Here is a 139502-nt window from a genome sequence, read left to right as displayed (position 1 = left end):
AGTCTTGCAAGCCAGGTAATAGGGCAAGGTGATAGTAGACACAATCCACCTAGAAACCATCTGTGAGGAGGCGGGAGAACCTTTACGTGGGCCATGGAAGCAGACAAATAGTCTAGGAGAAGTGCAGAAGTCTTTAGTCCTAGAAATGTAAAATGTTAAGGCATGACAAACATCCAAGGAATGGAGCATGCGCTCAACGTCCGAAGGAGCAGGGAATAACGTCAGAAGAATCAAAGATTGCTTAACATGAAAATTTGGTACAACTTTGGGAAGAAAGGAGACATCAGATTTTAAGAGGACCTTGCTGGGTGGAATTGTATATAAGGGGCATCAGCCTGAAGGGCAGCTAATTTACTCGCTCGTTGTGCAGAAGTTATGGCTGCAAGAAATAATGTCTTGAAAGAGAGATGTCGAAGATATGAAGAAGCCATTGGTTCAAACCGGGGTGAGTTAGTGCTTGCAACACGACTTGAAGGGACAATTGAGGCAATGGGGGCCGGACAGGTGGGTGAACTTCTTCAAGGTTGGGTGTGAGAACAGGCAGGAGGCTTCTGAGCCCGCAGGTTGGTAGGAGACGATAGCGGAGATATAAACTTTTAATGTAGAATGGGCCAATCCTTGGTCAAATAGATAGTGCAGAAAAACAAGAAGAGTACCCAACAAAACTGGAACAGGTAGCAGACCTCTAGAGGCACTTAGAAAAAACATTCCATTCGTAAGAATACAACAGTTTGGTGGAGGGTTTTCTGGTTTTGTCCAAAACCTCTGCTATATCGGTGGGATCCTCCAAGATACGTATTTTATTTATTTATTGTATTTATACCCCGCCTATCTAGTCATTTCGACCACTCTAGGCGGCTTACAACATAAAGGATAACAAGTTCAATAAAAATCATTAATTAAATGATTCTGCAAGATGGGAAAAATACAAAATAAATCAAATAAAGATAAAAAGAATAAAAAAGGAAAGAGGACAGGAATTAACTGGAAGGGAAGGCCTGCCTATACATCCACGTTTTTAGTTGGTTCTTAAAAGTACCCAGCAAGGGTGCAGCGCGAATCTCCGGAGGTAGGTTATTATTATACGTAGGGATCGATGTATGGCAAGTGGATTTGGGATACATCGTGAATGAACAATGTTGGTGTTGTGGAGGTGAAGGTGATATGGAAGGTGAGTATCGGGGTGGAGAGGCATATCTCACCCTTCTTGGTTTGTCATAATAGACATGCTCAGTCCGGTCTTCATGATAGTAGGGGTTGTAGTGGTGGTAGTGATCCCCATAGTCATCTTGAGTCGGGTATCAAGAATAGTAAATGTATTCATGATAATAGTAAATTTCCCTGCGTGGAGGGGCATATTGGACTGGAGAAAGGTGTCGTCTCTTCACCTGGCGCTTGTGGGGAGACGGGTGAGACATTTCATAGGTATTGCCTGCCCTGATTATCTAGGGCTTGAGTGGGCTGAGGCCGGGCTGGAATGAACATCAGCTGGAGATAGGTCAGTACTTGGCAAAAAGCTGGTGATGAAAGCTGCAGCCTGAGCTGGTGTTGAAGTTGGGTCGTCTCTATCCGAAATCAAGCCAGGGGTGTCTCTAAATGACTCCTCAAGGACCAGTGATGGAGGCTCTGGTTGAGATGGATCTATCTGAGTCGATTTTGTACGTTTCTTAGTTTTATCAGGTTTGGGCTTATCCTTCTTTTTCCTAGATGAGCCATCAGGACAAATTGGAGCTTTTGACGTGGACGTCACGCTCAGTTTCGAAGCAGACTTCGAAAGGCCTTTTTGACGAGGTGATGGAGTTGTCGGGCTTGATATCAGGTGAGTGGTTTCTCGAGTATGTTCGGTGGTGTTCCCCTAAGCAAAAAAAAAGGCAATGGTTGTGACTGTCTGTAAGAGGTATCTTGTTAGTGCAAAGCATGCACTGCTTGCAAGGCCCTGGGGGGGCATAAAAGGTTGGGGGAAAAGGGAGGGAAAAGAGGCGATGGGGGTTGGGGGAATGGGGGAGAAAAAATGCAGTAAAGAGAAAAACGACTGAGGTAAATTGAAAAGGGGTAACTTACAGGGGAACGTCCAACAAAGATGATTAAAATAGAAAATGAAAGAAATGATCAGAAGAATCTCAGCAATTGCTCTAGTGCTCCAAAACAGGTCCAACCAAAGCAGTGGCAAAAAGGAACTGAGGGGATCTTTGGAGTGCAAAGCATGCGCTCCACAGGGGAACGTCCTACTAATCACATGTCTTTAAGCTCTAGAAACTTCCAAGACGTCCCACACAGGCGCAGAACAACCCAATTGTGTGCATTCACAGAGGCCATGAAGAAGTCTACCTTTCTTAGACTTATATCTTGCCTTTCCTCCAGTTCAGTCAATGTGGCAGACAAACTTTTCTTCCTTTCTCCTTAATCCTCACAATAACCCTGTGAGGTAGGTCAGGCTAAAAAGAGTTGGTTGACCCAAGATCACCTAGTGACTTTCATGGCTGCACTGAGATATACTGTGAGCAAGTATGCAGGGTACTGTACACCGTGTCTTCCCCCCAATGACATCCTATCTAAATACAAGAAGTAATTTCAAAGTGCAAAAAATGGAATGCCAGGGGAGAAAGCACATTAAAATGAAGCTGGAAACTCCCTCCATCCTTCTGCCTTAACAACCTTTGCACTGTAGCCTGAGCCAGTCTGCAAAGAATGCTAAAAACACTGGCAGTTGGGAAAGCTGTCTTGTAGAAGAACTCGGAGAGAAGAATGTGCTGCCTAATGGGCCCTTCCTTCCCATTTTCAAAATCTGCAGCCATTCTAGTAACTTCTCCTTTTAACTTCAAAAAGGATGTCAGCTCCACAAATCCAGGCTTGTCTTTTTTCCCCTTAAAGGACATTCTCAGCTGTAACTTGAGAAGCTGGAAGGATGCTGGAGAAACTTTAACTAGTTGCTCCCGCCTCCTTCTCCACCCTCTCCAGACTAGCAAGCAGCATCCACGCCACGTCACCTACTGCCAGTACTGGGACTCAAAACCTGACTTTAGATTGCACTTTTCTTTCTGTGCTGCACCAGGAAGAGCAGATCAACTTAGAAGAAGCAGTGGCCCAGGTTACCTCCCATGAAGAAGTGCAGAAAAAGAAGAACATAAAGATTCTTTGGTTGAAACAGAGGCCAGTCTTAGTGCACCACAGGCTTAATTTCAAAGCTCATTGCCAAATATTGCTGACATTTTTGATTAAGAGAAGCTGTGTGAATAAATGCAATTTCAGCAAGAGTGGAATAAAGATCTTATCTACAAGAATATTTACTGGACAGTCACCTAGCAACCTGCTGAAGAAAGAAAAAAATACTTTTATCTGAGCTTCTGACTGAGGAACCACAAAGCATCTATTGACTTCTATAGGCATTTTTTGCCCAACATAAATGAACACTTTTTTCTTCAGCATCTGAAGAAGTGGACTTGTCCACAAAAGCTCACATTAAAATATAGCAGCTAGTCCTTGAGGTGCCATACTTTTGTCTTTGTTTTTTTAGATTTTTGTTTTGTTTTTGCTTGACATTCTTCTTCAGTCATTCCAGGACATTCTTGGGCCATTATGAATATATTTCGGATTTTGGGGGATGTCTCCCACCTCTTAGCTATGATCATGTTGCTGACGAAGATATGGAGATCTAAGTCTTGTGCTGGTAAGTTGTTATTCTCTTCTGTCTATCCTGATGACAAAGGTGTTAACAATGTAAAAACAGTGTAGGAGGAAACAAAGGCAGCAGGCATAGCTATGAAATACGGTAACTTGCTAACAGAGCACAAAATCTGCCACCCCAAACCATGATCCCTAAAGATTCAGGACTTGGGCTTAGCTTCAGGCTGCTTGGGTCATATATATATGTACATGTACACATACACACACACACACACAGAGAGAGAGAGAGAGAGAGAGAGATTATAAAACTCTAGAAGTAGTTGTCCCAAGGTGTTGTCATTAAGCTGACATTTGAGCTTGACAGCTACAGTAGGGCATAGTTAAACATGAGATCTGAATAAGAGGTAAGATAATAAGCTGTTAGGGCAAATATAACTTTATGACTTACTCAAGTCAATGTGTCTTCTCTGTGTCCTATCCTAGTTGGAAGCATATCGCCATAATTTTCATGGGACGACCTTGCCTACAGTGTAGAGATACTACTACCTCAATTCTTTATACAAATCATATGTTCATATATTTATTTCCAAGTCTCTCTATTAAAATATCTACACCATGGTCACTGCAGTGTCCTATAAATCAAATTCTGTGACAACTTGTCCATTCCTTCTGTGTCCTCCCACTACCTTAGACACAGTACCTGAACGTGACTTGATGGGCAGTACAAATTCTGCTGTTGGAGAGATATGAAAAACTTCTCAGCCAGGGATTTTAAAGAAACTGTAAAAACATGGCAGATTTCAGGACAGGGCCAGAATGCTTAGCACCTGAGGCAAAGGTTAAAATGAAACCCCCACCCCATGGCTGAAATCTTGTTGCTTTGTCAGGCACCCAGGAAGCAAAAAGCATAACATTCAGTTGTTTCTGGCCAGCAGTTAACAAACCCCTCAGGGGGATTTTCTTGAATGTGCACCAGGCCAGCAGGTGTGTGCCCCCCCCCCAAGAATCCCAACTGCAGTTTGCTAATTGCCAGCTGTAAATGACTGGATATGAGACCTTTTGCCTTCCACATGCATAACAAAACAACAGTATTTCAGACTGTATTTCACTGACAGAAGCCAAACAGACTGGCAGATGAATCTTATTTTAATGCTTGAGATGGGACAGCATCCTTTAAACCCCTAAGAAAAGCCAGTGAAGGTAAGAGTATGTAGAGGAGGCCTCTCTGTTCCACTGCATCTTCCACCTGAGGCTACTACTTAATTCGGCCTACCCATAGGACTGGCACGGGATGGAATGCAGAAAGACTCTGCGCTAAATGGAAGTCTACTAAACCCTGATTTCTTCAACAAGGATTATGGGCAGTCACTGTTTACCCAGAGCAACTTTCCTCCCGGTCCCTGTCTCGGAATATTCTAAAGTAGCATTCCTATACTGTTACTTAGATTAAGCCCTACTGCAGAGAGTGAAGGTGTTTTTTTTTTTTTTTTTTGAGGAAATATGCAAAGGATTCGATACAGGAAATTGAAAATGGGAGTGGGACGCAGCCAAAAAGATACTGTATTTAGAACATGGAGGAAAACAGGGGTGCCATTTAGGGAAGACACTTGTGTCTCTGACTATGGATATTTCTTGTAATTTTTTTATGCATTAAAAAGTAACCAGAAAAAAATGTTCATTTTTTTTAACAGACCACTTTTAAACAATATCGTCTTCACTGCTTCTTAGAGCAGGCCTTTTAATCTCTCCCCAGAGCATGCACATCAGAAGTTCCAGACAGTTTCCTTTCTTGCCTCCCTACCCACATCCCATTCTTTCCTGCTGAAGGATTTCTCTGACCTCACTTGGAATGCCTCCTTCCATTCCTAGTCTCCTCTGCACAAGACCATCCCACTGCATTAGCAGGGACTCCCCCTCCCTGCTTTGTGGGTGGAATCAAATGTGTTTCGAAGGAGTGGTGCTGTGATGTGGCAGTCATAGTAGTACAAGCGCACCACAGTTCCCAGTCTGTGTTTCTTTGTGTATGCGTATATATCCTTGGACGGTAACAACTGCATTGGAGTAAGAATAGGAATGCAGGAGGGGAACATTCAAGAAAGACCCTCCAGAATGCAATCAGAAGGTGGAGAAGAGAAAGTACTAACTGTGTCAAAAGAAGCAAACAAATTAAGAATAAACAAGGAAGTACCATTGGTTTGACAGAAGATATTCATGGGATCAATTACAGGAAATAAAGATGTGCAAAATCTATGCTGGAGATTAAATAGTGGAGAACAAAGGCATAAAGTACAGACCACAGACTTCAGATCAGAGCTGTATGGAAAAAAAGAAATACTGTAGATCAGTGGGAGGAAGCAGAGTGGCATCAATGAAAGTCTGGTCTACCATTCTGAAATTGCATACATGCACATACCAGGATTTTTCTGATAGAGTGATTATATCCTTTATAAGAAGTCAATTTTGAATTAATTTGATTTATTCAGTAAGTATAGTCATCTGGGGGAATCATTTATATGCTTGGATGCGCAAGCTATTCAATCCAGGTCTCAACCAGACAGAACATTTCTTCCCCTATCCATTACAGATCATGTTCTGATATTTGGTATTTTTCCAACTGTCTGAATAATACAAGTCTTAAAGTACCTATAATGACAAGGAGTGACAAAATCCACTTTGCCTTTCCAGGCTTCTAAAAAACCAATTCCTGCAGATGATTTGTTTTGTTTGTTTGTTTCACCTTGTACGTACCAGGATCTGAATTTGAGTGGCAAAAGTGTTTTGGGCCTCAAGCTTTCAATGTAATGCTAATCTTCTACTAAAAAAATAACTCAATGCAGATCATTTTAATGAGCATAAAGGATTCCTTCACTGTTTTTTTAAAGATTTGTGAAAGACAGCTGATTTACAGTGGGGAAGAAAACAGTGTTTTAAAAGGGCCCAGATCAGAAGAGCTAATTTACAGTTTAAAACATCTAGTCATTTCTTCAAGCATTTTGAAGTATCTTCAAACCATTGAAGATGCAGAAGATGTGTGGAAAGATGTGTGGAAATCCATAAGAAAATACAGAAGATGTGTGGAAAGAAACCTTGGTAGATCCATGCTTGTTTGGCACCAAGCAGTATGAATTTGCACAAAAGTGGCGATGAATAAATACACTGTTTAGACACACCCTCTATAGTTTTCCATCTCTTTTATACCCCTTTCTCTTTCACATAGGCACAAGCACACAAAGCAGAAAAGAGATAATTACAAGCAGAGTGAATCTGGATGAAACATCTGAAGAGTAAAGATAAGGCTAAGGGCTGTGAAACTTTACCCATGATTGAGCAATTCACTTTATTAGATCCCAGTGCAATTCTAGGACTAATTGAAAGACCGGTCTTGCCCTTTAAAGCCTTTTACCAGCTAAGAGCAATGATGGTTGTTCTGGGTTTTTCGGGCTCTTTGGCCGTGTTCTGAAGGTTGTTCTTCCTGACGTTTCGCCAGTCTCTGTGGCCGGGATCTTCAGAGGACAGCAACCTGTACTCTCATTTGTTTGTTTTGTAATTTTGTTGGTTGGGTCCCGTTTCAGTTTTCTGTAGGTGGTGGGGTCTAGAAGTTCTGATTTTTTCCTTGTATTTTTATGTTTCCATGATTACCGTGACGTTGCCTTTATCTGCTGGCAGGATGATGATGTCCGGGTCTGAGTTCAGGGACTTGATGGCATTTCTCTCCTTTCTTGTTATGTTGCTTTTGGGGGGGGGGTTGCTTTCCGTGGGATCCTAGTCACTTCCCCTCTTATTTCCTCTGCTTTTTCTTCTGGAAGATGATATAATGCACTCTTTGAGAGACTGTTTTCTCTACATACATCTCCCCACATCTCAAACCTTCTTCCAAGGTCTTATTCCTGGTACCCTATGCAGTCTTTTTGTTTCACTCTAGCGTTGATGACCACTCCAGAGAGGCTCACACAGAGCTCATATTTTTTTTACCGGAGATCATATTTTTGCAGTGGAGTTATTAATCAGCTCCTCTTCCTTTCAAAAGAGAATAGGTTGTCATTACTACTTTCCTGCTAGCAATCAGCTCAAAAATTAATTAGTTACTTTACTTTTATTAGCACTTTTTTTGCAATTACAATGATAAAAAAAGAAACAAATCCACACCATCTGCTTCTGGTACAATGCTTTCCCACTGAAGTACCAGTAAGTTCCCAGTGCTGGTTTGGGGTGTGTGTGTGATTTTCATTGTACCTTGAAAATGTGCCCCCTCTCTTGGAGACAGCTTGTTTTCCTCATGGGGTAACAATACCTTGGTGTTACAAGTGTAAGTTTTGCTCACTTATCAACTTGAATCTTTATCCTCAGACATCCACGGGTTCTGGGTTCTCCATCCATTTCTCCTGCGCAGCAATCTAAGCTGCAGGGAGAATGCTGGAAGTGGCATGATACTTGTTTGTATCCCATTTGTCACAGCCTCTTTGGCAGGTGCAATTTGCAGGCTGGCTTTATACTATCACAAGATTCAAGCTCCTGTTTTGGGTAGCCTTGGAGTTTGTGTCTTGATGTTTCAAGAGCTGGCTTACCCATTCAAGAAATCTATCATTGAGCCTGAAGTCCCAGACACCTTTTACCTGCCATTCATTCATTCATTCATTCATTCATTCATTCATTCATTCATTCATTCATTCATTCATTCATTCATTCATTCGATTTTTCTACCACTCATCCAGCAAATCGCTACTCTGGGCAGTGTACAACAAAATATAAAGAACATACAGTATTTTGTAACCTCAACTATAAAAGACACAAACAATAATCATGTGCCATCAAGTCAATTCTGACTTGCAGCAGTCCTTTTCAGGGTTTTCCAAATAAAGAATACTCAGAAGTGGTTTACCATGCCCTTTTCTGGGGGCATCCTGGGATTGTACAGCTTGCCGTCAGGAATTAAAACTCCTAACGTCTGGCTCCACAGCCAGATAACTAAACATCTGAGCTTTCCAGCCAGGTATAAAACACTAACAGAATATACTTTTGTCTTATGGCATGCAGGTATCTCAGGAAAGAGCCAGATTCTGTTTGCACTTGTGTTCACGACCCGATACCTTGACCTGTTCACAAACTTCATCTCCATCTATAATACTGTCATGAAGGTAAGGAAGGACAAGAAACTGTGTTCTGTTCTTGCATGCTGCATTAAAGAAGTCAAGAGATGTGACCATAAAAACAATTCAGATGTTTTAAGCCCCTAGTTGCTAACTGTTGAAGATGTGGGTCACATCTACCCTTCTACTCTAATTAATAGCTAAACTGACCTACCATTATTTCTTTTCACATGAAGTCCTGGTGTTAGGAGGCAAAAAGTGAATTATGCACAGTTCATAAAAGTGCAGTTTAATTAATTAATTAATTAAATTTATACCTCGCCCATCTAGACACATGTCTACTCTGGGCAGCTAACAATAAAAATAGAATAAAAACAGTATAATAAAATAAAAAGCAACAATAATAATATAGTTCAAGATGGGGAAAAATTAAAAAATAATCAAGTGATGACAGGAGGGAAAGCCTGCCTAAAGAGCCAGGTCTTAAATTGGCTCTTAAAAACACCCAGCGAGGGAGCCAGACAGATCTCTGAGGGGAGACTGTTCCAAAGGCAAGGGGCCACTGCCGAGAAGGCCCAGTTTCTTGTTCTTTCTCTCCGGGCCTCCCTCGGCATTAGTTGTCTCTGGATTACATTCTTTGTGCCTTGTGATTTACCTTTTCAGAAGTGGAAGGGGAAAAAATGGCAGCAACTCAACTAGCCATTGGGCAACGATTGGCTATTGAAGTTGCAAGTCCCTCTTTGGCAAGCATTCAAAAATCAATGTTTGGAATTCACTGGTGCATTAGATAAGCAGGGTTCTTTTTTCATGTGTGCATATTTTTCTGCTTGGGAAGGGACAGAACAGATTTGACAAAGCTGGTCCCTCTCCTCTGCTTTCACCCGGGTTGAAAGCACATGACCTGACCTATATCTTAAGAAATCCCATTACTGAATAAAGTGACTTCCACTCTTCAGCTACTCTAGCAACCCTTTCTACCGATTAGTGCGTGCCCAGTGAGTGTTCTCTCAGGCGGGGGGGGGGGGGGGCTCATGCCTAGAATCTGGAACTGTAAAAAAAACTTATTTTCCTTAAGGTCAGACAACCATTGCTGGCCTTCCATTAGGTCCTCTTTCAGTAACAGAATGGCACACTCTGCTCAGTACTACGTATGCCATGTTTCTGTCTGCTGCCCCCTCCTTCTGCGTCTTTCGTTCTTCCAGCTGCTACTACTTGTGCTCACTCACTCAGCTATGCGGTGCCCCATGCTGTTGGCACAGTTCCCACCCAGCACAGGCTATCTGCTGCTCCAATCTGTCTTCCAGTGCTGCCCAGGGTATCTGCCCACTCACCAGTGCAACCTGTCTTCTGCTTCCCCAAAGTGGCATTCCCACTGTTCAGGATTCAATCTCTATGCCCATCACAATTATTTCCCAGTATCTGGCACTGCTGGCTGTTGGTGTACACTCTTTGTTTGACACAATCACTGGGAGAGGCATTACAGAACACAGGGAACTCCTTTAAAAATACTTTGCATTTTTGTGTTTCTTTAAACAGGAAAACAATTATATATTATTCATATTGATTGTAATGGGAGTTCTGGATATCCAGAAATTCTATACTGTATGTTTAAAATTCCAAATCAGAAGGGTGGTAATTCCAAAGTTCTAGTGCTCATCCCTAATTTCTATCTAACATTACCCATCACTGAAGACATTTTTATGCCATCAGAGAGAAATGGGAAAAGATGTTTTGTTTTTTTGCGTGTGCAAAACACTGCAGCCACCGTAACTACTCACAACACTGCCTGGAGTATTTGGAGTTCTAGTCCAAAGTAACATTCTCATCTCTGCCCCAAGTTTCCACCCCCTATTCAAGTTTTAAAGTGCAGAGCTTCAAGGTACACAAACTCCTTCCAAACCTACTATGTAAGTTGTAATTGTTTTTCATCAAGCATTTTCCTTCCTTGGGAAAAACAAGGCACTCCCATTTCGAAAGCACTGAAATACTTGATAAGCACTATTCAGGAATGTGGGATTCATAGTAGATTCCACCTTTTTTGTTGCATTGTAGTCTGCTGATATGTAGCCTTTTACATATCTGGAGGCTAGCTTTCAACCTGGAATCCTAAGCTTGATGATGAAGAGTGGGTCACAAATCACAGAAGGCATGATGGAATATAAAAGCCCATTCAGAGATATTGCCAAGTCACTTCTGCAGCAGCGGAAGTGTTAATAATAGTTTGGTTACTTATTTGATAAATTCATTTAAGTGGCTTCATGCCAAGATATATGATTAATGATGCATACAAAACAGTTCACTGATGATACAAATCAGAATAATATAAGTTAATGAAATTAAATGTCTGTTCTTTAATCTGCCAAATTACAACCATCTATCTTCAAGTTAATAAATCCAGTCTTAAAATATTTCTGGAAGGAACTTAAAATTCTAACAGCCCAACCTTGAAAGTTTTGCATTAGAGGTGAGATAAAAAGACTGAGTGTTTTGCAAAGTCTGTGTTTCTCTGCAGGTTGTTTTCTTAATTTGTGCCTATGTTACGGTCTACCTGATCTACGTGAAATTCCGGAAAACCTTTGACAGCGAGAATGATTCTTTCCGCCTTGAATTCCTTTTGGTTCCCGTCACAGGCCTTTCATTTTTGGAAAACTACAGTTTCACTCCTTTAGAGGTAAAAAAAATCCATTCATGTTCTGGACTATTCAAATGTATCACACCACTTTTCCTCAGAAGTTTTTAGATGTCTGAAACAGCGTTTTATCATAGTATATTTCATTGAATTTATTAGAATTTTCTCTGCACCAGTAAAATTTACCTGTAGTTAAATTTCTTCCTCAGATCTTGTGGACTTTCTCAATTTATCTGGAGTCAGTGGCTATCCTTCCACAACTTTTTATGATTAGCAAAACAGGTGAAGCTGAGACCATCACCACACATTACCTTTTCTTCTTGGGCCTCTATCGTGCCCTCTATCTTGGCAACTGGATCTGGCGTTACTACACAGAGAACTTCTATGATCAAATTGCTGTTGTTTCTGGAGTTGTACAAACTATCTTCTACTGCGATTTCTTTTATCTCTATGTCACTAAAGGTAAGGATCACTGATAGAATAGCACCAGTTTGAGCAGATGAGTTCGCAAAGTTGTGGCATGACAGTGATTTCAGTGCAAGCCAGTTTTCTTGCAAATGATCTGAAACTGTAATCAGCACTCCTACTAGACTTGTCTCTTGTCACACAACTTTTCTACTTGTACAGACTTTTTAGTAGTAGTAATGCACTTCATGAATATAAAATTCTTAATGCAAACAAACTGGCTTGGGAGAATCACACTTTCTTCTAATCCAACATAGAATAACCCTATTAAAAATACTACTGATAAATGTTTCTGTTCTTCTGAATGAAAGTTTTAGTAGTCTTATTCATTATTTCTCCCCATCTAGTATTGAAAGGCAAGAAGTTGAGTCTCCCAGTGCCTATCTGAAGACGGACAGCAAAGCAAGCTCTTGAAGACCCTGCTTCCAGGTTCAGAGGATGTTCTTTTCTGCTTTTCTGCCAAAAGGCTCAACTAGCATTTGAAGAACTTCCCCTTCAACTACACTGTGACTAGTAAACTCCAGACTATGCCTGGGAATCTACCGTTTGAATAGCTAACATGCATGACCTATCTATTCAGTGTCGAGCAAATATTTCCATTTTCTTTTGTACTGGAGCACTCCTTTGCTGACTGAACTCTGCTTGTAACAAATAAAACAGTGCAAATTGTATGCCCATTTGATCTCTGTGTATGTTTCAACATTGATGCAAACGAAATTATTTCAGGGTAAAATTCTATTTCATTCAATTCAGTCATGGCCGACGTAAACTGAGTAATGAGTTAAGCCTTAATACACAGTTGGACTGAAATTGCTTCTTCAGGCTGAAATAAACTAAAATCTTCAAAAAGATCTGGCACTTCATCAATTCAATAAGGAAACTGTTGAATCTACTAGGAAGGGAAGTTTAGATAAAAATAAGGGTTTTCTGGGTTAAAGAGTACTCAGAAGTGGCTTACCATTTCATTCTTCTGGGGGCATTCTGGGACTGTGCAGCGTGCCCACGGCAATACAGGTTGGCTCTTCTGGAATACACAGCAGGGAACTGAACCCACAACCTCAACCAGATACCTAATTCACTGAGCTATCCAGCCAGTTCTTTACGATGCAAGCAGAATATATATATCTTTATTCCGTATTTATAATCAAAATTAAATTTATTTTGTTCCATCTTAAATTGACTTTCAAAGAAACAGATGTCAAGAACAGAAGAAAAATGTGACATTTGAGCAATGTACCTTTCAAATAAAAAACAAGAGTCCAGTTTATTGACAACAGTGTTTTATTCATACCTACAAAAGAAAACAAGATGGTATCAAAAGGACAATTTACAAACTAATAATAACATAGCTTTTTAGTATGCTGTGCCTGAACACCACAGAACTATGAATCTCTCCATTCAAGTCTTTGTTATTACAACAGGAATGTGTTCAAATACTAGTAAAAGTTGAAACAGAGAACTGATCCCATCCCAAAAGCCTCTCATTTAGAGCATAAATCTTTCAACCAAAGACCACAGTGACTTATCTGGAAGGGAATATAAGCTGGACTGATATTTCTAAAAATGTTCACTGGGGGTAGCGATGGACATTACAACTTTGTCAACAGGGCTCTTTAGCTGGTAGATGGAACCAAGCAGCACCAGGTGGGTCATAATCAGTACACGCCACAGAGCATTCAATGGTTAATTAACACTCAGGCTGAGCCTGAAGACTCTGGGCTATAGTTGTTGCCAAGCTACAACAAAGCACAAAACCCAAAAACAATTTTATGGCTGCAACGATTGGTGAAGACCACACAACAGACATGACCTTCTTGAAACCCCTTTTAAGGAAAATGGGAAGTACACATCTCCACCATGTTTTTAGGTTAATATCTGCACTAACCAACAGCCCAATGATAGCTTTTCCAGGAAAGATTTAGTCAGTGTTCAGCAAATGATCATTTCAAACTTTTTTAAGCTCTGAAACTCACTGCCAGAATTCTTAATTCTGCAAATTTATGATTACAGAAATAAACAAGAAAAAAAATTAGAACTACCAAAAATGTCCCTCCCCCAGTCTGTGCCAACAACCTACCTGTATGTTGCGTGGAGATAAACAACTGATTTATGAGCTCTGGGAACATAAATCAAAATTCCATTTTTATATGCCAGCCCCACACTGCTATAAAATAACTGGACTGGCTTATTTGGCTGAACTGCACATTTCCCAAAACAGAAGAAAACACTGCAGCAAACACATTATGCCTCTCAGTCGGTATATAAGTGATCTCCTGCCTTGTTCTCTGAACATGAACAGGTGATGCACTGCAAAGCCAACAATACCAATCCTTCTGCTAGAAATCACAAGACATAAGCCTTAGTACTTGAAGAGGGATCCCACCCTACCCACCCACCTAAAGCCTTGCTCAGCCTAGGGGAAAAAAATCAACACTATTGAATGGAAGCGTTTACTAAACTTCTATCCTTCCCTAAAAGTTCCTAGAAGGCTACCTACCTGTAAAAGCCGAGTGTAAAAGACAGCTGAAGAAATTCATTCAAAAGCCAAGCAAAGCCCTAATCAGATGAGAATACGAAGGTAGCTTCAAGACATATTTGCCATCTCTTCCTCCTCCCCCACGAATAGGGGTTCATATTCCATTTTGTCTAAAATCATCCTTTTAAGATTTAAAATAGAAAACTGAACCATTTTACTCATTACAGTGGTATCCAGAATGAGGCATTTTACATTAAAGTAATAGATACCAAGTAAATGAAGACCAAGCTAGCATCCCCTTTTACAATCCTGCTGAGTACAATCTTAACCTCAGCAATTCAAACTTGAGAAAAAGACTTAAATTATAATCCCTTGGGTGAAATGGACGTGTTAGCAACTTAAGAGTCATGCAAAAATCTGCTTAACTTATAAAAATGTAATAATTTTGTGATTAAACTTGGGGTGAAAGTGCATGCCAACAGAGAAGAACACTCAGCTCCAACACTCTAATATCCCTTCCCCTTATCTGTGGAGTGGAGTTTTACAACAACCTGAGAAAAACTAGATTAATTATCTTTTCAATATTCACCTGTGCCAAATCCAAGGTCTTCAATCCAATTGCTGCTGAAGCAAATCAAGTCTCAATTTTGGTAAGAAAAAAAAAAAAGCACACCACCTTTAATATTCTGTTAAGACAGGACCACTCCTTAGCACCACTTTTCTTGGTTCACAGCATGGTTAAGTTGTCCTCTCTGCAGCAAGTTTTCATACACAAGCCTCAGACACAATGAGAATTGGACTGGGACATACCTGCCCTATAGGAATTTGTTTTGTTTTTTTTTTGAAAGAGAAAATAATCATTCTGTATCACTCAACATGCAAGGCCAAAACATGTGTAAAGTCAGTTTTCCAGTCATCACTAATTTTAAAAACAAAATCAATAATGTGGACTGGAGACCACTGTTTGTGGGCAGAATTTGGATGGTGAATTCTAGATCTAACCTGCATAAGGGGAAAACATCACACTGGGGGTGGTGAGGGAGGAGAGAAGAGGTTTTTAATTGCAAATCTTGACTGGTAACCACTAAACCAAATGATCTCATTTGCGTGAAGGGGGAGGGGGTGGTGGAGGAGGAGGATATTGGTAGTTGGCAGTCTGTCCCATATAGCCCATCACGTTGGTGCCTGGAGGCTGGGGAAACTGTTGCGACATGAGAGGCTGTGGCTGCTGGCCTGAACGGCCTATCCCTGCATACTGCTGCTGATTGGTGCTTTGTGAGTTCCTCCCACTGTTGGCAGTGCTGGCTCCACCATACCCAGCAGCACCATATTCTGCCCCGTAGCCACTTGCTCCATATGCAGCTGCTCCATAGGCTCCCTGGGCATAAGCATACTGGCCCTGCTGTGCCCCAAAGGCAGAATTTGCATTTCCATATGCACCGCCATAGCCCTTGTTGGCTCCATTGGCAAAGCTGTCACCACGATCGCGGTCTCGGAAACCAGTTGAGTCTCTTCGGCCATCTTTAACTCCCCGGAGCCTCCGTTCACACTCTTCTTGGTACATCAGATTAGGGTTATTGGAAGAGTTACTGGTACGATAACGAGAACGGCCACCTGGTGACATTTAGGAGTGGATTTAATATTGCTTTGCCTTCTATTCAAAGTTTATCAAATGAACTTAACCTTGCTGTAATTAAACTGTGCTTGCCTATTCACTATGATCCTTCTACTCATCACATGATTTACTTGCCAAGTTCAATTTGTGCTCTAAATATTTTTCTTTCAATACATAAAACAGTGTAATAATAATAAACTATGAAAAATCCCTTATGTTTGATATAAAGAGTTTTAAGACAGAAACTAAGAAAAAATGGGCTATAAAGTCTCATGGAGTTTTATTCAGATCTGAAGACTTGCTAAATTGTTAGTACTGAGGGCTACCATTTTGTACTTTGTTATACTTTACTGAAAGCAGATTTATAAAAATATAGAACAGCCTTAAAAATACAGATTGGAGAATAGACTCCTTAATCTTCAAAGTTCTTCAGACTTCCACTACTCCAGGTCAACATATGCCATTAACTTCTAGTAGTGAAACTAATTTGGAAGTACTAGGCAAAAGTGCCTAACACAACTTAAAGCTCTCTCCAAACAGGGCCCATTTCAAATTCTGTTGCTAACAACCCACATTACTGTATTCTTGAAGGCTTTCACAGCTGCGATCCGATGGCTGTTGTAGATTTTTTGGGCTGTTTGGCCATGTTCTGGAGGTTTTTCTTCCTAACGTTTCGCCAGTCTCTGTGGGAAGAAAAACCTCCAGAACACGGTCAAACAGCCCAAAAAAACCTACAACAAACCCACATTATTGCTTCTGTGAAGCTAGCTTTAGACCAATGGTGTGTGATTTGGATCACTGTCCCAAATATTGTTCCTGGAATGATGAAAGTTAAGAGCACCCCAAATCACATGATCAATCCTCTTAATAGCTTAGATTCCCAAAACACCTATGATGCTCCCCTACTCACTAGTGAAACACACTTGGTCTTCAACAGTTGAGACAACAAAAAGGAGACCATGGAAGGAGGGAAATTAATCAGCTCTCCATAAAAGAAAGCTAAAGGCAGGTTTGCTGAACAAAAACCAACATGTAACATAAGAGTAAGGGAAAACTAAATCTGCTCTAGGTCTGAAAGAGGTAAAAAAAATACATATTCCCACAAAGACAAACACTGCTTGTGTAATCCTCCCTGGAGTTCAGCTGACAAGGCACCATAGCATTCATAATATGACAATGTAACTATGATTCGAGTCCATCAATACAAAAGCAGCAAAAACTCTTACCTCCACCGCCGCCACCACCTCTATGGTCCACAAGCTGCATCAGTTTTGGATTGATAGCCTGATTGGCCTCCTCTAGCACTTTTATTAGTTCTCTAGCTTGTTTCAAATTTCCTGGTGTGAAGAAAGTATAGGCAGTGCCTTTGTTGGTGCTCCGGGCAGTACGGCCAATTCTGTGCACATAATCTTCTGAGCTGTTTGGATAGTCGTAGTTTATCACAAACTTTACATCTTCCACATCTTGTGAGGCAACCAAAGCACAGTGAGGGGTTCAGGAGAGGGTAGTGGAAGAAGGATGTGCCAACAGAAGGTGGGGAGCACAAATGCAAGTGACAGTAACAAAAGAAAAGAAAAAAGTTAGTAGTTGTAGGGAATAAATACAGTACAGACTCCTCCCAACAGAGCAAAAGGTTAAATAGATATATGTATATATATGTCCATGAGAATCCAAGTATTTGTGTTCAAAAGACAACACAAGCCAAAGCAGTTCATCATTCCTCTCAAATTCATCCATCCTTTGCTGCATGCATCTCATGAACACACACTTTATACTGCTATTTGAACACCTGACTTGTGGAATACAGGCAATTTTACTCCACAGTAGCATATCAAGGGACAAACAAATGTGCCACTCTTTTTACGGACACAGCAAACTGGAGTGGGTGAGGGAGAGAACTGCCTACGTTCTTTAACTCTGTTAGGAGAAGTCTACAAACTCTAGCAACATCAAGACCACTTACCTTCCAGTCGCCACAAGTTTTAACAAACAAAATATTTTTCAAGTAGTCTCATAAAACCTACAGTAAGAAATATTTTTCTTTGTTTTACTGGTATCTGTAAGTTATCCCAATTTCAACTGAGGTAAAACTTGCTCGTTTGGGTCAATATAAATGGTAAAACATTCCCGTCTTCTATGTTTAAAGGAGTACTACATTAACCTAAGAGCATACCAACAAACCCATTGTGGTACAAATTCTAGCATAAGACTTCTTGCAGTTAATTTGAACAAAGACCACAAACTCATATGCAAACATTAAAAACCTCATGGAAAATATCTTGAGATTTCAAAAGTATGGAGGTCAGAAAATAAACAGTGTACTACACTGCTAAAAACTTGTAATACAACATTCAGAAAAAAACACACAATTTTACAGGAAATAATAGCTCACGCACAAAAAATCTGCATTTTACAGAGAATATTCAAATATATCCAAGATAAAACACAGATTGACTTTTCTTTTAAAAATGAGAAACAATCCCTGTTTTGTTACCAGACCGATGCACACTCCCTCCTCCTGTGGGAAACCGCTGCAGCCGATCCCGTCTCTTTGCCTTTTATTTTTGGCGGCCTCCTTTCGAAAACTCCGCCCTCTGACACGGGACCACTGGAGCGCGGGGAGCATGCATCGAGGGTCCATGGCAGCGAGAAGTCCCCACACACGCTCGCTCTGTGAACTGGCTTAGATGCTTCTCTGTAGCCCCATTTGGCTGCCAAGCGCCTGAGAACCTGCGTTCACGTAAATGTTTCAGGTCCTCCCAACGCTTGCTGTCCCCTCACAGGGCTCAAAAGGGGCAATTGTCAAAAAAGAGAGAAGATGCTAAAAATTACATCCAAAAGTTCAGGCTGCATCTATTGCCAAGACTGCATCAATTTCAAATGGGGGTGGTGGAAGTGGGTTGCAGTAGTGGCAAAGGGGTGTTATGTCTGTTTCTTATTACAGCAAGGGGGGGCTCCTCAATCTTTCCAGACTCCAAAGTCCTGAATCACACCAAAAAGTGAGAAGGCAGATTTGACAGGGGCAGCGCGAGTCTCCAGCTAAGGTCCCGGTGCAAAGATCTCAAAGGGCAAGTGTACGAATAAGGATTGCACACTGAGGGCATCACATCTTCATATCTAGGGCTTATCTGGAGTCTGACAAACAGCAGGCTATGGGGCCTCAGTCAATCCCATCCTGTATGTCCATTAGCAAAGGAGCTGCAATTAATTCAAGGGAGCCTTTTCTTATCAGGAAACAAAGATGTTTCTATTAATAATGAAGGCATCAAGGAGTGGATTTTGGTAGGAAATCCATGCATGGGCAACAAGGATGAGAAAGGAAACAAGCACGGGCAATTTCCACCTTAGAAAGGTGCATATCAGTTCCATATTATGTAACGAGGTGGGGGCTGGGGAAACATGGAGTAAAAAAGTAAGGTTCTTTCTAATCTACCTTGCACTGGTGTAAAGTTATACTCCTCACAATATTTCCTCCAAGAATTACAAAACTTCAATTCTTGAGCCTTCTTTTTTAAAAACATGACTACCTGGGGTATATAACCACTAAGATGCCCCCAGAAAATGACTGTCTGACCATTATGTGAGAGGGTCAGAAACTAAGAAACACGATCATCTAGAGAGCTGCTTCGACCACCAATGTAGATATGTCCCCAGACCTGCACTGAGTGATCGGCAGCTGATATCAAAGTTTCTGTTAAAGAAAACAAACAAAAAGAAATTTAATGATTTGACTTTAACAGAGTGAAGTGTAACCAGTTTTTTTTATTGAAAAGTAGTGCAGAGGGAAGTTTTCTCTCCTGGGGATCATTTACAAAGAAGCCATTACTGGGGGACTCAACTTACCTGGAAGGAGTTTCTGAGACCAATGTTCCTTTGAGAAGAAGGAAAAGCCCTGGTGACTCAGCCAAAAAAAGTGCGCGCCCCTGTTCTATGTTTTAGGTAGAAGCCTTCACTTTCCAGGAACTTGGAGGAATTCGTCCAGAGGTTTGCAAGTCAGGTATTGTTTTTATAAAGCAGCAAACTCTGGGCCCCAAAACAAGCCAAGATGTTATTTAGTAACAAGAAACAGACTCTGGTACCTCTTCCCCACAGCCTCAGTGAAGTGGAGAAGGCAGAACGGGGAGACTGTTTTCTTTAAATAGTATCCGAATGAGTTGTTTTGGGGAAATATATGAGAAGGGCTGATTTTAATGGTCTAGGCAAGATGCACAAAGAAGCTACCAGCACATAGCAAGCCTGCTTACAAACCACTGCCAAGGAAAGTATTCTTTTTATTAAAAAGAAAAAAGAAAACCTGGTCTCCACCCCTTCTCCTAATAGGGCCAAGTTCTACCTGCACAGATCCAGACATGACCCCAGAGGACAGAGACTGAAATCCAAATGAACACCTCTAGAAAAGCATTGGACAATTTAAGGGACAATATGAGGGAATTAATGTTGACATGAACTACAACTACTTTTTAATATATTTATCACTTTTAAGAAAAGCTAAGATACCCTTTCAGAACTTTTAAACATTCCAAGAGGAATCATCATCATCATCTCAGAACTGCAGCTGGAAGAGACCTTATGGATCATCGAGTCCAGCCCATCAAAGAGACACAGTGGGGAATTAAACTTTCCAACTTTTGTCTCTGCAGTCAGATACCTCAACCACGGAGCTGCTTATACAGTACATTTAAAGAAAGTTCCTCTGAACAATCTATGTGATTGTATTAATTGATCCAATTGTACAATCTGTCACAATAGGTCAACCCCATAAATTCAAACTACTGCAACTTCTAAATTTCTTGATTATCCAAATATACTGTACAGAGGATCAAAACTTAATCCTCAAGATAAAAGAGGAACTCTTTACTCCAGTGTCAAAGAAAAATAATCTTTACAGCACTGAAAGAAAACTAAGATATATCCTCAATACACAAGACCCCATTGTGATTTTTATACACAATATATTCCAACATAATATAGTATGCCATGGCTGGGGAAGAGCGTATATACCTACTCTCATTAAGGTGCAATTACACTAGCATTGCATTTAATTATGACTGCTCTGATCACCCCAAAACTATGATCAGCTTAATGTTTAGCCATCCAGCAACAAAGCTGGAGCTTAAAAGGTGTAGTGGAAAAATTGGGCTGAGTAATTAGATGTCTCTTCTCCTCACTGGCGATCGATTAGTCATGCCTAGCTCTTGCTGCAGACCAAAGCCTGTTCATTAGGAGCAGGAAGAGATTTTGAATATGAAAGAAAAAAAAAGATCAGCGTTAAAAAAAGGCATTTCATATGCGGGAGAAAGCCACGCTTTACAATTCTTTGGGGGGGAAATGTGTTGGTCTAAAAGAAACAACCTGAAAAGCAGGCAGAGAAGCCCATGTGTACAAACCTAGCCCACGAGATGCAACATCTGTAGCAATGAGGATAGGAGCCTTTCCAGAACGGAATTCTGAAAGGAAAAAATACGTATACAACATAATTTGGAAACACAGATTTAAGTTTGACAGTTTCAAAGTAAATCTTGAAACTTTAGCAAAACCCCATACCAGAACTACATGAAATAAATGTTTTGGGACTAGCTCTTCATATTATTGTTTTGAGATTTTTCCATCAGGAAAGTACATTAACACGAATGTTAATACTCTCATTTACAAAAGCTAAAAACATTTCAACAAAAAAATGTAAAAATAACCCTGGAGTATTGTATCACTGCAAACCATAACTCCCAGGGATACAACTAGAACAATGGTAAGCCAGGACATTTTTTCTACTCCTTACCATTAAGCACCCAATCTCGTTCTGGCTGACTCTTGTCTCCATGAATACACATAGCTGGCCAACTACCAAAAAATAAAAATAAAGGTTTTCATTAGTTTTAGCCACCATGTCTATGAGTTTCTGAAATGCTTTTTTTTTTCACACACTGAAAGATATGCAATGATTTTAAGCAGGCAGGGAACAAAAACATGGGTGTTATTGCACCTTCTGAAATACTACTGAGAGAATTCACAATTCTAAAAAAACTTAAGAAAATACAGAAATAAAGGTCTGGATAGACTATATCAGATATAAATTCTATGTCAGTATGCCACCTAAAGATATCTGAAAATCAAGCCACGCTCTTCTATTTTTCTTTCCTTGCATCTTCCAATCTGTTTGCTTATTTCTGAAGAAAAAAATCATCTGTGTGATCTTTCTTGATAGTGGTTCATTATTTTTTTCCTAAAGTATGAAGGATGTCCTACAACCTCAAATTTCAAGAGGGTACTTTTAAAAATGTTGTTCTTTTGACAACTGTTTTGCTTACATTGTACGATTGTACATCATACAAAGATAGACAGCCTGTCTCCTAGATATGAAGCACAGTACTCATTAGTTTCTTAGCTATACAGCAACATTAGTTGCTCCATAGAATTAATTACAAATCAAACCTCAGGACTATCTATATTACACCAAAAAGAGCTCTCAAGACTAAAATTGGTACATCTCAAGGCTTTCTGTAACACAACCTGTCTGAATTATGACTAAAAAACCTACCCATCTCTACGCATTCGTCGAGTTAGATCATCACATCGTCGTTTTGTCTCCACAAAAATAATTGTCTTGTTCTCTTTTTCAGCCATGATTTCTTCCATCAGCTGTATCAGTCTTTTAACAACAAAAAGATAGTCACACAAATTATACACAGGAGCATTGATTTTCTTTATTTAGAGCAGAGATGGGCAAAATGCAGTGCTGGGGTGGCATGTGGCACCAAACTTCCCTTTTCCAGCAAAAAAAGAGCGAGCTGCTTCTCCCTGAAACCTCCAGGAGTGTCAGCTGACCTTATAAATAAGCAACAAAACCTTCCTATGTTATCTATTCCAATGGAATATGATTTTTTCAAAACTGAAAGTAGACCTCTAGCCACTTCATGTGTCATGAGTTTAGTGCATTTCTGATAACCTGTGAGAGCCCTCAGAGGATCCTGAAGGTAGGAAATTGGCCCTTGAACCCATACCAATGTCTCTCATTCCTGATTCAGAGATAAGATGATTTTAACATCATTCAATCTGCATAAATTTCAAAAGCAACCTCAGCAATTTTAGTCACATAGGCATAGCAAGCCACAGCAATCTTAGTGCAGTGGGTGTTAATGGAAAACTATCTGGCTTTCTGGTTTGGGTCTTTACTGCTAAAATATGTAAGTGGGTAGCACTGTCTTATTTTACTTCTTTTTGTAAGTGCTTTATAAGCTGCAAGAAGAACATGGAGTTAAATATATCTAGTCTTACTATCTGAATTAACCTAATCAATTTTAAACAATTCTACTCTGAAAGAGGTTTCCAAAAGTAATACAGTATCCATACTTATGATCCTTCTCGTTCTCCATGCACACATCCACTATCTGCAGGATATTATGATTGGCACTCAGCTCCAGGTTGCCCACGTTGATCTGGACATAGTCATGCAAGAAATCCTCAGCTAGCTGGCGCACCTCCTTTGGCCAAGTGGCACTCCACATTAGGGTTTGCCTATCAGGCTGAAAGAAAAAAGATGAGTTATTGAGGGGACAGACTCTAAAATGGAAATGTAAGAGATGCTAATATAGCAATGGTTTACATACTCTTATCTGATCCACAATTTTACGTATCTGAGGTTCAAAACCCATATCCAGCATTCTATCAGCTTCATCCAGTACAAGGTATGTACATCGCCGGAGATTCGTCTTCCCTGCTTCCAAGAAATCGATCAGACGTCCAGGGGTAGCAATGCAAATTTCAACGCCTTCAGAGAACAGGGAGAGAAGTGTGTGAAAAATAGTAGAGACTGAACACAGTAATAAATAGCTTCTTCCTTTGACCTATGAATCTAGATCTCAAGAATGAGATCTGCTGCCATCTAAGTTTCAACTCTCATAACATATTCCTCAGACTCACAGTAATCATATTCACACTACAACTGCCTCTAATTAAGAAAATCAGAACAATGTTAAATAACTCAATCTTCAACACAGACATATATCCACCATACATGAAAACACACCTTTAATAAAGCTGAATCTCCTCTAGTTCTAAATTTGGAACAGAAATATTGTGCACATTTATAAGATGAAAAAAAGTATATAAGCTTGTATCCAAGCATTTTTCATAATGGTATTTTCATTTAATAAAGGCAGAACAATGTTTCCACTTCACTGATTATTACAAGAGGCCTCACTAAAAAGCCTCAATTGTATCCCACATATTTATGTGCATTACAGTTATCTAACTGTTGAAGAGTAGTACCACTACCAACTATTCACACAAGGCTTACTCCACGGCACTAAGTTCTCTCTCTCATGTTCACAATCATTTTAATAAAAAAATTGAACATTTTAGGATTGAACAAATATGTTTGGAACAACCAGGCATCATATATCCGCATTACCTCTCTCCAAGTCTCTGATCTGTGGACCTTTGGGTGCTCCTCCATATATACACGTACTCTTCAGTCTGGAACATTTGCCATAATCATCAGCCACCTGTTGGACTTGCTGAGCCAATTCTCGGGTAGGAGCTAAAACCAAGCACTGTAAAGAAAGCAATCCAAAGCACTTAGTAACACATGTCAATGTTAAGAGTACATACTTAAACATCACTGACAGACCTAAAAACTACCTCTTTATTTATTGAAGACTCACAAATATACCAAAACATGGCAAATGCAACTAACTGCACACATAAAAAAATGAAGAAATACTCACAATTGGACCATCCCCCCTTTCTAAATATGGCTGGTGATTGATGTGAACAATCGCGGGCAGCAGGTACTGAAAGAAGTAATATATATATATGAGAAGACATGAAACGGATAGTCAGTTGATGAATTGTGTTAAGAATGGATACAAATATGACTTATATTTTGCCTCAATATAGCAACATGATTCTCTAAGTTTAAAAAGAACAGCAAGATGTTTGGAGCAGGTACATCAGTTATTAATGAATGTAAATCATATAACAACTAAGATTTATAGTTTCCACTTCCCCATTCTTCTGCAAACAGCCAAGTTGATCTGCAGAAGGCTACATTAATGGAAAAAAGGAAGAAAAGTCCAATGTGCCAATGACATGTGGTTCCAGTCTGCACACCTGCACTGATATTACACTCCTTAAGCTCCAAGGACACATGGAGCTGTTTATCATGAGGTTTGAGCAGTATCTTTCACCAACAAGACTGAAACCTACAAGCAACAAAGTAGGACTGTTTTGTGAATAAGGGCATGTGTTTCATTCACTCTTCTGATGACAGCATTAACACCAAAAAGCTGCAACTAAAGAAATGTTCAGCATAAACATGTAGAGCATCAAACTGGGCCTACTTATCTAGAAAATGTAATGAATAAAGTAGGACTTCTTAATGAATGAACACATAATATAAATGTGGAGGAAAAAATAGTTGTTCCATGCAAAAACTAAAGAATACATACTGCTAATGTTTTTCCAGAGCCAGTCTGTGCAATGCCCACCATGTCACGACCACTAAGGGCCAACGGGAAGCCCTGACACTGAATTGGAGTTGGTTCTGTGAAATGCTGGTCGATCAAGACATCCATGACATATTCTACAGAACAAGACATACATGTATTATATAAATATTTGCTATAAATTATTTCAATAAACTTCTACCACATAGGAAAGTCACAAGACGACTTCCAGAACTAAACATAACCAAGTCCTCTGAACTCTGGTCCCCAGCTGCACAGCAGAATACTCACGAGGGAAGTTACACTGGTGGAAGGCAAATACAGGCTTGGGGCAACCATCTGCACCTCGAACTGTAATCTCTTTCTTTCTTCTCAATTCATCAACCTCATACTGTTTTAGACGAATGAAAAACAGAAATAAACCTTATGAGAAACAGCAATTAGATACCTTTCATACTTCCCTTTCCACAAGTGCAAACTGTTGCTATCCATTTGCACTTATGTTTTATAACAGAGCCAGCTGACAGAAAAATATTTTTCTCATTACTCCCATTTTCAAGAAATTATCAAACATGCGTACACACACAGAGGAACTAGAATTCATGTCAAAAATACCATTTGTTTTAACAAATTCCATGGGAAAAATATCTTACAGAACAGAATCCTATCACTGTTCACATGAGAAATGCATAATTTCCACTGCTAATTGCACCTAATGGCACACCTAAATCAAGTGTCTGCTCACTGTGCAACTGACAAATCCCCCTGCACCATGTCAATTAATTGCAGCAAGTTACACAAACTGTACACAAATATAAATAGAATTAATGAATGAATTTATTATGGTTGGGTGACCAGCTCATAAAACATATTTATGGCTAAAATATACAAAATGCAGTTTAAAAATATACAATCAGTTCATAAAACATGTATTTAATATATACAAAATGCAATTTAAAAATTATATTTAAAAGTGTAGAATGTTGGATTAAATGCTACTTCTCATACTGTTAACTAACAACATTCTGGTGTTACTTGAACACGATCTAAAAATAATTGTTTGAAGTAACTGTTCTGAACTATTTCCAACAGTTGATAAAAGACATTTGATAAGACAAATGTCAGACACTGCTGTTTTAAGAATTATACTGTATACATAGCCATCTGGCCAAGTTTTTTCCATCCAGACAAACTACTTGTAAACTTGTATCAAATATGAAAACTTTCTCTTAAAAAGCAAATTTATATCAAGTTTTCACTTCCACAAAAGTTAATGTAATTCACGTAGCATTAAGATCAGTTTCAAGAGTGAACGGCATATATAAATACAGAGTGCACAGGAGTTACTTACCTAGGCACAAAAATAACCTCCAGATCACCAAGTCTAATAGATTTCATGAATTAGAAAATATCTATTAAAAATAACCCTGTAAATTTATGTGACTAAAAATATTATGAAAGCAGTATGCACACCAACCATACCTGTCCGTAAAAATATGCCCAATTATTTTCATAATTTGGGCAGCACTCAGAAGTACTAAAACTAGAAAATGTTTCCAGGTCTGCCAGTAACATCTAGAAGAACACAGAAAACTTACTGGAGTGAGTCTTGCCACTTCTGGATGCTCAGCATAGAAATTCTTCTCAAACTTGGGCAATTCACTCAAGTCCCATTTTTTCTTACGCAAACGTTCCCCAGGGTTTCCGAATTTTTTGGGAGGAAGAGGACTGCCAAACCTGGGGGATTAAAATAAGACATTATTTGATTTATATCCCACCAGAAAAACCCAAGGCAGATTACAAAATGCTTAAGAACCCAGATACAACTCACTCAATTATACTAGAGTATAGTTGATGTTTTTTATATTATAACCTTGAAATTAAAAAATTGAACATAGAACTAAAGCCAGGCTACAGTATGACTTAGTTATAGCATACTGCAGTACTAGAACTAGCGACTTCAACAATTTTAAAACAGCTGAGATGACAACAACAATGATGTCATCACCCTGCACTTTTAATTTTAATTAAATTTAATATTTCCCTTCAGGTTTCAAGGACTGCCTTGGACTCCTTTTGTCCCAGGGAAGCCTTTAGGAGCCTTGAGATAAGATGGGGGGGGGTGTGCTTTAAAACTGGAAAATCACAGCTGGAATCCTGCTGGCAGTGCCTATCTGGCAGTGGGACAACTGCGAGGTTTTCTCTCAATTTAAAGGCCTCTCCCCAAGCTAAGGCTTCCCCAGGGCAAAGGGAACTGTAGAAAGCCTCAGAACAAGGTGGGTGGATGAGAAAGTTTTAAATGGAATAAAAATTAAAAGTAAAGGCCTAGGATGATGACATAGTTCAGTCAACTCAGTTGTGCCAAACTAGATTTCTACCAATTTATTATAAAAACGTAGGCATCATTCATGAGTCTGTTTAGTTAACAAAAGTCTGCTTGAGAGTAATTTAAAAGTGTGCATTTCAGGCACTCCTTCCATGCATTAATCTGAGAAAATCAGATTAAAATTAAAAACTTCTCTACACTAGAGAAAATATCACTTATTTTTTATATGCAAAGCCTGTCAAATAACTAAATTTACACAAAAGCAATATGACCTAATCTTCCTCCTTTGACCATTTATTACAGTAGATTTCCAACTATCAAACGGAAAATAAACGTTATTTTTTATTCTGAAAAAATTAACTCCACTTCAGGAAATACTAAAGATACCAAAAGATAATTGTTTCTTAAATTTTCTATATATTGCAACTTTATCTTTCAAACAAAAGTAAGAATAAAAAGCAGTACTTTAAAAAAACCTCATACACAGAAACAAAAGGAGAAGAAATGGGACTCTGCAGTCATATAAATAACTATCTCTGAGTTATTCAGCAGCAAACCACTACAAATGTGTGTACTAGGATGCAGTTGTAATGGCAAAAAGTCATTCAGACACTGAAAGTACATGTCTGAGCATTTTTATTCAGATGAATAGAGTAGATTTAGTATGCATATCATAATATTGTAGCCAAAAGCTATGGAAGTAAATCCACCTAAGCACATGAGAACTTGATTTTAAGGAAAATATGACCAAAACCATGCTGTGGTTATTTAAAGAAAACAGTTTACCAGTAGTGAGCCACACACATACACACACACAACCTTCCTGCAACTCAGTTCACTTCTATAGCCCCAAAATGCTCGTTATTCAAAATTCCTCTACATAGGCAACACCCCCCCATGACGGTTAGACACAGTTCCTGTTAAAACTCAATTCCACTTTTAGTGCACAAAACATAATCAACCATTAAAAAAAGGGGTGCTACTTCTTCAAGAGACATCTGCAAAAATGTATCCATTTCAGACTATAAGATCTATTTTTTCTCACTAGGGCTCACAACACCATCAGCATTTTTCCTTTACATATCTTTTTGGAAGTTTATCCAACACAAGGAGCCAGCAGCCCCAAAATGTCAAACAAAACCTATGCATTGGCAAAAATCCTGCTGCTCAGTGTAGCATATCACATTAGAGGAGGCCCGCTGAAACAATGGGACTTTAGTGAACCAACTCCTCTGTAAGTTCCATTGATTCAAATAGGTCTGCTCTAACTGCAACTTTCAACACAGAAAATTAGATCAGTTAGAGTAGCTGTATTTGAATCAATTGAACTTACAGAGCAGCTGGCTCACTAAATCCCCACTGATTTAATGGGCCTACTGTAGTGTGATTTACTATTTATTTATTCTGTTTACATATCACCCATCCGGCCTAAGGCCACTTTCTACGTGACAACCAAGCAGGATTTTGGCCATTCTCAAATCATATTTCCAGATTTCCATAAAACATTTTTATCCTTATCTTTCACCTACGTTAACATTTCAACCTGTATATTTTACAGGGTGAATTAGAGTAGATTATGTTCTGTTCTGTTATTGCTGCTATGTGCCAGCAAGTCACTCCTTATCGTCACCTTATGAATAAGTGATCTGAATTTTTTTTCCTGTCAGCTTTCTTAACTGTCCAGCTTTCACAGCCATACATGGTTTATTTCTTTTTTTTTTTGTTCATATCAGAGCACTGCACAATTTGAATTTACAGACATTGCACTATAAACTTCCTACTATAAAATTACCAACCACAATAAGTGTTTCTGATGGTTATCTACATTTGTGTCTGCTGAATGGAGAAGGTAGGTCTCTAATTGTTTTATCTCAAAATACTACAATAGGGATTGTCACCTGATCCATTGTTATCGGTAAATTACCACAGTTCCAGTAAATGTCCTTGTTGATGCCAAAATCATTTACTGGAAGTTAAATCACTTTAAATTCAAATCACCCCTCACAAGTAAATACATTTAATCAAAACTGTTGCACAAGTAAAATGTTAGCAACAAACAAGGTATGGCTCAATTTACTGTTTCTGACACATTTATGTAAAATCTGTTGTTATTATGTGCCACCACATTCTGACTTTTGGCACCTTTATTAATGAATAACCTCCAAAATGCTGTAGTTCTTGCTTGAGTAGATCCTTCTTATGTTTAGTTTTCCTCTTTGCCTACTGACTCCAACAGGCTCAGGGTGTAGTACCGTGGATTCGATTTAAATCAAACTGATTTAAATAACGATTTGATTAAAATCTGATTTTTTTAATAATTCAAATTTTAAAAACTGACGTATTTCTTATTTCAATTTGATTTAAACCAATTGGATTTTTAAAAAAAAAATCAATTATTTTTATCCATCCCGAGATTAGCCTAATTACTCAAGAGGGAAAACCCTCTGTATTTTAACACTGCTAGTACCTTTGCAGCTGCCATTCATACGCTATTTCTACGGCGACTGCCAAAGTCACACTGATCGTTAAAAGAAAAACTGCATCCACCACAACATGAGATATATCGCTCAGAAATGGGAATCTACACGAGGGTTTTGTATGAACAGGAGGGCATCTCAGGGAGTCAGAGGCCCCTCTGATCGGCCGAGGGTGATCGGACGGCAGCAAACTCTGTCCCCGCGGCCTACAAGCCCATCTCGGCAAGGCCTCGCACTTCCCTCCCCGGATCTCCACTCACTCGCAGGCCAACAAGAGGCACCTCCTCGTCCGCAGTTTTGCGTCCATTTTGTGACGCCATTTTCCATTCCCCTCCGCTCACGAACCCCCCCCCCCCTTTTTCCAACAACATTTCTGCGACCTTAGGGATTACACAAGGCTAGAGAGACAAACGGCAGGCGAGGCTTTCTCTCATCCATACAGGCAGCGGCGGGGGGAGCTTCGCGCATCGTTAACAACGGCGGGACAGACGTTCGCCTGAAAGCCAAAAGCCGTTTGCCCTCTTAAACCGATCTGGCTCCCGGCATAAACACTTCGGAGTGAAGGGCACTGCTTCGATGAGATCCGCCACCTCGCCTTGCACTCGCCCCGACGGCATGGCTAGATCGGGACCCCCGCCTGTATACCCGCCGCGCCTTCTCCCTTGGCGGCCTCTGCCCTGTTCCCTGCCCCAGCCCCAGCCGGCAGAAATCCAGCAGATCCGCCGTGCCAGGCCCAGCTCGAGACCTGCTCCTCCTGCTGATATCTACAGGCATAAAGTGGGAAGAAGGCTGCCGCCATTGCCGAGGCCGGCCCAGCTCCCTTCCCCAGGCTCTCCTTACCCGCCGCGGTCCCGGTCGCGGCCTCGGTCTCCGAAGCCTCGCATCCTGACAGGCCGAAAGGGCTTCCCGGCGCTGGACCCGGAGAGCCGACGTTCAGGGGGCCCGGCCGAACCTCTTGTGGCTTTTCTGGCTGCAGAAAGATATCTGTTGGCGCAGCCTTAGTAGCTGTGTTTCCCCTTGCTTAGAAAGCCGGCTGGGCTCAAAGTCCCAAAACCTTCGACAGGCCAAACCGAGTCAGGAGTTGCTGAGGGAGGGAAAGCCAGTCAGCCTTTTTCCTCCGGCCTCCTGACACAAAATGGCCGCCGTTGCTCTAGCTGGCCTCTTCTTACGTTATCAGTCTGCCGGATTGTTGCGTAAGAGTGTCCCTGAATAGCCGGCGAGGGCGGGGAGACAGAATTTTCGCTCCACGTATCCGCGAAAGAAAAAGAACTCAGCGACGCTCCCAAGGGTAGATTCAAAAAAGGACGAGGCGTGCGGAAAATGCGTAGCTGCAGATCTGATGAGTTGGTTCTTTCTGCGAAGACCTACACTTTTCTGCAAATTCTCAAAAGTCGTCTGTGTTGCGAACCGAACCGTAAGGAAACCCCAACCCGGGCGGGGGGGAAGGGGGAAGAATTTGTTTTTCACGCAATTTCCGTAGGTGCCGCCAGTTCCGTAGCGGGCGCTCATTCTGCGGAGAAACTGCTATCAAATAGCAGAACTGCCTGGACTGTGTAGCGTATAGGGTTTAGAGAATAAGGACTGTATCGAACGGAGGCGGCGCTGGGGTCGTGAAACAATGAGCCGGTTCTCTCATGCAATTAAGTGTACAGTATAGTACTTGTTCAGATTTTGGTTGAGGCTCCAAAATTTTATCTTCACGCCCCTTCTATATAGTAACAGATTGGGTTTGGGTATCTGCGCATGTTGTTTGTGAAAGCAGTCGGGAAAGAGAGCGACAACGTTTGGCGCTGAAAACTGCAGCCATAATAATCCCCATCTCCAAAAACCTGAGGACGTTACCGAGGATGCTCATAATCAGGGACGACTGGCGATTTGGCCGCCACGTGGCAAAGGGTCCAGATAATGCTATTGAAGTAGCCCGCTTCTGGTCAAAAACAGTCTAATTATCTTAACATTTTAATTTGTTTTTAGTTTTACCTATATATCATATGCAGCCGTATTTTTATCTTGTGCAATGCTCTGATATGAATAAAGAAAGAAAGACAACCAAAGTAACATGTTCTACCAGTAGAATGTTTTGTTGTGTAGTACAGTATTCTTTGTGGCACCCCCAGTGCTCACTGGAAGGCCAGATCCTGAAGCTGAGGCTCCAGTCCTTTGGCCATCTCATGGGAAGAGAAGACTGCCTGGAAAGGAGGCTGATATCGGTGTGAAAGCAATGGGAGAAGGGGACGACAGAGGACGAGATGGCTGGGCAGTGTCATCTAAGCTACCAACATGCATTTTTGACCCAACTCCGGCAGGCAGTGGAAGACAGGAGGGCCTGGCGTGCTCTGGTCCATGGGATCACGAAGAGTCGGACCTGACTAAAATGACTAAAAAACAACAATAAAAAATTCTTTGTGGCATAACAAAAATACTGTCACCAAAAGAAAGATCTTGAAAGGGGGTTTCTCTCCACAAAGTGACATCAAGCAAAAGAAAATCCTTTAAGTGCCTTCATCAATTTAATCACTTCTCACCCAAACACAAAACAATTGCCAGGGTTTTTGTTCCCAGCAAGTGTGAACAATAGTGAATGGAGATGGGCACAAACTGCCGGGTCACTGGCTCAACCTGGTTCGTTTACTGGCCTCACAGGTGTCCTATGATTTGGTGCCCCACCCCCTCCATTGGGCACCCATTCAGAGGCAACACCCGAGCTTCCCTGCCCTATTTCCGCTGGGCTCCACCTCTCAGTGGGCAGGGAGGCGGAAGCATGGAGCACCTATGGTTCCATTAAATGAACCCCACCAAACCTCCAGTTCGTGCCCATCTCTACTAGTGAGCACAAGAGGGTATCCTATAGATTAGTAGTCTTCAACTTTTTCCAAACCATGGACCAGTTGAGGGGGCCGGGGTCTGTGCGTAGGGAGGCAGGGCACCCCCCGCACTTGCGGATGGGATGGACATGCATGCATGGGTGGGCAGGGCAGGGTCAGGTGGGCAGGGTGTGTGCGCATGCACGGATGGGTGGGGCATGCTCGTGTGCATGTGTGGGTGGCTGGAGCACCCCATGCATGCGGGTGGGCGGGCTGTGTGTCTGTATGATGGAGGGAGTGCAGGGTGGTGGTGAGTAATCTGTCTCCATGGCCCACTCCTACCAAGGCCACGGACTGGGGGTTGGGGACCCCTGCTGTAGACCATATTGACTGCTGCCATTCATGTTCTCAACATTCAAACTGGTCTTTACTGTACTCTGTAATGCTCAGCATTCGTTTTCCTGCTAGCGATACAAGCACGAAAATATCAAGCCATTTCCTGGTATTTTGAATTGTGAATAGAGAATGGGGGTATTCGTATTCGAATACAAATATCCCCGCGTAGCTGGACTTAACACGCGTCCAGTAGTAGTGGCAACCTGGCTCTTTCTTCCAATCGGTCCCGGAGCCCCGCTCGGCTAGCTGCTCCTCGCAGTGGAAGGGAGGATGAGTCTCTCTGCAAGGTTGCGGAGTCACTTGCTAGCTGAGCAGGAAGAGTGGCTGGAAGGAAGAGCGAGGCCACTGCGACCGCTGGACGTGTGAGGGTCCAGCTGCACCAGGATATTCGTATACGAATGCCCCCATCTCTGATTGTGAATACAGAAGCACAATATCCCACATTCATAAACTGGAGGATTTTTGAGCAACTTAACTTTCTGGCTTTTGCAAACAGACTTACATATATATACATTTCACACAAATGGCAACAGAAACTTCCTTCCTGTAGAATTGCCCAGAATATGAGCACATGATCTATACTGTGTTTGCTGGAAGAAGACAGAAGCAAGAACAGCTGGGATGTTGCTATGCTCCCTAAGTGCCAAAATATTTTGAAGGTCGTTTTGGACTTAATAAAATATGAAGCAAAGGTTTAAATGCAACATATACAATGGAGAAACATAACCCCATTTAACTTCTCAGGTAAATTAATGTTGCCATGCCATCTCTGCAGAATGCAGACTTAGAAGCTATGTTTCAATTTTGAAACCCTTTCCTTGGGACAGGCAACAGATAAAAGCTCTACAAACATATGTGCATGTTATCCAAAAGATAGTCCCTCAACTTTTTTTGGGGGGGGGGACAGAACTGAGAGTTAGCAAGGATTGTCATTGGAAACCAAGGTCAAAATCATCCATACCATGTGAAAGAGAGGGAAAATATTAACTTATTTGAAATGTGTTCAAGGAGAGCCTAACCAATATCATAGCCCGGAAGGCAGAAAAGTGGATGCTCAATTAAGTCAAGCCAGAACTCTTATTAGAGCAAAAATGTGTAAGCTGAGGCTATCCTACAATGTACACCAGAGAATACAGAAGTAACCATAAAGGAAGCCATAGCTATTAGTATGCAACACCTGAGCAGAACTTACTGGAAAAGAGAACATTGCTGGGCAGGGGGGCAGCAGAAAAATAAAACAACCTAATGTGAGATGATGTCGTTTTGCAAGATCCAAGCAGAGTTGTTAATGATAGGACATTTTAAAGGTCATTAACTCATATAGTCACCACAAATGAAGAGTGAATTGATGGCACATTACATCTTTGGAGTTCTTAATTACCACACAATGGCATAGTTAAAAGATGAGGCCTGAACAGAGATGGGCATGAACTGAACCAGAGGATAAATATTTCCGCCCCTGAAGCCTGGATTCCTTCCATATTTTTTAAGCAGGTGAAGCCAATAAAGATAAGCAAGATTGGTCTTCTCAGTTTTTTTTAATTTGAAATCTGGGGGTGTTTAAGGTTGCTTCTGCATGGTGACAATTTTACTTTTTAAAAAAATAATGTCAAAAACACTTTGCCCAAACTTCCTCAAATTTGGCACACAAAAAATGCAGGCTGTTTGCTACATGTGTGCAGAAATTGGTGCTGTTCTGAAGTCCAGTTTCAAAGTTACAATTTTTTTGTTTGGGCTCCCCCATTTTTAAAATTGCCTTGTAGAATGCTGATTTGCTCAGCCAGCATAATAACCTCACTGAACTCTTGTGCAATTATAATAACCTTGAAAACCCTATTAGGGTTGCTATATGTTTAGGTGCACATAAGAAAAACATGCTTCCCAAAACAGGTGTTGAGGACTTTAGTAGAAGATTGCTACTGTGCTTCCCAAAGATTTTCCACCATATGCACAGAACGCTAGATGAGGAAGTCAGACCAGTATTGCTGTGGTGTTCTTAAGAGTTTATCTTTGCTTTAAAAAAAAGCTGTAGTGCCCTTCATACCTGTTAGATTACTAATGATGGGAGCTGTAATCCCATACTTCTGGAAAGAACAAAATTGATGAAGATTGTACACCTCATGGTGTCCTACTTTAACACAAGATAACAAACTACAGTTAGTTTAAAATAGAATTTAATGCTTGTGACATTATAGCTGCACCAGAGAAAAAGGAGGGACCATGTAATAAGTACATGTACTGGTATGGAGGAAAGAGAAGTGGGCAAATTAAAAATAAGCAGATGGAAGGGGCATTGTAATTTAATACTTTATACAATTTAAAATCTGCCAACTGTTGCTATTTATGGCTATTTATGGATACCCATTTAATTTAAACAAAGCTGTTAAGGCTCATTTAATTTTAAAAGCTTTGCAAACAGTTTCCATTCCTCCCACTCCATTTTCAGTTTCCCATACCAGCTGTGCTTTATCTGGATCTGTCTCCAATGATGTATACAGTGTGTGTTTTAAAATGATCAGTTAATATTAATTAATGGAATTAACATCCATACTGTTACATTATATCTTACATGCATAAATGGTAAAACTGCAGACACATAGGCAGCAAGCCCATGGGTTCCTGTGTAATTTTCACAAGTAAGACATAAATCAGAGAAAAATAACAAAGTGACAATCAAATCTGTGTACTCTTAAATAATTGTCTAAGGTATTTTCTGAACACTCATGACAACTGGTGCCTCTTCATCTCTTGAAAAGCCTATCTATGGGGAGTCAGTTTCTGCCTTGTTCAGAGTCTGTGTTGCCATGCAAAAAACAAAAACAAATGTTGCCTGTAGCAAGGCCATTAGATGACCGGCTTTCTATCTTGATGAAGCTATCATTTTCAGCAACTTCTAGAGAGTGCATTATTCCCAATAGTAATGTTAAGAAGGCTTAAATCTGAACAGTCTGAATTTGATACAATAAAAACACGAGTACTGTAATCAAGAACTGAGTAAATTTAGGTGTGGTTGAACTGGCTAGGTGCCTCAGTTCTTCACCACCAACATCTGTCTATTCTTTGGCATCTCCAATTCCTCCAGCAGTTATTGCAAATGTGGCTTCGTTTTCAGGCATTTCCGGGCTGGAAAAAAATTATGGAAATTGAGTCAAGTTTCGCTATGGATATCAATATGACAAATAGAAAATGTGAACAAAAGTCATGTGCATGCATTTAAAAGGCAGTATAGAATTATTATCTTTGAGGTACACTTTGAATTTTTTGCCTCTTTTATTATGTCAGGGGACATGATAGAAGCAAACAACCCTCACAATATAATTGTTTCATTTTCTTATATATTTTACTTCCAATCTATAGTCATCATTTGATCATCATATGCAAGTCTTGACTTCAACCCTACTTATAGTTTCAATCCACAGTGGCTGCTTACACATGGAAGGATGAGAGGGCTACAGAATTATTGAAAGCTGCAGACACAATTGCAAGCATTTCCAGTATTTGAGTGCATTTCCGGTGGCTCTTTTAGACTCAGATTTGGGCGCAGAAGGCTGGGTGGTTTCTAAAATTGTAAATTTACCTCCTCTGCACATTCACCCATTCCCTGGGTGATGGGCGTTTCCCTCCCTCTTCTCCCCAGTGCAACTGCCCACTCGCTGTTTGCAGTGCACAGTTCCTTCTTCTGGCAGCCAACTGCTCAGATTAGGAGGCAGGCCGGAGAAGCCTGCTGCGCTGCCTTTGAGTGGACAGCTGTCAGAGGAGGCAGAGGAGGGAAGCGCATGCTGTGAATGGTGACTGGGCAGTTGTGCTGGGGAGACAGGGAGGGAAGCATGCATCACTCAGGGAATGGGAATGGGTGAGCGTGCAGAGGAGGCAAGAAAGGGGAGTATGCCCCACCTGTTCAGACATGGAGCTGAAATGGGCTGAACCACTGAACTGAGGTTCGTGCCCATCTCTAATGCAGATAAATAAAGCTAAAAAATAGACAAGTTGGAATTGCCTGGAATTATTGCAACAAAGAAAATACTTATACAGTAGGATCCCCATATTCACTGGGGATCAGTTCCAATCTGAAAAACACAGATTATACAGCAGACACTATTTTAATAGCAAACACCATACATAGCAGCCTCTAGTGGCCAGTTCTGGTAATGACACTGTGGAAATACATGTCTCTAGCAAACACTGTACCATAGCATGGTCTTTGGCTCCCTATTGTGATGAAGTGTATTTTTCTAATTAGAGATGGGTTATGAATCCATTTTGAGTCTGACACAGGCTAAGTTCTGGAAAATTACTAGTAGTTATTTTCAGCTTTTCTTATCGCCGCAGCTGGAGAGGAAAACACGGCAGAGTCAAAATATCTCTAACCTGAATGATAAACAATTCTTTGGTGTTGGTGGGAAAGTAAGGCGTGCCCTATGCTAATTCTTGCCTTCGTGATTGGTTGAATATGTCAGGAGGGGGCAGGTTGGAGAAATTTACAAGAGGTTGGAAAAAGTAACTTGAGAGAGAGAAGAGAGTTTTGGGATTCTGAAAACATGGCGTCGCATTACTTTGATCCAAGCGAAGGAACCTAATTCAACAATATGGACTGCGTAAGAATATCGTTTGCTTACCTTAGTTTATAGTTTAGTTTTTGTTTTGTTTTACTAGTTAACTTTTATAGAAGGTGCTGAACCATTTATGCTGTTGCTTAGAAATGAACCTGTAGAGAAATGTTTTCTTTGTTCACTTAAATAAACTTATGTTGTTTAATAATTGGCCTTTCTAGTCCTTTGAACAGAACAGTTTCCCTATAGGTAATTAATTTGGCTTACGTTACCTAAATTGAGTCATTAAATAGTAAAGATGCGGTATTAAGTGATTCCTTTTAATAAAATCGAAACAGACTTTAAATGCAGGCTGCCAAGAGTTCATGTCCCAGGAACTGTGTTGAGTCAAGCAGTTTAATTTCGAATGGGAGTGAATGGGGCCTGGATTTTCCTGTTATGTGAGTTATTGGTCCCATAAATGAGATCCAAAACCACGAAACAGGAAAATCCAGGCCCCATTCACTCCCATTCGAAATTAAACTGCTTGAGTCAACACAGTTCCTGGGACATGAACTCTTGGCAGCCTGCATTTAAAGTCTGTTTCGATTTTATTAAAAGGAATCACTTAATACCGCATCTTTACTATTTAATGACTCAATTTAGGTAACGTAAGCCAAATTAATTACCTATAGGGAAACTGTTCTGTTCAAAGGACTAGAAAGGCCAATTATTAAACAACATAAGTTTATTTAAGTGAACAAAGAAAACATTTCTCTACAGGTTCATTTCTAAGCAACAGCATAAATGGTTCAGCACCTTCTATAAAAGTTAACTAGTAAAACAAAACAAAAACTAAACTATAAACTAAGGTAAGCAAACGATATTCTTACGCAGTCCATATTGTTGAATTAGGTTCCTTCGCTTGGATCAAAGTAATGCGACGCCATGTTTTCAGAATCCCAAAACTCTCTTCTCTCTCTCAAGTTACTTTTTCCAACCTCTTGTAAATTTCTCCAACCTGCCCCCTCCTGACATATTCAACCAATCACGAAGGCAAGAATTAGCATAGGGCACGCCTTACTTTCCCACCAACACCAAAGAATTGTTTATCATTCAGGTTAGAGATATTTTGACTCTGCCGTGTTTTCCTCTCCAGCTGCGGCGATAAGAAAAGCTGAAAATAACTACTAGTAATTTTCCAGAACTTAGCCTGTGTCAGACTCAAAATGGATTCATAACCCATCTCTAATTAGAAAAATACACTTCATCACACACCCCCGCTAAATTTCTTCTAAATTCAGAACAGTTATTCTGAGCTAATTTGAAGTAAATTGATAAAACAACTAAAAGTAAATGATTATATATGGATTATAACAAACAATATAGCAATACAATCTTTTGGCACACCATTCAGATATACAAAAAGGAAACAAGCATGTTAGTTCATTAGCCACAGTAACTACTCCAACCGTCTTCCATCTTCTTTAGCGGTCAGGAACATCTGGATCTTCACAGTACATCCTGGAAAGTCCATCTGCCACTACATTTAGCTTTCCAGGTATATGTTGAACTTCAAAATCAAAATCCTGTAATGCTAAACTCCATCTTAACAATTTTTGGTTCTGAGACTTCATCTTTTGTAACCAGACTAAGGCTCTATGATCAGTTTGGAGTGTAAATTTACGCCCCCATAGATAAGGTCGTAAAAGATTAAGAGACCAATATATAGAAAGAGCCTCTTTTTCAAGGATTGCATAATGTCTCTCTCTTTCCAAGAGCTTTCTAGAGAAGTATGAGATAGGATATAGATTCCCATCCTCCCCTTGCTGTAACAAAATAGCTCCTAATCCAAATTCGGAAGCATCGGTTTGCAAAATGAAAGGCTTATCAAAATCAGGTGATTTCAGTATAGGGGCATGAATAATCTTCGCTTTTAAAGCCTCAAAAGCCCCTTGGCACTCGGGGGTCCAATTAACTTTGACAGGCTGTCTCTTCTTAGTTAGCTCTGTCAGAGGTGTAGCCAATTCACTGAAATCAGGGATGAATTTCCTGTAATAGCCAACTACACCTAAAAATGAACGCACTTGTTTCTTGGTTTTTGGAATAGGCCAATCATTGATAGCTTGAACTTTGGCTTGCAGAGTATGAATTTCGCCTTGACCAACCAAATGACCCAAATATGTGACCTTCCCTTTCATCCATTGACATTTACTAGCTTTGACAGTAAGACCAGCTTGATGAATTCTAGACAACACAGTTTCAACATGAGACATATGAGAGTCAAAATCAGAACTGAAAATAGCAACATCATCCAGATAAGCACTAGCAAAAGGTAGACCTTTTAAAACTTTATCTATCATTCTCTGAAATGATGCTCCTGCGTTTTTCAATCCAAATGGTAGCCTTTTGAATCTAAAAGTGCCTACATGAGTGATAAAAGCGGTCTTATCTCGTGAATTTTCAGCTAAATCCAGCTGCCAGTAAGCATTCTTTAAGTCAATTATGCTGATAAAATTTGCTTTGGCCAATTTTTCAATTAAATGATCCATTCTAGGCAATGGATAAGGATCTGAAACAGTAACACTGTTTAACTTTCTGTAATCCACACAGAACCTTATCTCATCAAGAATCTTGCCAGTAGAATCTTTTTTCGAAACCAGAACCACTGGAGATGAGTATGGGGATGATGACTCCTCAATTACATCCAGAGATAACATCTTTTGTATCTCTTGTTCAATCCGTAGAGCATGATCACCAACTGCTCTGTATGGACTAGATCGAATTGGCTGACTATCGGTAGTGATAATTTCATGACTGACCAAATTTGTGTAACCTGGCTTATCTGAAAAAACATCTTGATATTTTTCTAAGATTTGGTACAGCTTTCCCTTCTGGAGTGAGGTACCTGTTAAAACAAGGTTGTCAGACCAATTACCAGCATCTTCTAATTCAGCTAGCATATCTACAGGCTCATATTCAGACTGATAACAAGCAACCTTATATTGCAAAACCATTGCAGTTCTGTCTTTATACAATTTCAACCTATTGACATGGTAACTTACAGGCTTTTTATCAGAATTCAACATTTTTACTAAATAATTGTTATTCCCCAGTTTCTGTACCACTTCCCCTGGACCTTCCCAGCCAACCTCTAATTTAGAAGGTCTGAGGGGGTTTAAAACAAGAACCAAATCTCCCACATCAAATTCCCTGTGTCTGGAATGTCTGTCATGGTAGAGTTTCTGGGTTGATTGAGCATTTAGCAAATTGTCTTTGGCCAATTCTTGCACAGCTAACAGTTTTTCTTGCAGATTTCTGACAAAATCAGCAACTGGAACTGTGCTGCTTTTCACCACACCTTCCCAATCAGATTTCAGGAAATCCAAAGGTCCTTGTAGATTCCTCCCAAATACCACTTCACTTGGAGAGAAACCACCAAGAGAAGTGTGAGCAGAACTTCGATAAGCAAATAAAACAAATGGTAACAGATCGTCCCAAATGTTACCATACACCTGTACCATGGTCTTGATCATCCTCAGTAAGGTTTGTTGACCTCTCTCAATTAACCCATGACTTTCAGGATGATAGGCGGAGCTAAATTTTATTTCTATTCCACTAAGTTCACAAATTTTGTCCATTAAGGAGCTACGAAACGCCCCCGCCTGATCACAAATTATCTGAGATGGTACTCCAATACGTGAGCACAAGTCTATGATGATGCGTGCGATGGTGGAAGCTCTTAAATTACTCAACGCATAGGCCTCGATCCAACGACTAGCTTGGCAGATGAAAGAGATGATGTATTTCTTCTTAGACTTAGTTGGAACAAAAGGTCCCATGACATCCATTTGCAAACATTGGAAAACTTGATCAGGTATTTCCATTAAGAGCATTTCCGACTTCGTCTTATCGGTCTGATAACCTGTTTTTTGGCAATAGTCACATGAACTGACATAGTCCTTCACATTTTTGTTAATACCAGGCCAATAAAAATGCTGAGAAATTCTTTTTAAAGTTTTTTGCACACCTTGGTGACCACTAGATGGATTGTCATGAGCTAATTCAAGAATCCTCAGTCTGTATTCCTGTGGTACTACCAGCTGTCGTGTGGGTTGCATGTTCAAGTGTGATTTGGGATGATATTCTCTATACAAAAGTCCATTCTGGCCCCACACAAAGTTAACTTGCTGTGTTATTGGGTTTTGAGCATAGTCATCTGCTTGTGCTCTCAAGGAAGCTAGTGAGGGATCAGTCATTTGCTTCACTTTAAACTCAGCTGACCCCATAGGCACTGATTCCTCTATCTCCACTTCTGTATTAGCTGCATTATCTTGTTCTGCCACTAGATGTTGCTGCTGGTCTAAGTTTGTAGTAGGGACAGCTTCATCAGAAACACTCCCAGTCTCTGCTTTTTGGGTTTGGGAACGGGTAACCACGTTAACAGCAGGACCTTCCTGACTCTGCTTAAAATTCAAATAGGTGAGGTCATTTCCCAGCAAGAAGTCAGGTTTCCCCTCATGAGTGAGGCAAAGTTTAGTACCACGCCAATTTTTGAACGATAATTCCACAAACGCGAGAGGAATATGTTGTTCTCCCGCCTCTCCTGAACCATAGGTCCTAATGGGTAACCTTAAATTGTCCAAAATCAGTTCTGGGTGCAAAAATTTTCGGGATATGGAAGAAAGTTCAGCACCAGAATCACTGTAAGCATTTAGAACCACCTGTTCCTTATCAGTATACAAAATCACCTCTTCAGAATAAGTCTTCATAGCCCATTCTTTCTGAGACTCAGGGATTACGCAACCCGGGTCCATTAGGGTATACTTTTTCCCCTGTGGAGACTGTCTTATAACTCCTGCTTGTTCTCCTCCACGAACGTCTAATATTTGAGGCACATAGTAATTTACCGCTGCCTGTCTATCACTGGCTAGTGAAGCGGTAGTACTCCCACTGGGTTGATTCTGTCTAGGCACTGTGCCCATGACAGACTGGCTTTGAGTTGGTACTTGTTGACTCTCTGGGGTGTTAGGGCTTACCAGAGATACTTTGGGTGTGCCTCCCTTGGATTTGCGTGGCGCTGGTACCGGTATCCTAACATCTGACTTCCTAGCTTGACTAGGGGGTCCTTGAGATAATGCACAGTCCTTTTGTAGATGAGGGCCACCGCATTTGAAACAAGCAAAAGTGGGTCTGCTTTGATTTGGAGCTAAACTCCTGCGCTGATCAGTTGAAGTCTGCCTATACTCTTGATGGTAAGGCTTTTTAAAGTCAGGCTGGCTTTGTCTCTTAGGTGCCTCTGCTCTAGGCGCCTCTGCTCTGGCTCTAGGCGCTGGTTCAGGCTTTCTAAACGATAACAGTTCGTCAGTCCTCAGCGCAAGGGATTGGAGGTCTTTAAATTCTCTCTCTAGTAAAGAACTCCTCAACTCTAAAGGGACCAAGTTCATAAATTGCTCCATAAATAATGCCTTTCTCATATCTGCTACAGATCTGATTTTCAAAGAGTCCAGCCATTGGTCTCCTAAAAATTCCAGCCTGTCAGCTAAAGCTGCATAACTCTCATTAGGCAGTTTTTTGATTTTCCTAAAATTCTGCCTCAATAGCTCTTTTGTATAACCATAGCGCTGTTTAATAACCCAAACTAATTCAGACCAATCATAATCTTCCTCAGCCACTTTGGCCACGATTGTGGCGAGCTGACCGCAAATTTGTGGACGAAGGAGTTTGGGAAGCCACTCTCTAGGTATCTCCAAATCTTGGCAAGATTGCTCGAAATTCTTAAGGAAGCTCAACACACAATCGCCCTCCTGGTATCTAGGTAGACTTCCCCTATCTACACTGGCTATAGAGTCTTTAATTGCCTGTTTGGCCTTTCTCTTTTCCTGCAGCTCTTGCACTTTTTGCTCCCTGCACTTATTCTTCACTTTCTCAGCCTGATTCAAAGTGTTAACAAACTCCTTTTGGGACCTCACTAGATCTGCAACCAGCTGGGTCAGTTCCTCAGTCGCTGGCATCGGTGTGGGTGGATTCCGCCCCCCCGCACCAGACGGATTCTCACCAACGGCTTCCTCTGTAGGTCGGGGATGTTGCTCCTCCGCTCGCCCTCTGGAATCTCTCCGGCTTGGAATAGGCAATGGGTCAAACTCCTGGGGGTACCCAGCCATTTGTAAATCCAATTGGTCTTCTTCAACCGAATCTTCCACAATTGATTGTTCCCCCTCCGATTCTTCCATCAACAACCTCAATTCGCTGGATGTTTTCCTCCGGCCAGTTCTCCTCTCAGTAACATGCTGAGCCATGTTGACTGCTTGCAGCCGCTAAGCTGTAAACCTCCCACTGTTTCGGCAATAAATTACCGCCAGCCATAAAACTGCCCTGAAAACCCTGATAAGGTGCCGTGCCTTAGCTGTGCCTAGCAACGAAAAAGCTTACTTTAGAAATTTACACCTAGTCCTTTAACAGAATCCGCCCCCACAACTGACCCTTTCCAGCCAGGGCTTCAGTTGAAAAGAAATAGAGCAGAGAAAAAAGAATATTTAAACAGTTAGCAGGACAACCCACGCTGTGTTGCTGCCTTGTTTCAAACTGAAAGCAGTCCGTGCCTGACCCTCAGCTTCAATTTACCACAGCGTCTGGATAAATCCAAAGCAAACTGTGTGTAAAGAGAAAGCCCAGGCGTAACACTACTGAAATCAGGTTGCAAATCAGGCCCGTGGATCATCCCACCGCTGCCACCATGTGAGTTATTGGTCCCATAAATGAGATCCAAAACCACGAAACAGGAAAATCCAGGCCCCATTCACTCCCATTCGAAATTAAACTGCTTGAGTCAACACAGTTCCTGGGACATGAACTCTTGGCAGCCTGCATTTAAAGTCTGTTTCGATTTTATTAAAAGGAATCACTTAATACCGCATCTTTACTATTTAATGACTCAATTTAGGTAACGTAAGCCAAATTAATTACCTATAGGGAAACTGTTCTGTTCAAAGGACTAGAAAGGCCAATTATTAAACAACATAAGTTTATTTAAGTGAACAAAGAAAACATTTCTCTACAGGTTCATTTCTAAGCAACAGCATAAATGGTTCAGCACCTTCTATAAAAGTTAACTAGTAAAACAAAACAAAAACTAAACTATAAACTAAGGTAAGCAAACGATATTCTTACGCAGTCCATATTGTTGAATTAGGTTCCTTCGCTTGGATCAAAGTAATGCGACGCCATGTTTTCAGAATCCCAAAACTCTCTTCTCTCTCTCAAGTTACTTTTTCCAACCTCTTGTAAATTTCTCCAACCTGCCCCCTCCTGACATATTCAACCAATCACGAAGGCAAGAATTAGCATAGGGCACGCCTTACTTTCCCACCAACACCAAAGAATTGTTTATCATTCAGGTTAGAGATATTTTGACTCTGCCGTGTTTTCCTCTCCAGCTGCGGCGATAAGAAAAGCTGAAAATAACTACTAGTAATTTTCCAGAACTTAGCCTGTGTCAGACTCAAAATGGATTCATAACCCATCTCTAATTAGAAAAATACACTTCATCACACCTATAGCAGGGGTCCACAGCCCAGTGCCGGTCTGTGGGCTTGCCAGAACTGGGCTGCAGAGATGGATTTCCGCCCCCACCCCGCACAGTGGGTGTGTCACCTCACGCAGGGGCATGTTGCGCTTGCGCAGGGGGGTGTCACGCTCAGGGGCGTGTCATGATTGCGCGATACCCCCATGAGCATTGGGGTGCCCCTATCCCCCACACACATGGAGCCCCCCAACCGGTCCGGAGTCCCAAAAAGGTTGGGGACCACTGCCCTATAGTGTCCAGTTCTTGAAATGGTGTATTTAGAAATATATATATTTAGGATTTTTCTTTGTATATTTTTAATATTTTCTGACTTTGAATAAGTAAATCAGTGGATACTGACCCGCAGATACAGGGGTCGTATTGTACTTAAGATGGCCAGATGAATTCTGAAATGCTTATCAATGATTGTCTGGTTTCATTCTGGAATTAATACTTTACTGGAATAATGTCAGCTATGACGAACCTGGAATACTTTTGTTAGTTATACACATGTAGAGGCTTCTATGATTTACCTTGTAGGTCTGCCTGTAAGTTGGTTTATAGTGGAAATGTACAGAATGTCTCCCAGTGAGCTATGCACAGGCTGCAACTCCTCGACAAGAAAGGCTAGTTTTACACTTTCCCTGCTGTCCTTCCAGTGACAGGCCTTTGGCAATTAAGAGCCTCAAATAATAAGATTTTAGCTGTCTACAGTATTGGTTTTATTTTTTTTAAGGTAAAATAATAATCAGTATTTTAATGAATGTTTTATAGCTTATTTTTAAGTGTATTGCAGTAATTAAAATAATTCTATTTCAATATTTGTAATGTTTTTGTATCTTAATTTTATGCTGTTTGTTACATTACACATTTTAATTACAAAGTGACGTATCTAATCTGTTTACTGTTTCTTAATTTTCCATACATCCCTTCCGAAACAGAGTTGTCTGGAAAAGAAATATACTACAATTTTGTTTCCTTTTTACCTGTCATATATCTTGGCAATGCGCAGCTCTCCTCTTCCCTTTCGTAAACTTATCCTTGTTGTAGAAGCATGAGCAAGGATGTGACCTCCAATGGGTTTTTTTGGATCTGCCTGAAAGCTTGATCAGCAAGCAAATAAAATGATTGGATAGGAATTGTTAGAATAATTACCCTGACACAACATCCATAAAACATACAAAACCCACACAATGTAAAGTTATCTCAAACCACATATACTAGTTACACTGGAACTTGAGTCTGGAGTCTATGTAAGGGATTCCAGCTAAGGGCAGAAAAATACTATAATAACTGTAATGATCTCACTCAGCGAAGCCAGTTAAAACCTATGGTGGGAAATCCATTAGTTTTGTGTCTTTTCTCTGTGCTTTCATTATCTTTTCCTCCTCTCTAGCAACACTTGCCTGGTATCATTTTTGCTCCTTAAACTGGCTGTCTGTTCTCAACTATTTTTATACCTTCATTTGTCCTTCACCAACAGTAAATTCTCATATATCTTTATATGTCATAATTACAGGACTGAGAATTATTTTCCCCCTGCATTTCCTTTAATTTTCTGTCTTAAATACACAAGGTTTCAAACCCTGACAGATAGATCATAGGGTGGTTCACATAAAGCCTTCTCTCCCAAGCATCGAGAGAGGCTGTTTGAAAGGCTTACTGATGTACCTTCATAGAACTCCTTCATGAGAGGACGGGCCCTAATTGGTCAGAGTTCTTTTCACATTGAGGAGCTGTACTCAAGTACGTCAATATGCATTTCTGCACCATATGAATATACAGATGGCAAGGAAGTGTTTCTGTCATGAGCAGCAGAAGCACAGAGGACTGGGAATGGTGTGGAACTCCTTATGCATTATTTCATGTGAAATACTGTACTTTCCTATTTTTCCAAGTATCATTCTCCCCAATAACTTAGTATTTTTGTGATATGTAAAAAATCACAAGGAAAAATAATAACAACTTGCTTACGTCATAGTTGCTCCTGGATCGGCAGTCATCTGGTTGGTCATAAACACAGCCACATTATATTCTGCATCGAGAAAGTCCAGCAGAAGAAGAAAGATAAAAAGAGAGAAAATCTGCTCCACTAGTACTTTTGTCAGGATTCTTTCTTGGTAATTCTAGTAATAATGGGGAATTCTGTACACGAAAGGCTCCATAATATTGGGAAACCCAGAAGATACAAATCTAATAACATCAACATTGGTCAAAATCCTGTTAGTGTAGCAAATCTTACTAGAGTAGGCCCATTAAAACAATGGTGATTTAGTGAGTTAACTCCATCAGTTTAATTGATTCAAATCGGTTTACTCTAACTAGGATTTACAATTTGAAGGAACTGGCAGAGGCAGAGAGTTGTATAGTATTTACACAGCAGACACTACCCCTAATTAGGTGCTAATATGCAGTTTCCACCTCTTGTGCTAAAATTTATTTTTCCTGAAGTGACCTAGTAAGATGGTGTTCTAGCACTGACTTGAAAGCTTTAAAAACAAAATAAAACAAAACAACATTTATTTGCAGGCAACAGGCACTCAGTTCCCAGCTGAGACAAACTGACGCCCCTACGGGCACCTCTTTGTCTTCAGATCAGGTGCTTATAGTGGCAGAAAGTGGGCAAAAACAAGGTCAACTCAATCAGAGTACAGTATATTTAAACCATCCCTGCTGGCTGAATAACAACAAAAAGATTCCCCACTAAAAAGAGACCATTCCACAACAGCTTCTCCATGTTGAACTTCATGTTGTGTAGTCACTGTGTGGTAAGTCAAATTCATCTGTGCCTAATCCATTGCAAATTGTGGAGTAAATGGCCAGTGTAGTCACCTCCTCAATTTGCTATCATGTTTTCTCACTTGATTTTCTTCTAATATGTTGACTAATTTAGGCATTTTTATCACACCCTGTCTCTAAATAGCTCAGAAAAACATCCATGGTAGCAATATTTGTTTATTTAACAATTCATATGCCACCATTCAAAACAAAAGATTTCCCCAGATAGAATACAATTAATGTAAAAAAAATTATTTAAAACCAGTATTTAAGTCAGGTTTTTGAAAGCTAAGAACAGCAACATAAAAATATTCCTCATCCATATAAAATAGGAAATAATAAAAAGTTAAAATGCAGCCCTTCATTTTAAGGAAAAATAATTTGAAATAAAAATATCTTTAAGGGCCATTTAAAAGGTAATAGGGAATTATTTATATATCTCCCTTTGGAGAGAATTTAAGAGATACTGGGACTCCAGCTGAAAAAGGCAGACGTTCTAACTGACTTTAATGCCATCATCTCATTTTATTCTCAGACTCCAGTGAGACAGATTAGGTTGAGAGACACTAAATTATGCAAGGATTTATGACTGGATGGGGATCTGCATATAGATTTCACACAGCCAAATGTTTTTTCTGGTTCTTTCAGCAGCATATTTCACAAAAGAGCAGTCGCTTTCAAAAGTGATAAAGGGCTGCATACAAATGCTTTTGTGTAAATTGCTAGCAGAAATCCAGCATCTGTCCGAAATGTACGTCTTACCTTCTGATATTTTCTGAAGTCTTGACAGCATCTGAGCAAGCTTCTGTTGCCTTTCAGCTAGTTCCCCACGACCACTGAAATCCACACGGAATAGTGCCATAATGGAATCTACTATCTGAAACAGCAGTTGTAAGAAGATAGATGATTACTTTGAAAGCATGCAATGTAAAATTAAGTATAATAGATAACTGGAATTACTATAAAATGTATACCAGTAATTTGAAAATGCCAGGTTCCTCATGGAATTTGGCAGCAACGTAGTCAAGCAATTCCATCTGATGCTCACCTCACGAGAAGTAATTTTCATGGAAGAATGGAACAAAACAACAAGGCCATTTGAAATTAATGTAATGATGGAAGAAAGAATAAAAATAGCTTTCTTTCAAAGAATAAAATATTTCAGTGAGCAGTATTGTTTTATACAGTTTTTACACAGTTTTATTAACCACAACAAAAATTATTGTGACACCCTGAAGACTAACAGAACTGCTTTGCTGTGAGCTTTCATGGATACAGTCTACTTCTTCAACCACATGGAGCACAAATCTGGGCCACAGATTTATACTCAGTGGCCAAAATCTTATTTATTACACTTGTCAGTACAATGCCACCTGCCAGTGTCATCAAAGTAAATTTCAGCAGTTAATTGCCATCAATCGAGATATTGGTACAGTATAGCCATTTCATATTGTGCACCAGTCATATGATTCAGTCTGATCCCAGCAGGTATGACAAATAAAATTTTGGCCAATACAATACTTTGTTTTGTTTTTGATATAGCTAAAACAGAATAATATGCCTACCTGTCTAGTACATTGGGTACAAGATATTTAAATCCTTAAACTTTCAGAGTCTACTGTTGCTTTTCTAAAGTTTCAGATGAGGTGAAAAATCATTTTTAGTGAAGCAGAATACTTGACAAGTATTATGAAATGTAGACACTGCTTCTACTTGGTAACCAAAATTCTCCCTTTAAAATTCTGATATGTGACATCAATAACCATTTAGTCCGAGCTGAAAAATCAAAGCTTTGAATAATTGAAAGAAAGACAGGCAGACATTTCATTGAAATCCTGTTCATAGAGCCTTTCATAATAAAAATTTGAAATGTGTTAATGAAGAAGAGCTTTACAGACACTATAGGTTGTCAGTAACACAAAGTGCCGGATCAAATCAAGTCTGAATTCCCTGTAGAATTGAAAATTATTGAAGCTATTTGGGTATATCAGGAGAAGACAAGACTCACTTGAAAAGACAATCCTGGGAGGAGTAGAAGGCCACAAGAAAAGAGGAAAATAAAACATGAAATTAACATAAAATGGCTTGACCAAGTAAAGGAAGCCATAATCTTTAGTTTGCATGATCTGAGAAGAGCTATTACTAACAGGACCTTTTGAAGGTCACTAATTAATCGGGTGTCATAGGAAATGACTTGCCATCACCTAACATGAAGAGAAAGGCTACTAGTCCTACCCGTTTCTTGCAATCCATTATTTTTGGAAAAAGTGACACCGGAGGCCAAAAGAGTCAACACAACACAAGGACCTGTGCTTTTTCAGTCATGGCCCCTTCCCTTTGGGATAAATCCCCAACAGAGGCTCGTCAGGCATCTTCCTCTCCATTTTAAATAAATTAGTAAAAACGGTATTATTCAAAGCTGCCTTTTATGAACTGCCTGCAATGCTTACATTTGTTTTCATTTCTGTAATCTTATTGGTTTTAGCTACAGACATGGTTTTATCTATCTTATGTATTTATTGTTTGGTATTTGTTGTATTTATAAGTGTTTTCAATGTGTTGTAAGCTGCCCAGAGCATGTGTGCACTATGGAGTAGTATGCAAACTGAAGCTGAAAAAACCCCCCAACATATCCATGTTTCTGTAACACAGATTTCCTGTAACTGGTGCAGTTTTCTCACTGAACTATCAAGATCGTTTTAAATATCAGCCTATCTGCTCAGCTACTCAAGGTGACTTACCCATGTCTTAAAAATGTTTAAATATAGCTGTATGTTGAAGAAAACTACTAAAATTAATCTTTTTACCCTTACAACTGAGTTGAGGCAAAACCATCATACATTGACTTCATTCCAGTTTTTCTTGGGGCAAGTGTCAGTTTCTCTATTACCGCTAAAGCTCACACTTTGTTCAGAATCCGGAGATGCTTCCACTTGAAGGGAGTATGAAGTTGTACTACTTTGTTGGAAAAAAGGCCTGAAAGCTCTTGCAGAATAGAGTAAGCCTTATAACTTAATCTTAAACTTACCTGGTGAAAACAGTTCCACTGAAATAAAATGACCAGATGAAAAGGAGGTCAGGATTCCTGTATCTTGAACAGATGTGTGGAGTAGGAAATGTCAGCAAGTGTAGCTGGCACTAAAAGCCACTCATGCTGAAAGTTCCTCTTCTAAGCAACTGTCAAAGGTTGTCGAGTCATGTTACACTGGAATTTACATTTAGCTTTTCTTATTACCATTATGACAATGGAAAAAGGAAAGTGTAAAAGTAGAATTGATTTTTGGAAAAAAATTAGTCTTAACGTTCCTAATGAAACTTTAGTGCTGAATTGATGATTATTGAATCTTCAATTACAGAGTATCTTTACTTGCAGTCTTACTAGTATAAGCTCGTGCATAGAGTACATTGTCAAGAACAGCATCTTGGTCTGCATTGAAGTGATCAGCGATGTCGCGAAGACGGTCTGGACGACTAGAAGGTTTTCTAGTTAAGGAATCTCTTCTATAATCCAGATTCTGAGATATAGTAGTTGAGGCCCCATACACAGAAGCAAATATTCCCAACAATGTCTGTCCCTGCCCCCTGCCAAATTTACAGAATTATTTTCTGGTAACTTCCTTTGAAGAATAAAACATGTACAGTGGACCCTTGACTTACAGACGGCTTGACTTACAGACTTTTTGAGTTACAGACTTCTCTGGCCGCAAAATTTAAGTTTGACTTGCAGCCTGAGAATTGACTTACAGACTAGAAAAAAACCAAAATGGAACAAAAATGGCCTGTTACGGGATTAATTGGTTTTCAATGCACTGTAGGTCAATGGAGACTTGACCTACAGACTTTTTGACTTGAGAACCGCTGTCCAATATGGATTAAGTTCTCAAGTCAAGACCCCACTGTATTTAACAAAAATTGATTTATGCTTCAAAGCATTCTTCTGGTTAACAAAGCACACTTTTTTATTTTATTACTAGTATAAGAAAACTTCCTACACATAGCATTGAAGGCATAACATGTTAAAAGAAAGGATACAAGGTGTTTTCTGTGTCAATGAAGATAATCTTCCCACCAGTGTAGCCATCTGTTCCTGGAAGTTGAGCTGTCACTATTACACATAATATAAAATTAACGACGTCAAAAGAAGCAACTGGTTAACTGTAACTGGCTGTCCTATGTTTAAAATAATAATTATTATTTTTTGATCATTGCATACATACCACAAAGAGTATGAGCAAGCTGAGTTTTGCCTGTTCGGAATTCTAAAGAAAAAATTAAGACAAAGAAAAAAACGTGCTAAGTGTATGAGTAACAAAAATGTTCACTTAAATACTTCTAATAATCAGTACAGTTTTAAAAATTTCTTATTCTCACTCATAAAGCTTATGCTTTGGAAAAATGAATGGTGTATGAAAATAGATAGCAATATGAAGTGTTGCACCCACCAGATCTCAAATAAAGTTCAGCAAATCCCATTCAATTTAATTTGAAATCACTTTCAAGTAAATATTCTGGCGTCTGGACATCATTTATGCTAATATGTGAGTGTTGCTTGTTGGAATTGTGTGAATACTGTGGACATTTTTATTTTAAAATATAAGAAAAAGGAAAGCTATTAAATCAATAAAACTTTATTTGGAACTGCTGCTTGTATTGAAAACACTGTCTTATGCTAGAGCTGGTCAATTCCTTTATGCTTGCAGACAACGTTCTAAATGCCTCAAGTGTACATATTCCTGGGGAACCTTATGCACTCACTGACAAGATGGGACTCTTAGCAATTTCAGTACCTTAAAGGTTTCCAGTTGTGGAATGTTTATGTGTAGTTACTTGTACATATACAGTATACTACAGGGTAAAGGAGAGAAACGGAGAGCAAGTGTCAGCTATGTTTTTCTTCCAGTCAAATGTGATGAAGGAAATGTCTGTCAGAAGGTGGTCATTTACTCTTACAAGCATTACCCAGTGTAGTGCAGTGGATAGAATGATGGACTAGGACTCAGGAGACTTGGGTTAAAATCTCTACTCAGCTAAAGAGAATCACTGGGGCAGGGGAGTGGCACCAGTAAAAACACTCCTTAAATATCTTACTTAAATTGAACACCCTATTAGGGTTACCATAAAGGCTCATCTACACTGGTCATTTTGGAATACTCTGGTGCAGATTAAATAGGGTCACTTTGGGTATGGTGGAGGTGTGATATACTGTTTGGTGTCATCCTCACATCTAAATTGTATATTAAAGCTCAAGCTCTTTGATCCAGCTCCTTCAATTTTGAATGTTCAATATGGTGAAGTGGCTTAATGAGCTAGCCACTTCAAAATATTGGCAAATTGAACATTTCCTCTGTTCCTCAGTAGAAGGACATGGGAAGGGCGAGGGGAATTGGACTCTAATTGCCCATTGTTAATGTGCTGTATCACTTATTAAAAAAACAAATTCTTTGCCTGTCTGAATGGCAAGTCAAGAAACTGCTCATATCCAAATCATGGATTCAGCTGTGGACCATTTCTCAACCAGTCCTTAAATACAAAACAAAGATTTAAAAAAAATGTAGAAGTGATGCAGTATATCAGCGACGGTCTACCAGAATCTAATTATTTTCCTGGCTTCCCTTGCCCCTCCATTGAGGAGCAGAGGAGGTGTTCAATTTGCTGATATTATGAAGTGTCTCACTTATAAAGCTACTTCACAACATTGGACATTCAAAATGGAAAGAACCTTCACAGCCGCAAGGCTTACTTTTGATCTATTCTCAGTGATCATACACACTGGAAATGGACCAAACTAGAACGATCTTATCCATATGGAAAAACAGAAGTCCCTGACAGGTGCTCAGAAAAGTGCACTCTGGAGACTGTTTGGTTCACTCCAGTGATTCCATCATGTCCTTGCTGGGAAAAGAAGCAAACCAACCCATTCCTGCAGCAGACCACAGAGCAGAGAGCAGACTAAGTGCCTGTCTGAATATACCCTAAGCTGGATATGACATGATGGCACATAACATATGAAGGTAAAAAAGGGCAGGGAAAGAAGCAGGGTGAAAAACCCTCTATCAAAATAGTTAGGAGAGAAGTTCCCAGAAGGATACCAGCACAGTAATCCAACAGCATGTTCAGTTTAGGGTGGGTCTGCCATCAAAACATGTAGTCTATGACACACAGAGAGAACAAGAAAAATGTGAAAGGAATCCACACTGCATATCTAGATATTATTTCACTAACCTCCAAAGGCTTCTGTGATTGCCATGCTTTCAATCCCACCACCTAGGAGTTTACTAGAAGACCAGATGGAAGAAAGAAAAAGCAAGTTAGGCTAAAAATAAAGGCCAAAAAGCCAAGAAGGCAATGTGAAATAAGATGTTTGCTCCAATGGAGGGTGCAATCTGATTGGTACAGAGTTGGTTGGTACAAGCTAAATAGAGCCACTTTTGGTCAAGCAGAAATGCAATATGCCATTTGTTGTGCTCCTCACATCCAAATGGTACATTAGAACAAGAGACCCTACTTGATCCAGCTCTATCAAGTTGTACTTTTTTATATTATGAAGCAGCTTTATAAGAGAACCACTTCAGAATATCATAAGTTGAACATTTCCTCTGCTCTTTGGTGAATGGCAGAGGAAGTGAATTCTTTAGACTGCAGTAGACCATAGGAAATTCCTCCGAGAAAGAGCCTTGACAACCAGAAGGCTCCCTGTTGTCTGTTTCCAGCAAATCACACACCTTGGAAACAAAACAAATCAGAGCAATCCTACCCATATATATATAGAAGTGGAAGCCCTTGACAGGGGTCAGAGAGATGGGGTTAGGAATGCTCGGGAGAGTTGGTTTTCTCCAGGGATTATGTTGTGTGATCATTGGAAAAAGGAGCAAATCAACTCTTCCTTGCACCAGTCCAAATCTGATATGCCCATGTTAAAAGATGTTGTATCTGGTTTTTGCAACATGTAGGGAACAGTATTAGTTGATATTATGTATTCTGGCTTCTCAGAAAAGCTTTTAAATTTTAAAATGTCTTCTCTTATAGACACTGAATATTTCATGATCAGGGACCTTTACTGAATCCAAATATTTAGCTACTCTGAGCGACTGAAGAGAAAAATGTAGTATAGTATACATGTATTAATCTAGAATTTCTCCCCTTCCTTTCTGATTGTTTAAATAGTTTTGTCTGATCTGACATCTTTAGGAACTGTAACACCACTGAAGTAAATAGGATTAGGTCTCCCTCATTCTATAATATACCTGTACACTTATTTTTGTATTAATAAAAATTACACAGTGCTTTAAAAGTTATGTGGGTACATTTTGGCCAAATTAATATTTTGCCTAATTAACAACATAATCTCAACTGTTCTATGCTTTATTGGCATAGATCAATCCAAGAAGGCTTAATTGTTAAGAGATACTGAACGCATAAGCAAAATAGAAAGCAATATAGACGTAAAAAAATACAATGAAGGAGTTAAACCTGTTGTCTGTTTACTCACTCAAATTCCTGACTTCCAGTGGAGATATGAAATACCATCTTTCGCTTCTCACTGTATTCAAAAGCGGTTAAAAATCCTGGTTCCTGTAGGGAGCACAAACTATTTGAAAAAATTGTTTTGCACTATTATGACTCACAGGTAGGGTTCCCAGACGTCCGCCGAAAGGAGGACGTGTCCTCCTTTTTAGCCTAATGTCCTCCATCCAGCAGGGAAAGCTAAAAACCTTTAAAATGTCCGACTTTTGTCTATGTGACCTTCCTACTACTCCTCTTTGTCTTACCCGAGAAAAATCAGATGGTTTGGAACTAAGGGGACACCGTAACTAAAAATTATTTTGTAAGGGTGGAAGTGAATCCATCATGGAATCACGTCGTGGTCTCTTTTTTTACGGGCAGAAGTCCTGTGACCACAGGGTGCCTGTTTCGTTCATCATCTCCCCGGTTGCTAGGAAGGAGGCTGATACCAGTCGGTCAGGGAAGGAATGGGGAGGGGCAGCAGCGCTCTTTAGAGCTGGGCTTCCTCTTTCAGCGGCAGCCGTGAACCAAAGGAATGGTTCTGAAGAGAAGGATGTCTTTCAGAGCTTGGGAACCTGTGGCTTTCCAGATGGTGTTGAAATCCAACACCTGCTATGCCAACATTAAAGTAAATAAATAAAGTTTTTTCCACTAATGCTAATGGGGGAATATAGACCAACTTCTGGAGTGTCTAAGCAGGGAGATTGTATTTTTAAAGGAATATATTTTTGTGCAAGCTGCCAGCCTAATAATACCAGTTGCTCTATTTTAACTTTAATACAATATAATATTTATTTTTTAACATGACTGTTTCTTGGTCGGTTCACTAAGACAGTGGTTCTTAACCTTGGGTTACTCAAGTGTTTTTGGACTGCAACTCCCAGAAACCTTCAGCACCAGCTGTGCTGGCTGGGGTTTCTGGGAGTTGCAGTTCAAAAACACCTGAGTAAACCAAGGTTAAGAACCACTGCACTAAGAGACATTTACTGGCAGCTACTGTAATAAAATTGTATTGATTGCCGGTTTAATCCGGAACGAATCAAATGAAACATTCAATACGTCCTCCTCTGTCCTCTTTTTGTCTTTCTATGTCCTTTTGGTATCCATTTATCTGGCAACCCTACTCACAGGGAACCACAGTGCGATTTAAAAGATGTAAAGTTCTTTGTTCATTGAATTGTTCATTAGAATTTTTCCCTTAGCAATAATTAAACAGAACTTATATAGCACTCTTAACCAAAACCTTTTTTCACCTGATTTTCCAAGATATCCAGCACAATTCTGTGGGTCTTTATTATGGTGTAAATCACAGAGTGTCCAGTGAGAGCGGGGTTAATAGTTAGATGGCTCTGTACTTTGTGCAATTGCCTGTGTAATAGATTGTGTTGTGTAACGGACTGCAACGGGTTTGCATTGGATATTATCTTTTTAAAAAAATTCTGGAAATGCATAGCCATTAGTGCAACAGACCATGAGCTAGCGCAATGAGAAAATAAGATGCAGATCCCTAAGAGCAATTGTGAATAGTTATACAGATACAAAATAAATATATCTGTTCTCATATCGGGAATGCACCACTGTGCAGAAAGTATTACCAATGACCAGTAGACTTTGCTTACTATAAGCTTGTTGGCAGCCTCCTTTATCTTCTCTACTTTGGCCTCTGAGAGTCCCTTCACGTTGCATAAGGCTTTTCTTGTTGTCATCTGAATCCCTTTGATTGTACAAATTCCTACTGATTTCAGTTTTTTTATATCAGCCACATTCTGTGAAGGAAGTAAATATTATTTATGTTCTTTATGCCAATGAAATGTTTTATGTCAATCCACGAAAAATCTTGTTAAAGATTTCTGATGCCAGAATAGTATGTTTTGCATGTGTGCTTACTTGCTTATCCAATGGGCAAAAACTGCCTGTTAAAATGTATGTTCTCCACTTGACTCACAAACAAACATTCCAATATGTAAAATACCATTAAAATATAATGCAGGCAATCAAATGCAACATATTTTGCTCTTCTGGAAAGGAGAAAAATAAAGCCTAGATTATAGAATAAAATATAACTCACAGATACTAGAGCCCCATTTTTGTTACTGTTTAAAAGATTCAGAATTAATGAAATGTCTTTACCTGGTACCAAAATGACTACAAAATAGGCCTAGGCAAGCTTTTCTGGGAAGGTCTTGCCCAGCCAGCATGCCACTGTGTTCATGAGTGGTCACTATCCTCTTTTACTTGCTACAAGGAGGAACATGGTATTGATTTATCTGGACTTTAACATTAATTCTAAGTATATTTGATTGTTTGCTGTGGTGTCATTGTAGCTAGATCTTGCCCAGAATAAAAGGCTAGATTTTTAAAAAAAGATAAATTAATTTGTTAAAGTTAGATAAATTAATGAGATAAACAAAGGGACTAATACTTGAAACCATTTATTAGTTAGGTTCCAAGTTCTGTTTATGATGGTAAATCCCAAACAGAATCTTTGTAGAAGAAATCAAAGCAAAAGCAAAGTGTGCTGCTTATATACCGCCCCATAGCGCTTCAAGCACTCTCTGGGCGGTTTACAATTTAATTATGCAGGCTACACATTGCCCCCCCCCAGCGAGCTGGGTACTCATTTTACCGACCTCGGAAGGATAGAAGGCTGAGTCAACCTTGAGCCGGCTACCTGGGATTTGAACCCCAGGTCGTGAGCACAGTTTTAGCTGCAGTACAGTGATTTAACCACTGCGCCACAGAGTGGTTTAGGACAATACTGAGATGCAGTTCTTCCATACTTTGGTTATAGCAAGATGACCTTGGGAAAAGTAATTTTTGGACTATGTGACCATGCTGACTGTAGAGTTCTGGGAGTAGGGTTCTGATAAAGATGAAAATGTATTTATATATTATTATTTCTCTGTTGAACTAATGAAGGCAGATTGTTCACAGACATATACAGTGGAAGACCTGAATGCTATTTTTTTAAAAAAAATACAGGCTGTATTCATGTTACTAGGGTACCTCAGTTCAACAATTGCGCTTTAAAATTACTCCCATTTTATTTGCACTGTTTGAGAGAGGGGGTTGTTTTAGAATCTTCTATAGTATAATATGAGGTGAATGTCCTAGAGTAGTTCTTGGCTCCAGAAAGAGTTGTAATGTATAAGAATAATGTACAATCTTCCATACAGAGTTTGTCTACACAGTAGACAATTTTAGAATATTAGAATATTAACTTCTTAACAGGTTTTTTAAAAATATAATATGGTAGAAAAGGAAGAGAAACACTCCTTCTATCACTTATGGTGATTATTTGTTGTTTCAGCCTTTGTGGAGGGAAGAGTTCTCCCCAATTAAGCTGCTTAAGCCAGTGTTTGGAAGAATCTCTCTCATCCCCTCTCCTGCAGGTGATGAGCAGATTGCATCTGAGATGACAGCTTGCAAAAGACTTTGGAATGTAAGCTGCCTACCCCAGTCTTGGATAGCTAAATGTACATCAAGATAAATATCAGAATATGCTTACGATTCCATGCTTCTGTAATAGATCAATGTCCTGGAAAAAGGATTCCTAAAGGGGTACAAAAACAAAACCAGAATTCCTGTTATTTTGAAATACATGTGCCTATACAGTATCTCAACATCTAATGTACTATCTTTCAACTAACCTTTTCAAAGTTAGAACAATATGTGTACTATTATCCATGCAAATATGTGTACAGATCTAGTCCACACAAGTAAGAGCCAATAATTTGTGGGCTCTGCATTCACTTTCATATAATATTCTCAAGGAATACAACCACAACTTTGCATGCATACCTCATCATCTTGGTATCCTGATTCTTCATGTACAACTTGATCTTCCATAGATTTCATTGTGACAGAAGTGATAATGAGATTTCAATCAGTACTGCAGAAAGCAATGAATTAATGTTAAATCAGGTGAGTTAATAAAAATACGCAACTGTGTTATATTTCTGAAGTGTGTACCTTACTCCATGTGCAGTTTCAATTCCTATAAATTGGCTAAAAAGAAGGTAAGATCGTAGAAATAAATTATTTCTGTGGGACAGCATTTCCACAAGAGAAAATGAAATAACATTTGTTGTTTGAATTAGTGCTTTTTGGAATTAGCTTTGATGTACATTTGTTCTATTTGGATAACAGGGGAAGAAAGATATAAATATGTCAACATTTCCAAAAGTTACTCTAATCATACCAGCACTGCAGGTAAATTTCACATTGTTTCAGTTCACAGTATGTGTTAAAATTTATGATTCATAAAAATAAACTTTTAGTGACCATTGTGATAAAATTCCTTGGGTTCTTCTCACTGCCAGCTTTTGCGACCTAAATAATTGTGCCTAATGTTAAAAATGAAATGATTGTGCCACCATATATAGATTTTACAATCTACAGAATAAATACATGGACTGAGTATATATTCTTCATGTTAAAACTGTTAAATACTTTCAGCTGCAAGAAAATAATATTTGCCACCCAATCGGACAATTTAAATTAAACAAAATGCTATTGAAATAACAAATTACATCACAGCAGTCAAAAGAAGATCCATTGATTAGTACTCATTGACTAAAATCCAGTTGTAGCTGGTGTAACATAAAGTTACTTCTGTGGGAGATTGCAGGGTGTTATGCCCAGGGAGGCCAAAATGCACAATTTCATTGCATAATTCACAGACTGACTAGTTATAATATTTGCTTTGTGAATATGACTTCCACATTAGTATCACTACTGCTTGAGCAGCTTGGAATTATGCAAGGGTAGCACCACAATGGATCTTCAGCCAGTGTACTGTATTTCAAAATACCTTTAAGGAAATATAGATTTCCCCCTTACATAATCATGTCTTCAAAAATGACAGATGAGAAACAAGAGAAAAAGATAAAGGATATCTTTTAACTCATTGTGTTTTATAAAATCTTGCCCATTTATTTCTGAACATGTGATCTTCAGAAACATGTAGGTGAGCCCTCATTGTACTACTGTATATGGCTTACATATTGTTTCCTCACTGTCCCCACCTTTCAATATTTTTAAAAAATACAGCTATGTCCACTCATGTGTTGGCACAGCAGGCTTACAAATCAAAAAGGACAATTATAGACATACTGTTTATCCCTCAGGTTCTTATGCTACAAAGCCAAATTAGAGTTATGTCTACGAAGCAGATTCAGATAACGTCCCCACCTCTCATTCAATCTTTTTAAGGATATGTAAGCTGTGATTGCTGACCAGGACTCATCATCAGTGTGTTATGAGAACCTTCGCATACACCGGCTGAAATACAGTAGTAAATCACAAATAGAGTAGGCCCATTGAATCAGTGAGGATTTAGTGAGTCAGCTCTCGCATAAGTGCCACCAAAGCCAGCCAGTGGCTCCTCTACAGCCCCAGCCTCCATTCCATGTAGTGAATTCCTTGAACTGGATTTTTACCTCAGTGGTATTGATGAGGCAATATCCTTCGCTGCAACTCAGAGAAGCAGGCCACTTTCAGGGTTGCAGGAGAGGCTGGTTAACACGCAAAGCTGTTTGCATCAACAGAGGAATGGCCAAAAGCTCAGGAGAAATGGCCAAGGGTCTGTTGCTGTTGCCTCCCCTCAGCCCCTGCCCTCTGAGGCAACTGCTTAACTTTGTTATGCCTCATAGTGAGGCCAACTCTGCATAGGCCCCAACCATCACCTGTTGACAGAGCCATCTTGAAAAATACACCCATTTGATCGGTGTGTAAATCCCTGTATAGACATAATTTCAATGTTCTGGTAGGGGAGATCACCCCCATCATGGCTTTCTCCTGTCAAATGTCTATACTGAGCTTCCCTGGTGGATATCAGAGGCGAACCTTCATGTCTCCCAGTGTGTTTGCTTGCTCTCAATTTTCACTCATTTGAAAAATATGTTACACACCATGAGGCCCCCATCAAAAGATAACCTTGAAGGAACCACCTCAGAGAATGAAGAAGACCCTACTAATTGCCCCCCATGCAGGATGATTGCCCCCTCTCCTATGTTTTTTTCCTCAAGATATGTTTCTTGTATGTAGTGTTTTGCTTTCTGACCTTTCAATGCTTTCATGGGAATAGAAATATATATATATTTGTGCTTAAGCTGTTGCCTCGAGTTGGCTGGTGTTGGGGGAAGGGCAACCAGTATCAATGGCTTTTCCCACCATAAAAATACAGAAAAAGAAGGGTTTAAATTTTTTAAAGTAGGAGTGAAAGCTCAGGCTAAGTCTCGGATATATCTTGCTTTCCTTGCTTCTGACTTTCCACCTTGAGATGTATTTCCTCTCCTGAGATGCCCTGAAAAGGAGACTAAAACCCAGAGACTTCAGATCAAATCTTGGGACTTGGAAACCCCAAGAGCAAAGTATAAGAAAGAGATTATGCATTACTATGTACAATGTGACAGGGTTAGATTTTATAAAGAATCTAGTGTAACTTACTTCATGAAAAACATCCTTCTGACCTCACACATCCTACTAGAACAGAGCAGGAAAAATAATGATATATTACGTAGATTTGCTGCTAGTTATTACCTACTTCTTTTGAGTCACAAAGTGCTCACATATAATGTTTGCTCCATAAATCAGACACATACCTTCAGCCTCCCCTTGTCCATATGCAAGTCTGACTTGGGTTTAAACAAACATTTAGTGTTCTAACCCTGGAAATTGTGTTCACATTGTAATGCTGAGGGCAAAATTATTGCTGTTGCAGGCAGAGCTGAGGAGAAAAAGAACCCAAACGGACATCCAGAGAAAGACAAATGTATTTGGGATAGTGGGACAATCCCCAGGGGCAGATCGAATCCCACCTGCTTTTTGTACACAAACAGGAAGACTGTAGGGGTGAGGCTATGGGGAAAGACTGGAATCTATGGGGTGGTATATGGTAGAACAGGAATATAGGCTACCAATGCTTACACTTGGGCTTTTTACAAGAGGACACTGCAAAATGTATTTTAAAAGCTTCTGAAAGGCTCCTAGAAAGCCTGAGAGAGTTAAAATGTTTGACTGGTGCGGAAAAGAAGACAAAGTAGGAGCCAGGCAAGTCTCTCTGGAGAAGGCATTCTTATGTTTTAAGGAGTCCAAAATCCAGGCATGGAGGTTCTAGCCCTCTTTAGTAACTGTTAATTCAGAGGTATACAGCTCTTAAAGACTAGAGATGGTATATAATTGTGAATTGTAGCAGACACTAGAGTTATCCTCCAAGCTATCTAGATGGCAGGAAGGACACAGTGCTGGCAGTTCATGAACAGAATCCCATGAATGTGAAAATGGATAGTAGCAAGTAGAAAATAGCATGGCCTGTCCCACTTTGTTTAAGCCCCTCAGCCTGAGATTTATCTTGTTTTCCTTGACAAACCCAAGAAAGAAACAAAAATCTTGATGCAGAAGCTCAGCAAACCTGTCCTGCTTCATGTAGCCTGCCTTCATTAACAATCAGCAATCACTGTCATTCCTCAGTTCTACAATAGGAGGCACAATTGGAAGTCCCTAGTGCAATGGTTCCCAACCGCAGGTCCCCAGCTGTTCTCGGACTAAAACTCCCAGAAGTCTTCACCACTAGCTGTGCTGGCCTGGATTTCTGGGAGTTCTAGGGGGACTCAAGGTTGGGAAGCACTGCTAGTTATTCAGTCATAGGGAATAGAAGAGAGCAGTATGAATAAAAATCCCAAATTCTCTGATTTGGGGGTCCTGATTGGTTCACAACTGTGCTAAATGAAGTGTGCTAGAGTGACACTGAAACTTAATCAGAGTCAGGAATAGCTGCAGGAATTATAGTGAGAATTGATAAAGCAATCCATCTCTTAAGTCAGTGGTTCTTAACGTGGGCGATAATGCCCCCCAGGGGGCGATTTCATTTTTCAGGGGGGCGGTAGAACGAAAAGGGGCGGCGTGGGGGCGCTGGAGCAGAAGGGGGGCGGTAGGGGGGCACTGGAGCAAGCCAAACCTGCTAAGATGGCTGCAGCCTTTTTACAGTGCGCATGAATATATATTTGCCTCCAATCTTAATTTAGTTTCAGAGTTTTTGTCTTGAAATTTTTAGTTCCTGTATTGTGGTTTGTTCTTATGCCCTTTTTATATTTCTTTTTGCGTCTTAAAATTGGCTTGCAACTAAATCATTAAATGTTACTTTTTGGGGGCATTTCAGTTTCTTGGAATTGAATTTTGTTTTCAGGGGTCATTGGATTTAAGTGTCATAAATAAATAAATAAATAAATAAATAAATAAATAAATAAATAAATAAATAAATAAATAAATAAATAAGAAAGAAAGAAAGAAAGAAAGAAAGAAAGAAAGAAAGAAAGAAAGAAAGAAAGAAAGAAAGAAAGAAAGATATCATCACCGCAGGGAGGGGCGCGATGATAACTTCCTCAATGGCTCAAGGGGGCGTTTCTTTCAAAAAAGTTAAGAACCACTGTCTTAAGTGACAAGGTCCAAAAGATGGTAGTATTTTATTCTATATGTATTTGGAACAGGAAAACCAAACAGAGCTCTCAATAAACAGTGTGCAAGTAAGACCATACTTCCTTTTTAAAAGGCATAGAGGTTCATGCATCAGTTTGACACACTATGTGACCATTGAGAGGCTAGACTATATTCATATTTGGGGACTTTTGTCAACTTATACCATAACAGCAAACATATTCACTTGACTTCTACCTATATCCTTCTTCGAAGAATGTCTACTCTTCATACTACATTTGGTATGGATAGCAGTAAAAAAAAGCCCACCTATAATCAAGTCTGAAGGATATGTGCATGCACATGAGTGAAATCTGGGCTCGTGTCTGTCCTGCCAAACACTTGGAAAGAGGTAACAAAAATGAAACTGGTGTCTTTATGTGAAATTATTTATTTTCTAAAGTGATATATTACTGTTCTTTAAAAAATTTTCCCACATGGCAAAAGACAAAAAACAACAAAAAAATAGAAAACATTTGTAGGTTTAAACTGCCAGTAAAGTCACAGTTGGTACAAAGAACTGCACCACTGAAACCCATCTCTGTCAACATGATTTGATTGCAAACAATTATGATTTGTAAATGGGAAGGTTTTTTTTTGTAAAAAAGCAACCCATAAACTTTGAATTTCAAAGCCTGCAGAGATTTACTTTGTGGATATAAGAAAAGAGCATGTCAATGGTTTGTGTAAAAGCAGCAAATTGTTAAATGTAACCTTGGAGATTACATATGTGTTACCAGATTAATAGACTGAACTTGAATTTCAGAGCTCAACAGTGTTTGCCAATTTAATTTGTAGATGAAAATTATGTTTCTTTTTACTTTATACTTCTCTTATTAAGATATATATTATGCACTGATATCTCAAGAGTGTTTGGATAAACCAGCAAAACAATTTTGCAAAAAACCCACCAAAAACAAAAACATATTCAGCCTTGTACCATTACTGTACATGATGCATCATGTGTATCTTCAAGACTACATCACAATACAAATAAGCTGTCTTTACTGAAAAATGAAAAGATAAAATACATCATTTCCTGAAGTAGTGGCAATATGAGGCACTGAAAATGTGGAAACTTACATTTTCAGATTTACATTTTTTAAATCAAGGAACATTAGTTTGTCACTAATGTCTCAAAATGTCATCAACAAATTTTCTTTTATACCAAATAAGGGAAACTGCACATCATACAATGTTATTCTCAGAGCATTAGCTTATGTTGCCCCTTGTATACAACTGTTTCCAATCAATCATGTATTCATATGTACAAATCAAAATTGATTTCCTTTAAATATTATATAAGACAGACTAGAATTATATTTATAAGAGGTGACAGCAAATACACCTAGTTTGTACTTCTCATTCAGTTCAAAAAGAGACATAAACCACCAATCAGAAATTAATTAAGGCAGCAGAAATGAGACTATTGGGCTTGAAATCTTGTCGGAACTATTCGGGACATCTGGTACAGTAGTAAGCAGCTCTTTCTGCTTTTGGCCCTGTCTTCTCTTCATCTCTTCTTGCATCTCTTGTCTAGAGAGTATGATGAAAAGAGAAAAAGAGAAATTAATTATCCTTGAAATTCACTTGGATAGCTGAAGAAAAGAAAGTCCCTTTACTTCAGTAGCATATAGTTAATAAGGACTCCAAGATGTGATTAAATTGGGAAAGTCTTTGCTTTGGTCTTGAGCCAAAGATCTCTTTAAGTTCAAAATTAGTCTGGACTCAAAACTGCATTCCATCAGTTTACAAGCCCTTTCTTTATGCCAAGAGAATACCTTAGATATATTGAAAGAGTGGAAGACATTTTATGGTGCCCCAATGGCAAAAAAGAGATTTGTTGGTACAATTGTTTTTTTTTTAAATGACAAGTGACTGAAACTCAGAGACAATGTTAGAAATTCCTTAGGTGAAAATACATGTAAAATACACACCTTGTAGGTCTAGTTTTATGTGAATTCTGCAACAGAATGTGAAGCTGGGGAATTGAAATGTCCTGTCCTAGTGTATGAGGGTTAACTGTGATACATTGCATTATAAAATAATGCAAACATAAGAATATTTGTTTGTTTGTTTGTTTATATCCTGCCCATCTGGTCAATTGACCACTCTGGGCGGCTAACAACACTTAAAAATAAAACAATTTGAATATAACATCAATATACAACGTCAGTAATCAATTGTTCAAAATGGAAAGAAAAAAAGAGAATAAAATGAAATAGTGGCTGGAGGGAAGGTCTGCTTAAACAGCCGAGTTTTCAATTGGCTTTTGAAAATAGTAGGAATACAAGAAATACTAGATTATCTGGTTAGGATAATGAGCTGTTATGAGAGTTCACATGTAAGTAATCAAACAAGAAACAAAGATGCATATTCTATATAAGAAAGTTATTGTGGAAAGCTATGTCTGTCTCTTATGTTGCTAGAATAAAGCTTGTGAGTGCAATGACAAATTTCTTATGTCTTATGTTCAACAAGCTTTTAAAGTACCTGAAAAGTTCCTGGTTATCCTTCCACTGTTGGTCAAAATTCCTCATTTCTCTCTGGTGTTTCTGAAAAGTCTTTGTGAAGGCTTTGTGCCTCTTGTGAAGGATATGAAAACTATCCTTGACCACCTCTGCATATGTCTGGGCAGAATCCGTAGTTTTAGGTATAAAGGAAAAAACCATTTAATTTTTCTATTCAAAAATACTATGAAGAATAAGTTCTAGCACTTTAAAAATTTTTTAAAAGATATATTCCCTCATTATCTAGAAGTATGCATGGCAAAGTGATAGAAAATTGTTTCTAGGTTTACATTACACCATGTCTGAAATCCTGTTGTGTAACTTTATGCTGCAGAATGAGAATGATATCATAGCTGCATCCATTTGGCGGGGGGGGGGAACCTGGGCCAGTGTTTGGGAAGCACAGTATGGAAGTGGGGCAATTTAAAGCTGTAAAAATTGCTGCTGGGAGCAGCATACTTGTATTTTCAAGTTGGATTGACTGACATAGTAAATGAAGGTCAGTGGCTTTCTAGCCTCAGTTTGCCTCTGTATATCATAAGGATATGGTATTGGCTTGCAGATCTCTCTTCTGTGTAAAAAGACATCACATCCTGCTTTTGGTACAGCCTGCCGTTTCTGGAGGAAGTGCTGAATTAGTGGGCTGTGTCCACTAATATTCAAGTGGTGCCAGGCAAAGTCAGGACCAGAACAGGCTGGGTGTGACTAGGAGAGAAATGAAAACAGCTGTCATTTACATCAGACTCAGAGTAAGAGGTTATAGCAGTTACAAGTGCAATAGCTTTCATTCTGTGTGAATGACCATGCTACAAATGTGGTAATAGCGTACTTCTAAGTTGCTACCATCCCAGCAGTGCAATCTCTTTCCTGTGGAGGTCCTTCTGGTACCAGCATTGACCTCATTTTATTGCCAAGTTGAAAGCTGGATCTTCATTGAAACTTTGAGAACTAGGGATCATGATCTGATCAGCATGTGGACGCCTGTTACAATGTACGCGGCTTTAAGGTATTTTACATTGCTTTGAATTATTTTAACTTTTTCATTGTTTTATTGTCTGTAACCCACCATTAGGTCTTTTAATGAGCAGGATATAATATATTAATAAACAATTAACTAAATAAAACATGATGCTGACATCTTATTTGGTTCAATGGTATAACCACGGTGTCTATGCACCAGAATTGTATATGCTATAAGTTACAGTAAAGTTCACAATGTTGTAGTAAATGTACCAAAATAATTGACTAATCTGTGTCTGATACTAATTGTTGGTAGAGCTAAACAGAGAGAGAACCAGGACAGACTGAGACCGGGACAGAGTACAGAGTATGGTGATATACTAAAGCAGGGTGGGTGAAGTGCAGCTGACAAGATGCATGCAGCCTTGCAAGGCTCAACTATAGCCCTCAGTTTTTCCATTTAAAAAAATATTCTGGGGGCAAGGGGGAAATGTCACCAAGGGGGCTTTATCAAAATGGAAGTGAGTTCTAAGATTCAGCAATCTGTGCCTATTCTAAGCCACCAGAAATTGCCCAACTCTGTACTAAATTAGCATGCACTGAGGAGTCTTTAAAAACCTCAGGATTCTGAAGCAGATAATTCACTCCCTAAAATGTATGAATTTTGAATGAGAATATTCTCTAAATGTGTGAACATTTTGCTAATATTTGATGTTCAACGGTAACATTTGACATCCACATTTGCAATAGCATGTAACAACAAAAAGCATGTACTGTTCAACATGTGTTAATATCAACCAACTACTCTACTGCATTTGACAACAAGTAGAATTTAGAATATGTTATGCTAAGGAATATCTTTATTTAACCAATCAGGATACATGAGAAAGCCAAAGCAGTAAATTTCAAAATTGGTGTTTTTTTTAAAGTTTGAAACCTTTATGTTATAAGCAATATATTCATATCTTATCCAGATCCACTAGCAGTTATGCTATATTAAATTTCCCCCTCTATAAAAATTATATCACCTCTCGAGGAAGCAAAGCAATCTTTAGCTTCTTTTTTGGTGAACTTTGGTGTTTATTCCATGAATCATTTCCCTCATCTTTTTGAACCTTTCCTCCATCTTCCTTAAGCACCACAGGCCGAGAATGAAAATGGGGGTGCTTTTCTGAAGGAAAAGAACAGCAGCTTAATATCTGTTAACCAGCTGTCCTATAAGATGTCTTTTAATTTAACAAAAATAGTATATTTATTAACCATCTCAGTAAATGAGAAACATATATATGAACTAAGGACTAGAACTTCCCGAAATCCTGGCCAGCACAGCAGTGATGTGTGTGTGTGGGGGGGTTAATCCAAGAACATCTGGGGAGCCAAGGTTGAGAACAACTGCTCTATGGGATCCTGAAGAAATTTTGGATTATCCTTCAGTTGAACACACAATTATGGCTCTCTGGCCCCTAATCAGCTGTATAAGGATGCTCCCTACTCTGTATAACAATATCGAACAATAAACTCAAACCATTTTTTTATCATTGTGTAGAGATTGATGTAAAAATGTGTCAAAACACATTCGTGAAGAGAGCCTGCCACATGAATGCTGCTACAGCAGCTTGAAACAAAGTGTGCTGGAGGACTACAGATTTAATGGAAAACCCTGAGTCCTTTTTCAAAAAACCCTTCAAACATGCTACCTTTTTTGGAAAGCTGCTGTTGAAGTTTCTTCTCAGAAATAGTGTTCTTTAACTTGCTCACAGCTTTTCTTGAAGATGGGCCTTTCTAAATCACAAGAAGAGAAATGAAGAAAAAATTATACCACATCCTATTTGAATATCTGACCTTGGACATGTGAGTACAAAATGACCTTGGAGGTATGTGTTACTATGCGATGCAGAAATTCCCACATATTCTGGAAATATATAGTTAAAAGCGGAGAAGAGAAATCTTATGTATGGTGTATTGTAGAACGCACTGGAGATTTATTAGTATTTTTATTTGTCTCTCATCACCATGGGCAGTAATTATTATTTACATGGCTTAATGATATAAAATCCAACATCTAGAATTCAGACAATATCTTTTCACTCACTGAATCTTCGACAGAAAAGAATATTAGCAGCCTCACCCTATAATAATGAATGTAAATTCAATAATCTTTTACCTTTTGAGGTCGTGAGGGGGGCTTCCTCACAGTAGTAGGTAACTTGTAGCTACCAAAGGTAACATCAGAGTCTGTGTAAGTTAAAGAGAGATCTGTAAACGTCTTTATCTCTTTGTCAGATTGATTCTGGTGAATTCTCTTTGTGGGTAGGACACAGCACACTCCTTTAATTTCCTATATAGATGCTGATTATTGGGATTTTTTTCTCAACTCTGATGAAACAATAGGATTCTTGTGTTGAAAAGCAATGTTCTGTCACAAGTTAACACATCACAACAAGCTTTGTTCTGTATAAACATGATCATTATTAAAACATTTATGTAAAGCTCTAGCATTTTTATTTATTTTATTTGTTTATTTATTTGTCTTATAGGTTGCCTTTCTCCCAATAAGGGGATTCATTTTTTGTGTTAAAACCAGGCAAACTGCCTAGACTGTAAATATTCTTTTCTCTTTGGCTGTTTTAAAGAATTGTACTTTGTGAAAACACAATCAAGAAAATTAATATGGGATACTGTTGATTTCCCTCATTGGTCCATAGCACCTGGCAATGTACCCTGGCACTAGGCTCAAGTCTTCTTCTCTCCTGCTTGAGGAACCAGGATAGTAAAAACAAGGACTGAACCTGGATCTCTTTCTACATGCAAAACATATGGGCTATGGGCTATCCAATTCCAACTTTATTTCATTTGATTTATTAGCATCACTGGCATATACATATATTTAGCATATAATTTGAGTTTTATTGACGACTTTTCTTTCCTTACAGCTCAATATTCTCCAAACAGAATGTCTCAAAGACAGAGCACTTCATTTAAAATACTGTAGTAGATAACTGCTTTCTCTAAACCTGCTGAAATAAATGATCACTTTCGGCAAGATGCTTACCATTGCCTAATTGTCCCTTTCCTGACAGCAAATCTTCTCTCCTGGAGCGCTCTGGTTCCAGTTGTGAGTAATCCCACTTGTCATAACTCCCTGGTGCATGCAGTGTGCCTATATTAGAAGATGGGGTGGAAGATACTTGATACTGAGAAAAATAATAATCAGCTTAGTCTTGATTTACTGAACAGTGTTGTATAAAATTTGGGTTTATATATGAAAAACTAAAATACAGGCTGAGAAGAGCAAAATACCAATGGATGGACTAGAATTATGAAACCATTTAGAGAAATAAACTAATGTAATGCCCAGCTTAATGAAAAACCATGCAGATTCTAAAACTAGCCTGAGTGTAAGATTGTCTAGTAAAGGCATATCTACTTTTGTCTTTAGATTGTGTACAAGAACCACATGTCCCCCCCCCTTTTTTTGTTAAACTAATTAAAAATGAATAAAGGTACAACTCTTTCTAGGCAGTATTTTGACCGGTTTTTACTAAGTACAATGTTTTACTTGATTAAGTGTTATATTACTATAGATATAGCTGCTTTCTTCTCAGAAGAACTTAGAGCAAACGCACACAATGTGTGACCCTCCAAATATTATAGGATTATAGTTCCCAGCAGCTATGGCAAACATAGCAGTGGTGAGGAACAACAGGAGCTGCCATTCTACAGCATCTGGAGGGCCACAGTTGATCCTAGTGTTCTGTACAAACTGCAGCCTCATTTCCTTCATTCCCTACAACTGCTTAGAGCAAATATCCTTTCCTTTTAGCGCTGTCATGTGAAAGATGGTGCAAGATTATATTATGCATCTCCCGAGGGTAGACGGAAAACCTCAGAAAGACACATTTTTTATGAAAGCAGGTAATAGTGATATTGTTTAGGATTGTAAAAAAAATTGTAGCACAGTGTTCAGTGTACAAAGTATGAATCACTGCCCGTGTCTATACAGTTCATTCCTTAAGAAAGGAGAACAACATATCTCACCTCCCAGCCACTCAGAGAATACATCACAGAGGTGGGCCTTAAATTCACTTGTATTGAACCAAGACCTCGGGAAACAGTAGCAGAAACAGGTGTAGACAACTTGACTCAGCAGTGATGGGAAAAACTAGAGACTCAAGAAAAAGTGCAAAAAAACAGAATTTAACTAGAATTATTTCAGCAGCTGAATTTTAATTATTCAAAGATTCAATCCAGTAGTTTCTCAATCTGTGTTCCAGGAATGCCAGGCTTTCTTAAAGGGTTTTCAGATGTTTTTTAGTGAGAATATGTGTATTGAATGAGGTCCCAGGAAGGTCTCTTGTTCTGCATTGCCAACCTGCCTCAGGACAAAGAATATTCTGCTCCAGAAAAGTTCCTCAGGGGGCATTATAAATGGCTGTCAGCTGGGGCCAATGGCAGCTGCACTTGTATTGATTGATTGATTGATTGATTGATTGATTGATTGATTGATTGATTGATTGATTGATTGATTGATTGATTGATATACTGCCCATCTAGCAAATTGCTACTCTGGGTGGCATGCAACAAAAAAAACACATAAATTATAAAATTGAACTAAAACAGTAAATTATCCCAAAAATAAATACACAAACCAAGATAGCTCTTTTTCCAGCACACATTATGCACACATCATGGACAAGAGGGGTGTGATTTAAGAATAGCATCAGAAATTAACCAAGGCAATAGCACAATTCCAGCCTTTAACAAAAAAAATACGGTACATAGAAACATAATTTTTTCAGCATTTATGAATTCTCAACTATCATATTAAGTTTAAGGTCATATGTTTCTTTTATCGTGCTGTCTGCTAAAATATCTCCACCTGAAGCTTGATACCTGATACTTACCTCCTCCTTTTTAGAATACATGTATACTCACTGTCAAGATGAGGTCCTGGTTAGAAACTTTGTGGCAGCCCAGTAGAATCCGGGAATAATTTTCTGCAATGCGCTCAAATAAATGACCCTGAATCTCTCGATTTGGCTGGTAGGAAATAAATACATTTGAAGGGTTATTGAAAAGGCATTTGTTTATTTAACATGTCATGGCAAAGAGGCTCCAGGAAGGTAAGTGGGAATTTATAGGACATCTATGGTAAAAAAAAACATGTATTTACATATGGGCAGCCTTTAAACAGCATTCAAGCAACTGAATCAGCTTTCAGTTGCGAAGATCATTCATTGCAGCTCATTGGAGAGATCAAAGCTCTTCAGTACAGAATGATATGACATGATGGCTAGTTTATTAATTGGTGCAACTGCTGGTGTTGGCCCCATAGGGTCCTAAATTATATAGGACCCGAATAGGGTGACCTGATATCCTTGATAAACATTTTTGGTGCTAAGTAATGTCAGCCTCACGTACTCAAGCATTTAATTCACATCAACAATTCCCTGTGTTTTATAAAAGCAGTTCCATTTTAGTATTCAGATTTTTGATGGTTCCATTGTTATCATTTTCAATACAGTCTTTATAAAAACTGCCTTGAAAGTTTTTGGTGTCTTCCTTTGGTTATTTTGCTGGACTAGCCAAAGCCTCTTTCTCCAGTTATTTATCTCTCCTCAAATTTCTAATCTCTCTTCATGTGTTCCTCCTAGACCTTGTCTCTGAACGATGAACATGCCCAAACTGGCAAAGTATCTATATGTCATTTAGTCTGAGCAAATGGTGCTTACAAATTTCTCCCCCGTTGCCTAACTAATCACCTGTGGTGCAGGGAAAAATAAAGAGCTGGGAGGACCAGATGCAAACTATGCACTTCTGTGTTTAAAAAGCGACATAAGCAGTCCTGCAGGGTCTAACATGTTTTTATAATCTACTAACTCTTTGTTCTTATAATAATGGTTTCATCTGTCAATGCTGAAAAGGTTTTACTGTTATGTTATATCTGAATACAGCATTTATATTTTAAACAGGAAACCTGGCTACAGCAGGACTGACCCATCCAAGAGAAAGGGAGCAAATCTGAATACTAGGAAACTAGAAATAAAAGTTAGAGGAAAAGAGTTCATCAATACCAATAATCCCCTGTTCTTACATGATACAAGTGTAGAAACTGCCACCAAAAACTGTCCAGCAAAATCGCTTGGGTGCACGGAGCACTGAGAAATTTGTGCAGCATCTTCACTGACCAGCTGGTCTGCAAAGAAATCAAACAGCAACATCCTTGTCTATATCTTTTTTAAAAATCAGTGGAAAAAATGGCTTTCTGCACTTCTCATTGTGTCTCCTTCTGTCTGAGAGCCTACCATGTTTTAATCAGAATTGATTAAGTGGCAGAGTCAATAAAATTAAGTTGCCTTAAATGACTGAAGCAAGCAGGCAGAACCTGGAAACAACATCCCAGAACACAGACCCTTTTTAAATATTATGATATCTGTTTAATAAATCATGTTTTGTTAAACTCCACCAGCCTTTGCCTCTTGTGTTAGGCAGGACCAGTGTGGCCTGAACCCCATCCCAATTTTCCCACTCCTGTATAAGAAACAGAATGGATGGTGTACTTGTACTCTCTCCTTCTCTCTAATATTGCAGTTTAAAACTTCTGCAATTTTCTTGCTTTCTTTATTTTTATCAGAGTGTTGCACAGTTTAAAATTATGGACATATATGAAACCACTAAAGTCCTAGGAAACTGACTTAGTTTCAGACTTAAAGCCACAAAAGGTCTCTCTCCAACAACATTCACTTTCTTTCATGCTCTGGTTTTCAGTCTGAGATTAAATCACACTTTCCCAGTTTGGATGTAACGAGAAGCTGTGGTTTAAAAAACCATGGATGTTTTCAGCTGCAGTAACAGAAAACAAGGGAAATTAAAGAAAGAGGGGGCAATGACAGCCTTCTAAGCAGCACCAGGCTGCTGGGTCCAGTCACCTTTTTACTCAAAAGAGCAAATATATCTAGCCATATGGTGCTGTGAAGAATGCTGAACTAAAAACAAGGGCTGTTAAGGGCATCATTTGCCCAAGAATGCCAGGTACTGATGCCAGCTCTGCCATATATTCTTCTACCAAGTATATGTACAGTAAAAAAAGTAAATTCCACCCAATCGATGCCCTGCTAGTATCTTCTAGATGCTGAATATTTGAAGTATTCAGTATACCTTTCCAACTGATGTTTTACTCTGGGCACGGATCACCTTTTCCAAAATTTCATCTAGGTCCACTCCATTTGGCAATGGCGTCAGTTCTTCCTTACAGTATCCTGGGTACTGATACAATTCCACAAGTTTATCCTTTTCTGTTACACTCTAGAGATGAAACGAAGAGTAATTCATGAGAAATCTTAAAGGTACACAACCAAACTTAATGAGCATCCCAAGTGCAACCTTTTAATGTTCCAGAGTTTCTGGAGAAATTTATTTAGAAAAAATGAGTGTCCCATTCCAGTCTCCTGTAACTGGTGAAATGGATAGGCTTGCTTAGCTCTCCTATTAATCTAAATCTAGGACTGTCCCAGAAGGGAGTTACGGTCATTATCATACATGTCTCCTCTTCACCAGATTTTAAAGAGCTTTTATGTGTGTTACAGCATCTGATACTTAAATATTTCTGATTGTGTCAGGCAATTCTAGCTCCCCAACAGTTGAAGTGATGAGCTGAGGAATACTAAAGCAGGACTCAAATCTGTGCATGATCATCTAGTTGTAGTCACAGGGGGAAGTTGTACACCTAAGGAGATGGACTTGACATCAATAATGACTCCCTAATACAGTATTTGAGAGGCTTCTAGGTTAAATCTGTTTGTTGACTTGAGCAACTATAGGAGCACTTAATGTATGTTAGATATTTTATTGACTCTCACAAGCATTTTTGTTTTTAATCCTAGAGCAGCCACAGGAAATTTTGATTTTAAACGGAGAGAGGCACTCCGTTTGACTCCCCCCCCCCGCAATGTCCATATAGATGTCATATGACACCTAGAGGATGATCCCTTTCTAGCTGCTATCGTGTCAGCTATTAACTATAAAGAATGTCTAGTTATACACAGCCTCAAATAATGCTTTTAGTGTCATGTCTAGTTTGGTCCTTGGCTTCAGGACCCAAAAAGAATCCATTAACACTCTAAATCACAGGGTTTCAGGGACTACAATAACTCAAGTTGTTTGAACTTTGAAAAACACTGCAGGAATCCTAAGTCCTAGCATTGTATAAATGAAATATTGATGACAGAGGCCTGTATAATGGCCTAAAAAGGCCCATCGTCTAATTCCACATGGCTTCTTTAAAGTCACATCTTACAATAGCACTCACCCTTCCAAACATTTTAGAACTACAATGTTCTGCTTTTTCTTAAATGCTACCCAAAATATGTACAGGAGTAGTTGATTCCTGACTGCTTACACACCTTCATACCTTTTTATGAGCTATCTTGCCATGAGTTGATAAAGTTTCAAATTCTGCAGCATGACTTCCAGATTTCTGCGTCATCTTCTCTGCAATGTAAGAATAAGGATGACCAAACTGAACATCTGAATAGTGTATCTCATTACAGAGAGCAACTGTTACCTGCGAATAAAAGACGTTATAGCCCTAGGTTTGTAGCTGCAGATATTTCATTATATCTTACATGTGTGCATGTTTAGTTCTAATCTGACTTTAGGATGGTCAAATTATAATGTAGATCAAACAGAATCCAAGATTACCCAAGCAGAGATGAGTCATATTTTTTTCTGCTTCATTTGTCTTGATGTTGCATTCCCTCCAGGTCTGAGCCCCACAAATTCACCCAGAGACAAGGTGACCCAGTGTATGGAGTGCTGGACTTACACAAAAACTCAGTTTCCTGCTCAGCCATGAAGCTCACTGAATGATCTTGCTCAAGCACTTTTCAGCCTCACCTCAGTCTCACAGAGATGTTTGAGAATAAAGTGGGGATTATATATCTATGACATCCTTAGGTCAAGAACACTCACTTATATATGCCATCTATCCCTGGAGGAGGGATAAGAAAAAAAATGTTGTAATATAGTTCTTTAACATGTGTATCCAATCCTTTCTCCAAGTAGCATAGGGCAGAGAACAAGAAAAGGTAGAGTATGAAGTATATTACATTGAAAAACTGAATTATCCAAGGCTACACAGGCAGCTTCATGGCTAAGCATCACTTTGAAGACATGTCTCTTTTGTTCACATTTAACAAGCTAATCACTACACATACAACATTAAGCCTTAGAAGAGACAAAAAGACGTAGGTATTGGCCCTAGGCAACACAATGTATATGTAGCATACACAGCAGTTTATATATGCACACTGACATCATTCTTATTTTGTAAAATAAATTCATGCCAGTGCCTCTAGTATAAATGAAGTACTATAATTAATTAGCAGGGGCGTGGTGGCACTGTGGGTTAAACTGCAGAAGCCTCTGTGCTGCAAGGTCAGAAGACTTGCAGTCATAAAATCAAATCCACGTGACGGAGTGAGCCCCTGTCACTTGTCCCAGCTCCTGCCAACCTAGCGGTTTGAAAGCATGCAAAAGGCAAGTAGATAAATAGGTACTGCCATGGTGGGAAGGTAACGGCGTTCTGTGTCTAGTCACACCGGCCACGTGACCACGGAAGATTGTCTTCTGACAAATGCTAGCTCTATGGGCTGGAAACGGAGATGAGCACCGCCCCCTAGAATCGGACACGACTGGACAAATTGTCAAGGGGATCCTTTACCTTTACTTAATTACAATTCAGTCTTACACACATGAGCTTAGAAACGAGTCCTACTGAAGTAATACAGAACATAGAAGCAGCTGTGTTGATTGTTAAACAATGTTCACAATCCAAAATCCATACTAAGCTAATGCCTTTATGCAGCCATGTTCAATGAATTGTACTGAGTTCATTGGGACCTATATCTTTTAAGACTATGTTGGATGAATGGTACAGAAATATGTCTTCATTCAATCACAATACCAAACTATGGTTAAGCACCAAATTATGGTTTAGCATCATAAATAAATCTGCAATTTACAAACCATATGGTTACCAAATCACTATTTGAAACACTTTGGTAACCCCAGTTTGTACTAATTGTGATCTGCTATCTGAATGACAAACTTCAACTATGGCTTTTGCTCTGTCTCAAAAAAAGTAGTGTACCATGCAGGAAGAAATTGCTCCCCCTGAAAGCTACTGAACTAGGAACACAGAAGTGAATGTATGAATTTTCAAATAAGACTGCAGAAAGATAGGAAAAGAAAGCAGCTAAGCAGCTCTAAAGCATGGCTTGCTGTCTAATTTTTGGAAGGGCAAATCACGGTGTGGGTTCTTAAAACATGATTACAAACCATGGCTTGGCATGACATCTGAACTAAACTAACAAAATTTTTAAAAGTCTCAAAACATTATAATCAATGAAAAATCTCTTTTTAAAATAGTTAGAACAATGGTTCAATAAGGAATTATTACACCTACCTTTTGCCCCGGTTGCCTGTCTCCCTTTTCTGGAACTCTTTCGCACTGGAGGTCTTTTCACTCCCACATCCTCAATCACCTTTAGTGGTAAAAATAACAGAAATTAGATCAAGCACTAACTGCCTAGAAAATACTGTTCCGTACGTGAATCACAGCAAATTGGAAAAGTGAAAGTATATAAAGAGGACTGACAACTGAATAACTATTTTGTAATTCATTTTATGTGGAGGCTGATTTCAAACAACAGCATTTTTCAAGGACCTCACAAAATATTTCTTGCCTTTGAGGCAGGTACATAAGTCCCAATAATTAGACCATAATTTACATATTTAGTAGAAAATAAGCCATACCAAATACTGTACATGGCTGGTATCCTATTGCTAGTCCCATTGACACAAGGTCCAAAATCCTCTTACACAGCTACGCAAACAACATAACTTTTGGAGGCAAATTGCCTCAAGTCAAGAAATCACTGTAGACATTATCAGCTGCATGCCCAGTTGCATTGTTTAAGCAGTGTACCGTATTTTCCTAAAAATAAGACAGAGTTTTATATTAATTTTTGCTCCAAAAACACATTAGGGATTATTTTTAGGGGATGATTTTTTCATGTACAACAATCTACATTTATTCAAATACAGTCATGTCATCTTCTTTTGGCTGCTGCACAGTGGTGGAGGGTGGGGTTTCACTTGACTGGGGCTTATTTTTGGGGTAGGGTTTATATTACGAGCATCCTGAAAAATCATACTAGGTCTTATTTTCAGGTTAGGTCTTATTTTTGGGGAAACAGGGTATCTTAAGAGAATTTGGGTTTTTGGGATTCACAGCAGTGTTGAGTCACTATTCAGCAATTGTAGCTTACTTCTGAGTAAACATGTACAGAATGGCATTGCATAATTAGTTTCCTTCTTATTTTTTCTAGCACTTCCTTTGTTTCTACCACTGCTCTCTCGTTCCTCTGTTTCCCTCATCTCTTTTAATTTCTTCAGTTCACTGAAACCCACTGTACAGAATATACCATTACAGTAAGTAGTCCAATCCAGGAGATAAATACTTTCTTCTCTAATAATTACTCTGTTTGCTCCAATCCAAGTTAAGCACTTTTAAGGCTCATTGACTTCAGTGGAAATGTTAAAACACAAAAACATCCCACTGAAATCAGTGGGAAATCCAGTGCTTTCCTTTAGTGGGATCACACACCTTATTGGATTTTCTGTACATTTTAATTTATTGGAGCTTTTTAAAAAGGGCTTCTGTGAACTGTGATCAACTGTTTGATAAGTGCAATCAACTCCATTCTCACTTCTTGTTTGAAGAGCAGCTGATAGACCTAAACAGTCATGGCATGCATCCCATTCCAACCACCTGACGTATGATTTTGTATTTCAAGTGTTATTGGACATCAGCGCGAGAACATGCAAGTCCAAAACCTTCAGCATTTAGATCTATCTGGTGCAACAGCTCCACATGATATATACATTTCACTGGTCCAACAGAACTATATAAATTACAAGTTAGGACTTCCCCTCAATAACAACAAAAAAGCTGATTTTCAGATATTGAAAATTTTAAGAAAGATACTTGGACAAAGCCAGCATTTTTTAAAAAAGGAAAAAATCATTTGCATGAAGTGCTTCAAGACACTTACCACATCACTACTGTCATATCTTTTCAGTCCCAGTTCTAAATGAGTGATCTTTTGATTCACTTTTTGCATGCTTCCAATAACATACACTAACAAAACGAGGTTAAGGAATCTTTTAAAGGCTTTATAGAATTTTAAGAATTTCTTGTTGGTTTTAATTTCTTATCAATAATAACTGGCTGAAATCTAGTAGTAAGACACAACTTAGGTCCACTGTATCTGTTGAACTTATGGTAGAGTTGACTTATCAAATCTTCACTGATTCAATGGGCCTATTCTAGTTGTGGCTTACAACTGGATTTCAGCCACTGTATGACACCAGGTTAATTCCAACATTTGCAGCCCTTTCTAGGTATATAGCACTCAGATGTGGTTTACCATTCCCTTCTTCTGGGGGCACCCTGGGACTGTGCAACTTGCCCAAGGCTACACAGACTGGATCCTCTCCTGGGAGACGCAATGGGGAACTGATCCCATGACCTCTGTAGGTACTGAAGACAGGTACTGAACACATTGAGCTTGAGCTACAGTATCTAGCCAGTCTTGATTTCTTGTTGCCCTGTTTAAATATTGTTTCTTCTTAATATTATATAGGTTTATTGTTAGTATTTATTGGAAGAATCAATAATAAGACTGGCTGGGAATCAGGCTAGTACATAGAACAAAATATTTTGTCATTCCTGTATGCTCAAATATTGATGCCACTGAGTTTATATGGCTTATACTGAAAGACAATGTATTCTGGGAACAGTCTCTCTCCAGAACAGCCTGTGTCTTTTAACATACTGGTACATTATCTGTGAATTCAGTGCTGTCAACAAGTGTATGGGAACAAGGAAGTAATTATTCTATTTTGGGTACTACTGGTGGATCTTCTCTTCATGAGTCTAGAATCTATGAGAGACAGATCAGAGTTTAAAAAGATTCCACGTATAAATTTGTGTTGAGCCAGTAAGTGTTTTATCCACAGCACCTAGTGCTTCCTTACAAGATATTTTTACAAATACCGTACACCCTTTGCTTCTTCTCTCTCCTCCTCCATGGAAAGAAGCTTTAAATTTTCCAATATGGTCTAGCAGCTTAAGCAAAGTTACAGCTTAAGTCCTCTGCTTTGGTTCGTTCCCAGTGATCACAAATGCTGACCCAAACCAAAAAAGGAGCACTCTTACCCTTAGGGGGGAAAATTTAAATTTAAATTTAAAAAAGCCATGGCAGGGGCCCACAAAGGACCAAGCAGGCATGGATCAGTGATGGGCTGGTTTGCCATTGTCTGTATGTCATCCAGCCACCAAGAAAATAAGTGAACCAACTGGTCACTAAACTGAATGAAACTTCAGGACAAATTTCTATCTGCTCACACCCTGAGTTACTTAGGGTATCCAATAATTTAATGAGCCATCACTTCTTTAAGGATAGCAAAGCCACTAAATAACTATTGTCTAATAGGAGACACCTTTAAGCAAGTGAATTAGAATTGAAACAGAAATGTTACAGTATATGCGCATACAAGCAATATTTTTATTCATTGTTTAATATAGAAATAAAGGATACAACGTGGTTTATCATCTAATTTGCAATATATAGGGCCAATTTTCTTTTCTTGAGTTGCTGGGGGCAATGTCAGAAATCCTTTTAAAGGGCTTATAAAGGATTCAGTAGTTATGAAGTCCATCTTTCCTCCTGAAATAATAATCAAACCAAAGGCAGAAAAAACATATTTCTATTTAAAAAACAAATTTTCATATAACTCTTTTCACTGTTGATACCCAAATACAATCACTTGGATTATCTTTACCAGTCATAACTGGCTTGAGTTGAATTAAATATAGGTGGTATTTTGCCACCCCTCATGTAAAAACAGAAGAGGTTGCTAAAGGAAACACACCACTTGCCTCTAATTATACAGCTAAATAACCAAAAGAAAAAGAAAAAAAACTGGCAGGGGGAAATTCTGTGAAGAAAATTTTGGTCATTTAGCCTAATTACAGAATGCAACAGATACAACTTCGGAATTCTGAATGTTGTTTGAATGAATGTCTCAACAGAAATTCCAAGTTTAAACAACAAAATAAGTTAACTATTCTTTTTGCTATTTTTCACGGATATAACAAGACTATCAAAAGTCAAAGGTATTGTTAGAATTTTCTTCATTCTGTTTTCGAGATCTTTTTTTCGAGACCTACATGTGAGCATGCAAGTATGGATTCCCAAGTACTAACTTACAGGTAGTCTTTTATACACAAAACCAAACAAAAGTACAAAGACATGATTCTTTCAAGTAAGCACAGCTCAGGATGTAACTTAAAATGATGCATTCCTTAGTCTATTAACCCAGAATGTAATGAACTTTGTCTTTTCTGTTCCCAGGACTAAGAATGTAATGGGCCCCAGAAAACACAGAGACTACATTTATGACAGCACATTTTGCTTTTTCATGCATTGGGCTTACAGGTTTTCAACAAGACATTGGCTATACATTTATACACTATCTATATTTACTGGGTAAAAGCTGAGTATGCTAATGAAGTTAAATAAGAAGGAACTCCTTCTCAGTCATGCCAGTATTGTTTTCTTTCCCCGTTGCTTGAGTAAAGCATATACAGTACTGTATAGAACAATGTATCATAAGTAAAAGGATTGTGAAATGTATATTTTTAGTATAATTAAAAAATGACAAAATTAAAGCGATATATTTTGCCATTCTAAAGATACAGTCCTATGCAAACATTCCTCTAAACAAGGTTGAATGCCCCTACCTAAAGAGACTGCTACCTCTAACAAAATCACAGAATTTTCCAGCTATTCCACCTTCCTTTGCCTAAAAGATTTTCTGTGGTTCCAAAGTGAAACAGAGAATAGATGTAAAAACCAGAATTTTTACAAAGGTAATATGTTAACTGCATCTCATATAAAATTTTCTGTTGTATAATGAAAGCCTTCATCGGAAACATTCTACTGTAATGGCTTATGATGGCACTTGGAACATTTCTGAGTAAAAGCATACTTTCCTCTAATACATAAGTTCTACAAATGCCTAAATTTTAATCAGGCTGCAAGTGCCATTGAACTATGAGAACCTTACTTTTGAGTAAATCAGGATGGAACTTTGCCACACAGCTTCTGTCTTTAAATACACTTTCTTCTCAATAACTTGATTTTACTTCAAGCAAACAGGATGCACACAGTAGCACAGTCTAATCGCAGGCATATATTCAGATGTGAACTGCTTCTTGACAGAGATGGGGAAAGAGACTTGTCTTTTGCATCTGGATGGTTAAATAAGAGTTGGAGAAAGGTAAATTTAATGCTAGAGACCATTAGCAAGTGACTAAATAAAGACATAATGATTATTTGGAGTTTCACATTTAATTTCAATTTACACGTAAAACTAAAAATATCACGCCTTCATTTATAAAGAAAAAAACCACATACAGTGCAATTATTTACATTATGTACTGTTTTAACTCCCCTGTCTCAAAGAGGTCATTGTACAGTCAGGAATCTTTGCGGATACCATAATAATAGTGTGCTGTCAAGTCAATTCTGACTTAATAGCAACTCTTTTCAGGCTTTTCCAGATAGAGTACTCAAAAGTATTTTCAAAAGTATTTTCAGCATGCATACGTTACTGAAACAATTTTCAGCATGCATACATTACTGAAACAGCGACGTCTACGCTGGCTTGGGCACGTTGTGAGAATGGCTGATGGTCGGATTCCAAAGGATCTCCTATATGGAGAATTAATGCAGGGAAATCGCCCCAGAGGGAGACCACAGCTGCGATACAAGGATATCTGCAAGCGGGATCTGAAGGCCTTAGGAACAGACCTCAACAGATGGGAAACTCTGACATCTGATCGTTCAGCCTGGATGAAGAGACCCTTGTCCAGCAGACCCAATTCGAAGAGACCCTTGTCCAGCAGGCCGAGGCAAAGAGGAAGTCACAAAGGAAGCAAAACCAGGGAGCTGGACAGGGGACAGATTGGATTTGTCTTCATTGTGGAAGAGATTGTAACTCTCGAATTGGCCTCCTCAGCCACACTAGATGCTGTTCCAAGTCCTCCATACAGAGCACACTACCATAGTCTTTCGAGACTGAAGGATGCCTACTGGTTACTCAAAGGTGGTTTAGCATTCCCTTCTTCTGGGACTTGCCCAAGGCCACACAGGCTGGCTTTTCCAGTAGGAGGCACAGTGGGGAATCGAACTCCCACCTCTGGCTCAAACCACTGAGCAGTCCAGCCATACCATGGACCTCCAGAAAGACAAATGCTTGCGTGGACTAAACCAAACCTGAATTCTCCCTACAGGCAAAAATGGCTAAACTGAGGCTATCCTACTTAGCACACTTCATGAGAAGAAGAGATTCATTGGAAAAGACAATAATGCTGGGAAAAGCTGAAGGCAGCAGGAAAGGAGGACCAAATAAGAGATGGATCGACTCCATAAAGGAAGCCAGAGCCTTGAGTTTGCAAAAGCTGGGCACGAAAAGCAATGGGGAGACAAGTCGAGGACAGACGCTTCCCTCTTCTCCGCAGCCGTCCAGATATGAGAGGCCTCGATCCATTCTATCTTCGAGAAAAGAAATCGCCTCCCTGCCCCGCTGAGACCAGCTCGAGCGAAGCCTCTCCCGCCCCGACCGTAACGCGCCGGCTCTCCCGCCAGACCCCGCTCTCTGGGGCGTCCTCCTGTCACCGCGGCAACCACAAGGCGCAAACCATAAATTTATTGTCTTAAACGCAGCAGAACTTCCATGACGTTACAGGCGAATCTAAGCGAGCACATCAATTTCTTTGTCAGCGAGTTTTTGTGGAATAATTTTACTAGCGTAAGAATAAACTGTACTAAATTCTTTTCTCATGCCCTCTCTATTTTATAATAATGGTATGGTCCCGTGTTTAGGAAGCTCCTTGGCTCCGCCTCTCCCGCCCCCCCCCGGCCGTTGTGGGCAATACCATTACTTCAAGAGACTAAGGCCCCCTATCTCATGACATACACTAAATTGCTCGTAAGGTTTCTCCCGGGGGAAAGGAGCTTTTATTTATTTTGTGCTTGGTCTGGCTATTTCGTTTCGTTTCAAATGCTTTCTCCTCTGTCGTAGGGTTGAATTGAGTATCCCTCTCTTACAGATGGTATCGTCTGCCCTGTCCCTTTGCTTGTGCGTCTCTCAGCTACCGCCGGTCGCCAGATCCCAAGTCGTCGGCTGGAGGTGCGCATGCGCAAAGTGACTGGTGCGGCAATAACGGGGTGCGGAGGTGCGTTGTGAGAAATGGGTTTTCCACTTGTGGTAGGAGATGCTGAAGGACTAGTTGGGTGGCGAATTTAGGAAGGCAGCACTCGCAGTTCCTCATTCTACGCTGCCCTGCTAGCCTCCTCCAACCTCATCCCTTCGAAATGTATTCGACTACAAGACCTATAATGTTATAATTGATGGGAGTTGTAGTCCTGATGTGGAGCTTTCCATGTTGAGAAGGAAGCCCTGTGGTGTTAGCTTGGTCTTCTTCTCCCCCACGTCTTTTAAACGATAGGTTGAAGCTATGAGGGTGTTCTTGCGTTGAAGGATTTTGCATTATGCTAAGCCGATTGGTGGGGATAGTGGGGGCCCTTGGAGGTGGAATTTGCAGCTAGAGCTGCTCTTCATATCTTATTGCATGAAAGACAGAAATAAATAGGCACGATTTGGCTATATGTTGAGGAGATTTACTTGTTAATTTTGTCTGTTGTGCGCAAGATAAAAGTGAAGTATCTGTAAGGTTCGAGTGAAACAATTTGTATCCAATGACTTAAGTTTTGTGCATACGATTTGTATAATTGTGCTAATTGTAAGATCAGTGGGATGTAATGAGGTGCATGAAGAAGTGGATTTTGATCAATGAAAACTCAATTTCAAATTAATCTGTTAATCTTTAAAGTGGTACAGTATTAATGCAAACAGAAGCTTTGTTTGATTGCTTCTTTATATTGTTTTGCTTCTTCTTTGCAGTGAGACTAACAGGTTTGTGGACTGAGAAACCATGCCACTGTTTGGAAACACATTTAGTCCAAAGAAAACCCCACCCAGAAAATCAGCTTCACTTTCTAGTCTACATTCAGTAAGTTTTGAAATCTGAGAAATTGAGGAGTATATTTTGGGCTCATGAAATAATCCCTTAAAAAAAACCAAATCCCAAGTCGCTAACCAGTGCAGATCTGAAACTGATGGTTTGAGGGACCCATCAAAAAATGACTGCTCAAAAATGCAGAACCAGTAGCAACTATATGTACCGTATAATGGAGTGTCCTGGGTATCTTAATTCCAGCATTACCTGAATCTTGTGTTCTTATATCAAACCTATATCCACTGATGGAAAAGGCTTCAGGAGTCAACCTCGAGGCAAAATCCGGAGCCGGAGTCATGGAGGCAGTTTGTGTCATTTTGTCAACTCCTGTGACATCAGCTGGAATCAGTTGTATTGGCTATTGCCTCTCCATTGGACTATTTCAGTGACATGGAGAGGGGGGATTTGCTGCTTGGGTAACACCTTTTCCTCCATATTGTTTTACCCAGGCGTTGTGCCCTAGAGAGGACACTCCAGCTTCGCGTACAGCGTCGACACACTAGACGCTGTTCCAAGTCCTCCATACAGAGCATGTTATCATAGTCTCTTGCGACTGAAGGATGCCTATGAGATACCAAACCGTAAAACTGCAACAAGGGAGATACATGTAAACTTGCAATATAATAATAATAATAATAATAATAATAATAATAATAATAATAATAATAATAATAATAATAATAATAATAATAATAATAATAATAATAATAATAATAATAATAATAATAATAATAATAATAATAATATAAAAAGTGTAGTCCTTGTGTACAATCTGAAGGCAAGGGTAGATGATACCTTCATGAGACCACTTAAAAACAGCAAAGGCATTAGCCAGCTTTTGACCCTGCTTGTTTTTTTCATCAGGTTGGGCACCACAAAGCTGGTGCAAAAGAAAAAGGAAACTTTTGAAAATTGTGGCCAGATGTGCAGGCCAGGTTTCTGTGCTTAAAATAAGTTTCAAAATGAAGGCAGCAGACTAAAGTCAGAGGTACAGGTTCTAGAGTTTACCTTTGATGGTGTGGATTATCTGTCCTTGCCTTTGGAATATAAAGGTTACAGGCAGTTTTGTAAGTGAAGAGCACTATGGCCAACGGGAAGCAAATAATTCATCCTATATTATTCCCTTTTAAAAAAGAGATTATGCTTTAAATTCCTAAGTTTCGCACTAATAATGGAAATATTTGTGACTCAAAAATCCAAAACAATCAAAACTATTCTTAATCTTTAAAGTGTGCAATTGAGAATTTGTTTTGAATTTAAAGCTGCAAATAGCTGGGGTTTCTTTTGTTTCTTTCCCCTGTAGCCCCTTTCCTTTGGAAATACAGCCCCCAGACTGTCAGCAAATCTAAAAAATGGTTCACCCACTCACCCATCGAGTTCATCTACTCCTGCATTAAATGCTAAGGAAATGAAATGGGGGTGGGAATTAAAAGGTAATACTCAGAACTTTTCTTCCTACAGCTGGACAGATCTACTCGTGAGACTGAGCTAGGCCTAGAATATGGCACTCCTGTTATGACCCTTACTGGACAAAGTCTGAGGTTTGAAAATGGCCAGTGGATAACAGGTGAGCGAAAGGACTAATGCTGATGGCTAGAGTGCAGAAACTTTCCCATCCTTTTCTGTGCCTTTGAGGATGCTGCCCTAAGCTCCTTTTGCACGCTATCTTGGTTTAGCCTGAAGAAGGAAGGTGTACTTCTTTCTTTTCTTACACTTTAATGGTCTGCTCTGTGTTTGCTGTGTTCTTTGGGACCTGGACTTCCATTCCAGGAAATGATGGGCTCTTCCCTCCTCTGACCTCTTTTGCCCTTTGTGTTGCATTTTGAGCCTTGCCGGTGAGTGTCTTTGCTTTTGCCAATTGTGGCATTTATGTTCAGTTAGCCTAGCTGCTGGCTCAGGGACTCCAAGTGAATTCTTCTTTTACCATCAAACCACTAATGCCGAAAGCATTTCATAGCATGTCTTAACGTCCACCAGGATATCTGCACATTAGCAGTGCTGCATTAATTCTAGCCAGGCCCATTGCACCACTGAGCCATCTTGTTCACTATGGTGCAGAGTGATAATAGTGGCAGCCTCTTTCTCTTTTCTAGATTCATTAGGCGGCACTGGGGACCGCAGGGAGACCCAGCGCCTTCGCAAACGAAACCAACAGCTGGAAGAAGAAAATAATCTCCTTCGTCTGAAAGTGGATATTTTGTTGGATATGGTGAGTGTCGGGTGATTCACTCACCTCCCTTTTTAATCCTGATGTATTTATTAATTTAGTAATTACTTTGATTTATATACTGCCCCATTAGTGCTGAAGCACTATTCTGGGCTGTTTACAGAGAGTTAAAACAAACTGCACAGAAGTAAATATAAATAACAAAAACATGGTCTAAAAACTTAAAACAATGGCACAACAAATTTTTGAAGATTTAATTCATTAATTACCACTGAATTAACATTAAGTAAGTAAACCAGCCACTACTGTAAGAAGCACTACTTTATCAAAGGCCACTATAGCATTTAAATTATAATATAACGGTCACAAATCTGTCTTAATATTTTCTTTCCCCGTCAGACTCATTGCTTAGTCACAGCCATTTATGCATCTGGTACTTAGGGTAATTTTTCATTAGCCTAAGGAAATTGTGTGCTGGAGGGCCGGAGTTTTGAGGTATAAGATTCAGTGGGGGGGAGGAGCAGTTTAGATAGACATAGATAAGGTTTAGATAGGGTTTTGAGATGGAGAATTATAGTGTTAGTTGAGATAGTTGTGGAGTTGTTGAGGGTAGATAAAGAAGAATGCTTGTTTAAGAGTTAACAACATTGCTTATTCTGTCAATACCTGTATCAATAAACAATTTCTATTGGGTTCTTTTAAAATGACATATGGCCTGGACATCTATTATTAATAATAGGTATTGTTGATGAAATCAACTGGTGGCAGCTGAGGGGCACTTAGCGTGAGCTCTTTGGTTGGTGAAACAATCAGGGGCCATGTGGAATCGTGGCAGCCAGTTTGAGTGATTCCATTTTGAAACAGAAAAGCAGTTGTAGTACAAAAAATAAAGCTGAGGTCTCTGTCTGATTTTTTGTGTCTTACTTGTTGAGCCCTTGGAAATGTTAGAACTTTACTTTGAGAGTATTTCAGCACACCCACAAATACACACATAGTTCCTTAGCTTCAGGTAGAATTATGATTGGCCTTCATTGAATTGTACTTTGAGAAGCTCAATATTTATTGGCAAATGACTCAATGTGATTTATTTCTTCCATTTGCAGCTCTCTGAAACAACTGCAGAATCTCACCTCATGGAGAAAGAACTGGAGGAACTGAAAAATTATAGCCGAAGAAGGAAATGAATAAGAACGTAGGGTCTCTTGGAAAGGTCTCTTGAGGAAAAGAAGAAAGAGAGAATCTAGTCAAAAGCAATCATACCCAGAACTGATGAAGCTGCATCTACCTTGAAAGATCTTGGTTATGATCTTCCCAGAGCTCTCCTCTGAATGGGATATGGAGCCATCATCCCAAGTGTGAAATATTTATTACTAAGCCCCCTGGTACCGACAGGAAGCAGCTATCCTATTTCTTTCCATACTTGTGGAGCATCAATCCAAGTGCTGTCAACATATCTCTGCAACATGTATTTACTTTTCTCTCTAGATAATGTGTGTCTCTTTCCACTCACTCAAGAAGAAGGCAGCAACAATTCTGAAGCAGGATGGAGAACAGGAGGAGGAAGCAGTTTGTAGTATGTATCTCCATGCTGTTATTGGTAGCTTTTGAATGATGAATTCTGGTTGGTTAATCAGTGATATACATGTGTGTATGTGTATTTACAGTCCTTCTGAAATCTACTTTGCTCTTCCTTGTGTGCAAACAGCAAAGCAAGAGAGGTCACCAAACATACTCTTTCATTGGCTGAAGTCCAGTAATGGAAAACTACACAACTTAAGCCTGACAGTGCCATCAGCTGTAGCTGTATTTTGTTAATAAAAAGTTTCTTATCCCTCCTCACCTTCTTCCCACAAAGTTACTAGACTCCCTAAAATGTCTGAAAATTGCTGCTACTGGGCATAGTGTGCATGATGGCACAAGTAATTTTCAAACATTTAGGATTCCCCCCGACTCCCAAAGCCTTTCCCTGGGAGGTATCCCAAGGGACCTCTGGGGGTAGGGGTTAATAGGAAACTTTATTAGCAAAAATATAGCCATAGCTGAGGATGTAATTAGATTTAATGTGGCATAACTTTATGTTATAGAATTTTAGCTATTAGGTCCAAATTGGCATGCCGTGTAATTGCTTCCAAACAAGCCACAATCACAAGTCAGCTGTAAAATATTATTTAATGGTTAGCCATAATTTACAGATCAGATATAAAAATATATGTTCCTGGCCCATTTTCTTGCACAAGGCAAGTGTATGCTGCTTGTATGTATTAAGCTAGGATTGATGACTGTACCATAATGCCAGGAGCATGCCATTGTGTGGTTTTCTGTTTCAACATCTCTTTCCAATCCACTTTTTGATGGACTATCTGATGTATCTTTGAAACCTAGGATTTAATGTTTGTTAAAATAGAGTCCTGGATTTTAGTTTGTGCCAATGAGCTAATAAAAAACATAGTGGGGCTGAGATGGCCCTTCCCTTAAGATTTGCAGTGCTTGCTAGTCAAAAAAGCAATTGATGAATGAAGTGACCATAACAGTCTGGAACACCTCAGCATCAGTTCTTAAAGTCACATATGATCATCAGTTTGTAGCCATCTAGAATAGCTGTATTTATTCTGTAGCAGAGGGACTTACAGAAGAAATGCATTAGACAGAAATATGAAATACTGGTTGACTTTCTTGTCCTATCCAGTCCAGTGCTGTATTGCAGCATTGATATGACAGTCCCCACATTGAGCAGGTGATTCTCTTCGATTTTTACTCCTGTTGCTATAATCGGAGTGCTTCATTAATTCTGTCTGTGTGTTCCACTTTTAGTTTTTGGTTTAGCATCTCTTTGTAGTTAATTTCTTCTTTTTTTCAAGTAAATATAATTTTTGCACAACCATCCCTTCAGTTCTTATTCCTGTATAGTAGAATGTTGGGTTAAATTGATCTATACGTCTATTTTTCTACTTTTAAAATAAAAGTTGGCAAGTACCACTTCTGTTGCCTTCATGTGTGTTTGTACATTTGTTTTATTACACATTCTGTTTACACTACAGTGGATAATTTTTAAAAAATTATCATAGTCTTGATAGGATTAACACAGGCAAAAACTAATCCTAGAAAAAACTAAACATGAGTGTGGTGTTTGCCCAGGTCATGAATATTCATATGCTATTTGCATAGACCGAAGGGAGTGCTGGAGGGCTGGAGTCAGGAAGTATAAGACTCAGCAGGAGGAGGAGGAGTTTAGATAGACATACTGTAGATAGGGTTTTGAGATGGAGAATTAGAGTGTTAGAAAGTTGAGTTAAGGAGTTTGGGCAGGAGAGTGGTGGCTGAGGGTGGATAAAGAAGAATGTTTAAGAGTTAACAAAATCGCTTGTTCTGTCAACACCTGTATCAATAAACAATTTCTATTTGGTTCTTTTAAAATGACATATGGCCTGGAACTCAATTATTAATAATAAGTATTGTTGATGAAATTGACTGGTGGCAGCTGAGGGGCACGTAGCATGAGCTCTTTGGTTGGTGAAATAATCAGGGGCCACATGGAATTGTGACAGTGAGTGCTAACAGATATTTTCTTTTGTATTTTATGGATTTTTACTCTTAGGAAAGGCTAGTGCCACAGGGCTTCGATATTTGCTTTTTTATATAGTAAGTCTTAATGTGCCTTCCAGAATGTGGTGCAGCTCATCTGCTGTACTTTCTTTGCTCTAGGGCTTAATGTCATGTATGGTTGGAAGCACCAGAGTTTGTGTTTAAATCAAAGTAGGAGAGGTGGAGGAATGCTTCCTGCTGACTGTAATTTGGAGTTTCAAATCAGGAATGTTCTATGAAGTTCCAGAGTACAAGTGAGGATCACAGTGTCCCTTACAAAGGAGCAAGAAAGTATCATCAGCCAAACCTATGAATGGTTTTTCAGCTGGGATAAATAACTTGATTTGGAAAGACATACTTTCCAGTCAACAGATGTGAGTTTAGTATCCGTTGCATTTCACTTAGCAACAGATAATCAACAAGCAATGATACAAACTTTATTGGGAGTATTAATCTTGTTTCCACTGGAATGATCCACCCAGAGGACCTGCTCCTGGTGGGGAGAGACTGCTAAAACTCATTTGTTAATAAACCAGGCCTGTATTATTAGACTCTCCTTGTGGACATGGCTTTATCAGTATCTGGATTTCCAAATTTACCAAGACATTACCAGATTTAGAGGTTAAAATGTTTTAACACTAGGAATATGAGAATATTAAAAGTATCAGAGTTTAACTCCTCAGCCAGTCATTGAGTTCACTTTGGATCAGTCACTGTCTCCGCAAAAATGTATCTCAGGGCACCTTAGCGAGCGTAAACGCTTCTTATAGATTGGAACGTTATAAAATTAATGTAAAATTAATCTAACAAAACGGGGGGGCACAGGGGTAAAAAAACACTAACAGAAAATGTGCCAAAGGGATCACTAGAAAGCGAAAAATATCAATGCATGGTTTACAATAACACAACAAACCTTTTAAAAAAGTTTTTCATAAACATCCTGCGCAATAAGAACTGAGCATGCCAATTAGCTTGGACAGTTGGAAAATAAGAACAGTTTGCCTTTCGTGAGCCCTTTATTCTGGAGAAGAACACGGCTCCCTGAAATGCTGATCAGAAGCAGAACTGCAACACTTTGTTACAGGTCCCACGTGGAAATAAATAATACAATGCATCCCAGTCCGATGTTGTCGTGATTGCTCTATTCTTATTGCAGATAATCATTTTAGTTGTTATCGTGTACCGGCAAGTCGCCTCCGACTTATAGCGATCCTAGGAATGAGCGATCTTCAAACTGTCCTGTCCTCCGCTGCCCGCTGAGTTCCGCTAAAACCATTCTTGAGCAGGGGGTAAACCTTCCAACAAAAAAACCAACGAGGGGCAGCCGCTTTCCTTCCAGTTCTTCCTCCTCGCCGCTAGGTGTCGCGGCGCAACCTCGAAGCCCTCCCGCTGCTGCGCAGTTCGCAGCACTTCCCTCCACTTCCGGTAGCGTTCTTCCGGCTCCCGGTCTCAAGGCGCGGCGTTCCGTGTCTCTCTCCGCGTCCCCCCTCCCGCCCGCCTGCTTAGGGTCATGGCTGCCGCGACGCCTCTGTCTCCCGAAGACCTGCTGTTAGCCAAGAGCGGCTCTGGGAAGGCCGAGGAGCTGGAAGAGGAGATCGAGGAGGACGACGACGAGGTCAGTGGGGCTTCCCTTAGCGTGCGCCCCGGGGCCGGCCCATGTGCGAGGTGACTCCTCTGGTGGGCGGGGACGGCCTGGCCTTGGGCCCGTGTGCGGAAGCCTGGAGGGAGTCAGTGGGAGAGTCAGCGTGGTTTTCCTTCGTGGGGGGCAGAAGGCCTGCGGCTGGGGGGGCGGAGGCGAGAGGCTTGAGAGAGGGCAGCGTTGGCGACCTTCATTCTCAGTTGCGGTTGCCCGGGTTCGACGGTGGGTAGGATTTTATGGTGCCCTCGTTTCTCCACCACCACCCACCCTCGTTTTTATTCTCAACCCCATGTTTACAGCTCGATGAAACGCTAGCAGAAAGGCTTTGGGGCTTGACAGAGATGTTCCCCGAGAGCATCCGATCTGCCGCTGGAGCTACTTTTGACGTCTCCCTTTCTGTCGCCCAGAAAATGTACAGGTAAGAGGCTTTTGTGATCCCTGCAACTCGGGGAACGTGTGCAGATGTGAGTGAGTGGTGCAATTTTGGGGAGAAAGGTGAATCATACTGTTTGCAAACCACAGTTATTACTCTGAGACTAAAAATTACCTTATACTATTTGGATAATTAGAACCCAGTGTGCTAAACCGAACACGTAAGAAAGAAAACCATTGGAGTGGAATATAAAATGAAATGTCTGAGAATGCAACAGTGCCTATACAGTATATGCAGGTACATAAGAAGGCAGTAGTGATAGGGAATCATGGATCCTAAGTTACCCATACTTAGGTCTGATACTTGGTGGTGTTTGCTGGAGATGATGAGACAAAGATCAGAAACTAAGGCTGCAAGGGAAAGAAAGATTTGTTATACGTATTTGTTTATTCATTGCCTATGAGAAAATTTTATTTTAGAGAACTCGTCTGAGTATGCTTCCAAGACTAAAAACTTCGTTTATTATGTTCTAAGTGACAAATATTCTGTGATGAAATTGCTTCAGCTCTCAGATAAGATTGCGTGTTTTATGTATTTTTTATTAATTTCTTAAATGAAAATACACTGCTACACAAAATGAATAGTGAGAAATGTAAGTATGTCATGTCAATACATTTGCTAAACATGTGATTCATCATACCAGTCTTTCCAAATTGCATCCACCAGATGTTTTTTAGGCTAGAGGTAAACCATCAGACATCATTACCAGTTAAGATACCTGTGTTTTAAAACACCTGGAGAGTACCCCATTGGGGAAGGCTGCATTATACCAAACAATTTATTTCATCCAAATTAGGTTGTGGTGCTCTGCCCACAATTACAGAAAATAAACCCATGTGAACTAGAATCCAAGCCTTTTCAGTAATGAAATTTATAACCCTTGGAAAGATTTGAACACTGGTTTGGTGTGTGAGCTATCAAAATGCATCATGCTTAAATTCCTAATTTGTCACGAATTTAATATATAAACATCTTCAAGAAGAAATTACTTTCAAATTTGATGAAACATCAAAAATCGAATGATAGCACAAACTTGTATATTAGAATAACTATTTTAATGCTTATTGCTTGATTTAGAAATCATTTATGGTCTGATCAATTGGAATTTTGGTTAGAAGACCTTGAAATATTTCAAATTACAGTGGATAGATGTTTTGGAGCTTTTGTAGTTGCAAGCAAAAATAATGAAGTATATTGTACAGGTCTCAGGACTGATCATATGAAGGAATGCAATACAGTGGACCCTCGACTTACAGACGGCTCGACTTACAGACTTTTCGAGTTACAGACTTCTCTGGCTGCAAAATTTAGATTCGACTTGCAGCCGGAGAATTGACCTACAGACCAGAAAAAAACTAACATGGAACAAAAATAGAACAAAAACAGCCAGTTATGGGATTAATCGGTTTTCAATGCATTGTACATCAGTGGAGATTCGACTTACAGACTTTTTGACTTGCAGCCACCGTTCCAATACGGATTAATTCCGTAAGTAGAGGGTCCACTGTAGCATTACAGTGGGGTCTTGACTTGAGAACTTAATCCGTATTGGAAGGCAGTTCTCAAGTCAAAAAGTTCTCAGGTCAAATCTGCATTTCCCATAGGAATGCATTGAAAACCATTTGACCCGTATCTGCTCTTTTCCGTCCATAGAAACTAATGGGAAGCTGCTATTCCGCCTTCGACCTCTAGAGGGGGATATTTTGTTTCTTTTTTTCTTAGGTCAAGAAAGGTTCAGGGAAGGCAGGGAAAATACAGTCCAGGCAGTAACAGGCGGTCTGAAGACTCCCAATCCACTCTCTAAACGCTGGGAGGAGTGAGGAAGCAGACAGGCACCCTTTTCACTGGCCAACAGTTAACTGAAAGTTCAAATTTTGCATTTTCCCTGCCTCCCACGTGTTTTTTTTTTCAGTTCTTAACTCAAATCTAAGTACTTAAGTCAAGTCAATATTTTCCTATGAGAGTGGTTCTTAAGTCAAAATGTTCTTAACTCAAGCCGTTCTTAAGTCAAGACCCCACTGTATTCACAACACAGTTGAGATATTCAGAATACTGTGTTTCCCCGAAATAAGATAAGGTCTTATATTAATTTTTGCTCCAAAGAATGCATTAGGGCTTATTTACAGGGCATGTTTTATTTTTTTTTCATGTACAACAATCTACATTTATTCAAATACAGTCATGCGATCTTCTGGTTGCTGCACAATGGTGGAGGGCAGGCTTTCACTTAACTAGGGCTTATTTTTGAGATAGGGCTTTATATGACAAGCATCCTGAAAAATCATACTAGGGCTTATTTTCAGGTTAGGTCTTATTTTTGGGGAAACAGGGTAATGGGTAGAAGGATGGGGACAAAATTGCTTTTGGCTTTCTCCCCCTATAAAGATTCTCCAGGGCAGCTTTGTGGATTGGGACGACGTCCTTCATGATCCTAGTTCTTCCTGTTGTTTTTGAAACGGAGAAATTGCAGATGGAGCAACAGCAGCAGATGCAACAACGGCAGGTGAGATTTAAATGGTCTCCTGTAGTGTTTTAATTCCGTAGTTCTCATGTTTTTCCAAAATGAGTTTCTTTTACCTGTAGATCTCCTCACCCCCAGTGTATTTGATATTTGGAGAGTGATTTTAATTAGCTGTCAAAGCATCCAGTTAACCAGTTCCATATTCCTTCCTTCAGTGGATGCATCTGCAATCCCTTTGCTACTTGTATTTGTGCCAACTTGCAATTACTCTTACTAGCTTTTTTTCTCTTTTGTAAACATAACCAACATCACTCCTATATAGTTACTTCAACTGCTGATGCAAGATAGGGTAAATGTCTGCATCTCTTTTTCCTTTGTCCTAACCTATTTAATCAAAATATTTAAATTAGGTGAAAGAGTACAAAATATTTATGTAGACTGACTTGTTTGGATAGTGTATCATTTTTAATTCCTACAAAAGCAGATAAGCTGCAAAGGATATCTGTGATGATACTTAGCTTGGGCCTCCCTAGCCAGTTATTAATGTACTGCAGCATGTCCTCTTGAATTACCAAGAATTATTCATAGTGCCTTATTGACATGAGTGTTTTGAGTATGACCCTGGCTTTTTTCCTTCTTTCTTTGTGACGACAAGCACTGTCTTTTTATTAAAACTGCAGAACAATGTGTCTGTCATCCTTGTCAAAAGAAAAATTTCTTAAGACACCTGCTGGAGGTCAAAACACTGAAACCTATTATTGCAAAGCTGCTTTAAATTTCTGCATTGACTAATATTTCTCTTTGAAAAACAGCAAAAATATAAGCTAGGTTTGACCATACAACAGATATTTAATAATACTGTATTGCTTCAGGCACCAGGAATTTTTTCAGATTGACCTTACTAATGTTACCAAGCAGCCTTGTCTGCTTAATTGAATGCAGAACTTCATTATTCTGATAAAAAATACCAAAGAACATTGAGGAATGTCAGCCATACTAGTTTTATATTTATGAGCAAAAGGAAAACAGAAGAACCTGCAACATTGGCTGAAAGCCAGTAGTAAGTTACAGCTAGAGTGGCCCATAGAATCAATGGAACCTACAAAGGAGGTGATTTCTAAAATCCCCACTGATTCAACCACCCTCCTCTAGTTGTAACTTACCATCAGATTTCAGCCATTAAATCTGAGGTGGAAATCCCTCTGTTAAGTTGCAAATAGTTGAGCACTGTTTTTGCTTTTTAGCTATTCTGACACTTTTTCATTTGTTACAGATTTTATTAGGACCCAATACAGGGCTGTCTGGAGGAATGCCAGGTGCTTTGCCTTCCCTCCCTGGAAAGATTTAATGAAACTACCCCTGCTGGAGTGATTATTATTGAAGAAGTTCTGAAATCTTATATTGGAACTGTTGTTGGATTAGGCTTCGGCTTTTCTTTAAACCATGGGACATTTACCTAATCTCAGTGGAAGCAGAATCCTAATCTGAATCTCCTGAAATGGTCTTTCTTCTCTTGGGGATGGGGGGTATTACTTTTTCATCTATCAAGTAAATCACTGTTATAAGCAACTACAGAGACTTAAAGGTTCTGTTTTGGTATCCCTAATTCTAGGAAGCCACTCAGGACATGTCAGATGCTGGTCACTTTTATTCAGTAAAACTATCAGTGTAAATAGGCTTGTGTCCCTCTCCTGCTGTATCTAAGATCTATTCTAGAGCAGTAAGAGCAAGAAATGGAGTAGCAGCACATAGAAGAGTGCAATGTACACTAAACTCTGTGGTGAGAGCTCCTGTTTGAAGCTGTAACCTACAATATGTTTCAAAAATAAGAGAGAGAGGAAAAATCATTTTTGCTAACTTTCTGTGCTGAATCTATTAATATAAAAGTCAGCTATGGCACTTTTTAATTAAATAGTTTCAGTGCAAATCTGAAGTGTTTTCTTATCTAAGGTTTAATTTACATCTTGCTTTAAGATTACCAGTATAATTATGGATCTTGGCTTTACATGTGTGTCTTCTGTAGTGAAGGCTAGAAGATACCTGAGGAGCTCCCTCCCCTTTCCCAGCTACAGAGAGCAAGAAGATTTCTTAAGAATACTTCATAGCAACCTGTATTTATTTTCCTCCCTTTGAATACATCATTACATTAACATGCAGAAGTGACAGGAGACATAGAAAGGTTTCTTATTTTTAATATTTGGTTAAACAAAATACATCTCTGTAAACAAACCCAAGACAAGGCTATAACAAAACCAAACAAGCAAGAAAACAGTAATGGGCTTCTCCATTCCCAAGCAATGGGATGGGACTGGTTTCTCTCCTCTGTTGCCATAACTCTGGTCCAGAGGAGTGTGTGATCTCATGTTCCCTTTTCCTGAGCTGCTGAATCACATCACTTTCCCTTAGGGACAGACCAACAGCATAAAAAGCAGAGAAGAGAAAAACAGCCTGAAGTTTTTAAAAGATATTTGCATATTGTGCACTGGTCCATTGGCTTCCATGCAAACAGGGTCTCTCCAAAGTGCTATTCTAGTCAGCATTTACAAAAGTCTTTTCTGATTTTTTTAAAAAACATTGGTACAAATGGCTTCAAGTTAGAAGCAGAACTGCAAGCCTGATGTTCTGCCTGTGAGAAGTATGTGTATGTGTGTATAAATTCTGCCAGCTGGTTTTGGTCATTGGAATGTATGGTCCAGAAAAAAGGAGAAGGCTTCTGTAAAAATAGAAGTATTAGGTCTGAACTTTAGTACATGCAGAGAACAGCCAACTTAGGTTTCCAGTACAATGCCTTCAGATTGTCAAGAAGTTGATAAATAAGATTGATCTTAATGTTGCTCACACTGCATTTAACTGTGAAAGAGTTTGGGTTCTTGGAATGCTGGCTTAGAAGGGGTCTATCTTGCTCGTATGCAGAAGGGGTAGACTAGAGACATCCCTGCAGATGAAGTCACTTTCAGCCCCCTCCCCCTTATGTAACTAATCACATAAATTGTCCCTCTATAATGAAGTGCAGAAAGAGTGGTAGTTCTGCTGTTCCAATACTAATGTAAATTAAGCTGGCAAAAAGCAATTACAAAAAATGTAACAGTAGGATAACCTGGGCTCAAAAGGAAGTCAATGGTTTGAAAGGCCAGTTAAACCCCTGCATTTCGCCTAGCAACTGTGAAAAGAAGAAATGATATACCACAGCTGGATGAGGTGACAAGGAAAACAAATTTGGCTTCCTGCTAATCTTCAGTTCTTTCACTAATTAGGTGAGGGAAGGACTGTTTACCTGCCAATCACAATGGAAGAATGTGGCTCAGCTCACCTACTGCAGAGCCCCCCACACACACACACATACCACCAGACTTGCTTAAACACTCTACTCCAGTTACTCACAGTTGCTACAGAAGCCATAGAGATCTAGCCCTTGGATCTTGTTCTCTATAACCCATCTTTAAAATTAACACCTACCTTCCTACCAGCTTCCTACCTTACTGAAACATGGCTTCAGCTTCCTTTTATTTCATGATTCCACTCTCAAACAGCCTATAGTTTTATTCCCTGCTCAGTGAGTTTTTTCCCTGAATTACAGGACAGACAGACAAGAAAAATATACAAAGGCTACATCTAGCCCACCTAACAAAAACAGTTGAGGCTTTTATATAAGCTTCTATTATCTCTTTTCCCCAATCTATTCAGTCCTTCATCCTCACATCAATAAAGGACATATTGATAGCAAAGAGTATGAGAAAGGAAAACCCCAAGCTCCTGTAGGGAGTTCCATAATCATGGTCCCATTTTGTCTACATATCCCCTCATTCTTGGCACAATTACTGTTACAAAAAGGGAGTCCACAAACACCATGCCATTGCTAAGAGTATCTAGAGTTTCCTGAGAGACCCATGTGATTTGCACATTTCTTCAACATAGTTTGGTTAATACAGAGAAATGGTTGGCCCCAGCCCTGACCTGAAGACACCATCCAGCCAAATTAACTTTTAGGACTCCTGGAGACAGTAGTGTACAACCCACTATAAAATCTTTAACGACTGGGGAAGAAAGGACAAATGGAAATCAAAGGGGAGGATTCCAACACCCCATTTCTGAATCGCACAATGCCTTATAATTAAGAGCACAGACCAGTCTCTTTCACCTTTCAGCTTCTCCCCTCATTTATGCCAAACCTGACGATACCTTGTGGCTGCCTTACTGCACCTTCATAATGGGAGAAGTACTCTCTGGAGTTCCTGGGAGGAGGAGTTTAGAGTGCTTATTATCCACATCACAGGACACTGGAAGTTGGTGGGAGACAGGGACCAGTATTGTAGTGCGAGGATAGGGTATTTGCAGATCATGCATCAGCTCTCCAACTCTGATGTGCTTCCACCTCTTCAGGCACCACCAATAAAAGTTCACAGTTCTTTCCTCGCAACTGGTGTCGCAAAAACTTCCTGTGGGAAAAGAGAGAAAATACGAGGCAACATAGGTCAAGTTATCTTGCATACTTGAGTTCATGTCAGCTTCTCTTGAGTGCCCTATGAACAAATCAGATACCATTTTTATTTGCAAAGACATAAGGTTTGAGGCCTATTTACTGAAAGGATTATTTAAAACAATTTCCCCCTATATGTTATGTTCTATGGGTACTTTCTCCGGCCAGATCTATTACTATATAGCACCAATCATCCCATTACACAATGTTATCGTAGTTGGAGATTTACTGTAATCCAAAGCACAGAGTCTTCTGAAAATATAACAGGGCTTCCTTGCCTGGAGAACTGGCTTTTGGGGAATAAAATTCAAATAGAGGTGATCATTTCTGCTCTTTAAACTATATGGAGAGTTATTAAGGTATATTGCACATCCTCTGCATACCTGCTGTAACCTTTCCAGAGCCATTGTGACTGAGCAGAACCTATACAGTTATACAAGCCAGAGAGTTGGTTTCTTAGAATTTGTTTCAAAACTAACCAGCGCCATGGGCGATACAAATACAGACTTGCCTCTCAAAGAATTATTACTATTAAGACAAATTTTAAGAGTTATAAAATCATGAATAGTTTCTATGTGATGTATCAATCAGTAATAGTTTAAAAATATAATAATGAGATGTCAGTGATGCAGTGTCTGGGATTTGGATGGTGAAAGCAGCACCTAGAATCCCAGTGAAGAGCCAGAGCTTTGGAAAACCATACTTGAAAACTTCCATCTTTTAAATCACAGGAGCAATGACAGTACAAGGGTCTTTCCGATACATGCTGAACAGTATAAAATTCATAACAAAGAATCTTAGAAAAGCTAAAAATATACTCATTGCTCTAGCCAAAGACAGGGGAAATAGTCATTAGAAAAAGAAGAAATGTGCCTAACAACTTTTGGATCTTATATTCATGATGCTCTTTCATCTCTTGGGGGAAAGTTCAAGGATAAATTCCAACCCAAGGAACATATTGGTTCCTTTAACTTTGCGGGAACACTTCTCTCTTCACAACATCTAAATGGTCAAATTTACAGCATGCCATACAGAATGTGCCCTGGTTTACAATGCATGCAGAAGGCAGCACCCTTATCATAGGCTACAATGGAAAACAACCTACCTGAGCTCATTTTCACCTCCAATCCATTCAGGCACCTTGAGTTTGGAATCAAGGTTATAGTAGGTACCTCCCACTTCCCGGACACAGATCCAATGCTGCCGTTTTAGAGGAAGTTTCAGTGGGCCCCAACAGAGACTTGAGGGAAGATTCATAATGAACCCCATCACATTAGGCAGGGCAATCACATTAACATCCCTGAACAAAGAAAGAGTGAAGAAAGAAATCTTAAGGCTTACACATCCAGCTCTAACTTTAAGGTGCAAGCAGCCACTTCCAATGGCAAATTATTTTAAAATATTGTAAATAAAGAAATAAATCTTTCTTGACACATGATTCTCTTTACCTGCGCTTATCCCACCAAACTGCTTCATAACCTTTGGTCTGAAGAGCTGCCATGATGACATTCACATCATAGTTTCCATTTCCTAGCATGCTCTTCTTGTGTGGGGTCACCATGGTGTTGGGAGACAACCTGAACATAAAAATATTGCACAGATATATACAATAACAGTGTATGTCAGGAATCAAGGAAACAAGGCTGCAGATGGACAAAAACAAGAGGTAATAAATAATCAGCTATACTGTATTTTTTTAATTTGTAGCAAGGGAACACAGCATTCTTCCCTGCTCTGTTATTCTTACTACCAGGAAGACTGAAAAATAAATACTTTACACCTCTTCACAAAATACTACCATATAAAACAGGTCAATAAACTTTTACAAAGTGTTTGTGGGGGGGGGGGGAAGGATATCATAACTTTCAAAAGCAACAAGAATCAACTTTAATTATATTAAACACTGACAAGAACTCTATTTAGTGCAAGAGAGTTCTTTCTAAATTTTTAATTGATAAAATTCTAAACTGTTGTTGATGGGATCTCTGAAAATACATCCTGTTCAAAGTGTAGTTTCTGCAAAATCAAGGGCTTTCTGAATGATGCCAAGTAGCTCATTCAAACCTCAGTCACGAGAACTGAGTGGGGTTCCAATGATTTTAATTAGAGATGGGGGTATTCAGTTGGACATAATGAAGGTCCAACCCCCTGGGGCCAGACTGTCCACTCACCTTCCACTGTTGGTGCGGGCTCCATGCTCCCTTCCTATCACTCCTGACAGGAGGTGGGAGGACGAGCCTCACTGCAAGGTTGAAGAGTAGCTCACAGACCGCGAAATCTGGAGCAATAAGAAGGGAGCGCAGAGCTCATAGCAACAGCGGAAGGTGAGTGGACAGTCTGGCACCAGGGGAATGGACCCTCGTTATGTCCACCTGTGCAAGGGTATTCGCATATGAGTACCCCCATCTCTAATTTTAATCTGTAGTCCGGACTGGCATACGGAACTTATTTTAAAAACAATTCCAACAAAAAATCTTCCTTCTCCAGAGACAATGGCACCTGTTCTCTGAGGAACCAAGGGCACCAGGAAGATGATGGGTATTTACTTCAACCCATTTGAGAAAGTAACAGTAAAATTAAAAGGATTATAAAAGAAAATAAGCAACTGAGAAACATCAGGAAGTAGCACAGGACTACATCCTCTGGTGTGGCAGGAGGTTACTTATTCTCCAGATCAGCTGAAAAAACTAAAAACTACAGCATAATCATGTTCATTTCCTCAAAAGTAACAACTTTCCCAGTTCAATATCAGTTAAACATTTGCTTTTCTAAGTGCACATAAGATTGTGGGTATAAAAAGATGACTGAGAATTTCAGGTTGCACATTAACATATTTTCAGTCTTCAATTCTTGGATCTATTCATGGCATTCTTAAGGATACTGCTGTTCTACTGGGGGGTTGCAGGAAGCATAGAACACACATGTAACTCAACCAGGAAAGCTTTATTTGACACTTGATAGAAGCAACCTATGTACTCTCTAATTTTCAGCCTCACTAGGCAGGGCTCCACCTCTCTCTTTCACTCTCGTTGCTTCTCCCCTGTGTGCGTGCACAACTCTGCCTCCCACACATACTGGGTTCTGTTGCGACCAGAACCTAGTGCGATCACTGCGCAGAGAAGGAAGAGAGGGAAGCGAGGTTGTGCGCGTGCCCAGCTTAGCGGGAACCTTGGAAGCAACACATGCAGCTGAACTGAGTATGTGTAGAATGTGATAGTTGTCAGAAGACAGTGATTTCCAAATAGTGGGCTGTGAGAGACAAGGTTATGGACCACCAATTTACTAGCACCAGTATCTGGCTGTGGAGCCAGAGGCTGGGAGTTGAATTCCACACTATGCCTACCAGGAAATGAGCCAGCTGGTGTAGCTTTAGGCAAGATGCATAGCCTCAGAGTGCACTCAGAAGAAGAGAGTGATAAGCCACTCCTGAGTAGGTGATACCTAGAAAATTCTGGAAAGGGTCAGTCAGAATTGATTTAGCAGCATGCAAGTATTATTAATTATTAAACAAGGGACAATGTCCATCTCACATTTCAGATGACAGCAAAAATTGTATCTAATGCCATGAATTAGTGTCATTTCCCATGAGCAGAAAACTACAGTGAACCCCTGGCTCATCATTTGTGATGTGCACATATCTATTTTTTAAGGAGAAGATGTGTTTGTGGCATGGAAATTGTTATATGTACATATTAAAAATATACAGCATGGTCCCTGAATGGATTTATGTCTTGGTTAGAGGTTAATCAGACAGATCAACAGACAAATGCAAACTGTATGGGAGAGGAAAACCATCTTTTCAGCCAACTGTCACTAGAAAAACACTGTTCAATGATTCTGGGTGCTTACTTGTCTACCACCACTCACAATGAACTTCCACATTAATCAAAGAAAGGACTAACAAACAAAAACCTTCCCACTTCCTCACTATGCTCAGAAGATCAAATTCTTCCTACCTCTGGAAAATCTCCTGCAAAGTATCTCGCGTGAAGGCATTGCCATCCTGGAAGACATTATTGAGGGCATGGAGGGCACACAGCTCCTTGCGTTGCTTTTCATGATAAATGTGGACTGGCATCAGTTGTGGGGTTTCTGGCAATTCCGTTTTGGTTTTGTCACCTTTCCATGGCACACAACTCATTTTCTTCTCGTAGTGTAGGATGTGAAGATAAGCAATGATAAAAGTTTATGAAGAAAAAAATTCAAATGGCCACTTCCTTTACAGGCAATACCAGGTCACACAGGTGGCAAGTCTACTGTCTTCTTTTAAGAATTGATTGGATGGCTGCAAAAAGCAAACTGAAGATTCGAACCATCTTCCACCCACCCTCCCAAATCCTTTAGCTGGCAAATAAAGTGTTTTTAGTATGTTTCTCCCTTTCCCTTGGTCCCTCTTCAAAAATATTTTACATGGCTTTTAATAGTACAATGTCAGAATTCATCACATCGCTCCTTTTCCTCCATTTCCTTTGTTTAGTCGTGCCTTTAAGACAAATATCTACTGAATTTTGAAAATCAAATCAACCTTAAAAGGAAAAATAAATGACAAATAGCTTGAAGTGAAGCAAGGTCAGGTTGCTACTCCCCAGAAGTACAGAGGTTCCAGTAAGGCATCAGCTGCATTTTTGCATTCTTGGCAAGTGACTGTGTCTCATAAATACAGACACCAAGCAGTAGGAAAACAAATGACTTCTCCTGGAACAAGAAATGAAAAGAAGCTATTCCATCTTCCGTTAGTGCAAAATTCTTTGCCCCATGGTTCATAGGTTTCTGAAGGAGAAAGAAAAGACCAATCAACTACGTATGCCAAGTATCTGCATCTTTAAACAGAACCTAGAGGTTTCTAACACTGCTCTGCAGAATCTGAGAAAGGAAGGAGATAAAGCTTTAAGGCCTGCCTTATGCCCATCCAGGACTCCTCTCATCTCGACATCCGGGAACGTTGACTTTTCTGACTCCCAGAAGCACATTTCCTGCCTTCATGCTATAGACGAGGATGCTACTTTTCCAGCGCCAGGTTGTTCTGCCCTAAGAATCAGGAAGACTCAAAACCCCAGCGTGTGTACACATCGCCTCATACATGTGCTGCTGCGCATGCGTGCCTACGGGCAAGCAGGTAGGGGGGTGTTTTGTGGCATAGAAAGGGGTGTTTGTGTTTGCAAGCAAAGCGTTTCGGGCCTGGTCTAGGAGGACCGCGGCTTTGGACCCCCTCTCCCTTCCCTCATATGAGTAACGGAGGGAACCGGCTACTTACGCAAGGCCTGAAGGGGGAACGGACGGTACTCGAATACCTGCTAATATGGAAGAAAGGGGAAATCGTATCTGTGTGGAGACTACACAGGGTAGCTTGCAGGGCAAAAGGCTCCGTCGGGAGTGTGTGGGGGACTCACAACTCCCCGCCCCACGCTCTCAGGGTCTCCCAGTGAGGGCATGTGGGAAACGCAGAACCTTCTCCTTCACAAACGCACCCCCTCACGCGCGCCCCCCCCCTCCGGGCACCTAACGGTCACATTACTCACCCCTTAGCGGCCCTAACCTTCTTGGACCAACAGCCACCCAAGAGCCAGCAGCGCATGCGTACCCATAACAGAGCCCCCCCTCCCGTGCCCGTTGCGCCACGCTGGCTCCGCCCTGCCACTACCGTACGTCCCGAGAGCAGGGTTCCTCGTGACGTCAGAGGAGGTGGACCTTCCTCTCCGTCACCGCCCGCCGTTCAAGCGCGGCCGCAATTCGGCGCCCGGAGCGTCAGATGCGGATAGTGGACTACAATTCCCAGAGTTCCCACGCGATGTGTGCGGGAGATTCTGGAGGTTGTAGTCCCAACAACTGTCGAAAGCGTTTAAATCTGAGGTAGCCCCTCTGAAATCTGCCCTGGGCTTGTCAGGGTGTAAGTTGGCTTCCTTTACAACCAGTGTGGCGTATGAGTTTGTGTAACTGGCTGGGCCTGAAGGATCCTGAGTCTATTCTCTCACACACGAAGCCTAGGTAGCTCGTGTTAGCAGAAGGCGAGGTGGGACGAAATGTTGTGATGCGGTGCCACCCCCTGCTCTCTCCATAAACCAAGCTAACCTAGGAATGCTCCTTTGTCAGAGGCTGGCTTACCTCAGAAAGTTGTTATAAAGATAAAAGGAAAATGTCAGTCTCTCTATGTACTTTAGAGTTTAGAGGAAGGCTGGAATAAAATAAGCATAATTATGAAAATAGTGTGCGTTTGTGTTAGCAAGTTTTCCTTTGACCTCTTGATATGCTTCTCATGTAAGCTTTGGCCTGATGCTGTTACAAAGTTCCACTGGGCGTCTGAACTGTTCTCTTGGTTCTTTTGAGCTGTTTTCTAAATAAACTGTGCAAATACTTGATTTTTTAACCAAATAAAAACTATCAACAGTAATAATACAAACTCAGCCCAAATTGGGTGCTACCATGCACTATCAAGGTGCCAGAGCAACAGTCACCTGCAGAAAACAAAGTTTTTTGTAGAAGTCTATCTCAAAACAGTTCTGTCTTTCAAAAGTCTTTTTTTATTTGTACAAGCATGCATGGCTGAGAAAAGGAATACAAGGATAGGTACAAATATACTGCAACTACAAGGATCTTCTCCCTCGCACATTTATTGACATTCTCTTATGTCAAGAAGACAAGAGATTAATTCTTGCTTCCAAGGGAATGGAAGCTCCTTTCTTGTCCAACTCTCACAGCCCTCATCTAATAATTTTGCCATCTACTGGACAAAATGAAATAATCCACAGGAGTTACACATGTTTAAAAGCAACCTTCTGCATTATGATGTTGCTGAGGAATATAACAACTAAATACAACAAATATCCTGAATCCCAAAACACTCATTTATCTTGCAGGTATTCTATTTCCTATTGTAAATGCCATCTTCATGCAGTAAGTAAAGGGATGCGGTTATATGCCATCATTTCCAACTCATGATGACCCTATAAAATAGCCAGAATCTTATTGCAAAATATTGTGCACATGAGAAAAAGTACTCGAGTATTTTTCCATTTTTTGTCCTTCTGTCTCAATTACAATCAAATGCATCACCTATGTATGTGTGTGAGTGTATGACTGGCAGCTAAAGTGACTGATGCAATTTTAGGTTTTCATTGCTCAGAACCAATAGGATTGTAGCTAATTACCACCAAAAGGGTCTATCATGCACATTAAGGAGATTTTGCAAATGAAATACAGTAGCTTTCCTTACTGAGTCACTCTATCTCACATCAAATCTTCCTTTTTTCCTGCTGCTATCAAATGTAGTAGATGATAAGATGGTGGATGGGTCTCAAGTGAACAATCATTATGAGAACAGAAACAGTTTTCACTAAACAATATTTCTTGCAGACACCCTGCTAGCACTGCAACAAAGGAATGGGGTTCGCCAACCATTTTGCTTTCAAAGCATTATTTTGTTCTTGGAAGCTGCATTACACGTAGAGGAGCAACAGGCAAAGCTTTCCTTTCTGCTACATCTCCATGCTACGCAGAGCTGTATCTTTTATATTATCACCTGTGATGCAGCTGAAAGAGGCACAGGATTCTGTTGATAATAAAGATGACAAACCTATATTCCACTGTGCATAGATCTAGCCTCGTGGCGCAGTGGTTAAAACGCTGTACTGCAGCTAAAACTGTGCTCACGACCTGGGGTTCAAATCCCAGGTAGCCGGCTCAAGGTTGACTCAGCCTTCCATCCTTCCGAGGTCGGTAAAATGAGTACCCAGCTTGCTGGGGGGGCAATGTGTAGCCTGTATAATTAAAAATTGTAAACCGCCCGGAGAGTGCTTGTAGCGCTATGGGGCGGTATATAAGTCCAATAAATAAATAAATAAATAAACATGACTGGAATTGCTGCCTGATGAACTTTGCAATTAAGAAATTAGTGTGTGCATTGTTCATTTGTCCCACCCCATCTTTTTCAACTTTGCGTCATGTCTTTAAAGACTGTAAGTTTACATGCAGGGACTGTCTTTTTTTTTTTTTTGGTCACATACTGGTTTTGTAATGTGTTGTGATTTTGTTCCATTTTACCAATAAATTTTGAGTAACCATTTAATATTTTCCCTTTTTCTTATTTGTAATCAAATACATAAAATCCTATCCAAGTATACAATGGATTTTTGAGTGCATAAGAAATCTAAATACTTATTTCTGGTGTCTGAACCAATTTGCCAAGCTACTAGAGTCTGAAGTGAGAAGATGTGTTTGGGGATGGTGCCAGTGAAAAATAAGTGCATGGACACAGATGTCTAACACTTCCTAAAAGGAACAATCACAGGAAAGGGGTTCCATGCCAGGAAGCTGAAGGAAAACAGTCCAGGTGAACTCAATAGGTTCTCTTGCCCTTGTTCCTTCCTTGATTTTCCCCACCACAGGATGGAAAGGGCTGGGGAGTAGAGAGAGTATAGTAGGAAAAGGAGCTGGGCTGATACAGGTGGGTATTGTCACAGATACTCTCTGCGTTAGGTAATCTTTTGGTTTATTTAGAAAGTTGAACACAGGTTGGAAGCAGAGCTCCACCCCTCTCCAAGTTTCACCAGTCTCTCCAGAAGCAGATATTGACACCAAACTGGTAGGGGTAGCTAATAGTCCAGAACACAGAGTCAGATCACCTAAACAAACTGGAAAACTAAGCCAAAACAAACAAAATGAGTTTAAACAGGGAAAAATGTAAAGATACATATTTAGGCAGGAAAAGCCAGGAACACAAATATAAGATGGATGACAGCAGCTGGCTTGGCAATAGCATACATGAGAAGGATCTAAAAATCTTAATCAGCTACAAGCTTAACATAGAATTATCGTTGTTTAGTCGTTTAGTCGTGACCCCATGGACGAGAGCACATCAGGCCCTCCTATCTTCCACTGCCTCACGGAGTTGTGTCAAATTCATGTTGGTTGCTTCGATGACACTGTCCAACCATTTGGAACTCCCACATGAGGCCAGACTGCCCCATCTTAGCTGTCCTTCCACGAGCAGGCAACGTCTTTTCTCTTCAGGCAGTCTTTGCCTGCCTGACTGCTTGAGTGGGGTTTGTAAATGGACTGTTGTTGTTGTTTAGTTGTTTAGTCGTGTCCAACTCTTCATGACCCCATGGACCAGAGCATGCCAGGCCCTCCTGGGTCAAATTCATGTTGGTAGCTTAGATGACACTGTCCAACCATCTCGTCCTCTCGTCCCCTTCTCCTCTTGCCCTCACACTTCCTAACATCAAGGTCTTTTCCAGGGAGTCTTCTCTTCTCATGAGATGGCCAAAGTATTGGAGCCTCAGCTTCAGGATCTGTCCTTCCAGTGAGCACTCGGGGTTGATTTCCTTTAGAATTGATAGGTTTGTTCTCCTTGCAGTCCAGGGGACTCTCAAGAGCCTCCTCCAGCACCACAATTCAAAAGCATCAATTCTTCGGCGGTTAGCTTTCTTTATGGGCCAGTTCTCACTTCCATACATCACTACAGGAAAAACCATAGCTTTGACTATGCGGACTTTTGTTGGCAAGGTGATGTCTCTGCTTTTTGAGATGCTGTCGAGGTTTCTCATCACTTTCCTCCCAAGAAGCAGGCGTCAATTTCATGGCTGCTGTGACCATCTGCAGTGATAATGGAGCCCAAGAAAGTACAGTATAGTGATGGTTAGATGAACAGATCAGTGCATCTCCAAAACAACAAGTCTTGTGGGGTGTTCCTGGTCTGCAGTTATTAATACTGTACCTACTAACAGTGGTGCAGGGAAGGACAACCAATAAATCAGTGTCAGGTTTGTGGGTGCCCAAGGCTCATGTGTGGAGCCAAGGCTAGCCTCTCTGGTCCAATCGCACAGAAGAGCTACTGTAGCTCAGTTTGCTGAAAAACTTAATGCTGGCCAAGATAGAAAGGTGTTAGAACACACAGTGCATCATAGTGTCCTCCGGATGAGAATACATAGCCACAGAGTGCCCATGATGACTCCTGTCCACTGCCACATGCACCTACACAGGGGACGTGAGTGCCAGAACTGGACCATGGAGGAATGGAAAAAGGTCACCTGGTCTGATTAATCATCTTTTCTTTTAGATCAGGTGTGCATAATTTACCTGGGAAAGAGCGAGCAGCAGGATGCACAATGGGAAGAAGGCTGGCTGGTGGAGGCAGTGATGTGTTCTGGGCATTGTTCTGCTGGGAAACTTTGGGCCCTGGCATTCATGTGGATGTTACTTTGACATGTGCCACCTACATAAAAGCCACATACACTCCTTCACGACAATGGTGTTCCCTGATGGCAGTAGTCTCAGCAGGATAATGTGAGGACATTTTCTCATACCATTTATTTACCTCTTCCTGCAATAAACTCTCTGGCCTCAGGACAGTCCCTAACAAATGCTGATGACACAGGGCTGAAAGCTGAAAAAACAAGCATTCTCAACTGTAATGCTTTTCTTACTGAGTCACACCTGTGCCTTGAGATTTTTTTTTAATCATGAAAATGATTGCCTGTACGATTTCCTCCCACTTCCCTATGCTACCAGACAGGAAAAACATCCTAGTTTTCATACTGCATCTCACTTTATTTACATGTTTATTGATCTTGCTGTGCTATGAATCATCAAGTGCTACTAGTGAGAAGCCAAGCATACTCATGCTGTTTGAATTCCATATTGATTTGTGATCTAAATAGTACTATGAACAGGCTTACCATTTTCTTTTGCCTTGTTTAGCCTTAAGACCTCATTTGGGGAAACAAGTCATGGTGTATGTATACAGATAATAACTTATGTTGACCACATTATGTGCTTGACAAACTGGACTTTGACTCCTGGAAATTTCTGTAAGTATCCTTCAGTCTGGAGAAACTATGGTAACGTGCTCTGAATAGAGGTCTTGGAACAATGTCTAGTGTGGCTGAGAAGGCCAATTCGAGAGTGACAATCCCTTCCACACTGAAGACAAATACAATCGATCCCCTGTCCAGCTCCCTGATTTTGCTGGTTTCAGGACTGCCTCTTTGCCTCGGCCTGCTGGACAAGGGTCTCTTCAAATTGGGAGAGAGCATGCTGCACCGCCTGCCTCCAGGCTGAACGCTCAGATGTCAAAGTTTCACATCTGTTGAGTTGAGGTCCATTCCTAAAGCCTTCAGATCCCGCTTGCAGATATCCTTGTATTGCAGCTGTGGTCTCCCTCTGGGGCAATTTCCCTGCACTAATTCTCCATACAGGAGATCTTTTGGAATCTGACCATCAGCCATTCTCAGGACATGCCCAAGCCAACATAGACGTATAAAGTTTCATTGATACAACTAATATGTTAGTTTATAAAACTCTAAGAAAAAGCAGGGTGGATAACCAGGATCAACAAGCAAAATCTAGGATTTATTAAAAGACTCTAGAATGCTTGGATGAAAACCTATTTAATGTTTGGCTTGCTCCGGCACTCAATCTTCAATTGGGATGCTGGTTTCTCCGAACGCTGAACTCATTGTGGTCTATTCCAACGGTTACGCTGTTATTCCGGGTTACTGTGGGCAAATAAACCATCTAGATAGAAGCCATCCCTGCGATTGTAAACGACGTGTTTAGGTACGCACAGTTGCACTGGTGTGTCAGCACAAAACCTCGAGCCAGTCTAAGCAGGTTTCTGTTCTGAGGACAAAAAAAACTGAGGATTAAGGGGTAACTGTAAAGTCCTTCAATTCGCTGTTTAAATCATGGGACGCTTCAGTTACTATCTGGTTGCACCAGATTATTACCACTGGTAAAACCGTATTTCAGCCTCGTGTCATCAGCATTTGCTGATTCTAATCCCGAGCCATACAAGTTCGCGTCTCACAGAGCAAAATAAATAGAGGAAATTCCTATAAAAAAACAACAACCAGTTTGTAGAATTTGATTGGCTTCTGCATTCCCAAATCGCTTCCTTATTGGCCAGCTCCCACGGTAACATTGCTTTCTTTTCTCACTAATCTCCTCCGTTTTACTCGCTGCAGTTGGAAGGCTCTACTTCCACCTCCTCCTTGTTTTTTTTCTTTACATGTTTGCCACCATTGGCTACAATCTTTGTAAATCATATTTTCTTCTCTCTCATTGGCCACGGGGAGGCAGATACGTAATACATACCCACCCCCTCATTTTTTTTCCAGTCTATATTAGAAAAGCGGGTTCCCGTAGAAGCTGGAGAGGGTGGGATAGTCTTTGGAAGAGGCGGGGCTCCTGTATGAATCAGTTCTATTGCTGTTGTCATAGTAATACAGCTATTATTAATCAAACCAGTATCCGATTGGTTGGAGAGGTACTAAATTATTCAGTAGCTAGCCAGGTAAAAGGCGAATGCGAAAAGGGCCGGCTGATTTCTCCGGCCTAATTTATACGCCGGTGGGCGGGGCCTATGCTAATGACGCAGGAGAAGGAGGCCGGGGGGGGGCGTTTGCCAAGATGGCGGCGGAGCGAAGTCGCTCTCCGATGGGAGGCTCGCCGGTGCCGGCCTCGATGTTCGCTCCAGAGCCGGCTCCACACGCGGGGACCGCCGCGGCTTCTTCCAGGCTTCACCCAGGAGTGCCGGACTCGGACTGCAGCGAGGACGGCGAGGTCCTCAATGGTGAGCCTGAGCTCGATCTCACCAGCAAGGTAGGCCCGGCTGGGGCTTTTGGGGGCAGGCTGGAGAAGGGAACCGGGGCGAAGGGGCGGCGGGGGGGAGAGGATCGATCCCGGCCGGCGGCTGAGGCTGCTCGGGGGAATCCTCTTCTGTTTGAGATCTTCGCTCGCTTTTCAGGGGCTCGGGTCGTCGGTTCTCTTCCCCCGTTCGCTCCGGGTGTCCTGCTGGTTACACCGTCCCTTGGGCGACTTCGTTAAAGTCCCTCTTCGTTAAAAGGGGGCTCATCCACGCCAAACGCTCTTTTATCAGCCTTGTTGGCGCTTTCTGAAGCCGGAGCAGGCGGCCTCGATCCACTCTGCCTGTGGAGGTTGAGGTGGAAACGGGCTTTTGTGAGAATGAATTCATGTAAGCGTGTATCCCAAGGGGTGGCGACGACTCCATGGGTAAGGTCCGGTGTACGTGGCATGTGCGCTGGAGGGTTACACATCGATCGCAAAAGTTGACAGCCTCATCCTAAACATGCATCCTCATAAGAGCAAGGATGTCTCTTTCCAGAGGGACTTGCTCCCATGTATGCATGTTTTAGGATTGCCCTCGACCTCTGTGCCAAGTGCATCACACAAGCATATGGAATAAGTCACAGTGTCTACTTGGGTTTTAAAAATGATTATTTATTACGTTTTTAAAAGAATAATTACTCAAGTTACTAGATGAATGTTGCTGTCTGTAATACCTTTTCTGATGTGGAATAAGAGGCATCATTTAAACAGAAGGACAATAAGCAATACCTAAATGCCTGTTCACTTGCTGAGTTGGAGAAAATATCATGTGATAGGATCAAAACAGACGATAATTGGAAGAGAAGACAATTGGTGACTGGCCATTTTGACAGGTCAGGCGTGTACTGTATCCTGTTTCTGGGGTTGTGCTTTTCTATTTACTTAATGATTCCTGCAGGTTTGGTAGAGAGAAACTTTACCGGAAGGGGTACCTTTGAATGTGATGTGATATGTGTTAAAATATTAACACCCAGTGTGTATTTTTCTTTATTGAATTGTACAGTGAGTTGCTGTTCTGCATACTTTAAAGACATTCCCCCCCCCAAAAAATGAATTAAATAATTTCCAAGGAATTAGTTGTATTAGTCTGTTGCAACAAAAGACAACAGAGTCTTGTGGTTCTCTTAACACATTCTATTTGGCACTCTGACCAAATAAAACTGGAACTCCCACATGAGGCCAGACTGGCCCCATCTTAGCTGTCCTTCCAGGAGTTGGCAACGTCTTTTCTCTTCAGGCAGCCTTTGCCTGACTGACTGCCTGAGTGGGGTTTGTAAATGGACTGTTGTCGTTTAGTCGTGTCCGACTCTTCGTGACCCCATGGACCAGAGCATGTCAGGCCCTCCTGTCTTTCACTGCCTCCCGGAGTTGGGTCAAATTCATGTTGGTAGCTTTGATCTGTCCAACATTCTCGTCCTCTGTTGTCCCCTTCTCCTCTTGCCCTCACACTTTCCTAACATCAGGGTCTTTTCCAGGGAGTCTTCTCTTCTCATGAGATGGCCAAAGTATTGGAGCCTCAGCTTCAGGATCTGTCCTTCCAGTGAGCACTCAGGCTTGATTTCCTTGCAGTCCAGGGGACTCTCAAGAGTCTCCTCCAGCACCACAATTCAAAAGCATCAATTCTTCGGCAGTCAGCCTTCTTTATGGTCCAGCTCTCACTTCCATACATCACTACAGGAAAAACCATAGCTTTGACTATGCGGACTTTTGTTGGCAAGGTGATGTTTCTGCTTTTTGAGATGCTGTCGAGGTTTCTCATCACTTTCCTCCCAAGAAGCAGGCGTCTTTTAATTTCATGGCCGCTGTCGCCATCTGCAGTGATCATGGAGCCTAAGAATGTGAAATCTGTCACCGCCTCCATATCTTCCCCTTTATTTGCCAGGAGGTGATGGGACCAGTGGCCATGATCTTAGTTTTTTTGCTGTTGAGCTTCAGACCGTTTTTTTACACTCTCCTCTTTCACCCTCATCACAAGGTTCTTTAATTTGGTTTAGATTATACCTGACTAGCCCAGTGGACAGTTGTACCTTATTATATTTAATGTGTTTTGGCATTGCTTTTGTTTTTCAGTACTGTATTCATTTGATCCTTTAGTATTGTATATCCACTGTTTTTAGCTTAAATACTTTATTTTAATTGTTGTAAGCCATCTTTAGCCCTGTTAAAGGAGAAAGGTGAAGTACAAAGAAATGAGCATTTGTGAACTTCGTCTGCTTCTTCAGATGAGTAAACTTCAGTATTCAAGCAACAAGTTTGTCACAGCTAATCATCACATGCCATCAAGTCAATTCTGACTTGGGGCAGCCCGTTTTCAGAGTTTTCTGGATAGAGAATACTCAGAAGTGCTTTATCATTCCCTTCTTCTAGGGGCACTTGGGACTGTGTATCTTGCCCAAGGCCACACAGGCTGGCTCTGCTTTGCTGGAGGCACAGTGGAGAATCAGACTCCCAGCTGACTCTGCAGGGTGGACTTATAAACCCTGCGGTTTGCATACTGACATGTGTTTTCCCCCTTCCTTTGTGGACTCATTTTTAAACTTTGGCTCCCAAGCAGAATATCACTACTTTCTGTTTTTGTTTCTAATACCTAAAAATAAAAAAGACAGCCCCACCTAGACTGCAATTCTTTCCTTTTGGGTGTAGCTCAAGTTTCATTTTATGATCTGGTTGAAATGCATTTCATAAGGCCTCTTAAGAAAATAGGATCTTTTAAGTCCATTGTGTGCAAGACGGTGCAGATGTTTCTGATTTTCATCATAAATCTACAGATTTAACATGGATATTTTGCTTCTGTCTTTAGTTAGTAATGGTGAGCCCAACATCAGAACAGTATGATAGCTTGCTGCGACAGATGTGGGAAAGAATGGAGGAAGGCTGTGGAGAGACCATCTATGTCATCGGACAAGGATCAGGTGAGTGTGGTTTCCTTGTCACTACAGAAAGTAAAGGGTTAAAAGGTGCAGGGGCTTAATAAAAGTGGTTTGACATATGGAGTTTCAGGGGTGGCGTAATGTAATGGTATTTAGCTCTCTAAATGCCGTGTAGCCATGTTAGTATCTTCTGGCAGCAATGAAAACAAAGCAAAGACAAAATCATTCCAACACTTTTGAGACTAACAAAGTTATTTGGGGGGGAGCTTCCATGTTCTTTTTATGCATGCATATGTGTTTGATTTTGATTTGCCATTTAATTTTGAGTAAAAGAAATTTAAAATAGCCAAGCGAGTTGAATTGCCCTTAGTGTTTGCCCAGAACACTAATTGGTTCCAATCCTCAAAGGCAGTAATAACAACAGCAAATTTGTAAAACTTCCCATTGTATTTTGGGACTGGAGTAAGAGCATGCACATTCTCTTTCACTGTGAAGTCTGTGTGCTAGTAAGGCCTTGCTGGATCGTCTTGTTCACACGTGAGCTCAAGAAGGTAGGTCTGCAAATCTGAGGGACCTGCCTTTCATACCAGCATGACTTTCTTTTGCAGTACTAGGCAGTGGTAACCCTTCAGATTTTTTAAATTTATTATTTATATATTTAAAATATTTATATGCCACCCCAAGGTGGCTTACATCATTGAAAAGATGTTTTTGTATTGTCACTCTTGTCAGCCTTAGCTAGCATAGCCAGTGATTTGAATTTATGGTAGCTCTTGTCCAGCAATGTTGAGAGGGCTGCAGTTGCCTAGCCCTGTTGTATGTCCTCCTTCTTGCATCTTCAATAAGTAGAGCCAGGAGGTTGTGGAGGGTTGAGTGAAACCTGGTGGCTGTAGGAGATTCTAGCTTTTCTTTTACTCTCCTTCTTGTTCATTCTGGAACATCTCTGCTTTTCAGCCACAGGTAAAAAGGCCAGTGGTGCTCATCCTTCCTTTAGTGGATATGTTTTAAACTCTACAGTGATGCCTCACAAGACAAATGCCTCGCACAACGAAAAACTTGCAAGACAAAAGCGTTTTGCGATATATTTTTTTGGTGACTCGCAAGACAAGTTTTTCTACGGCCGTGCTTCACAAGACGAATTGGAACACACTAATTAAATTTCAGTGCATTCCTATGGGAAACCGCGCTTTGCAAGACGAAATTTTCACAATACGAAGCGACTCACGGAATGAATTATTTTCATCTTGCGAGGCATCACTGTATTTCCCTCAAATTACTTGATGATCTTTTAAAGTGAGAAGTCCTTGTTTTCTCAGTCCATCGCTCCTGTTCTGTGTATGGCAAGCCCCGTTCAGTAACAAGGTATGATTGTCTTAATGACAAAGAAATTCCTAGACTGGGAGATTAAAAAATGCTGAAGCCAAATGTTCTTTTTCCCCCCGTTCTTGCCAATATTCAACAGATGGGACTGAGTATGGGCTCAGTGATGCGGACATGGAAGCTTCCTATGCTACAGTGAAGAGCATGGCAGAGCAAATAGATGCTGATGTGATCCTTTTGCGGGAGCATCAAGAGGCAGGAGGCAAAGTCCGTGACTATCTGGTCCGGAAGCGTGTGGGAGACAATGATTTCCTAGAAGTCAGGTAAGAAGATAGGTGAGAGCAGGCTTAGTCAGCAGGACGTCCACTACTGCAGTCTGTCCAGTTAGTAATGATGCAAAGCTGGTAACTCTGACTATGGGGGTAACTCCACTTCTGCCTGCTAATTAAATTTTTTCTTGCCTCTATGCTTTGCTGTCCCTCCGCAAGCAAAGACCTTTCTCTTAGGCAAGCTGTCCCTCAGTAACTAGCTACCAGTGTGTGAATTTTGGATAGATTGCTATGCTTTACTGATTTAATTGGATTTTTAGTGCTACTTGTTTTCCATTTTTGTGTTTTCCATTTCTCAGAGTGGAATTTTTTAAAAATTATTTGTATACTTATTGATCTTTGCCTTAATATTGTCTGTTAATGGTGTAAGATGCCTCTTTATTCATTGTTCATAGTTTTAAATATTGTCTTTTAATGATATTAACCACCATTGTATACTAATTGTTTTCAGCTTTAAATACAGTGGTGCCTTTGCGAACTTAATTGGTTCAGGAAGATGGGCGTAAGTTGAAATGGTTATAAGTCGAAGGACCATTTCCCATTGGAATACATTGAAATACAATTAATCCGTTCTGGCCGAAGAAAAACATCACAAAAAAAATCACTGCAAAACCCGCTGGAAACATGATTAATCCCTTCTAGCTGAAGGGGGGGGGGATTTTGGGAGCTTTAAGTAGCTGGCTGGATAGCTTAGTGGTTTAGGTATCCGACTGTGGAACCAGAGGTTGGGAGTTTGATTGCCTGCTGAATGGAAGATTTCATCGTGTTTTTTTAAAAATAAATATCTTCATGTATTTGGTTAGAATTCTTTGGCCAATGTTCTAATCTCCCAACAATTGACAGAAATCTGGTTTTCTTGCTCTTTAAATTTTGAATGGTCTCATTGAGGACTGGGGGTAGGATATGTGGCTCGGACAGACTCCTAATTTTAAATAATGTATGTGCTGCTTAGTCAATTCTGTTTTATTGAGACGATTTCCTAGGTATAGAATAATCAGAAACAGTTTATCGATGCTGTCTTCTGCCCAATGCCTTACATTGGGGAATCGAAGTCTTGACCACTGGCATGGTCTGACTGAATGGCCTATTCGGCCAGCTCCTGATATAAAATAGAAGGTTGTAGTTGGACAAATTCCAGCCACCTGGATACTTAAACTAATACTGATGTCTTGGATTTCCACCTTCTTCTTGAAAGTGCTTTTCTGAAGTTTGATCCCGATGCTTAGCAACCAGAAATGTTTTCTTTGCCTTATTTTGCAATGTTTGGTGAACATTAGACTGAAAAAGTATCCCCTCATTGCTCCTATTTAGATAAAAAGTTACCTAAGAAGGCTCATAGTGTCCTCCATATAAACTTAACATCGGCTTATGTAGCTCCCACTCCACCTCGTTTATGCATAAGCTTTGTGTTATTAAAAGCAAAATGGTGGATGGATGAGGTAGGACCTATGCATATGCGTTTTTGTCACTTGACACTTGGTAGGCAATTTGCCAAAAGTAGCTTTTTTGGACTGTTAGAAAATAACCTGCCAGCAGGAGCTATTTGTTGTTGGTTGGAAGGATTCTGGGGATTTACTCTCCAAAAGTAATTTTCAGGATTCTCCTAAATGTGCAAGACTGAGATGTTCATGTCTCTGTGCAAGTGTACACAATAGGAGGTGGTAAACCTTCCTAACTGTGCACTGGGGCTTATGCACAGGAAAAGGAACTATTTTTTTCTGACTCAGTTGGCTTAGTCTTTATTCATTAGTTTATTTTGAGGGGGAAGGTTTCAACAATGGACATGCCTTGTAACATTTGTTTCGTGGTTAAATATATCTGTGATTCTCAAGCATGCAACAGGCCATCCTACTTTGAACGTAATCTACCCTGAATCTCTCTGCTCTGAAAGTAGTCTCCGTTTGAGTGCAACCAACATGAATTTGACTCAACTCTGGGAGGCAGTGGAAGACAGGAGGGCCTGGTGTGCTCTGGTCCATGGGGTCACGAAGAGTTGGACACGACTGAATGATTGAACAACAATATTGCCCTACAAGCTATGTTCAGGTTCTTACACTCTTAAAGGTTTTTTAAAAAAAGACTGTTACCACCAACATGGTACTGATGAAAGACAACTTCCCCATTGGAGACAAACTAAGCATGTGATATCACTGCCATTATGCCATAAATAATTAAATACTTCCCTCCCTCTCTCATAATGTACGAAAGACTTTTCTGCTATTGATGCTAAGTTAGGAGTTGTAAACTTAATTTAGCCCATTGTCCGGAACCTGGATGTGGTTGTAGACACTGTTGTTGTGAGAGAAAATTCTGGTTTTCATTCTGCTCTCACACTCAAATTTTATTTATTTTCACTGGTGGAATTTTGTCGATGAGATTAATCTAGACTTCCGATTTAGGATTTTAGCTGTTGTAGTGTCACTGTCGTTGAAAGCTGCCTTGAAATATTGGGGCTGTGGAGTGGATCCCTGTAAAAGTGTTTTCTGTTATATCAGCTCCCTGGTCAGGCCAGTAAAAGCCCAATAAAAGCAAGCTAAATCTATGACAAATTTTTTGCCTTTTCATAATGCTATAAATCATCTGTCTGAGATGGCCATCTCTCTTTGCCTCATGATGGAGCTGGTCCTGAGAAAGCTATTTAAGGCCTTGAGCCAGTCAAGTGTGCTCATAGGTTTTTCTTTTTCCTGTCTTCCCCCACAGGGTAGCAGTGGTTGGCAATGTGGACGCTGGGAAAAGTACTTTGCTGGGTGTCCTCACCCATGGTGAGCTGGATAATGGGCGTGGCTTTGCCCGGCAAAAACTTTTTCGCCACAAGCACGAGATTGAGTCAGGTCGTACCAGCAGCGTGGGCAATGACATCTTAGGCTTCGATAGTGAAGGCAACGTGGTGAACAAGCCTGACAGCCATGGTGGAAGTCTAGAGTGGACTAAGATTTGTGAGAAATCAACAAAAGTCATCACTTTCATTGACCTGGCTGGGCATGAGAAGTACCTGAAGACTACAGTTTTTGGCATGACAGGACATCTACCTGATTTTTGCATGCTAATGGTGAGCTGTCTTAGTTTGATGTCAGTCATAGCAAGGGTAGGCGTTACCATCTGGTAGCATCTTCCTTACTGTAATATTAGATAACTGGTAATTCCTCAGAGAGAAGAAAAAATTTATGGTTGAATGTCTGCTCCAGAAGTAAAGATATTTAGACAGGGGATCATGCCTCTAAAACATGGGCAAATTGATGCATCCTGCTCTACCTTCATGTTTCCTTAAGTAAATACTAGAGGTGGGGTCCATTTTGAGCTTTCCCCAGAGACAAAAAGATCTGCTTTTGTAGGGCAAAGGTAGTTAGACATAACAAAGCTCCCTTCCCACTGAATATTGATCAGTTAGCCTGGACTAGTAAAGCTGATGTAACTGTGCATAGGTCTCCAGTCAAAAATACTGTGTGCCGATATTGCCACTGTTAAAGTCTGTGTTTCATTTCAGCTATATGCTGCTTTGAGGGTTTGGTAGTTAGTGGGATTATGCTGAGGTGTTTATTTGGGGTGGAAGGTCTTGGTGTTTATATTTTGAGTGGGTGGGTTGATTTGTAGTCTGACTTCCATTCTGACTTAGGATATTTTTTTCCGGTAAGAGAAAAATAAAGCCACCACGTAAAGGAAATGGTCATTACTAACAAAGTACATTGAATTCATCAGTTTGTCTCAAAATAGCTAGCTCTCTGAAGAAACCAGTTCTATTCACAAAGGAGAGGGAGAGTCTTGTCATTTATGTCTTATTTCTTCAAGAGGCAGTTGGTGTGCTGCTCAGATTCCACACACCCTCCCTCAAGGAAATGCACTTCAGGATCAAGCATGTGCCAACAAAAGCTTGTCCTGCCTGAGGGATGGTGTTAGAAAACCATACTGTAATTTTGACCCAATAATTATCGCTCTAAATTGGATAAAAGGCAGAGATTTTAAAAATGCAGGTTTTCAGAAGCTAGAATGCTTGAAATATAAAACTGCAAAATTGGTGAATAATAGCTTTAATAAGAATATTGCCAGAAAAGAAGAAAACACAATCACAGCTATTAGTTCCTGTGAGGAAAGTAACATGGAAACCTCTCTTATGCCATAACTGCATGGGGCAGAATTCTATTGGGAAATCATATGAACTAAGTTTGAGGTTGCTACATATTTGTAAATACTACCACAGCTAAGGGGTACATGATTTTTTGTTTGTTTGCTTAAGGAGTAAGAATGTTTTTGGTGAAACATAAGCACAGCCTTTATTATTCTGCTGACATTCATAAACAGTGGCTAAAATCCTGATAATAATAAATAATAGATAAATAAATTGTAGTAGAATAGGCCCATTAAATCAGTAGGGATTTGGTGAGTCAGCTCCTCTGTCGGTTCCATTGATTCAAATGGACCTACCCTATTTGTGGCTCTGAATTCTGCTAGGATTGTGTTTCTTAAATAATTGTCTTAGGTATGAATAACCCTTTCTAGTTCCATGAAGCCTCTTAATAGTCATCTAGCCGCCTAGAGTGGTCCGGTGGGCCAGATAGGCGGGGTATAAATTAAATAAATAATAAATAATAATGATAATCTGAATGAGTAGCAAATCCTACCAGCTGGATCAGTACTTGCTTTATTGCAAGTCTTGATTCCTGCCTCCCCCATTTTGTGATAAAATTCTTCTCCTTACTCCTTTTTTCTTTGAAGTGTCTGCATGATTGTCTTGAGCCAGTGCCTGCATCCCCACCCCCCCACCCCCAAACAGTTGTTTTGCATTTTCCTCATGCTCTGCCTTGTTGCAGGTGGGCAGCAATGCTGGGATTGTTGGGATGACCAAGGAGCACCTGGGCCTGGCGCTGGCACTGAACGTTCCAGTCTTTGTGGTGGTGACCAAGATTGATATGTGCCCTGCCAACATTCTCCAAGGTAAAGGAATATTCCCATAAGCGGTGTTTGTCATCCCGTCTCTTGGGAGCACCTTTCAGAAAAACTGGCAAATGATTATAAAATAGTCTTGGTTTATATTGTGTTTTTTAATGTGCTTTTGAACTTGTGAGTTTCTTGCTTGAGACTTAATTGAAATATGAAATTTACTCCCACCACCACCTAGCCTGAGTTTTCTTCTCTGCAGTCACCAATCATTTGCTCATTTGTTTAATAGCCAACCAACCACCTTGTTAGTGCAATGCACTATTCTGGGTGGTTTAAAACGCTAAATAAATCAGACAACAATAAACTATAGATAAACAATATGAATTAAAAGATTTGATCAGATAAAACAGAGGGCACTGGAGGCAATTTTCTGCATAAATAGCAGGATGAAAGATATAAAATTAGGCAGGGTCATAGCTATAAATCTCAAAATAATTTGGCACAGTGAAACAGCTCAAAGATGGCATTTTCCTTTGCTTTCTTTGCTGCTTCTCATGAGTAAGCTTATAAGAAAGAGTCAGTGGCAGAGATTAGACTTTTTAAAATCAGTTTGATACAGGAAGGGAAGCAGTGTTTTAGATCCACTACAGAGATCTGTCAGAGATCTTTTTATCACCTGATTTTTGTGGCCACAGTGGTTTCTTTCCTTTTTTCTGTGCCTTTGATCCAGGAGTTATAGGCTTGGTAGTGTCTGTGCCAGTTCGACTCTGTACAGGGTGCTTCTCAAAACACGACCAGTCCCATAACCTTTTGCAATTCCCCTGCCACTTAGCCACTTCCAGGCATTTCCTTCTCCGCCACAATGGAGGTCTCTAAGGAGGCTTTCTGAGGTCTGTAGCTGTGAATGATCGAAAACATCTGTCTTAACTTTGATTTTTGCTTGTACTTTCCAGAATTCTGGCTGGGGACATTCCTGGTGAATTCTGGGAATTGCAGTGCAAAACTACAAAAGCCCCATGCTTAGCATCAAGTATTGGATGTTCTTCAAAGCTTTCAATTCGAGCAAAATATGTAGATGATGCCATAGATGGGCTGCTCTTGGCAAGTGGGAAGTGTATTCTATGCTTTTCATTCCTAATCATTATAATTTGATGCAAGACAGTGATTCAAATCGGGCATCTCTGTTCAAAGCTGTAAAAGCGTTGCCAACATTGTCAGCAGAAAAAATGAAGCTGCCTGCCCTGAGACAAAAGCCACAGCCAGCTATTAAACTGTTTCGTAAAAGTGATGGGCCTCCTGATTGTAAAGCTGGCTATTGTGGACCTCCTGCTACAGTTGGATGTTTTGTCTTTAAAACTGAACATTAAGTTGTATCATATATTACAGTCATTCATGATACAGTATTTGTGTGTGTGTGTTCCAGTTACTCCAGCGGAAAATTATTAACAGTGTTTGGATATAATGAGCCACAGATACCATAATTATTTGTAACTTGTTGAGGTTTTCTCCTTTTTCCCCTCCAACAATAAGAACATAACAAAGTTACATTCTGAAAAGTGGCATAGCAAGTGGGAGCAATACTACAGTGGTGCCTTGCTTAACGAGCACACCGTTTAACAAATAATCCGCATAGCGACGTGTTTTTTGCGATTACTAATGCGATCGCATTGCAACGTTTTGAATGGCAAAACATCGCATTGCGATGATGGGTAAGCGTTTCGCTTACCGATCTTCGCATTGCAATGTTCTAAAAATAGCTGATCGGTGGTTCTAAAATGGCCACTGGAAAAAAAATGGCTGCCCGCTCCATTTTCGCACCCTGCCCTCACTTACCAGGCAGCAAAAATGGTGGCCAGATGGGGGAATCTTCGCATAGCGGTGAGTTTTTGCCCCATAGGAACGCATTAAACGGAGTTTAATGCGTTCCTATGGGTTCCCACCCCCCACATAGCGACGAATCCGATTAGCGACATTAATCCTGGAACGGATTAACGTCGCTATGCGGCGCACCACTGTACAAGTTTTTTCAGTGTTATAGGTAATGGTTTGAAGATATTTTAAAACAATTTTTAGACATTTTTGAGACATTCTGAAGTTTTTTTTTAAAAAAACTGATGCCATCCTGTTGTCAAACCATAGTTGTTTCTGTATGTACACATTGCTGTAGAAATGATCAGTTCTGTCTGCATAATGGAATGCAGTAGGGCCTCCACGGGCCTTTTTCATTCTCTGGGGTCTCCATTAAGCAGGAAATAGTTCTTGCTATGAAATAGTTCCGGTGGCTACCATTTTGTAGATGAAGTCATGGTGGTGAAGGAAGATCTTCACTGCCATCTTCACCACAAAGTCGGGTTGTGCAAAATCCTAAGTTATAAGTTGTCTTTGATAAGATTCGCTGTAACTTGCCTCTTTATCTGAGCCAAAAGATGTACAGTGGTGCCTTGCAAGACGAATTTAATTTGTTCTGCGTTTCATGTCTTGTGAAACGTGTTTTCCCATAGGAATGCATTGAAATCTAAATAATGCGTTGCTGTGGGCAAAAGAAGTCGGAATAAAGTCAAATTTGGTTTGCAAAGGGTTTATTAAGTGCTCTTTAAAGCCGTACATATTGTGCAGATGATTTAAAAAATTTCAGTCAAAAAACTTGAACTTTTTAAACATCATAGAAAAACATTTAAAAATCAGCAAACATGAGACAGGAACAAAAAATGGAAAACATACATCTTACGAAGCAAGGCCATAGGAACATTCGTCTTGCGAGTCATCAACCCCATTGCCAAAACCGTTAGTCTTGCGAGTTTTTTGTCTGGCAAGGCATTCATCTTGCTAGGCACCACTGTAATTGGTAGCAATGTAGATTAAATACTCTACTCCTAAACTGTGATTGCTGGCTTTTTTCAGAACTTGGAATATTTTAGTAAGACACGATACGAAGTGTAAGTTTAGTTAGTGACAAGAAGCAATGAAGAGGACTAAGAAAGTGTTTAGGGTGCAGAAAACCTCATACTGCCGCCATGAAAGCCTAGTGTGACCTTTGCTGTTGAAGTCTCCCAGCAACATTCCTGGGTGTTCTCTTTCATGGCCTTTGTACTTAAGGTTAAATATCTCTAGATGCCACTCTTCAAATGACACCAAAAGTCCCAGGTAGAATGGAAATGGTGCCATTTGTCAAAGCTGATTATTTATACACCCGGAGTGGGGAATCTCTAGCTCACTAAATGTCATTGGATTTAGCTTCCAGTGTGGCCAGGGCTCAAGGATGATGGGAACTGGAGTCACAAAGGCATCTGGAGAGCTGTGGATTCTTCATCTCTAATATATGCAAATATATGTAGAATATACAATGCTGTTTCTTTGTACCCCTTGAATAGTTCTTAAACAGTAGTACATTCAGTTTTGGAACTTAACATGTGTGCTACTAAATGGCTTCAGAAAAAGTGTACAAAATACAGGCGCCCATGTTATGGTTAAATGAGGATTACGAATAATGTGGACTGTCCTGTTTGCAGCATTCGGGAAGGAGACCATCATTCAGCCAGTCTCTCCGAGAAGTCTGCTGTGGACAGTGGCCCATGTATTCAACCTCTTTCTGAGCTAACTTGTCAGAGTTGAGTGTAATTAAGGGAATATTGGCCTAATTCTCTTTATTTGGGTCCCTTTTTGGGAGAAATGTGGCATATAAATAAAACTAATAATAATAATATTTTATTCATGAAGAAACTCTGAAGCTATTGCAACGACTTTTGAAGTCCCCAGGATGCCGGAAGATTCCTGTGCTGGTCCAGAGCAAGGATGATGTCATCGTTACTGCCTCTAACTTCAGCTCAGAAAGGTGATTAACGAAAACAAGCTGGTCCTTCGTTTGGAAAATTGACATAAACAAGGAAGATTTCAACCAAAGGGCCCTCTTGCAGACAGTCATAGATCTGGGACATAAATATAACATAAATATAATTTAGTTTTTGCCAGCTGTGGTGTAAAGAAGCAGCAGTAATTTTGCAGATCAGGTAGCATAGTTCCTTAGTAGATGACACCTGTCTTTGACATTGGGCAGATGCAAAATGTTAAAATCAGATTCAAAATGTGTGCTGAATAGAGATTGCACAGTTTCCCACAGTAGAGAGCAAGGAAATGGATGAATATGACTGGAAGAACTGACCAGGACTCGAGCTATGACAGTCTCCTGAGTAACACTTGTTCTCGTGTCATTTGCTTTTTCTGCTAGTGGGTGGGAAACACCACAGCTACATTTTAGAGAAACCATGTGAACTTGTCTGCATGGCTTTGTATTTCTGGCATCCATAAATGATGTTAAGATGGAAGGAATTAATGTATTGGGTAAGATCAGATTGATGGTTAGAAGCTGCGTCTGGACCTGTGGCTGAGATAAATGGCCAGAGAAAACGCCTGGCCGGATCTGCAGGGTCTGTCTCTGCTCTTCTTTATCAGATCTAAAAATGCTGAAGATCTGTTTGGATCAGATTAGTTCACCAGGAGAAGGAAAGAAGTGAAACACTGTGTGTGGTTGACAGTAAACAGTGTGTGGCGTCAAGTCCTTTCTCTTAATATCTTGCACACTACCTGATGGAACTTGGCATGTCAAATTGAACACTCCCTCTTTTAACCTCTCCTGTTTATTACAATTAGATTCCAAACCCAAGGTACCTGGTAGAGGAAGAGAGGCGTTCTGTAATCTTTAATTGTTATGTGGAAGTTACAAAATGCAGAGATCTCAAGCCTCACCCAGGTTCTCAAGTGCTTTAGCTACACATCCTTTTCGGTCATGTTCAGTTCTTGTTGAGGCTTCATGTATGACCGGGAATGGACAGAAGGTCAAGTGAGACACACTGATAAATCACTGGGTGATTTGCAATGAACTAAAGGTTTCTGACTCCTGTCGGTTTAACAATCAGAATTATAGCAAGACTACCCTCCCCCTGGTGTCTCTTCTTGTCAATAATTCTGATAGGCAGAATGGCTGTCACACTGAGCAGGCACTTCTTGTTCTGCCATCCCTGGAAAAAAAAATAGTACTAGAGAAAAGTGATGTCAATCCCAAGAATGTAAACTCATTTAACTGAGTGTGACTCGGATTTAGTACTAGTGTCTAGAGTAAAGGTGCTTTTATTAGGCCATTTTCTTTCTTGCACTGAACATGCCAATATAAGCATGGGGTGTTTCCCCAAAGATGAAGATCAGGATATCACTAACCTGTTAATATCTTCCTTGTTCTCTCTTTTTCCCATTAGGATGTGCCCAATATTCCAGATTTCTAATGTCACTGGTGAGAACCTGGAATTGCTTAAGATGTTTCTCAATCTCCTGTCTCCAAGAACCAGTTACAGGGAAGAGGAGCCTGCAGAATTCCAGATAGATGATACTTACTCTGTTCCAGTAAGAAGAGTGGTCTTGGGAAGTTGCTACTGCCATACTTTTCAAGGCTGAAAATGGAATGGGGAAGAGGAATAAGTTCCGCTGCTGTTCTTGGGGTGTTACTAATGCAGTTGCTTTTCCACTTCTTCCTCATCTAGGGTGTTGGAACAGTGGTGTCTGGGACAACTCTAAGGGGTCTGATCAAATTAAATGACACCTTACTCCTGGGCCCAGACCCACTGGGTAACTTCTTGCCCATTGCTGTGAAGTCCATCCACCGCAAACGCATGCCAGTCAAAGAGGTACGAGGAGGCCAAACAGCTTCCTTTGCTCTGAAAAAGGTGGGTGTGCATTTCTTTTCAGAAAACTAGTTTTTGAGAACTTACATTTTGATTCTAAGTATGCTTACTCAAAAATAAGTCCTGCTGGTGTCAGCGGCACTTAAGATTGCAGCCTGCTATTACTTAGATGAGCCAGTGTGGTGTAGAGTGATGGATTAGGACCAGGAGATTAAAGTCTTAATCTGTGCTTGGCCATGGAAACCTAACCGGGTGTGACGATTGTAAAACCACTCCTTGAATTTCACATATTCTGTTTGGCTCTGTAAATTGGATGTGACTTGACAACACATAACAAACAAAATGTTATTTACATAGCATATTTGGGGTACAAGTTAGACTATAGTAAAGACTGAACAGACCTAGACTCCTATGGTGGAGTTCACGTGCCAGATTTTTCACCACTACATTCCAACTTCTTTAAACCTATTTAGGCCAGACATTTTTTCCAGTTACAGCTGGACTTCATTAATAGTCTTTGAAATGAATCCTGTGCCTTGTCTGCTTAGAAGTAAGGCCCGCAGAGTTCAGCAGAGCTTGCCATTATCAGTAGCTTTAGGCCTTGTAAGTGTCTTAGGTGTTTTGATACTAGCGATCCATGGTCCAAACTGGAGGAAGTGCTTCAAGCCACTATGAGGAAATGACTGCAGAGAAGGAGGTTGGACAACATGTTCAGCATTGTGCTTGGGTTGACTTTAAGGACAGGAGCTTTGTGCTAAATAAACTCATCCCTTTAAGCTATTCCTCTTGGCACTTTTTCTCTCACCCCTTGCAAAACACACAGGGTAGGCTTCGTGTGCCATCTGAGAAGAGGCTGCATTTTAGAGGGTTCTGCTGATCTTTGTGTTGTAGGATGCTATGAAAATAATTTTAAAAGAATTCAAATGTTAAATGAGATGGTTCCTGAATCCCATTTTAAAATTGTTCTAGATCAAGCGCTCTTCAATCCGGAAAGGCATGGTAATGGTGTCCCCTCGCTTGAATCCACAAGCATCTTGGGAATTTGAAGCAGAGATTCTGGTTCTTCATCATCCTACCACCATCAGTCCACGTTATCAGGCAATGGGTAAATTAAGAGTTGCTTCCTGTGTCTCTTGCATTCACTTTCTGCGTTTACACGAGGAAACCTCTCCCATTTGTTGTTTCTGATAATAAAAAGTCTAGCAGAGCAGCAGCATCCTGTGGGGGCTTGAAAGGAAAGGTGATTTTCATAAGGATCATAATTGGAAGGACAGAAGTGAGCTCCATGGCATGTGTTTTGCCATGTGGAGTGTTTGACTTGTGTGACTGTAGAAATCTCATGTTGGTTCAGTTGATGTCCTTGAAGTGAGGAATTCAGATGTGAGAAACTGTGACATCATTTGTATATTTAAAACAGTGTGTTGTATGAACATATTTTCTGATGTTTCCTGTTTGTCTTTGCTTTTGAAAAGAACCTTGAATTCATAAGATTGCCACCATGCTGTTAAGATGCCATGGAGCTTACCAGAGAAAATACTGCAGGACGAAACTATGTTTTATTCTGAGTTGGGTTAGGAATGTCTCGAAGGCCCACCTGGGCTTTCCTGAACCTGCTTAGGTCTGTATCTTATCCTCACTGTCAAATTTATTGCTCTACTACCAACAAAGTCACATTTGACTTTTAAAAGAAAGTATACATACAGAAAGCATGCACCTTGATTTTGTGTTTTTTTTAAGGTTTTTATTCATTTTCAATAAGGGTAAGGGTTGGGGTGTGGGTACAAGGGAATAAGGAAGGAAGGAATAAGGGTGAGGAAACGGTAAAATTCCAGAGAGCAAAAGAGTATTCTTACATCCACTAATAATCCACTAAGGATGTAATAATAATAAGGATAATAAGGATGTAATAATAAAGGACGTGATGGCGCTGCGGGTTAAACCGCTGAAGCCCCTGTGCTGCAAGATCAGAAGACCTGCAGTCGTAAGATTGCATCCACGTGACAGAGTTAGCCCACATCGCTTGTCCCAACTCCTGCCAACCTAGCCATTCGAAAGCATGCAAAATGCAAAAACGTGAGTAGATAAATAGGTACCACCATGGTGGGAAGGTAATGGCATTCTGTGTCTAGTCGTGCTGGCCAGTGACCACGGAAGATTGTCTTCCGACAAACGCTAGCTCTATGGGTTGGAAACGGAGATGAGCACTGCCCCCTAGAGTCGGACAAGACTGGACAAATTGTCAAGGGGAACCTTTACCTTTCCATCCACTTACTTAGTTATGTTAAAAAGGGAAATCACATAGTCTGGAAGAATTGTTAGATTGTTTACCTATCTTTACAACTCTCTCATTCCTTTGGACCTTCCCATACTTCTTTTAAAGGGACGTGGTGGGGCTGCGGGCTAAACCGCAGAAGCCTGTGCTGCAGGGTCAGAAGACCAAGCAGTCGTAAGATCGAATCCACGCGAAAGCATGCAAATGCAAGTAGATAAATAGGGACCACCTCGGTGGGAAGGTAACAGCATTCCGTGTCTTAAGTCGCACTGGCCACGTGACCATGGAAGATTGTCTTCGGACAAAACGCTGGCTCTATGGCTTGGAAATGGGGATGAGCACCACCCCCTAGAGTCGAACACGACTGGACAAAAATTGTCAAGGGGAACCTTTACCTTTACCTTTATACTTCTTTTACCTGTACTTTCCAGTCGATATTTCAGATCCAGTTATAAAACTGTTCCTATGTTTAAGTCCTTTTTGAGATGCTCTTTCATTTAGTGCTTCTGTTAGTACATCCATCTCCGCCACTTCCAGTATCTTTTCTATCAATTCTTCCAGAGACGGTACCTCTTCTTTCTTCCATATAGTATCCTCGCTGCTGTAATTACATGTTTTATCCAATATCTCATTTCTTTATCTACAGTTTCAGTCTTAACATTCAATAAAAACAATCCCAGTTTAAATCACCTAAGATTTTTTTGTAGCATTTCCTGTATTAATCTCCAGTAACTTTTTGCTGCATGCACCTTGTTTTCAAGTTGAATTGCAGACTCAGGGAGAGGCTTCCAATAGTTCTTTTTGAAAACAAGGTTGGTGATTTCTGTATGCTCTGTCTTTAAAAATAAAATGTGGCTTTCTTTGTCGTTGCTAAAATTTGGTGGAAGTGTAGCAGATTCAGCAGGGGGGAACCAAAAATGGGCAGGAGCATATGTGGGCTATATGTTACCCACCCTTACTCTCATCTCTTTGCCTTCTGCTTGTCTTGTGATCTGAAAAGTCCCCTTACATTACAGCGTAACAGTTTATAGTTTGAGGGATTCTGCACTTCTGAGGTACTTTCTCTTACTGCTGACTGAATGCCATTTAGAATCTTTCTGTTCCCAGTGCATTGTGGCAGCATTCGCCAGACGGCCACTATCCTCAGTATGGACAAGGACTGCCTTCGAACAGGAGACAAAGCTACTGTCCACTTCCGCTTCATCAAGACCCCAGAGTATTTGCACATAGACCAGCGTTTGGTTTTCCGCGAAGGACGTACTAAAGCTGTGGGAACCATCACCAAGGTAACTAAGGTTTTATGACAAGGTAGGGTGTGAGTTTTCAAAGGTGGAGAGTTTGGAATGAGCATGTCTCTTGATGCTCACTGTGTTCCTGCCTTTGATTAATTGGTGCTCTAAAAACTAGGGTTTGTTGTTTGATCTGTAGCTGATTGAGAATTTCTCAGTGGTGTTTTTTCACCCTCAGATCAGTCATATAGTCTTACTGCAATGTCCGAGGAAGTGGACGTGATCTTCAAAAGCTCACAATAAAATATAGCAGCTAGTCTTTAAAGTGCTGCAACTTTCCTGTCTCTTGCTTTTTCTTTTTTCATTTTTGTTCTGTCTCTCTGTCTGCCTACCTATCTACCTGCTTATCTACCTACCTAATATTGTTTTCAAGAGGAGAGTAATTTAATGGACACAAATAGTTACAGAAGACAAGCTTGGCCACATGATTCATTTAGAAAAAATAGAGGCAACAGCTGTCTGAATCATCTTGAATTTGCATGCTGGCTACGGATGCTGGGTTTTGTAGTCCAACACTGCTTCAGGGCCCTCAATTGGGGGCAGTTACAATGCATGGTGCAAAGTTACTTTTTTGCTCTATGCTGTGCTGGCTAGCAAATTCTGAGAGCTGTAGTTTCAAAGACTAACTTTTTCCACTCTGCTCTACCCAGCTAATTTGCTTATTCTTCAGCCACCAGGAATAAGAGAAGTAAAAAGGAAAGCGTATATAAGCAAGCCAGGTGATGGTTAATGATATGCATTTCTCTTTCTTCCCCCTACAAAGAAAGTGGGAAAGGAGGGAACTGTGCACTTCTGAATGAGACTTGACCCAAGCGAAGCCAGTTTCTCTGGCTCACCCTGTCCTTTGTTTTCTATGTATCTAGGTCTTGCTTAATATTAGAACTGAATTTTGCTTGGGTAGTTCAGTGCTCTGTAATAAACACTTACATATACACACAGAGGAAAACTAAGTTCTGTTTCACTGTCCTGCCTCTCTTTCTCACTGGCAGTTACTCCAGACGACAAATAACTCTCCAATGAACTCCAAGCCCCAGCAGATCAAGATGCAGTCAACCAAGAAGGGCCCTCTGACAAAGCGAGAGGAAGGGGGTGCCCAGGCTGGCACAGCAACAGCAAGTCCTACAGTGGCAGAGGATGCTGTTTCTGTGGGAGCAGTCCCCTCCGCTCCTTCAGGTGCCCAGCAACCACAGGTATTCTTTCCAAAATATGGATGTATCTTTTCCTGTGTTCGGGCTGCCTATAATAAAATGGCTGTCCAGGTCCTGGAAAAGCTAGGTTTCTTGTTTTTCCAGGACTTGGGCAGGAATATTAATGGGTGGCCCTCAGCCAAGCAGTATGTGTTTGGGATCTGTTCATGTTGCCTGTATGAATGTGTTGGCCAAATGGTTCCAAAAAGCAATTTTGCTCTGGGGAATCATCTTGTGGTTTAAAAAAAAGATACCTGCTAATTGGAAGCTTATTCTGTTCCTTGAAAATCTTCTTGTATTGGACACAAGAAGTGTTTTGTCTAGGTCTAATCTCAATTTTTTTTTAAAAAAAAGTCTTGAATATCACACCTTAACATAGATGTAATACTAATTTTCTTCTAATGAAACTTTTGGCTGTTTTATATTTTGTACATTGAGCTGTATGAAGTACGTGTATCCACAATGAGGAGAAGGGCCTTTTTTGGTTGCCTCAAAGCTGTAGAGTATCTTCACTGGAAGTGTTTTTGCCTTCCAGATGAAATGTACAATATATTGTTTGACAGGCATTTGGCGATTGCACTTTTTAATTAAGACTTTTCAGCTCCCATGAATCTTACGGTGTTTTCTGCTTTTCGTTTGCTTCAATTTTCGTTTCTAAAAAATCCTATTCTGCTTTATTTTAAATATAATATTATAAGCCACCTCCAAGTTTAGAGGTTTAAAGCATAGGCTTAATTTAGGTGTTTGAAAGCAAGTGCAAGCTTCCATTAAAACGAACAAAGCTTTGTCTGTTGCCACAAAGAATCACTCTTCAATGCAAATACTACAAGGTGTGTTTTTGTGGCTGGGATCAAAGCTTGGAAAAGATTACGGCTCCCTAAATTCTTTGTTGGGATTGGGATTTTGGAGCGATAGTTTAACAAAAAATATTTTCCAGGCTCTACTTGGGGTTGCAAGGTTCTGAACTGTGGTACTTGCTTTGCATCTTTGGTGTTAAAATGGATCCCCCATCCCCTTCTTCTCCCTCTGCTCCTCCTTCAGGAGCTGCCTTGAGCTCTTAAGTTTCTGTGCACAGTCTCTCTGTTCTTCTCTCTTGCTATGCTCAGCTGGTGGCCAGTTTAGGCTGCATTCCTATACTTGCTGGCTAGGCAGCAAACTGCACTACATACAGCAGCCTCTGTTTCTGTGTTGGCTTGCACCGGATTGCACTGACCAAAGATTGCTCTCCCTGCTGCCGATCTTTCTCCAGTGTCTTGAGTGTCTGTCATGTTTCAAGCTCACCTCTGCTTCTCTCTTCCTGATGCTTTCCCTTCAGCCTGCGCTGGACGAAGAGCTCCACAACCGAGAGGGCAACAAGGTACTTCTGCACTCTCCTGGTGCTTTGGCTCAATTGCCACAGGGAGCAAAGGTCACCCTGGCTGAGAGATTTCCTTCTCATTCAAGTTCTTTTTCTTTTCTGAACTCACATTTTGCCTCGATCTGTCAATCGTGCTGATATAACAGAGGGGGTCAAGGCTTCTTCTTTCCTTACCTTTTCAGACACAATTGTGGTAGACATATAGATGCTGTTTCTTATGTGGAATTCATGCACACCTACCCACACCCACCCACCTTGGACCAAAGTGTGAAAAAGTTACTTATTTATCCAACTCTTCCTGGAATCACCTAGCTAAAATATAGGAGTTAGTTTTCAAGGTGCCACAACATTTGTCTTTTCTTTCTTTCTTTCTTTCTTTCTTTCTTTCTTTCTTTCTTTCTTTCTTTCTTTCTTTCTTTCTTTCTTTCTTTCTTTCTTTCTTTCTTTCTTTCTTTCTTTTCTTTCTTTTCTTTCGTTCTTTCTTTCGTTCTTTCCTTTCTTTCGTTCTTTTTCTCTTTCTTTTTCTTTCTCTCCTTTTTCTTTTTCTTTCTTTCTTTCTTTCTTTCTTTCTTTCTTTCTTTCTTTCTTTCTTTATTTATTTATTTATTTATTTATTTATTTATTTTTGCCTGATATGCTAACAAAGACTAACATCCTCTGAAACTATACAAATGAACGAGCAGGTGATACCTTTATTAGACCACTAAAAGAAGTGCTTTTTTCAGTGGTCTAATTAAGGTGTCACCTGCTCTTACATTTGTATTGTTTTGGAGACCACACAGCACTTTTCTGATATCTTCTGAAACTAGCTTTTCTGAAACTTCTGATTTATGTTTCCTACCCAAATTCTTTTGTTCAGTTTGAGGCTCTGAGATCGAGACATTGTCTTGACTGCCACACCCTTAGATGAGCTTTTCTGTGTCTCCTTCCCTGTCCCTGACCCCACAACAGGCAAAAAGTGGTGGTGGAGGAGGAGGAGGAGGAGGCCGGCGACGAGGAGGCCAGCGTCACAAAGTGAAGTCCCAAGGAGCGATCGTGACTCCTGCCGGTGGCTGCTGAATGTCTTTCTCCTTTTCCATCGCTGAGGAACACCCCCTCCCTTTTCTTCTTCCGACATCCAAAAAAAAAAAAAAAAAAGAATCCAGAGCAGCCTAACCAAAATCCATCCCAGCTGAGTTGCTGCTGTGGATCTCTCTACTACTTCTTCTTTGTCCCCCTCCTAGAGGGGAGTGACTGGAGAATATGGGTAGTCGTGGGGTTGCAGTTTAAGCTACCAAGGTGACAAAGCACACATGAGACTGACTGCTTCCGCCTTCTCCTTTTAAACCCTGCCTCCTAAAACATTTTGTACATCGTGAGCTTTTAGTCATGATTTTTATTAGTTTTTATTATGGTGGATGTTTGTGGATGTTTGGGTGTATGTTTGTGCGTGCATGAAGAGTTGGGAGCATCTTGGTCTACAGTGCAAAATACCTGCCTCCTTTATCCCCCCCATCATTTTTTAAAAAATATATACCATTGTCTTGACTTCTATTAATTCCTGAAATCCCAGACCTTGAGCATCTTGAATATGCTAGTTCATCCTGGGGGGGGGGGGCAGCAGTTTTTCTCAGGCACCAGGTTTTGTGGTGCAAAACCATCCGTACTTCTTATGATGTAGCAATGGCTGCGGTTGGTTCATTGGCATGAAGGAATCTCTTCCAACCAGTAGCATCTCCAAAGCTAGATCAAGGTGAGGTCTCAGATCACCAAAGTATGCACTTACCATGGCTTATTTAAAAGCAGGGGGCAGAAGGGCCACTAATGTACTCTTTCCTCCAGTCCAGAAACTAGGGTTGGTAGCTTCACAGAGTGCCAGTTGGGAAAAGATTGGTTTGGCATGATTCTTTTATTTCATGGACTGGGTTCCAAATGGATAGCTCTTTGCAAAGCCAGCCATCATGACTGCCCTTGTTCGAGTTCAGGCTGTATCTGGTTTTGCAACCAGCTATGTCCACAAAGTGTCAGAGGGAAGAGGGATGGTGTAAGTTAGTTTCTTGTGGCTCACCCATTTTCACCTCCATGGCTTCCAGCCTGTTTCAAGACCATTCCCATTCCCTTCTCAAGAACAGATGGTCTCGGTGCTCTCTGGTCCCTTTGTATTTGTGTAGGGAAGGAATGCACAACTCCATGTTAGAAATGGGTGCTGCCTTCCCTAGTTGGGCACTTAACTTTCAGAATTAATGGCTATGTTGAAGGCCCTGGTTTCATACCCTTCTTGGAATTTTTACTGTGCTGTGGGAATGACAGGGACTTTGCAGAGATGAGAAATGTGTGTCCTCTTAAACGACAACTCCCAGGATCTCACAGCTGGCATGGTCAGTGCCTGCACTGGCTATGGGATTCTGGGTGACGTGGTCTTAAAAAATCAAACCAAACCAAAGGCCTCCCATCTTTATGGCTTTCTAAAAGTAGGCAGAAACACTCGGGGGTTTATTTGAGCTGGCTTTTGGACGTGGGTGCACAGTTGCGATTTTATAACTTTGATAGAAAATGCATTTGCCGTCTCTGTTTAAGCCACTAATTTTGAATTGACTTTTAACTGGTATCATGCTGTTGTTTTTAAAAAGAAAAGTTTGTAGTTCACTGGTTTATAACTTTTACAGAAGTTCCCCCCATGTTGCAGTCTCTAGCTTCCTTCTACCCAAACGGAATTTTTTAAATGGCTGACTTCCCCTGAAGTGAAGAATGACTTTTGGAGTGCAAGGAGGCATGCTTTATGCCAGCTTTTGCCCATGTAGTGCCCTCCAGCTGGGTTGAACTACAGCCTTCAGTGAGGGTTGCGGTCCAGTTCATCTGGAAGAGACCCAGTTGGTGGTGAAAACTCTTTAATGCCTGAAATCTGCTGGTGGTGATCCACCGCGGCTGAGGCATTAATAGTGCCCTCAGAGGAGAGCAGGACCAAAGCGAGATGGCAGTTGCCTCCTGTTGTTGCCTTTGGCGCGGGAGCGGCATCCAAAGTAGCTCATCAGACTCATTGCCTTCAATTTCCAAGGGAATGCGAGACCTCTTTGTGCCGCCCCCTTTTTCTCTCTCTTTCTCCCTTCATTCCCGAGTTCTGGAAGAGGAATGGGCAGTGCTGACAACTTCCTTTTTAAAAAACTAAGCAACTGAAAAAGAAAGGAAAAAAAAGAAGCAAGCACAGTATTGTGTTCTCTTTTGTGACCAGCATTTAAAGACGACGGAGGCTGGCATGGTGTTGAAAATAAAATAAAATAAAAAAGAAAAGATTGTTTAAAATATCAAAGCAAACGCGGTGTTGTTTTTGGTCCTCTCCATGGTGAGGAGAAAGGGGGAGCAAGTGTCTTGCCACCTTGGGCTCCCAGAGTGGAAAAGAAGGTGAGATTTCAGTCAAACATATATTTTGAAAGACTACCATTTCTCTTTGAAAGCTGTGTTGGAAGAAAGTTGCATTGGACCACTGGGGCTTTATCCTCCAGGCATGAAAAGAGCTTCAGCTGTATATGTATTTTTAAAACTGCTCCTCATGCAAAAATACAGTTCGGTGGAGGGCTGCCGCACCATTAGGTGAAATAAGGTGAGTAGCTAACGTGTCAGGTTTCGGCTGTCTCAGAAGGGAACTATATGGGTCGTTATGTACTGCCTTTGTATATTTTTACTGCCAGGGGCGGGGAGAGTCTTTTGTAGGTTTTTTTGTGCCTCAGGTGCTTAAACATTGACTGGAATAGGATACTATGCACCATGGCATGTAGGGGGAGGAGGTGATATTTGCTGCAGGGCCTTGGGCAGCAAAATGTCTAGGACAATTCCTGTTTTAACCTGAAAGGTCCAAAGAGGATTCAACTGTTTCCTTCAAGGCAGCTGAGGCTGGTCTACGTGTAGAAAAGCACTTAGTATCTCCCAGACCCCGCTGCTCCTTTGCTCTCCTGTCAAGAACTGTAAGCGCAGAAGCGGGTTATGCTCTCTGAGCACTGTGCTCACATCCTCAGTAAACTTATATCCCTCTACAGTCTTTTTTTAAAAGCAAGGCGACAGGAGCTATTTTTTTTTACAGTAGCAAGTGGCACCCAAAAGACTCAAAAACAATTTCAAAGGATTACCATTGCAAAACAAAACAAAATCCAACTGCAGAACAGCAGCAATCTCTCTTAAGCACTTCTGGTGTCTCAATCAAAGTTCTGTTTGATCCAGGCAAGGTAAGTAACAGTAATTTGAAGTGGGAGGGAAATTGTTATTACCTTTGGCCTTTGGGTTTGCCTTTTTTGTAATGGCGACTCATCAATTTCAGTCTTTTTTTGAAATAATTGGAATTGAGAGAGTGAAAGAGTCAAAGTCATATAGCCTTGCTGCAACTTTGATAATAGCTTTACGGCAGGGGGGATATGAAGTGATCTCCTAGATGTTGGCCTGCAATTCCCATCAGTCCTCCTTAGTAAGGGCTAATGGAAATTCTGTATTAAAATCTGGAGGAACGTGCGCTCCCTGGCACTAGTTTAGTGCTTTAGAGCCCGCCTGTGCCCTGCTCTGAAGATAAGCTCATCGATTGCTATTTCTTCTTACTCTAGGAAACTGATCATAACACAAGACCTCATTTTATTATTTTCTCTCTCCGTTTTCAACTTCAACTTTGGTGCAGTACAGCTGTGTGTGCCAAAGCAAGCTCCTCTGTTGCATGGAAATAGCTGCAAGATGGCCTGTTGGGTGTTTTAGTGGGATTGGGACTCCACCATCAGAGCTAGTATTACATGTGACAAGTTGCACAGTAGTATACGTTACAAACATCTCCTTCACCCTTTTGCCCTGCAGATGCGGATTGTGCCTCCTGGCATCTTCAGCTAGCTGGCTGGGGTCTTCTCTAAGGTGTCGTTCAAGACATCTGGATCTTAGGGGAAGGCCATTTCAAGAGCACTTATGTTCTCCTGTCGCTATGCACTGGGAATTTTTGATCGAAAGCACTCTGATGGCAGGAGTTCCGCAGCTGTTGATATTCTACTGCAATCTTAAGAGGAGAATTTCTGCTCTTCTCAATTTGTAGCTTTCTCCCCCGCCACACACCCCCAGGTCCTCTTCTCCACA

General features: G+C 40.3%; 8 protein-coding genes across 12 annotated transcripts; 4 read left to right on the top strand and 4 right to left on the bottom strand.

Moving 5' to 3' along the window:
* The first annotated feature begins 1988 nt into the window (after window positions 1-1988).
* KDELR3 (KDEL endoplasmic reticulum protein retention receptor 3) lies at window positions 1989-12482 on the top strand. Its single transcript, XM_020787693.3, has 5 exons — window positions 1989-3667; window positions 8659-8759; window positions 11224-11382; window positions 11550-11802; window positions 12153-12482. The coding sequence occupies exons 1-5, from the start codon at window positions 3577-3579 to the stop codon at window positions 12191-12193; spliced, it is 645 nt and encodes a 214-aa protein (XP_020643352.3). The 5' UTR covers window positions 1989-3576; the 3' UTR covers window positions 12194-12482.
* Window positions 12483-13068: 586 nt separating this feature from the next.
* Window positions 13069-31164, bottom strand: DDX17 (DEAD-box helicase 17). Its single transcript, XM_020787713.3, has 13 exons — window positions 30983-31164; window positions 26938-27076; window positions 25631-25730; window positions 25343-25476; window positions 24620-24685; window positions 24304-24445; window positions 23501-23661; window positions 23244-23416; window positions 22432-22542; window positions 21673-21734; window positions 21284-21343; window positions 17123-17359; window positions 13069-15895 (listed from the first exon to the last, which is right to left on the bottom strand). Exons 1-13 carry the CDS (start codon window positions 31024-31026, stop codon window positions 15381-15383), a joined length of 1944 nt encoding a protein of 647 aa, XP_020643372.1. The 5' UTR covers window positions 31027-31164; the 3' UTR covers window positions 13069-15380.
* Window positions 31165-35846: 4682 nt separating this feature from the next.
* DMC1 (DNA meiotic recombinase 1) lies at window positions 35847-59614 on the bottom strand. Its single transcript, XM_073000113.2, has 13 exons — window positions 59518-59614; window positions 59225-59269; window positions 57336-57482; window positions 55703-55785; window positions 54436-54488; window positions 52431-52472; window positions 52246-52318; window positions 51593-51684; window positions 49188-49261; window positions 48976-49090; window positions 47410-47470; window positions 46422-46538; window positions 35847-36465 (listed from the first exon to the last, which is right to left on the bottom strand). Exons 1-13 carry the CDS (start codon window positions 59572-59574, stop codon window positions 36396-36398), a joined length of 1029 nt encoding a protein of 342 aa, XP_072856214.1. The 5' UTR covers window positions 59575-59614; the 3' UTR covers window positions 35847-36395.
* Window positions 59615-64564: 4950 nt separating this feature from the next.
* On the bottom strand, window positions 64565-84406 carry FAM227A (family with sequence similarity 227 member A). Of its 3 annotated transcripts, XM_078376155.1 has the most exons (17): window positions 83428-84406; window positions 82857-83040; window positions 81326-81454; window positions 79778-79863; window positions 78127-78205; window positions 76072-76151; window positions 74820-74966; window positions 73756-73857; window positions 72597-72701; window positions 71700-71823; window positions 70714-70821; window positions 69826-69896; window positions 69359-69443; window positions 68690-68832; window positions 67250-67406; window positions 66685-66835; window positions 64565-65727 (listed from the first exon to the last, which is right to left on the bottom strand). In XM_078376155.1, the coding sequence occupies exons 3-17, from the start codon at window positions 81444-81446 to the stop codon at window positions 65598-65600; spliced, it is 1689 nt and encodes a 562-aa protein (XP_078232281.1). In that variant the 5' UTR covers window positions 81447-81454; window positions 82857-83040; window positions 83428-84406; the 3' UTR covers window positions 64565-65597. The 3 variants fall into 3 exon arrangements, with proteins under 3 accessions (XP_078232281.1, XP_078232282.1, XP_078232283.1); XM_078376156.1 differs by lacking the exons at window positions 73756-73857; window positions 83428-84406 and having other exon boundaries at window positions 82857-83198; XM_078376157.1 differs by lacking the exons at window positions 79778-79863; window positions 81326-81454; window positions 82857-83040; window positions 83428-84406 and adding an exon at window positions 78477-78515.
* A 497-nt stretch (window positions 84407-84903) lies between these two features.
* On the top strand, window positions 84904-91456 carry CBY1 (chibby 1, beta catenin antagonist). Of its 2 annotated transcripts, none has more exons than XM_073000116.2 (5): window positions 84904-85029; window positions 85758-85866; window positions 87334-87439; window positions 87966-88081; window positions 89143-91456. In XM_073000116.2, exons 2-5 carry the CDS (start codon window positions 85789-85791, stop codon window positions 89221-89223), a joined length of 381 nt encoding a protein of 126 aa, XP_072856217.1. In that variant the 5' UTR covers window positions 84904-85029; window positions 85758-85788; the 3' UTR covers window positions 89224-91456. The 2 variants fall into 2 exon arrangements, with proteins under 2 accessions (XP_072856217.1, XP_072856218.1); XM_073000117.2 differs by having other exon boundaries at window positions 85019-85170.
* Window positions 91457-93040: 1584 nt separating this feature from the next.
* TOMM22 (translocase of outer mitochondrial membrane 22) lies at window positions 93041-98081 on the top strand. Its single transcript, XM_020787638.3, has 4 exons — window positions 93041-93236; window positions 93560-93678; window positions 96079-96196; window positions 97428-98081. The coding sequence occupies exons 1-4, from the start codon at window positions 93132-93134 to the stop codon at window positions 97500-97502; spliced, it is 417 nt and encodes a 138-aa protein (XP_020643297.2). The 5' UTR covers window positions 93041-93131; the 3' UTR covers window positions 97503-98081.
* Window positions 98082-98330: 249 nt separating this feature from the next.
* Window positions 98331-106285, bottom strand: JOSD1 (Josephin domain containing 1). The gene is made up of 5 exons (XM_020787636.3): window positions 106151-106285; window positions 104588-105401; window positions 102080-102208; window positions 101737-101931; window positions 98331-100590 (listed from the first exon to the last, which is right to left on the bottom strand). Exons 2-5 carry the CDS (start codon window positions 104770-104772, stop codon window positions 100491-100493), a joined length of 609 nt encoding a protein of 202 aa, XP_020643295.1. The 5' UTR covers window positions 104773-105401; window positions 106151-106285; the 3' UTR covers window positions 98331-100490.
* A 6540-nt stretch (window positions 106286-112825) lies between these two features.
* Window positions 112826-137717, top strand: GTPBP1 (GTP binding protein 1). 2 transcript variants are annotated; one of them, XM_020787686.3, is made up of 13 exons: window positions 112826-113228; window positions 116056-116167; window positions 117588-117768; window positions 120475-120823; window positions 122580-122703; window positions 126367-126481; window positions 127899-128043; window positions 128181-128363; window positions 129291-129426; window positions 131701-131879; window positions 132872-133072; window positions 134385-134426; window positions 135378-137717. In XM_020787686.3, exons 1-13 carry the CDS (start codon window positions 112932-112934, stop codon window positions 135483-135485), a joined length of 2172 nt encoding a protein of 723 aa, XP_020643345.3. In that variant the 5' UTR covers window positions 112826-112931; the 3' UTR covers window positions 135486-137717. The 2 variants fall into 2 exon arrangements, with proteins under 2 accessions (XP_020643345.3, XP_020643346.3); XM_020787687.3 differs by lacking the exon at window positions 134385-134426 and having other exon boundaries at window positions 112827-113228.
* The last annotated feature ends 1785 nt before the right edge of the window (window positions 137718-139502 follow it).

The sequence above is a fragment of the Pogona vitticeps genome, chromosome 5 (assembly GCF_051106095.1).
Source record: "Pogona vitticeps strain Pit_001003342236 chromosome 5, PviZW2.1, whole genome shotgun sequence".
Taxonomy (NCBI): Eukaryota; Metazoa; Chordata; class Lepidosauria; order Squamata; family Agamidae; genus Pogona; species Pogona vitticeps.
This window is presented reverse-complemented; position numbering and strand designations above follow the sequence as displayed.

Excerpts from the sequence above, each read along its gene's own strand:
- TOMM22 (XM_020787638.3), top strand. The coding sequence starts at position 93,132 with ATGGCTGCCGCGACGCCTCTGTCTCCCGAAGACCTGCTGTTAGCCAAG. Across the intron at positions 93,237-93,559 it reads TCGAGGAGGACGACGACGAG|CTCGATGAAACGCTAGCAGA; the intron begins GTCAGTGGGGCT and ends CCATGTTTACAG. Across the intron at positions 96,197-97,427 it reads AGCAGATGCAACAACGGCAG|ATTTTATTAGGACCCAATAC; the intron begins GTGAGATTTAAA and ends CATTTGTTACAG.
- DDX17 (XM_020787713.3), bottom strand. The coding sequence starts at position 31,026 with ATGCGAGGCTTCGGAGACCGAGGCCGCGACCGGGACCGCGGCGG. Across the intron at positions 25,731-26,937 it reads AAGTGGCAAGACTCACTCCA|TATGAGGTTGATGAATTGAG; the intron begins GTAAGTTTTCTG and ends CGTCTAAAACAG. Across the intron at positions 22,543-23,243 it reads GAGAACGAGAAGGATCATAA|ACTGATACAGCTGATGGAAG; the intron begins GTATGGATACTG and ends TGTTGTTAAAAG.
- JOSD1 (XM_020787636.3), bottom strand. The coding sequence starts at position 104,772 with ATGAGTTGTGTGCCATGGAAAGGTGACAAAACCAAAACGGAATTGCCA. Across the intron at positions 102,209-104,587 it reads TTGCAGGAGATTTTCCAGAG|GTTGTCTCCCAACACCATGG; the intron begins GTAGGAAGAATT and ends TTTTATGTTCAG. Across the intron at positions 100,591-101,736 it reads GGAGGTGAAAATGAGCTCAG|GAAGTTTTTGCGACACCAGT; the intron begins GTAGGTTGTTTT and ends CTTTTCCCACAG.
- DMC1 (XM_073000113.2), bottom strand. The coding sequence starts at position 59,574 with ATGAAATCTATGGAAGATCAAGTTGTACATGAAGAATCAGGATACCAA. Across the intron at positions 54,489-55,702 it reads ACTGGAAGTCAGGAATTTGA|TAAACTCCTAGGTGGTGGGA; the intron begins GTGAGTAAACAG and ends CTGGTCTTCTAG. Across the intron at positions 49,262-51,592 it reads CTATGCACGAGCTTATACTA|GTGAGCATCAGATGGAATTG; the intron begins GTAAGACTGCAA and ends ACTTCTCGTGAG.
- GTPBP1 (XM_020787686.3), top strand. The coding sequence starts at position 112,932 with ATGCGAAAAGGGCCGGCTGATTTCTCCGGCCTAATTTATACGCCGGTG. Across the intron at positions 113,229-116,055 it reads AGCTCGATCTCACCAGCAAG|TTAGTAATGGTGAGCCCAAC; the intron begins GTAGGCCCGGCT and ends TTCTGTCTTTAG. Across the intron at positions 134,427-135,377 it reads ACAACCGAGAGGGCAACAAG|GCAAAAAGTGGTGGTGGAGG; the intron begins GTACTTCTGCAC and ends ACCCCACAACAG.
- CBY1 (XM_073000116.2), top strand. The coding sequence starts at position 85,789 with ATGCCACTGTTTGGAAACACATTTAGTCCAAAGAAAACCCCACCCAGA. Across the intron at positions 85,867-87,333 it reads CACTTTCTAGTCTACATTCA|CTGGACAGATCTACTCGTGA; the intron begins GTAAGTTTTGAA and ends TTCTTCCTACAG. Across the intron at positions 88,082-89,142 it reads TGGATATTTTGTTGGATATG|CTCTCTGAAACAACTGCAGA; the intron begins GTGAGTGTCGGG and ends TTCCATTTGCAG.
- FAM227A (XM_078376155.1), bottom strand. The coding sequence starts at position 81,446 with ATGGACTTCATAACTACTGAATCCTTTATAAGCCCTTTAAAAGGATTT. Across the intron at positions 71,824-72,596 it reads ACCAGGACCTCATCTTGACA|TTTTTCCCATCACTGCTGAG; the intron begins GTGAGTATACAT and ends TTGAGTCTCTAG. Across the intron at positions 70,822-71,699 it reads ATTCTCTGAGTGGCTGGGAG|GCACACTGCATGCACCAGGG; the intron begins GTGAGATATGTT and ends CTTCTAATATAG.
- KDELR3 (XM_020787693.3), top strand. The coding sequence starts at position 3,577 with ATGAATATATTTCGGATTTTGGGGGATGTCTCCCACCTCTTAGCTATG. Across the intron at positions 8,760-11,223 it reads TCTATAATACTGTCATGAAG|GTTGTTTTCTTAATTTGTGC; the intron begins GTAAGGAAGGAC and ends GTTTCTCTGCAG. Across the intron at positions 11,803-12,152 it reads TTATCTCTATGTCACTAAAG|TATTGAAAGGCAAGAAGTTG; the intron begins GTAAGGATCACT and ends CTCCCCATCTAG.